The sequence below is a fragment of the Tachypleus tridentatus genome, chromosome 12 (genome assembly GCF_004210375.1).
Source record: "Tachypleus tridentatus isolate NWPU-2018 chromosome 12, ASM421037v1, whole genome shotgun sequence".
Classification (NCBI taxonomy): domain Eukaryota; kingdom Metazoa; phylum Arthropoda; class Merostomata; order Xiphosura; family Limulidae; genus Tachypleus; species Tachypleus tridentatus.
Genome location: NC_134836.1, coordinates 110,376,589 through 110,514,740, shown reverse-complemented (window position 1 = coordinate 110,514,740; position 138,152 = coordinate 110,376,589). Strand labels below are relative to the sequence as shown.

The following is a 138,152-nucleotide window of genomic DNA, read 5'->3' as shown; positions in this document are numbered from 1 at the left end:
AGTTTATAATTGGTTGGTAGTCAAATTGTATGAACATGTTAACTACTAGTGGAAAATTTAACATATATAAATCAATAAAAGCTGATTATCAGCAACAATTTTTTTTGCCTTCTATATTGCTTATTTGTAACTGGATGTCCCATTTCATACAAGCATTTATTAAGTAGAAATTAGTTTTTCACATGCAGTGTTACATTGATATGATTTTATAAAATAATATGAAGTTTTTAACTCAGATAAAGCTCTTTTGTCTGCACAGCAGATCGTAACTTCTTCGACTCAACAAAGTTTAGTTCTCACAACAATTATCTAAAAGTTAATAAATAAACTTAGTATTTTAAATGTTATGTATTTTTAGTCTAAGTCTAATAAAAGTGCAATTCAATTTATATTTTGATCAACATATGTTATTAGGTTATATTTGTTTCAGAGAATACCGTTAGTAGCCCTGCACTCCAAAACTAGTATAACTCAGTAATACATAGATAAAAGTGTAGATTGATCTTTACATCTTTTGAACTTAGGCTTTGATATTAAACAATTTTCTTAAGACCTAGTGTATTTGTTATGTCTTCTGTTGTACAGCCATATAATGTGAAGATCTGAATTGTACCGAATCGCAACTTTTCCTCCACTTCATCTATCCAGTATAAAGGTTTTTTCACAGTGACTACAAAGCACGCTTATAGCAGGGGTCACCAAACTTTTTTCACAGGGGGCCAGATTACTTGGGGAATGAGAAGCGTGGGCCGTATAATCATTATGTTCAATACTCATAAGCTAGAACAAAAGCTCTCTGTAAAAGACTTAACACTAAGTTTAAGATGCCACATTAACCATGTGGTAGTAGCATGCAATACGCACATGTAATAAAAAACAAGCAGAAATACAACCAACATTTTTATTTACCAAAAGGTTATCAAAGAAGGTGACATCAGTAAAAACAATTGTCACATTGCATATAGTGAGTACATATCTGAATTTCACCAAGCTGCAAAAACGTTTGTGAGATTTATGAAATTGGCATTTGGTTTTCAAAATATCTTCAATGTTCGGTTTTGAATTGCTGCATCCAATCATTAGAATTGCTTTGGAATGTTCATCAGTCAACCTTGATCAATGTACCGACTTCACATACTTCATTTTTGAAAATGCTTGTTCACAGACATAAGTTGTTCCCAACACTGATGCCATACCAGATGCGAACTGCTTCAGTTTTGGAAAATCATCTTCAGATATGCAGCTGTAAATTTCAATAAGTTGCCCCTCTCTGTTTTGCTTTCAACAAGTCATTACCTTGCAAATCGACGACCTCCAACTGAAGTTCCACTGGCACGTCATCAATAACACAATCAAAAGGATTCTGAAAAAGGAGAATGCCACTTTTGATTCTGTCGAGATCCAAAAATCTCTTTAAAAATGGTTATTTAAATCACTAATAATCTTTTTCTGAAACTCTAGGTTGACATCTTCTGTGATTGTAGCATGAAACTCAATGAAACACTGATGTGAGAGGTTTCCTCCTTCCAAATGTGCTTCAAACAATGACAGCTTTCTCTGAAATCCTTTAATGATTCTAGAGAGATCAAAGACAAGGTTATTCTTCCCCTGAAGTTTCAAGTTCAATTCATTTATGTGGGATGTGATGTCAACCAAAAATGACAATTTTGACAACCAGGTTGGATCCGACAGAAGTGGATCGGCTATATATTTCTCGATATCATAGCGTCTTGTGTTTGCCAGCTTAAAGCGACCATCGGTGTGATTTATTTTGTTATTACAGTCGGACATTTGATGATATGTCACTTTTTATTTCCAAGCGGCTAGCTGCTGGCGGGCCGGACAAAATGATCTCAAGAGCCATATCCGGCCCGCGGGCCGTAATTTGGTGACCCCTGCTCATAGCAACAGCGGGTTTCCTCCATAAGTGTTTTGTTTTTTGTTTTTTTAGGGACACAAGTTAGTTTTATATATATATATATTATATATTGGCCATTGTACTTGAAAAGTGTGCACCAGTCTATTTTAAATATTTAATAATTATTATAAATATTTCAGTTTGAAACATTCTTTATCTGTTATTTAAAACAATAGTGACTATATCATATTTCTTATCATATAATCATGTTAATACAGTATATCCAGGTACTGATTTTCTAATACTTTATTCACTTGGACCATATAATATGTTAATTGTTGTAATCAAATGATTTTATTTTTTGGGAAATGTTTAGGAACTAAGTAGCTATTGTCGTTATACTATATAGGAGCAAGTGTAGGTGGGTTGATAAAAATAAAATTTTTGTTGTGTAATGTAATAAAGCATTAGAAGAAAATAGCACATTAAAAGCTTTATCACTTTCCAGTTGCTGAGGTATATTTCTCCTAAATAATGTTTGTACTCTTTATTCCACTCAAAGAAAAGACGACAAAGCTGGTTGCCCTCTCACACTTCACTTTGTATAGTTTTACAAGGTGTCAATCCAGAATAAATCTTATACTGAAAGATAAATTTAAAGGAACTCATTATTCCCCCATTCTAGCAAATCTAGCATTTTGGGGGGAGGGCGAGATACCTAGCATGGATTTACCAAAGCCACCAACCAGGAAGATTATCTTTTTATAATTTAAAAAAAAACATAATCTTGTGTTTCGAAACTTGGTATAACTTGGTATGTGAGCAAAATCATTAGGATCAATGGAAATAGTATGTTTTATGTGCACGTCAATTACTGTTAAACTCTTCAGTCTCTTATCTTCCATATTATTTTACTGTAATTTTTAAAATCAGTTTTAGTAGCTGAGCTAACTGGGAGAGTTATTGCTATCTTTTAATCTTGTAAAGTTTAGTAAAAGTCATAAATGTGTATTTCAGAGATACTGCAAATTCTTCGACTCCTTTACATATCTCACTTTCATTGCCTCATTTCCATTTATATAACTTCAAGATTCAGTCTATAATGGGTTGCAAGAGTTTTAATGATCTCAAAATCCAGGTTCTTCTCAGATTTCCAAGAGGAAGATGTAGAAATTTTACCAGTATAATAGCTTGTTTATTTCTCCAAAAAACGATCAATGGTCGGAGACAAGATGGCTTGTTTCATATAAGATGAATTTTGTATTGTTTTCCACTTCATAAACGTGGTTAGAGCTACAAAGTTGGGCGTATTGAAGAAGGTGGAGAAGCTCTGAAACCGACGCCGGTGGCAACAATACTTTAGGTAATTTCTGGTAAAGATGTCACAAGAACGTTGAAAATAATGTACAGCTTTCTCATCATATCTTTAGGTTTTCGACTCTACTAGACGACACTCAATGAGATCTGCTGCTTTCAAGTAATCTGGCAGCATATCTGATGCTCCTTTTGTTTTATGTGAGATGTCATTCAAAAACAGCATACGCTATATGAATGTCTAGTTAATTAACGCCAAAATGGATGAAGCATTTAGTGCATGGTTTCAACAGCTGTTATTTATTTCAACATACTACAAAAATTTAATAAAACAGTCGAACCTTACTATATATGTAACAACAGAACGCTTCTAACAATACCACCGTGTTTCTGACGTTATTTTAAATTTTACATTTTTTTTTCATTTTGATCCACTGTTTGAGTGGCAGATTTTACTCACTTTATAATGATTAAATTAAAACAACAACAAACAAAATGGTGAATGTCATTGGCTTGAGATACGATTTATCTCAATTTCTAATTAATCCCAGAGCATTTGCCGATTGTAACGGCAGGGCCATTATGCACTTGACCAATCAGTTATATCACTTTCGCCTTTCAGTTACAATTGTAAAACACTCACCTTTGAATTGAAATTTTACCAAACACTAATACCAAAAGTGTAACACGAATTTTGTTCCTAGATAGTATGTGTTATTTCTTAATTACGTATGTTGTAAAAGTACAGAAAATGGCCATTATTCCCTTCAAACTTTGCTTTTGTGGCCTGGATAAGGAAATTTAGAAATTAACCTATTTTCTATTTAAAAACGGGCAAATATATACATTTTCATTGATATAAAGTCTGAATAAAACAACCTATGACTCAAGATTTACATTATTTATTCTAAAGTTACAGAAAAATGAACAAAAATGTTTAGAAGTGAGTAGTTATTCGATATTTGTGAGTGTAATGTAAATCACTTTCACGTATCAGACCTCAAATATAGTCTCCCATTATGTTTTCGTTATATGTTCCTTGGTAGCGGCGTTCAAAGTCCAGTATATATTGGTGGAAGCGCTTGCTTTGCTCCTCTGAGTATGCTCCCATGTTCTACATAAATTTATCAAGATGAGCGTAAAGAATATGGACTTTCAGGGACATCCTGCAGCCCATTTTGCCGTAGCTCTTCATCAGAGCTTCAACCAGTTTCACATTATTTTCGGCCTTGTGATTGCCCAAGGAGCCCTGAACCACTGCGAAAAAGCTGACCCAAGCTTTTTAGCTTTCTGCTAAGCTTCTTAGTGAATTCTGTGCACTTCAGGATCTTCTTTATTTGTGGTCCAACGAAGACACCAGCTTTGACCATTGCCTGAGACATCTTAGGGAAAAAGTCTCGAAGGTACTTGAAAACTGCAGACTCTTTATCAAGAGATGTGACAAATTGTTTTATAAGACCCAGTTTTATGTGCAGTGGTGGGAACAACACCTTCTGGAGGTCCACTCGGGGCTCACACTTGACATTGTACCTCTCCACTGAGAACTCGGTCCGTTGTGGCTAGTGCTTTCTGTTTTAGTGCGCTTCAGTGTTCCTGCTGTCTCAAAGGCAAAGATAACAGGGAAACTTGATAAAGCCCCTTGGAGACCCATCAGGAATGCCACCATTTTGAAGTCTCTGATAACCTCCCAGCCATACTCATCATACTTCAAGGCTTCTAGCAAGGTCTTGACGCTGTGATATCCCTCTTTGAGGTACACCAAATTTTAAAAGGTCTACATTTATATAATATAGAATCTTCCTATCCAAGCAAACAAAAATCTGTCCGTCTAACCTTCTAGAGTATTTTGGAGTGCTTGCAGGTAAAATTAGGCGCCTAGGGTATATCTTGATCCCTGACAGGCATGCTGAAATATGTCTTGTAGGCTTCACACATTTTAGCAGATGGTTTACAGAGTACTTTTTGCTTTTGTCTTAATATATTGGCCACATACATAGCAGAATACGTCTGAAGAATGCTTGCAGCTTCTTGATGCCATCTCTGATAAAATTCACTTAGGCAGCTTGAATTAAACTGAAGTGGTGAGCGGTGAGCCCTTGTATTATATTACTATGAAATATTACTATAATATTACTATGGAAAGTTATAGAAAATTCTCTCAAGTTCTACAACATTCCAGAAAGTGTTTGAAAATTCTTGTAAGTTCGAGAAAATTCTTTATCAGCTACTCAGCACTAAATCTACATGGAATGTTCTGGAAAATGGGAAAATTTCATTACCTAGGCCACAAAAGCGAAGCTTGAAAAGAAAAATAGATATTTTCCATTCACTTTAGGCATAAAAACTTGGGAAATAATACTTTCTGCCTAGGAACAAGAAAAACTAAACATTTTGTTACACGGTGTAATCAGTTATAGAATGTATAATTTTTATATACTCGATATAATTTTAAACAGTTTGTTTCCACGATAACTGAAACTACTTAAATAATTCCATTAAAGTGTTTTTAGTTTTATATTTCCAATTACGTGAACATATTACTCATATGAATTAGGAGATAATTATTTTTTATGAGTACGCAAATAGTTCACGAGAAAACTATCAGCAGGTCAGGAAGATTTAACATGTATTTACAATGTTTCAATTATTGACTACGTCATCAAATTTATAGTTCTTGTTTTATTAACAGTGGAAACCTCAAAATTAATATTTCATATAATGTATGTATCAAACCTTTTACAATCATACTGAAAAGTTTGTGTTTTTGGATTTCGCACAAAGCTACTCGAGACCTATCTGTGCTAGCCGTCCCTAATTTAGCAGTGTAAGACGAAGGCAGCTAGTCATCATCATCCACCGCCAACTCTTGGGCTAGTTTTTTACCGACGAAAAGTGGGATTGACCGTTATTTTATAACGTCCCCACGGTTGAAAGGGCAAGCATGTTTGGCACTACCGGGATGCGAACCCGCGACCCTCAGAGTAGGAGTTACACGCCTTAACACGTTTGGCCATGCCGGGTTTCATACTGAAAAGGACGGGGTTACATTATGTGATATATCATCGTTGCTAAGTGTGGTTGGTACTATAAGCGATGAAAAACAGGGTTTTCATAATTTTGCAGGAAGATGAGGTTGGTTATCGAACTGCATAGATCTCTCAATGTGTGTGTAGTTTTATGACATTATAATTTTCACTTCTGTGTTTACGCATCCAAAAAAAATTATCTGATAATATACAAGCAAAAACATTATTTTAAGAGATACCTATTCAACTTAGGAATAGTTTATAGGTTTTTAAAGCTATTTGTGGTGCAAATTAAACATCAATCACAAATTAAAGGCAAAAACTAAAATTGTAATTAAACCAAGCTATATTGTTAAAAGTTGTACAAAAATGAAAACACGTCAATGTGTACAGTAGTGTTCAGACTGTGAAAGTTGCTGTGAAGGAGAAACGGGTCACAAAATAACTAACGACCAGATGTAACGAACATTAAAATGAAAAAAGAGTTTAAAATATTGAATTGATGATGACTAGCTGCCTTCCCTCTAGTCTTACACTGCTAAATTAGGGACGGCTTGCACAGATAGCCCTCGTGTAGCTTTGTGCGAAATTTAAAAAACAAACAACTCCCAAAATATCCATACAATTATACGAAATACGATTGATTTTAATATCTATACTTTTTGTGAATACGTACAATAGGTTTTATTCATCCGTATTAAAATTCAAAACTTCTGTTTGTTTTTTTCAAAAATTTAATACTTGCCATTTATATCTGGTTCATTCTAAGCGGATTTCTAGGTTTGAATTTTTAAAGTTAAAATAACCAGTTGTTCAGAAACAGTCATTTCTTCTCATCGCTTCCATAATTTTGGAGATTTTGGAAAAGAAAAAACAAAACTAATAAAACGGGATACTACCTTAAAAGCCAGTTAACCGATAAAGATATTAAGGCAGTGAATTAAGTAAAAGATCATATTCTTATTTAAAAGGAAGTAGTAAATAATGGTTTAAATGAAAATCCTATATCGTAGAATTTTGGATTTTGTGTCAAGTTACGGGAACATTTTATAATAACTGTTATTTGAAACGATTTCCATTATATAAATAAAAATGGTTTAAGTACTAGCAATTTTTTTACTGTCTTTACTCGTATACATTTCTAGTTTCATGTATATATATAATTTACATGAGCCACCCTTAGCGAGAATATAATCAGTATTTTAGAGACACGTTGTTAAGTGATGGTCTTTTGTGTGTAAAACATAAAAATACTCTTTGATAAATGCTCAGTTAATTCACAGGTAATGATTCTACACAACTGGGGAGAACTATGATTTAAAAAACAACCAACTAAAACATGCATTAACTTTTTGACTGTCAAAGAGCGTAATAATATGGGCAGAATCACAGCCCTAGAAGCTCGATTACAAATGCATTTTCATTTAAAATAAGACTGCTTACAATATGATAAGTGTGAGGAATAACGTTAGGTATTTCTGTCAATGTTTGTCACAACATTGTTTTGACTGAGACCACAATTCAAGGTTCTAGACTGCTATTGAAATGTGATAGGTGGCTTTCTTTTACATCTCCAAATCCCAGTTCATTAGACCACGTAAATTGTGTAGTAAACCCTGTAATTTCAATACCAGCTCTCGGACTTACAACGCTAAAAACTAGGTTTCGATACCCGTGGTGGGCAGAGCACAGATAGCCCATTATTTAGCTTTGCGTTTAATACAAAACAACATTAACTTCAACAGCACAGGAATAATATTTTTTGTTGATCATAACTATCCCAAAAATATTCTGAAGAAACTCTCAACTCTGTAACTCCAGACCACAACTCCTCTTCATCTCTCACTGAAACAAACAAAACTCTCCTGGACCACGCCACCGCTTATCCTCACATCTCACACGTATAACAAATAAGTTAAAAACATTATTCTAAATAATTTTCACATTTTAAACGAATCTGACACCACAAAACATATTTTCACATGCCTCCTCCATAATTTCTTACCGTCACGATACCAATATTGGAAACTACGTAATACGCCGTATCCTGAAAACACACATCTCAACAGAAACAAATTTTATTGTAAATAGAAAGCGCTGTAACACGTGTGCTTACATTGACTCAAGAACATCTGTGCAGGGTCTTAAATCGAGTTTTTACATTAAGAATCAGTATAACTGTACATCAAAGTGCGTTATATATTCTACTGTTTGCTCATGTTGTGCAAAATTATACATAGGAGGAACCATTAGCAGAACGTAAATGAGAACATCTTAGAGATATAATAAATTGTAAAGCAGGTACACCAGTGCCCTGATACTTCAATTTGCACAACCATACTCTTGTCCACTTCAAAATACTTGTTTTTGAAGAAGGCCCCTATAAGCAAATATAACCGTAAATTACAAGAAAACAAAGTAATTTTTGAGCTTTTTAGTTTCTTGTAATATTTCTCGTTCTAGATAGTTTTACCCAACTTAAATAACTTTATGCAGTGAATTATGTTTCTATTCATTTTTTAAAAATTGTAATACATATAGCCATATATGTGTGTGCATGCATACATGAGCGCGCGTGTTTATATATTTGGTTTTGGTTTTGTTTTGAATTTCGCGCAAAGCTACACGAGGGTTATCTGCGATAGCCGTCCCTAATAGTGGGATTGACCGTAACATTATAAAGCCCTCACGGTTGAAAGAGCGAGCATGTTTGGTGTGACGGGTATTCGAATCAACGACCCTTAAATTACCTGTCGAGAGCTTTAACCACCTGGCCATGCTGGGCCATATGTATACATTTAGGGTGTGTGTGTTTTCTTATAGCAAAGCCACATCGGGCTATCTGCTGTGTCCACCGAGGGGAATCGAACTCCTTATTTTAGCATTGCAAATCCGCAGACTATATAAATGCAAGTGAAGTGTGTGTGTGTGTGTGTGTTTATAAATATATGCAACTTCCTATTATTTCAAGTGTTTATAAGAATTGTTATACACGTTATTATGCATTATTATTTATTTCGGACGAGTCTCCGATGTATTACGTCATGTGTGTTACGAATTACTAACGGCATAGGTTTGGTAGGTCTGTACCATAGTTAGATCTAATGTTATGGTATGATATTTTTTATTGTTCGAACTTCTTGTATGATATTGCATTTTTAAGATGACCATATATTTTACTTTCTAACAACGCGGGTTCGAATCCCGGTCATATCAAACATGCTCGCCCTTTCAGCCGTGGGGGGCGTTATAATGTGACGGTCAATCCTACTATTCGTTGGTATAGAAGTAGTCATATTGTATATGACACCAAGAGTTGGCGGTGGGTGGTGATGACTAGCTGCCTTCCTCCTAGTCTTATACTGCTAAATTAGGGACAGCTAGCGCAGATGCCCCTTGAGTAGCTTTGTGCGAAATTCAAAACAGAGGGAAGGCAGCTAGTCATCACCACCCACCGCCAACTCTTGGGCTACTCTTTTTCCAACGAATAGTGGGATTGACCATAACATTATAACGCCCCCACGGCTGGGAGGGCGAGCATATTTGGCGCGACTCGGGCGCGAACCCGCGACTCTCAGAGTACGAAGCGCACGCCTTAACGCGCTAGGCCATGCCAGGCCAAGTAGTTGTTTCAAAACAGCGTAGTTAGGGCTTGTAAGAATGGAATTTGAAGGAGTGTGAGTTGGATATAATGGACTGTAGTTGGTTACATGGAAAAACTGGAAGTTTTTGTAAAACTTAAATTATACTGGCATAAATATAAATATATATATACATATATTTAGGTTTAATAAAAGACAGAGAATTATAAAATAAAACTAAAATATAAAGGTTACATTAGTCTGGTGAAATTTGACAAATGTGATACATGAAGTCGTAAAGTGGAAGGAAATTTTGACATTCAGTGTTGTGATGGTTCATGAAGTTTGTGTTAACTGTAATTAATGAGTAGTAAATATTCTCACAGACTGTAAGCTTTCTGAAAATCATGTACTACTGGAATAGAAAATACTAAAGTAGAAAAGAAAAGTATATGTAGTTCATAATTCTTTTAGCCTAATCTAATTACATTATTAATATTTTAACTTTGTAGGAGAATTGTCAGTGTAGAATTTGTTATATTGATACACTCGCATGTATTCATTCCATCAAATGTATAAATGTTTATAACTTTATGAAATAAAATATGGAAAGTTTAAAATTTTTTGAGTCGTTGTATACAGCACATCTATGTTGTAAGTACTTAAAGTAGTGTGAAACAACATACAATTGTGTTTTGATCTATGGGCAGGATACACAACTAAGAACAGAAATTGGGTCACTGAAACTGTTAAGCATATAAAGTAGTCTTTGCCTATATGGAAACAGTTTATTATTTCAATTAAAACTAGTAAAATGTTTCTTTTTTGCTTGTTGTAATAATGTAAATGTACCACTGTTGTTCATCCCACACTTGGAATGTTGACACTCAAATTGTTAAAGAGAACAACAGTGTTGTAAATGTATGTTTGCCATATTTCACTTTGTTTCTTTTCATATAATTCTGGTTAGTTTTGACCATTTAGTTCCATCTTATGTCATATATTTACAACATATGAGATGCATATAATTTTTACATCCATCAATAACATTCATATTATAGTTTATACATCTTGTTTCTATCTTTTTAAGGTTGTTATTAGAGATGATGTGAGTGGATTTTTGACATTTGTTATAATACCTTTCATTAACATTTCAAGCTTTCCTGATGTATGTTCAACAATAAAGTTTACAAAAAAAGTGTAATTTTTATTTTAAACATTTTAAATTAATTTTTTTATAAGTTCATGATCTGATAGTTGTACTTAATGAATCAATCCATAACAGAAGATCTATCAGGAATTATAGAAGGATTGAAACTATCAGTAATTAAAATCATAAATGTTATAAAGGTGTTTCTGTAGTTGCAATGCTGTCATGTTCTAATGTAGTTTTATGTTGGAATTATAAATCCTCAATATGGTGAAAAACCTATTCTCATAAAAAACCTATCTCTGTAGTCATTACATAAAGTTTAAACTACATGAAACTGATGTGAAGTTTTTCTTGGTCCCTTAATGTTCATGTTGTTTCATAATCTTGGTATCTTGGATTATGTCATCATTTTCATATAAAGATACGAGAAAAATGAAACTTTCTAATTTGATATGAAAGAAGAAGAATGTTATTTTTGAATTTATAATTGTTGAAGATTTTGTAACCTTTGTGAAGGATATAACATTTAATTATTAATTTAATAATTAATTTCTCTGTAGTGTAGCTGCAAGTTTTGATAAGAATATAAATGTAAAACTTCTGTGTAATTATGGAAATATTAGATATGAAAGTTGAACCATTTTCTGATGAGAATCCTGATGGTCAGTTGGATATCAAATTGGAGAAAAGTCAAGATATATATATACAGTCATGTGAAAAAGTTAGGTCACCCTATGAAAGCCTGTGTATATTTGTAACATTTTTGGATATGTAGATATTTAATCTCAATTTTAACAATACTGAGAGATTATAGGTACATAACTAAACAATTAAACCTGAAGAAAAGACTTTTCAAGACCTTCTGTAAATGTCATGCTACAAAAATGCATATTAGAACTGAGGAAAAAGTTAGGACACCCCACATTTATACCCACATAAAATGGCTCAACTCACACACACGTGTATCACACCAGGTGCACATGATAAGAAGATCATCACTCAGCATTGTGAATGAGGCTTGTCCTATTTAAACCTCAGACATTTAGTTTGGTGTGCTCCTGACTGTTGAAGTGAGAGTGAGCACCATGGTGAGAGCAAAAGAGCTGTCTGAGACCTTCAGAAAGAAAATTGTAGCAGCTTATGGGTCTGGTAAGGGATTTAAAAAGATCTCAAAAGAGTTTGAAATCAGCCATTCCATTGTCCAGAAAATAGTCAACAAGTGGAGGGCTTTCAAAACAACTGCCAACATGCCTAGATCTGGTCATCCAAGCAAGTTCACCCCAAGAGCAGACTGCAAGATGCTAAAAGAGGTCTCCAAAAACCCTAAAATATCATCATGGGACCTACAGCAGGCTTTGGCTACTGTTGATATGAAAGTGCATACCTCTACAATCAGAAAGAGACTGCACAAGTGTAACTTGCATGGGAGGTGTGCAAGGAGGAAACCTTTGCTCTCTAAGAGAAAGATCAAGGCCAGACTGAAGTTTGCCAGAGAGAATGTAAACAAAGACCAGAACTTCTGGATTAATGTTCTTTGGACAGATGAGTCCAAAATTGAATTATTTGGACACCAGAACAGAAGACATGTTTGGCGTAAACCAAATACAGCATTCCAGGAAAAGAACCTCATACCAACTGTGAAGCATGGAGGTGGAAGTGTCATGGTTTGGGGCTCCTTTGCTGCAGCAGGACCTGGACAGCTCACAATCATAGAATCCACCATGAATTCTACTGTGTATCAGAGGGTGCTTGAGGATCATGTGAGACCATCTTTAAGAAAATTAAAGCTGAAGCAAAACTGGACCCTGCAGCACGACAATGACCCAAAACATACCAGTAACTCCACCAAGGACTGGCTGAATACTAAGAAATGGAGAGTTCTGGAATGGCCAAGTCAAAGCCCACATCTTATTCCCATTGAGATTCTGTGGGATGACTTGAAACGAGCTGTACATGCAAGAAACCCTTCAAACATTTCACAGCTGACAGAATTCTGCATTGAGGAGTGGGGCAAACTTCCTTCAGACCAATGTCAGAGACTGGTAGATGGCTACAAGAAGCATCTCACTGCAGTTATTTCAGCCAAAGAGGGTAACACTAGCTGTTAGGGGTAGGGTGTCTTAACTTTTTCACATGACTGTGTATGTATATATATATATAAAACCTTGATAGTTTTATGACTCGGTTGTTCAGCATAACTCTTTGAACATGGGCTTGGTCAGCTTGGATGACAACATGACCTCTTTGTACTCGTTTAAAGTTTTTATAGATTTCATACTTATGACTTTCAACATTGGGTGTATGTATATCTTCACAAAATTTGGTACTATTTCAGATAACATTATGTCTTTACATCCAAAATATCATGTTTTGTTTATCAATAGCATTTATTTCTATGTTTTTATACTAACGATAGTAGTGTGCTAAATAATTTTATTTAATTAAATAATGCACAAAAGATCATAGACTAATAGCATGCAAGTAGGAGAGCTGACAAATCTGGACTCTTTATTTAGAAAAATACCCAAGTAACTCAAAGCAGGCCCTTCTGGTACTCAGGTGAATGAACATTCTGAGCCCATGTCTTCTATAGAGATAAAGGTGACAGAAGACAGTGACATTGATAACATTACAGCTGCATCTACATTTTCATCTTCTGCCCAATCTTCTCACAACACCTTCAATCTAGTACAACTCATACATTCCTCAAGAAAAGAATATAAAAATTAAAGGTTATGCAAAGAGGTTTTGAAAAAGTATTTAATATTCTGTGACTTTTTTATACTAAAATGTTTTCTGTTAAAAAAGGAAAATATTTTTAAATGTTCATAAAAAAAATGGTTTTCAATTAAGCATTTGTTAAATATAAAGGCTGTTTAAATATCCTTGAATTTAGAATTATTTATAATTGTGTTATATAGTATAGTGCCAGAACTTTATGTGTACAGTTTGTAATTGAATTCTTAATTATTTATAAATTGTGTTACATAGTGTAATGCCAGAACTTTACATGTACAGTTTGTAATTTTGGTTGATTGGTGTAAAACAACATTTTTTTAAGTTATTGCCCCCTGTTAAATACCACATTTCATTGTTTCTTGTAGGAGATATTTCTCTGTTTTGCATTACATAGGCAATGTTCATGCTTCCATCCCACCCCATTTCCTATTACTATTATTATTATGTGTTGCAAATTTCTGGTTCCTAACTCTGATGTTTAATGAGGACCCCCTAATATTTAAAATTTTGATGATGTTTCAAAATAAATATAGTATGATTTTTACCTGTTTTAATTTAGCTCTTTTCTTAAATGTTGTATTATTCAATGTTACATTTTCGTTTTTATTTTGTTCATGATTTTATTTTCTGTTCTAGGGATGTGTGTCAGTGAAATTATGTTGCATTCTCGTGGTTTTTTCAGTAGTTTGTTAAATAAACCTGAATCTAGTGGCACTTTCTAACCTTCTTTTGTATGATCACCCATGAGTGGAGTTAAGCTTGAGACCTTTCACTTGTGAAACAAGTGTTCTGCTAATTGAAGGATTAACCTGCTATATATGTTACTAAAGAACTTGTATGTGATTTAATTGGTGTTACAACATTTGTTCTTTTTTATGTATTGATAATTTGAAAACATAATGGCCTTTTTGTGGTATTTCACTATCACCTGATCTATAATTCTGAATTTTCTTTATGCATTACAGCAGTTGTAACATATTTATTCATAGTCCAACACTTAACCACTTTCCATGTGAGGTATTAGTTATTTTAGAAGCCTTTTTATTTCATATCTAACCATGGAAACCTATAAATTCTTTGTTGGCACTCATTGGATCAGACAATAAATTTAGAAGAGATCTGTTACACAATTCACTGTTAAGTCAAGTAACAGTCATTTTGATTTAAACACAGGTACAATAACTTAGGTAATTTATGTAAATCAACTAATCATTATGTGGCATGTTGTGATAGTTTCTTAAGTAAACCTCAGGAGGTATACTTGGATAGTTGTTTCCTTTTCATACATGTATATCATCCACTGTAGACCTTCTGATATCAAGGACCCAGTTCATTATTAACCATCTTGTTGTGGCAGGTCAAATAGTACAAGTTAGAAATATATATAAAACATTTACTTAAATTATGTAAATTGCTTTATCGTTCTCTGATAGATTGTTTAGGCATTATGAGCTAAGTGAAAGGGACAGTAACAGCTTTTTGTAAAAACTTAAGTATAAAGGATGACTTTATACTTCTGTTTTTCTGTCTTTTATCTGCAGCTTTTTCAAAAATCAGAACTAGAGATAAACAAACCAATCACAATATGTTTTCCACAATCCACCAGGATAGTATAAAGACCTGTAAAATTTTACACACACAGCTAGCCAATATTTCTTCTAAAATTTCTCAGTATGTCAGTTATAACGAACAGAAAGCAAAGTTTTATTCTATCAGTTGATGTATTTCTTTTGTTTTCTGAACACAGTTATCTCATTGTCTCCAACTCAAAATTGATTCTCAACACCTTGACAAACTAAGCTTAATTTTTAAAAGCTCTTACCACAAAGCTAGAAAGCCAAAAGAATTATGATAGTTATTAAACATTATTTGCTTTGTGGGTTGTTACTCTGTGTTCTTAGGTTCATTATTTAGTTAAATAAGAATTTATTTTAGTACTACTATTATTGTATTAAAAAATTATGCTTGAGTTTTATTTACAGTTGAAGCAAAAAAACCAAGAGGACTCAGATACCTCTGCCTTTCACTCTTCACTTACTTACATTTTATCTTTTGTTCTGGCATTAAATACATGTTTGTTTGTTTTTGTTGTTGGGACATTATAGGTCATGATGTTGTATTGGCTCAGGTTCATTTACCCTCAAGTTTTCAAACTCTTTTTGTCAACCTGAAGATGACTTGATATGGTCAAAATGTTGTTCTGTTCTTTATTTAAATAATGTTTTAATATCTATAGTAGCTGTCTTTAGAATACAACAAAATGCTTAATTTTCACATTTTACTTTCTAAGTCAGTGTCCTTATTCCCATGGCCTTGCATTCTGATGTCTGTTTTGCTCTTTTTGCATTTTAATGTGTGCCTGCTGACTCAGCTACTTACATTAATTTTCTAGAGTTATCAGTATTGTTAATTTTCTTCTGTGTTGAAAACTTTCTGATACTAGGTATAGGAAAATATTCTGCTCTTTGGTAGATAGCTACTTGTTTAGTGACCACTTGGGACTGCAACTTCCATTGTGCATGATAGTCCAAATATATTTTCAAAACCTGTTCTTTACTGAAAGTTGATACTTTTCTATGCACCAAGTTTATATTCTAAGACATTATAAAAGAGGACTGTTCAATGAAATATATCATATAGATTTTAATTATGATTACTTGGTAAATAAGTTGTGAAATTTCCATTTTTTTGTATTTCTAGATACAAGACCAGCTGATTACGTAAAAAAAATATCTTTACAAACTGTTTTCAAGTTTGATATGATAAAACAGAAGAAAGAATATAGCTGTGATGGAGGAACAGTGAAAACTGAAGTAATTTATAGATTGAACATTTTACAGTTGCTTTGTTAAAGAAGAAAATATATAGCTGTATATGTGTTTTTTCTGTATGTATTGTTGAGACTAATTGGTAATAATATATTTATAGATTTTCACAATTATTTTAACGTACTGCAGTTTAATGCAAGTTTTATGGTTGAAATAGTTCATATAGCTTGAGTGTTACATTTAGTTATTGTCAGAAACAACAGTTTATTGCAAGGTTGTTTATGTGACTTTTCACAAATTAAATATATTTTTATTTCAACAGTTATCTGTCTATTATATTATTGCATCATAGTATCTTGTAGTATGTGAAATGTTCTTTGTTTAAATTGACAGTTTTCATATTTTTTATCAGACACACTATGAATTTTATTGAATGTAATATTTATAAGCATGTTTTATTTTGGCTGCCCTCTAGTGGCAGAGTGACATGTCTGTGAATTTACACTAGAAACCAGGTTTTGATACTTCTACAAATAGCCCATCATGTAGCTTTGTGCTTAACAACAAACATTATTTTGGTTATATTCACTAAATTAAGTTATCAAATAAGATGAGTTAATTCGACTGTTCAGTGACTTATGTTAGTTAACTGCAAAATATTGAAACTACTTGATTTATTATTTTGTATTATTTTTATGTTGTATCAATTCAAAAACTTACATCACTAAGCTGGTTATTTAATTGTTTCTAACTGTAATCATGATACTTTTTAAAGAAAAACATTATTAACATTATCAGTGATAGCAAAATGTTTTGTTTTTTTTAATTACTGGTTTATTTGATTTACAGAAGGTCATTGTGAGATTATTGTATATCTGAAAAATAACAGCAATAGTGATTGTGTGATAGTATTTAGTGATAAGGAAACAAGGGGATGTAAAAAATTATATAAATAAAATGGAATAGACAGGGAAAAATTAATACATTGTTTTTTTTTCCAGTGTAAATTGTAGATGGTGTGTGCTGATCAGTTAATGGAATTAATTCATTAACCAGTGCTGCAATTAATGTGGATCTTTACTCTATTTAAAATGAAATCTTTATTGATTACCCTTAGACTACTGAAATTGGACAGTTTAAAATGCTTTACTCGTTAATTTGTATTTCATATTGGAAAATTAGGTTTATGTTTATTTTGTAATTTCATTTTATTTCTTACAAATATTATGCTCAAGAACTATTTATCATGTAGAAATAATTTTATAAATGTTACTTCTCTGCACCATTTTAATTTATCACATGTCATGGAATTGTATACATCAATAGCAAGCCTAAAACAAACTCATACCAGTACCTGTGCCTGTTGCACTGGCCTATTATGTAATTAGCATAATGTTATATCTCTCCACCAATAGGAGAGTGATATAACTTACATGGCCATCACTTCTTGTTTAGCACTGCTTTAGTTTAGACATCTTTTTTTTCAGTCTGTACTTCTTGCAGTAGGTTAACTTAAATTTGTTTCCCTTATTTGAAGAATTTTCCACTTTCATTTTAAAGCTTTTTGTTTTACCTGTGATTTGGCACAAAAATATTTCACTTATATTTTGATGACGAGAAACCCACTTAAAATAAAAATGTATCTCAGAAAGGCTGGTATAGGTATTAACACTTTTACTTATAAGGAGAGAACAACGTTTCAACCTTCCAAGGTCATCTTCAGGTTAAGATTGTTTGTTTGGTATCAAGTATGACTTCTGAAGTTAACATTACCCCTTTGGGTATATGCTGCAATATCAGCCACAAGTGCAGGCTACTTGTTGGGGGATTTATTGGCATTTATTCTCAAGAAGATTGAGCATTATCTGAGACATTCTTTGTTTTCTGCTGTTGACCCTTTTCCTCCAGAGATTTTTTATTCTGCTTTGCCTTTTCAAACCTGAGGATTCTTTTGGACCCTTGTCAACTTCTCTGATTTTCTTTTTCAGGTGTGTAATGTTTTTTCTATTGCTTCTATTTCTTATGGTTCAAGTCTTTCCCAAACTTGTTTAGTCTTCCCCTATCCTCTGATGTTAGGACTCATGCTGAGTATTTTGTCTCCCAGCTGGGTAACAGCAGTAGTATGCCTTATCCATTTTGGGGTTTGGATCAGTGTGTGCTTTCTCTTATCATAGGGTGAGCTGTCCATATCTCAACCAACAATTATTGGATTTGGTTTTGTTTATTTGGGGAGCAGATCCTAAATCTTCTTTTCATCTTACAAATACCCAGTATACCTGTTTTCATATTACCTGACTGCTCTTTTATGGTACTCTCTTCTATCCACCTCCTCTTTGAGGCTCTTCACAGGAACCATGGGAGACTTCTGGGGATGTCCTTTCTCTCTCTTTACTGGTGAGAAACCTTACAGCTGTGAAATTTGTATAAAACAGTTTTGGAGAAGGTTTCACTTTAAACAACATCAAAGAACACACACTAGGGAGGATGAATTAAAACAACATGAAAGAAAACACAGTATTACAGTTGTGCAGTTTGTGAAAAACAATTTGTATCAAAGAATGGATTAAAACAGCATCAAAGAACACACACACTAGAGAGAAATCTTACAGTTGTGGAGATTGTAAAAAAACAGTTTTCATCAAGCAGTTACTTAAAAATACATCAGAGAATACACACTAGGAAGAAATCTTGAAGTTGTGCAGTTTGTGGAAAACACTTTAGATCAAAGAATGAATTAAAACAACGTGTAAAAAACACATACTGGGGAGAAACCTAAATCATATTGTGTTGAACTTTGTCTTTAAGTATTAACAAATGTACAAAAGTATTTTTGTTGTAGCTACACAAGTGGAAAGTTTGTGATGCATGCTATAATCAATGATCCTTTTCTATTTGAAAATAAAAATATACTGTAATAGAAATGCAAAGTAATGAGACAAATGAATATTAAGTATTTTACTACTGCATTAACAGAATATTGTTTTAAGACTATTGAAGTTATTTTATACTGATTGTGTTGTTAAGATAGATTTGTGATAATGTTGTCCTGCTTGCATAGATGAAATTCTTTTGGACGGGTTTAGCAAAACACTTGCAACTTTCATTGTAATTATTTCATCTAAACAATAGCAGGATATATTTGATTAATTTTATAGATGTTATAATTTTGTGTGAACTGAACTGAATGCAGTAGTAAATAAACCTGACTTAGAAGCCAAAAATTCTGCAGATCATGACCTGTTAAAAAAAAATCATTCTCAACATTTTGAACCATAGTCAGTCTGACAAGAGTTAGTGGTGGTGTGAATATGATTGGCTTTCTACCCAACAGTTTGTCACCTCAAAATTTAGGATAGGTAATGCAGACAATAAGGACAGAACCATGATTTTCTCAAAGAAGGTAATCATCTTTTTTTTTAGTTTTATCACAAAATTAGTGATCTTTCTGTCATTATTAAAACAAAAATCAATTAATTTTATATGTATTTCAAACATAAATTGTGCATTGTAACATACTTGAGCACAAAATTACATGAACTAAGACATGGCCAGGTGGTTAGAGTGCTTGACTCATAATCCATTGCACCAAACATGCTTGCCTTTAGAGCCATTGGAGCATTATTATGTGATGGTCAATCCAACTGTTTGTTGGTAAAAGACAAAGCAAAGAGTTGTTGGTGGGTGGTGATGACTAGCTGCCTTCTCTTTAGTTATACGTTGCTAAATTAGGAATAGCTAGTGCAGATAGCCCTTGTGTAGCTTTGCATAAAATTGAATTAAATTAGGAAACTTTATGTTCTGCAAAAGTATTAGTGTTTGCTTCTGCTTCATATTTTTGCTTTTCATCATCTTGACAATAACATCAATTTTCAACAGAATAAAGTGCCCAGTCATTAACAAGACTAAAACCCATCATTTTTTTAGCTAATGAAAGTGCTTTTGATAGGCATTTTAAGTCAGTTGCTGCTTGTGAAACATCAACGAAGGCATTGTACACGTCCTCTAAACTGTTGTAACACTATGAAATTGCCCCCAGTGACACTGTGATATGTCTTTGGACTTAGAAAGCTAGAAACTGGTTTTCAATACCTGTGGTGGGCAGAGCACAAATGGTCCATTGTTTAGCTTTTTGCTTAATTACAACAAACTATAAATTCTATATTACCAGCAAGTTGCTGGCAAAGGTTTTACTGTCAAACTTTAAGAAAAAAAATCCATTTATGTTGAAAAAAGGACTTACATTTTCTGTGAAATTAATTACTTTGCTGTATCACTGAATGTTAAATTTAAACTATTGCAATAATTAACATAGAATAAATACAGTTTGACGATTAGTGTGCAAAACTTAAGTGTGTACACCATTCATTGAAACAACCACTTTAGTACAACTATCGTAACCTTGGCTAAAGAAATTATTGATGGATAATGCCAAATCATTACATTTTTTCATTAAAGCTTCTGCTAATTCACTCCCTGTGTAATCACTAACATTCAAAAAACAAACAACTGTTAAAGAACATCAACTGCCCACTATTGGTATCAAAACCTAATCTCTAGAGTTGTAAGTCCCCAGACATAACACTGCTATTAGGGGACTTGATTCATATAGTAAACATAATTTTCTTTACATACCTTGTTTGATGCATAACTAATGTTGCTCCTGTCATTCAGTTTCAAATTGAAAATGGGCAATGTTGTGTTATTGAAATGTTAGCTAACCTTACTGCCAGAAATATAATCAGTCTTACAACAAATAATTTTTGTCAACTTGTGACAGTTGTTTGCAATTTATATCTCTGAATGGCTGGTATGGGTATTAACACTTTTACTGATAAGGAGAGAACAGCATTTTGACCTTCCTAGGTCATCTTCAGGTTAAGAAAGAGAGAGTGTTTGAATGCAACCATTGATGGACACATGTCTTAGGGACTTTGGTATCACTTCAAGTCCCAAAACCATAATTTCTCCTCATTGCCTCTGTTAGTTGAGGAATTTTGGTGGATTTTAATCAAAAGAAGACCAAGAAAAAGTGTAATAATAATAATTAACAGGGTTGGATCAATCACATATGCCCTTTAACTGAGAAAAATATTAATGTAGAAAATATAGTAAAATATTTTATCCTTAGTTATAAGGACGTTTTAGATCATGGTAGTAAGTGAACAGCTTATAACATAGAATTTCAGATTTCATATCAACCAACGTGAACATTTTGTAATATTTGAAGCTTTAAAAGAATGTGCATCATATAAATAAAAATAGTTTAAGTAGCAACAATTCTTAAAATGACTTTATTCATATACATCTATAGTTTTGTACATATATATATATATAGTCACCTTGGAATTCATAATTTGTATCAGTCCTCAGTAAGATACAATTTTTTTTATAATTTTTGCATAACGCTACACAAGAACTATCTGCGCTAGCCCTCCCTAATTTAGCAGAGTAAGACTAGAGGGAAGGCAGCTAGTATTTTAGAAACATGTCAGCATGCGATGCTTATTTTTGTAAGAAAATTAAATACTACTTAATAAATGACGTAGTTAATTCACATGTAAGGATTCTTGACAAATTGGAATTTAAAATAATAACTATCTAATACATGCCAGAGGTCATGATGATAATAGGTTTGTTTGTTTTGTTTTTTTGGGATTTCGTGCTACACATGAGCTATCTGTGCTAGCCGTCCCTAATTTTGCAATGTAAGACTATAGGGAAGGCAGCTAGTCATCATCACCCACTGCCAACTATTGGGCTATTCTTTTACCAACAAATAGTGCGATTGACCATCACAGTATAACACCCCCATGGCTGAAAGGGCGAGCATATTTGGTGCAATGGGGATTCGAACCTGCAATCCTCAGATTATGAGTAGAATGCCTTAACCCACCTGACCATGCCGGGCCTTGGTGATAGCAAGTACAATGATCAAGTCACATTATGTAGATAAGCATGCAGATAGTTCATGCTTTCTGCACCAGAGGGTAGGATAAATCACAAGACGTCACTGTGTTTCAACAAATGATTAGGTTATCAACTTTTGTGGTTATAGATATAGTCACAATCAAAGCTTTAAAATTATATTTAATGTAGTTTATTTTGCAGTTACATTAATTTATCTTGAATAATCCTAAAAAGGACAAGAAAACATTCTAGTGTCCGTCACCAGAGGTCCAGTTGAAGGTGCTACAAGCCGATGAATGAAGTGTTTCTGCAGCTTTGTGGATGTGGGCAACCGGACTGTTTTGGGTTATAAACTTATTTTTTATTTCTGTGATGTTGTACTTTTGACTTCAGTGTTTATTTATATAACCTAAAAATTATTTAATACTTTTCAAGTAAATATTATCATTTGAATGAAACATGTAATACATTTTATTGTCGTTGCATTCAATAATTTATTTATGTTTTAGAAGTTTCATATACTCTTACAAGTAAAAGTAAAAATTATTTTGAAAAGTACTTGTGTAATGTACAAACAATTTATATGTTTGAGAGAGATACCTGTGGTAACAAAAACCAAAATTAAATGTAAGTTAACATTGCAACTAAAGCAGAATTTGAAATTAAACTTTTCTACCTATTTTCTACCTAAAACTATTAAAGATTTATAATAATGAAAAATATGGCAATAACATTAACTATAAAAAAAGAATGTTTATCAGTAAACTTAATGAAATTTTGAGAATACTCTAAACTAAAGAAAAACTGTCAGTACTGAGAATTGAAGATAAAAAACTTAACAGTAATAAAACATCAAGAGTCTGTTTTATTTGTATTAAATTAATTTCCTCTAAAACGACAAAGAGTAAAGTGTCATAATTTGGATTATGTAATTGAATACATTTGTAATTTAATCATACTATTTGTGGAACATTTTGTGCTGTATTATACATGATCATGTCTTATTTTTAGAGATGAAAAGTTGTGTAGGAATAAATAATTTTTAATTTGCAAGCAGTTATTTCAAAACAACCAAGTTAAAGCTTGTAAAGATAGAATTTGAAGGAGTGTGAGTTGGATAGGATGTACTGTAGTGGTTTCATGGGAAAATGGAAATTTTTCTATAACTCTTAAACTATATTGGTATAAATATATATGTATATATTTAAGTTTAATGAAAGTTAAGAGAATGGTTAAACCCATTATGTTTTACAAAATAAAATTAAAATATAAAAGTTACATTAGTCTGGTGAAATGTGACAAATGTGTTATAAAAGTCTTAAAGTGTAATTTGTCTTCATGTAAAAAATTTAAGGTCATATTGACAAATGAATGGTGGTAGAACTTTGATTCCTTATCTTTTGCCAGATGTTATATTCATACTACTGATTGCATCAGAAACTATGGAGTCTTAATATTGATTGCAATTTACTAGGACTTACTGATAGAAGGAAATTTTGACATTCAGTGTTGTGATGGTTCATGAAGTTTGTGTTAACTGTAATTAATGAGTAGTAAATATTCTCACAGACTGCAAACATTATGACAATCATGTACTACTGGAATAGAAAATAATAAAGTAGAAAAGAAAAGTATATGTAGTTTTTAATTATTTTAGCCTAATCTAATTACATTATTAATATTTTAACTTTGTAGGAGACTTGTCAATGAAGAATTTGTTATAAGAATTTGTTTATACACTCACATATATTCATTCCATGAAATGTATAAATGTTTATAACTTTATAGAATAAAACATGGAAAATTTTAAAACTTTTGAGTTGTTGTATACAGCACATCTATGTTGTAAGTACTTAAAGTAGTGTGAAACAACATACAATTGTGTTTTGATCTATGGGCAGGATACACAACTAAGAACAGAAATTGGGTCACTGAAACTGTTAAGCATATAAAGTAGTCTTTGCCTATATGGAAACAGTTTATTATTTCAATTAAAACTAGTAAAATGTTTCTTTTTTGCTAGTTGTAGTAATGTAAATGTACCACTATTGTTCATCCCACACTTGGAATGTTGACACTCAAATTGTTAAAGAGAACAACAGTGTTGTAAATGTATGTTTGCCATATTTCACTTTGTTTCTTTTCATATAATTCTGGTTAGTTTTGACCATTTAGTTGCATCTTATGTTTTATATTTCATCTGATAATATAGCCTCTCTTATTTCTTCTCAAAATGTCCAATAGCATATTGAGGTGCGAGTACTTCACCACTGAGTATTTTGATACTATATTAAAGAATTACAAGGTTTTTTCTTTAACATATAATTACAACAACACTATTCTTTAAATAGACAATGTATCATAGTTATAATGACCCTATCTGTTCAGCATAAATATATTTAGCAACTTATCAACTCTATATGTAAAAATTAATTCATTGTTTAATTTCTTTTCAAAATCACTTGAACATTGAAATAATTTTTACATAAAAAGTTGGTAAATTAGTCTTGGGTTTATACTTTTTTAAAGTTTACAAAATGTAGCTTTGAAATTTTTTAACTATTTTATGTATTAGTTTTACAAATCCAGAAATTTAGACCAATTATTAAGGTATAGTTTAAAAGGGCAGTCTTTTGAAGGATTGTGTTTATGAACATGTGATGATCAACTCACATCCATATCAAACCAAGATATTAAATATAAAACAGTTTTGGTGCATATAATGTTTAAATTCATCATTAAAAGATTTAACTACATTCATATTTTAGTTTACTTACATTGTCTCTCTGTTCAATGTTTTTGTAAGAGACAGTGAGTGGATTTTTGACAGTTTTTATAATGGTTTTTATTTAAATATATCAAGCTTTCCTTGTGTATGTTCACTAATCAAGTTTACAAAAAAATGTATAATTTTGTTTTTAAATGTTTCAAATTTTTTATGAATATTATGATGTGATGGTTGTGAATCTTTCCATAATAGAAAACCTGTCTGGAATTATGGAAATAATGAAACTATTAATAATTCAAATCTTAAATAGTTTAAAGTAGTTCCAGTATTGTAATGTTTTAGTGTAGTTCTATGTGTGAGGTATATCTTCTCAAAGTAAGAAACCTACTCTCTAGTCATTATCGTTATGTTCTTCATTCTTCTCACTTGTCAAGAAGGAGTGGAAAGTAATGGAGCAGGGAGCCAACTGTGGACTGGCTCTTTACAAGCTTAAAATACATGAAACTATTTATAAATGTTGTCTTGGTCTCTAAGTACACATATTGTTTCCAAACTGTGTTAGGTAAAGTGTAAATAAGACAAAGCATATAATTTAATATGAAAGCAATATAATGTGACTTTTGGATTTATAATTGCTGGTTAATTTGTAAAGTGTTATGAAGGATGCAGCATCTAATTATTAATTTGTTTCTCTGTAGTCTGGCTGCAAGTTTGGTTAAGAATATAAAGGTGAATCTTCTGCACAACTGTGGAAGTATTAAAGATGAAGGTTGAACCATTTTATGATGAGAATTGAAGATGAAACTTCCACAACAACTGGTAGTATGTATATATGTATGATACATATATTTAGCATTTAAATATATTATGTTCTTTCCAAACAAAAATAGTATGAATTTTACCTGTTTTAACTTTGTGATGAACCTATATATTTATTCTCATTGATAATTTTCCTTCATTTATTTATTTGTGATTTTATTTTCTGTTCCCGACATGATAAGCAGTGAAATTAGGTTTCGTTGTTCTATATCCATCACATGTGAGTGTGATTGAACATGAGAACTGATGCATAAAGTAAGTGTTCTGTTCAATTTGATGAAGGGTTAATGCAATATATGCTGTTAATAAAGAGGTTATATGTGGTTTTATCAGTGTTACAAGATTTATTCTTTTTTAATGTTTTGGTAATATAAAGACAGAATTGTCTTTGGTTGCTTTTTCATTATGAATTGATGAAAAATTCTGAATGTTTTTGATACAGTACAGTAGTTACAACATATTTAGTCACAGTTCTATACATAACCACTTTTTATAAAAGAAGTTTCTTTTTCTTTATTTGATGCCTTATTCCATATCTGGCTATGGATATCTACATATGCTTTGTTTTCACTCATTAATTAACATATTTGGATCAGACAATGGAGTTAGAAGAAATGTATTATGTACTTCACTGTCGTGTGAAGTAATAATCAACAACAAATAAGAACTATTTGAATCTGATTAAAACACAAGTGCAATAACTTAGATAATTTATATAAATTAACTAAACATTATCTGGCATGTTGTGACAGTTCTTTGAGTGAAAATATGGTTAGCTAGGTTTTGTCTTTATGTTGTTTCCTTTTCTGGCACTTGGAATGACTTCCACCTTCTACACAATTATGGTCCCCCATAGGAAATAGGCTGTCAAGGAGTTAGTTCAATATTTAGTCATGGGCATGTCAAGAAGTACATGTTATAAAATTTTACAAAGCTGTATGCAAAATGTAATTAAATTATTATATTATTTTTTGATAGGTTGCTTAGTCAGAGTATTCTTGATGAGTAAACTGGAATAGACAGAAACTGTTGTAAAAACACAAGTTTAGAGGACGATGTTTTGAAAATCTCCTGTCTTTCATCTGCAGTCTTACCACCAATAAGAACCAGATATAAACTAACCAATGAGAACATGTTCTTCATCAGTATAAAGATCTGTAACATCTTACACACACACACACACACTTACATGAAATGCATTTACTTTATAAAAACAGTTAGCAAATCAAATTTTAATATAATGTTAGTTTTTAATGTTACAAGGTAGTATTTAAATGAATCTTTAATCCCCTAGTTTGAGAATATGACTTGCTCTTCAGGTTTTTCCTCATCTCTAATGTGTTTAACATTGCTCTAAGAAATACAGAATTTAACTATTTCTATTTCTAGTAGTTGCTAGTATGTCTTCTAAAATTTCATAATATATTAGTTATAACCACTAGAAAGCCAATGTTTTAATATATTAATTTATGTATTAAATTGTTTCCTGAACAGAGTTGACTCTTTGTTTCCAACTCAAAATTCTTTCTCAACACTTTGTAATACCTTGAAAAACTAAGCTTAATTTTTAATGTTAGAAAACCAGAAGAATTATGATAGTTATTAAACATTGCTTTATGAGTTGTTGCTTTGTGTTCTTATTACTTAGTTAAATAGGAATTTAGAAGTGCCATTAGTTTAAATAAAAAATTAGGTTTAAGTTTCATTTACAGTCAGGAGCATAAAAACAAGAGGATTCAAAAGAGTACTATACTGAATTGTTTATATGTGTTTTCTTAATTTATTAATATATAAAATAACTAAATTATGAAAATTAGAAAATTGTAACGTTAGGTATGAAAATTCTCCAGGAGATATGCTTGTGAATAGTTTGTCATTTGACATGGTAACCTGAACAACATTTAATTATTTACAATTTGTGTGACAGAATATTCAGTTAGACACTGTTCAAAGGATAATAAATGAATTAAAGGTGTAAGTATGTGTATACTGTTGTGTTTCAAGCTATTTAGGATAAACAACTGTTATATCTAGTTTCAACTTTCCATCATTGTAGAAAGAAAAAAGGACATTTTAGATTAATTTGATACTATATTTTGGTAGTTGGGAGGTCAGATGAAACTTGAACAAATGGATATAGTGGTAGCATACAGATTTTTTAAAGGATAAAATATTGAGATTTACTGAGAAAAATTTTATTTACTTAGAACATTTTATATATTGCAGAAATGAAACTTCACTATAAATAAAATTACTAAAATATGAAAATTAGAAATTTGTCAGGTAAGGTATGAAAATTCTTCAGGAGATGTGCTTAAAAATACTTTCTTTTTATCTAAACTTAAAAATCACTATACTTAGAACAGTCAACACTGATAAAACATGTAAACAGTTATGGAAACTGAAGGCAAATTAGAGTCACAAAATTGGTCACGTTGATAAAGGCCCGAGGCAATAATTCAAAAATAGTTCGAGTAGAAGAAGCCTTTATAGTGTTGCATATCAGACTAATTGAAGGGAAATATGAATTGAAATTTAACACTTAGATTATGAGAACTACTTCCCCCTAGAAAGAATAATTACTTGAACTGAACAAGCTTCATAATAAAAAATTCTTGTAGATCTGGATAGAGCACAGAGCACAAATGACCCATTATACAGCTTTGTGGTTAACAAAAATCAGACATTTTTTGTGGATGTCTATCTCTTCTAAACATGAAGTTCAGTAAAAGAAAAGATAACTTCCAAAATATACTTATCTCACACTTATAGCTATTACTCAACTGCAAGGGTTTCATCCTTTGCTCATCTGACCATTGTTTTGATTTTTTTCTCACATGTTTCAGTCTTTCATACTCCAGTCAGTTGTCTTTGGCAACATATATCTTGTGACACTTTGTACCTATGTCAGTGTGCTCTCTATTTTGTTAGTGTATTAAGCACCTCATTCAGATAATGTTATCACCTTTTTTCAACCAACTATTGATAAAAGGTTTTGGTTGTGAATGAATGCTACACAGAAAATTCAAACCATTCTGTTGAGAGTAGGGCAGTGGTGTTCTTCTTGTGTAACTTTGATGTGACTTCCCGATACTTATGACACACTCACTGGAGTTGAGCCGTTGTTTTCCTGATTGATGTGGCTTTCTGATCCTATTTATACAACCGTGGGAGTTGAGTAGTCATCTTATGAGATGATGATGTTTCCTGATAGACTTTACATACACACTGAAGTTGGGTTGTCACAATTGCAGTTCAACCCTGTGATTGAGGGACCTCATCCTACCTTTGTATGGAAATGGGTTCCCAGCATAGAGATTTTGAATTAGTGAACCAATCAACATAAGTCCTCCAACAAATACAGGTTGTTTCTCTTTTTTCCCTTGGTTCTTGCTATGTCTGTGTCGATAGTCACAGCAGTTGTACATTAGATTGTTCCAAGTTATTGCCTTTGGATGGTTTGCTCATGCCATGGTTGCAGGAGTTGATTTCATGTGATAGGCAACCTTTTAATACCTGATGTCTGTTCCTAGATTGAGAAAACAGTGAGAATCTCTGTGGCATACGTAGAAATTGGTGTAGGTCTTAATCCTGAATTTTGGATTTGAGGTGAAGATGATATGATCCTCATCCTACCTCCCACACACATATTCTGATACTCCATAAGAAGGTTTTGGAGGTAGTTGACTTAGTGAGTACCGTCTGCCATGCCCAAGTCACTCTACGCTGAACAGTTTCCACTCTTGTGTATTACACATGGGCAAAGAGTATACTTGGCTTGAAAGTGGTGAGGTTCCCCTCTTCTGATTTTTCAAATCTATATCTCTCTTGATAATGGGTATCCTTCAGACACCTTTAGGAATACTCACACCAGCCCCTCCATCTTCTTAATGTTGCTGTCAGTGGCAGAGGAAGTTAAGTGTATTTTAAAAGTTAACACTTTTCAAAATTAAAAAAGGAATTTCCATAATACCTACCTCCTCTCATACTCTCGTGTCTTTCCTCTTCACTAAGATTTGGTGTTAGAAACTGGGATTGTGTGAGTCATAAAAAATGATTATCTGAATTAGATACACACATATATAGTACCAGGATAGAAGGATGGGCAAAGGAAGAGACCCTAGCAGTTGAGTAATAGCTATGTGTGAAAGGATGTAAGTATTATTGGAAATAGATTTTCAGTTTTAAGAAAATGTTAACATAAAGGCATAATCTGTTCTTTTTAATTACATCTGATCTGGAAGTCTTAATTTTATTAAATTCATGGCTCATCAATGTCTCTTATTGAACCTAAGGTGAATACAATAACAGGCTTATCTCCTGCAGTTGTTGAAATCCAAAGTGGCTGATTTATGTTTTCTCTTGCTTCATTAAATTGATAATAGCACGACATAGCAAATGTTTTTGCAGTTAAAAGTAGAATCTACAGAGTTTATATCAAAATTGTGATCAGTTCAGTTTGGCATCAGAAATAGCATATGTAGATTTTAAGACTTGGTTCATGCTAGTTTGATAACATTTCTTGTATGCAGAAGAAAGTGATTTACATTACTGCAGTTAAGAACTTAAAAAGTACAAAAGAAATGGTTATTTGAAGTGCTTCAATACATAATAATCAGAGAATTACTGTTATAACACTAATAACTGTTCACTGTCCAATATATCTCACCAACTCTGTCAAAATCACTCGCATTACTGCAAAATTTATTTCTTACAACAATTTTAGAAATTTGGTTTTATTACAAATACTTTAATAAGAAACTCAGTTTTTCCTGGAATTCAGCATAGGTTTTAAAAGTGATAAACCTTTTCAGTAGGTACTTTTATAGTTATCAGTATTGAAGTCATATCCTGTTGATAAAGAATCTCAATAGTTGCCATATCCCAAATTTTTGTTATTTTACATTATTTCTTTAAGATATGTATATGAGGATCGCCTTACCCTTTTTGTTTCTTTGTGTGTGCCTGTTCAATTGGCTTCTTATGTAAACTTTGTAGAGTTATCAGTTTGTATGGATGTTTTTCTCTTCAAAAGTACACATACTCTTTATGTAATTACTGTTTTTTTTCCTTGTTAAGATAATTGTTCCATTCTGCCATTGTTCCTTTTAGCCTTTGTATCCAGGCACAATCAGAAAAATTAGATTTATCTTTGAAAAGCATTGCAATATCCACAGATTGCCCTCTTCCTCCATGGCTAATAACTATCCCCAACTATGACCTATCTTTGAGTCATCTGAGGAAGACAGATACACCTGATTTGAAATATCTCTCGTTATTTTGCTGAACATCTTTCAAATGATCCATCCATTCCTGTATATACAGATGGTTCAAAATCAGGTGACTGTAGGCTCTGTCATGGTTTGTTACAGTTCAGTTGTAGCACACAGAATCCCCTCTACAGTTTCTGTGTTCACTGCTGAATTGCATGCCATTTCTCTTGCCATGAATCATATTGAAACTATGCAATATACGAATTGTATGATCTATACTGATTCTTTCAGGTGTTTATTGGCCCCGACATTATTCCATGTTAGTTACCACCCTATTCTTATCAATATCCAAAACAAACTGGCCCATCTTCCTCTGTCCAGTTTTTTTGGATACCAGGTCACATTGGTATTCGTGGAATGAGCTAGCTGACAGAACAGCAAAGTCCATCTGCTCTGACTCTATCACTATACCTGTTCCATAAATGGACTACACCAGTTGGCAGTCGACCTGGATTGAGCAATGAAATAATAAGCTTTTTCAAATCAACCCTTCTTTGGCTCTTTGGCCATCTTGTTTCTTTAAAGATCGAAGGGAGGAGGTTGTTTTGGCTAGGCTATGCATTGGTCACAGTTTTTTAACTCACCACTTCCTTTTACCTGGTACTGCTGCACCAATGTGTTGTGGTCTGTGTGGCACTCATCTCATACTTGTACATATTTTATTATCATGCTGTTGTTACAACCAAGAATGACAATGCCATTTTAAACATATTTTTAAGGTTGGTTTGCCCTTGACATTAGCCAGTGTCACAGGTGATACTGCTCACCTCACTCATGTTTTTACATTTTAAGAGCCATTGGTCTTTTTAACTTAATTTAAGGTTTTTATTGGACTATATACTGTTTTAGCATGATTTTTTTTGCACATTTTAATTTTTATTTTGGCCTGAACTCAGGACTGGAAAGGCCACCTTCATGTGACTGACAGCATGTTTGAACTTAATGCTTCAGTCTTCCTGGCGGGTCTTAATTTTACATATTTTACCTTAATTTCCATATACCATTATAGTATACCACATCTTCTTGGACACAGATAGCCAAGTAGCTTTGTGCCAATAAACATGAAATACATACTACCTTTTCTGTGATTCCTCCTGTGTGTTACTTATTCCAGTGAATACATAAAAATGTATCAATGCTGAGACATACCTTTTCTGGTACTCCCTGTTTTTAATCATTTACTTCCTTTTGTTTCTGATCATCATTATCATTTGGACATTATGCCATTATAACTTTGCATCCTCTATATTGTAAGGTCTCTCAAGCAAGGTAATCAGTTGTTATTCTCTCTTCCCTCATTACATTAAAAAAAAAAGCTGACAGAATCAAATCTGGCTATTCGTGGTCACCCGTTCTTCTGTCTTTTTGTGATGACACAGTTCCAAATGTTTGTGCCAGATGGTAGTGATTCATGCACACTTAGGTGTTTTAATGTGGTATATGGTTTAGCTCTGATTCCTATTGTGAAGTACAAAAACACCCTCACTTCTTCTGTTCCAGACTCGTAACGTATGTTGCTCCACTAGGTGAATCCCTGTCTCATGGAAACCAAATTTCATAAGCTTTGTTCCCATTTCAGAAGTATGCTCAACTTTGTAGTTGATTAACAGTGATTCTTTCCATCATTATCAGTGTTGGATCCAGCTGTTAGTGGTGTAAAAGGATATGTATCTGGAGAAAAAATGTTACTTAGTTTGAAATTCAAGTTTAATGATGAATATCACAATGATGGAAACAATAACAAATATTTGGCATACATGAGATGGAAACAAAAATTAAATTACTCAATATTTTGGAACATCTTCCATCTTCAGCAAGGTATGTTAAAGTAAAATATTAGATGCAAATATTTGTAAGTATCTAAAGTCCTAACATTTTAGGAGAGGTATTTAAATAGTTTTACTGTTTGCAGCATTAGGTTTATTAATTATATTATTACAGAAGTGTATAAAAGTGTTATGACAAGATATATAATATTTCATTATTCTTTCTATTTTGTATGACTAATTCTTCTATGCCATTAGAGAATGTAAATTTCAACATTATGCTTCACTGATCCATTTTGACTACTGAATGAGCCAGGGTGAGAATACTTATCATTCTTTAGAATTCCCATATACTTGTAGCAAGGGCATGTCATAAGGGTTCTGGCTGAATGAACATACAGATCAAACTTAGGGTTTGAAATAAATGCCATGTCACTCAATGCATTGTCTTAGATTTGTAGAAGGATCTAGCATATGGTTGTAGTATATGGTCGAAGAAATCAATTTAATTACACTCCACAAATATACGTTGATAAAAACAGTGTTTAACACTAAATATTTAGCTTTGTTGTCATGCAATGGTCTGAAAAGCATAGAAATTGTCAGTAGAGTTTATAATTTGCATTAAAAAATGTTCGTTATTCTGATTGGACTATTCAAAAAATAGCTGCAGGACTTGAGGTGTTTCTCAAACAATGTGAAGTACATCCTAGATCATGAGATCAAGACAGTGAAATTTGAAAATAGGAAAGGAAGAGGCAGAACACCTAAACTTAATGATGTGAAATATATTTGTTTATTCTTGCTTTTGAGAGAGAAGGAAGAGTGCCACTGATCTCAATCATGAGATAAATGAATGACAGAAAAGTGTTCCTATTTACAATAACTATAGTACTCAACAAGAATGGAATATTTGGTCATTTAGCAATTAAAAAATCTTTACTTTGATCTCCAAATATTGTAATGTGACTGAAATTTTCCAAAAAGCACAAAACTAGACTGTTGATGATTGTGAAAGGGTATTATGGATAATGGAGTCCAATTTTGAAATATTTGGTTCAAAACGTAGGTTTAGTTGCACATCTTACTTCAATATGTATTACCTATGACATAGCATGCAGGAGGTAGTTTTGCATTTTGGGGGTATTTTCTGTTGTAACAACAGGAGATATTTACATAGTAGATGCAAAAATAGACCAGCACAAGTACAATGTGATATACCCATTGGTTTATATGTTATTGATAAAGGATTTTACTACCAAGAAGATAATGACCCAAAACATTCAACCAATCTGTGAAGAAATTAGTTAACTAAGAAAGAAGATACAGGGGTTATTCAAATGATGCAATGCTCACACAGAGCAGATCTGGGATTAGATAGATCAAATACTTAACAAATCAAAAGAAACTTTGTGAGAATGTATTAGAGACATTTGGAGTAAAGACTAGGTGTAATGAAAATGCTAGCTGTAATTTTTATTAACCTTTTGAATATGTTGTTTGATTTTAGAACATATTTGTTCAAGAGAAAGCAGAACATTCAGGTGATTTGTTAGAAGATGAAGTTATTTCAAAGTTCAGTGACAGTAAAGATAATGATCTGAATAATTCAAATGATATGGATGAGAAACCAAAAACTGAATTTCAAGAAAAAATTGAACCCATGCTAGAAAATACATCTGATAAGTACAAACATCTAAAACCATTAAATACATTGAAAATGGCTTTTAAGAATTAACTTTTTAGTATTTTATCAAAGTTTTTGATCACTGTCTTTATCTGTCTTTTATTTTTTCTCTACTTGGGAATTTGTGTTTGAAGGGCTTTGAAATGATAAAAACAACAATTTAAAAAATAATAAATTTTATTTACCCTCAAAACAAATAGGGAAAGCATTACTATGAGAAAGTTACTAACTGACCAATGTTTATTCTTCTGGTTTCTTTGTGAAACAATGAATTGAATGAAAAAAATTCATATACATACAGAGAAATATGTTTCTTATAATGTTTAACAAAGTTACTGAAATGTACAATGCACTTTCTATCTTGTAGATCACTTAGCTAGATCGCAAATGCTATTTATTATTATGACTTGCATTGTGACATGGACCAAATGAATCATGACTTGACATGAAATTAGCAGAAAACAACTTGTGACTAGGACATTCAAAAAATCATTTGTTACCAACTCTGTATGCTAATAATTAGAAACTTTGATAACAAACCAGGTCAAGTTAGAAACTATTTCTTAATGGACAAGCATTGGTGGTTGTAACATTGTCTACCATATTTCTACAGGTGATTTGATTTTATATACTAAAAATCTATGTTAAGTGTGGAATATTACCTACAGTTTTTCAGTGCTATTCTGATTCATACAGACAAGGTTCTATTAAGTGTAAAAGCGACATAATAATTAGTTTTTAGACTTAAAGTTTTTTATTTTAGATAAGAAGACCAGTGAAAACATCTGTAGTTTGAGTCACTGTCCTGATTATCATGGTGCAAAACAAGATCATGTTACAGAAATGATAAAATCTCCAAAACCAAACAGTGAAATATGTGGAGAAACAACTTTAAATGGAAATGAACTAAATACATTTAATATACCTCAGTGCAATGGTAAAACATATAGTGTAATTAGTGGAGAAGAATTTTCAACATTGGGTAACCTAACACAACAAAGGCAGTTACAATCTGGAGAAAACCATATAATTGTGAAGTTTATGGAAGAAGCTTTGAGAGAAATAGTCCCTTAGAGCAACATGAAAAAAATAAAACTGGAGAAACTTTACAACTGTGAAGTTTTTGGAAAACGATTTCCATTAAAGGGTAACTTAAAAAGTCATGAAAAAGCAAGCAGTGAGGAAAAACCATACAGTTGTATACTTTGTGAAAAATTATTTGGAGTAAGTGGAAACTTCAATACACATTTAAGAACACATATTGGCAAGAAATCCTATAGTTGTTCAGTATGTAGAAACCACTTTAGTACAAAAAATAGCTTAAAATCACATCACATAATACAGATTGAACAGAAACTGCATTGTTGTATAGTTTGTAAAAAGGAATTTAGAACACAAGGTCAATTAAAAAGACATCAAAGAACACACACTGGGGAGAAACCTTACAGTTGTGGAGTTTGTAGGAAACAGTTTTCATCGAGCAGTTCCTTAAAAATACATCACAGAATACATACTGGGGAGAAACCATACAGCTGTGAATTTTGTGAAAAGCGTTTTGTAGAATGTAATGCCTTAAAAATACATCAAATAATACACACTGGGGAGAAACTGTACAGTTGTGAAATTTGTGAAAAACAGTTTGGGAGAAGGTTTTACTTAAAAGAATACACAATGGAGAGAAACCTTACAGTTGTGCAGTTTGTAGGAAACAGTTTTCATCAAACAGTTACTTAAAAAATACATCAAAGAATACACACTGGGGAGAAACCATATATCTGTGCTGATTGTGGAAATTACTTTGTATCAAAGCATGGATTAAAACAGCATGAAAGAAAACACACTGGAAAAAAATCTTATAGTTGTGCTAATTGTGGAAAACTCTTTGTTTCAAAGCATGGATTAAAACAACATGAAAGAAAAACCATGGGGAGAAACCTTATAGTTTTGCTGATTGTGTAAAACTCTTTGGATCATATAGTGAATTAAAAGGACATCAAAGAACACACACTGGTGAGAAACCATTCAGTTGTACAGAGTGTGGAAAAAAATGTGTATGGAACTTTAAGTTAAAACTACATGAGAGAATACACAGTGGAGAGCATATAGCCTCCATACCTCAGTAGTTAAATTATTGTGCTTATAATAGTAAAAACTGGGTTTTTATTCCAGTGATTGACACAGCTCAAATTGCTTATTGTGTATTTTTGTAACATAACTTTAAAGGACATCAAGATACTTTTCGGTCCATTTTGGCTGTTTACTTTTACTGAATTAAACCCTAAAAAAACACACACCCACACACTACAAGCAAAATCTTCTCATTATAATATTGATCAAGCTTTTCCTTGAAGTTCCATGATTTAACTGGTTTTACCAAAAGAAAGATAATCTGTTCTAAAGCACATTTCAATAAGTAATTTTTGTCATCCTCAGGAACAAGTTGATAGTCAGCCCAACGTAACCATTTTCGGATGTACAAGCATTTGACTCATGTCTTAAGTGAAATTGTATAACAGGTGACTAAAAACAAATGACCTCAAGAATTAAAGTATGCTTGAATTTCTAAAGTTGCATACATAAAGAATTGGTAGTTTATCTTATAAGACAAATCATATCATTAGATCAAGGTAACTTCAAATATATTTTAAAAAAGTAGAAGAAAATCTCGAAGATTTTCTTATAAACGTTATATTGCAATCAGAAAGTTTTACTTACTTAAAATTATCCATTTCACATATAATGTGAAATAAACTCGAGGTTTTAAAGAGTTAAGGTAAAGAAAGCCATGCAGAAGGTATAAACAAACCTTAAAACTCCAAATTATCAGCAGCAGATTAATTCACATATCATATTTAGTGCGGGGCCTGGCATGGCCAAGCGCGTAAGGCGTGCGACTCGTAATCTGAGGGTCGCGGGTTCGAGCCCGCGTCGCGCTAAACATGCTCGCCCTCCCAGCCGTGGGGGTGTATAATGTGACGGTCAATCCCACTATTCGTTGGTAAAAGAGTAGCCCAAGAGTTGGCGGTGGGTGGTGATGACTAGCTGCCTTCCCTCTAGTCTTACACTGCTAAATTAGGGACGGCTAGCACAGATAGCCCTCGAGTAGCTTTGTGCGAAATTCCAAAAACAAACAAACATATTTAGTGCTCTAAAACCCTTAGGTATCAGCTACATTAATGGTTGAAATCCATTATCAAAATACCTTTCCACCTTGGGGGCGTTATAAAGTTTGGTCAATCCCACTATTCGTTGGTAAAAAGAGTAGCCAAAGCAAACTAAGAGATGGCTGGCGCAGATAGCTCTCGTGTTGCTTTGTGCGAATTTAAAACAAACCAAACCAAATATTCTCCAACAGCCCAACTGGGACAGAACGCCCTCGACGTTTCTTCCTCTAAAATAAACACCTGCCACGAGTTTTATTTTGTGCTTTCTTCATTTTTTTAGAACCAAATGCAGCATAGTTGGTATACTTTATGTAGCAGTATTGTGTTGTATTGATATATTAATGTATAATTTTTTATTGTTTCAAATGTATATATAAAACCTAAAAAATTGTTCAGTTTCACATTCTCCACGTGCGAGTTTAGCAGCCTATGGAAAGCAGTAAACGAATACAATGTTCGTAAGAAGAGATAATTATTTTCCATACTTCATTTACTCTTCAATGTTTTGAGAAAAATAAGTTGAAGAGTATATTTGTAAATAGTAATGATTTATATACATATGTATTATAACTGAAATATGACTGTGTTTTACAAAATACTAGTTCACTAAAACACTCGACTCGTAGTTCGAGGGCCACGAGTTCGAATCCCCATCACACCAAACATACTCGTCCTTTCAGCCGTTGGTGCGTTAAAAATCAACGGTCAATCCCACTGTTCGTTGGTAAAAGAGTAGCCCAACAGTTGGCTGTGAGTGGTGATGACAAGTTGCCTTCTCTCTCGTATTACACTGCTTAATTAGGGTCGGCTAGCGCAGATAGCCCTCGTCAAATCAGTTATTGTTACAAAGGTCAGTTTTTACTCTTAGATACGGTAACATGAGTGTAGGGCGCCGCGTTATTGCAACTTTTGTAATGTTTAACTAGGTACGGCTGAAAATTCAATATAATAAAGATAATATGTATTTATAAATGTATTTTTTTATTAAGTTTGAGCTACTTTGTCTAAGCATTCATGTTATAATCTGCAGTCATTCTATAATAAAATAGGTATCATTTATTTTCCTGATTTTGTATAGTGGGTGTGAGATCGGTCAAATGGACCAAATCCATACAAAGATTCGATTGTTAAAAATAACTGATAAATGTAAACATTTATCCTAACACATTTCACAGTTATCTTGAGGTTATAAGGATTTTGCAAGTACTTTTAATCTTAAAATCAAAATTTTGAATGTCGATAGTCAATCAGAAAATATGAATCAAAATACAAATTAATATCAATGCACAGTAAACAAACGGCAAAAACTAACTAGTTTCAACCTGTCGTTTTATTTTATTTCTAACCAAACTCAAACACGTAAATTATTTGTTTTATCTTATGAAAAATATAAGACTGCTGTACAGTTTTATTCATGTAAGCATGTTTAATATTCTGTTGATTTCCTACATTAAGAATAAGTTACCAAGTATCGTAGATCTAATTACATTGAATAATTAGCTATAAATTTAAACACTTAATAAAAGTTCATAATGACGTGTCTAATACAATTGTTTTTGCTCTTGCTAATGATTTGTTTGTTTGTTTTTGAATTTCGCACAAAACTACTCGAGAGCTATCTATGCTAGCCGTCCCTAATTTAGTAGTGTAAGACTAGAGGGAAGGCAGCTAGTCATCACCACCCACCGCCAACTCTTGGGCTACTCTTTTACCAACGAAAAGTAGGATTAACCATCACATTATAACGCCCCCAGGGCTGAGAGGGCGAGCATACTTGGCGCGACTCGGGTGCGAACCCGCGACCCTCAGATTACGAAGCGCACGCCTTAACGCGCTAGGCCATGCCAGGCCTCTATATTGGTGAAACAAGTAGAAAAATGGAAACCGTATTCAAAGAACACAAAACTCACCTTCACACGTTTTCGACTAATATATTAATGTTCCATAAGGAAGGAAAGCCAGCAAATAAACCTAATAGCTACCGACAAATCAGCCTGATCAGCTGTGTAGGCAAAATTCTCGAAAGAATAATCAGTAATAGAGTCTCCACATTCTTGGAGATAACATCAAAATTACCAAAAAACAAAATGGAATCAGGAAATTTAGACAAACGATAGATCACTTAATCAGTTTAACCTAAACTATAATAAATAGCTTCAATAAAAAAGAATGCACTGTTGCTTGCTTCCTTGATATCGAGAAAGCATTTGACACTGTATGAAACGAAAGTCTAAAGTTCCGAATGAATTAAATGGGACTACCGCGTGAAATTATTCGCTGGCTATCTAACGTTTTGGAAAATAGAAAGTGTAGAGTGAATGTTGAGGGTACCTTTTCTGAGTATTTTACTCCAAAAGTTGAATTTCGCACAAAGCAACTCCATGGCTATCTGTGCTAGCCTTCCCTAATTTTGCAGACTAAGACTAGAGGGAAGGCAACTAGTCATCACCACCCACCGCCAACTCTTTTATCAAAGAATAGTGGAATTGACCGTAACATTATAACGACCCCACGGCTGAAAGGGCGGGCATGTTTGGCGCGACAGGGATGCGAACCCGCGACCCTCAGATTACGAGTCGCACGCTTGGCCATGCCGAGCCTCTTACTAATGAACGGGTACACTTGTCATTAATACGTATTGATTTACTCTAATAATTCAGTGTGTTTTTTACCATGAACTATAGTATTAAATAAGTATAAAAATTACAGATTTGTACTTATAAATGTTGCCCTTTTGAACTTAATAAAACAACGAGAACCCGTTAGACATATCCGACTGTTGTATTTAAATTGAATGTGAGAGTATTATTTGGTCAATATTGTGCAAGCATTAGTTATAGGAAATATTTTAGAAGAGATAATTTATCGCAGGTTCGCATACGTCACTGTTTACAAATTAATGACATCACGTTATTCAAATTTTTGTTTTCAGATTTTTATCGTAGCATTTAGAAAGTTCTAGGCCTCAGTCAGACTTTATAAACAAGCATCCAACAATGAAATAAGTATGTGAGAGATATAGTTAGACAACTCAAAAACCAAGTGATTATGAGTTTGTAAGCGGTTTCATACCTTGTATTGTAATAACAGATATAGGAAGAATTGGGTTCTAAAGCAATGAACCAGCCTGTATTGACTTTTGAAGAAAAAGAAAGCTCTGAATACAACTATGGTAACTAACAAAAAGGTGCTAAAAAGTTAGTTATTTAAAGTTAAAGCAAAGTTGAAGTTATTCTGTAAGAGTTTAGCTTTCAGGAGTGATTTCTTAAGTGAATTCCACAATTTTCATTGTAATCACAGAAATAGAGAAGAATAATTTGTACTGTTAAAGAATGTTTTAAAGCAGTTGGATCCGAATGTGTGGACTTTTACAAAAAAGGAGACGATTATTTAAATCTTTGAATTCAGTGAGTATCATAATCAGTGATGGCGAGAAAACCCACTTGTAGAGAAAAATAAATATGTAAAAACGGCTGGTTTGAGTTGAGAAAATTTTTTTATGTATAGGTCTTTGGTCGTCAAGTTCATAAAGAAAGAAAGGTAACTGACCGACAGGTGACCACATGTTTGAAGGGAGTTGTGTAGCTGAGTGTAGGAATGTAGAGGGCGTACTTAGATGTTTGATCATACTTACTGATATAGGTATAAAGGTGTTCCTTTGTATTGGTTTATTTTGGGCTTCAGTTGTTGTATAAGTAAGGCATCTTTAATTTTGCGTTTGTTTATGTTTATTTCTTTATTTAGTATTTGGGTGTTTTCTGTGGTTATGTTGTGTTTATTTGATTTGCAGTGTTTGGAAACGTGTACGATCTGTCTCTCTCGGTGTTTGGGTAAGATATCTGAACCTGACGATGACCGAAGAAGGTCAAAACGTTGTTCGCTCTTCTATGTAAAATATTTTCTCAACCCAAACGAGCCGTTTTTGCATATATATTGGGTAAGATATGTTCATACCCTGGAAGGTCAGGTTCTCTTTGACCTCTTCCTCCTCCCCGTACTTATGGTCTTGCAGTATTGGAATTTGTAATTATTGAACTGAATATTGTTCTGATCTTTTACAGAACAATGTCCATGTATTGTGGTACATACATAGTTATTATTTTGCTCTATCAGCAGAATATCAAATTTGTTGGTGGCACTTTTTATTCCCCCTTTTTTAATTATTTCTTATTATTTTTGTTTATTTATTTGTATTTCTTTCTTTCTTTTATGTTTAAAATATAAATTACTGAGGAGAGATGTTTAGGACTAACCTCATCATGTATGAGGTACCTATCTAGTTCACATAGCAGTTCGTTTTTCATCCAATTTTTAACGAAGTACGTTATTGTACTATGTAGAATTCTATCTGGTATGGTTGGTATGTTTGAATATTTGTGTATGAATTGAAATGATATAGTTCTTGGAACTCTGTATGCTGTTGTGAGGAGTGTATTTTGAATTGTTTGTAGTTTAGTTTTAATTATTTCATTGCTTACAGTTATCCATGCTGGAGCTGCATAATCTATTACTGGTCTAATATATGTTTTATAAATTTTTAGTATCTTGTCTGTAGATGCTCCACTGTTTTTGCCAGTTAGACTCCTAGCATAATTGGTTCTTTGTCAGACTTTATTTTTAATTTCATTGACATGATTAATCCAAGTTAATTTTGGGTCATAGGTTAGACCTAGAAATTTTGCCGATGAGGCAGTCTAAAGAAGTGTGCCATTCATATATAACTCTGGTTGCTTTTTTGTGTTTTGTCAATTTCGTAAAGACTACGAGCTGTGTTTTTGCTGTGTTTATTTTTATTCTATATTTTTGACAGTATTCACTTATTCTATTTAGTTGCGGTTGTATGTTGATGGCTGCTATCTTTGGTGTTACGGCATTTTTCCAGACTGCCACATCATCTGCGAATTGTGAAGAGAATCCATGATTTGGATCCTTCAATGGCATATTGTTTACATACATGATGAAGAGTATAGGGCTAACCACCCTTCCCTGTGGAACTTCAACTTTTGGAGTAAAATACTCAGAAAAGGTACCCTCAACATTCACTCTACACTTTCTATTTTCCAAAAAGTTAGATAGCCAGCGAATAATTTCACGCGGTAGTCCCATTTAATTCATTCGGAACTTTAGACTTTCGTTTCATACAGTGTCAAATGCTTTCTCGATATCAAGGAAGCAAGCAACAGTGCATTCTATTTTATTGAAGCTATTTATTATAGTTTAGGTTAAACTGATTAAGTGATCTGTCGTTTGTCTAAATTTCCTGATTCCATTTTGTTTTTGGTAATTTTGATGTTATCTCCAAGAATGTGGAGACTCTATTACTGATTATTCTTTCGAGAATTTTGCCTACACAGCTGATCAGGCTGATTTGTCGGTAGCTATTAGGTTTATTTGCTGGCTTTCCTTCCTTATGGAACATTAATATATTAGTCGAAAACGTGTGAAGGTGAGTTTTTGTGTTCTTTGAATACGGTTTCCATTTTTCTACTTGTTTCACCAATATAGAGGCCTGGCATGGCCTAGCGCGTTAAGGCGTGCGCTTCGTAATCTGAGGGTCGCGGGTTCGCGCCCGAGTCGCGCCAAACATGCTCGCCCTCTCAGCCCTGGGGGCGTTATAATGTGACGGTCAATCCTACTTTTCGTTGGTAAAAGAGTAGCCCAAGAGTTGGCGGTGGGTGGTGATGACTAGCTGCCTTCCCTCTAGTCTTACACTGCTAAATTAGGGACGGCTAGCATAGATAGCCCTCGAGTAGTTTTGTGCGAAATTCCAAAACAAACAAACAAACAAACAAACAATTCACCAATATAGAAGTCGTGACAGTTATCACATTGTATTTTATAAATAATGTTGGTGTTTTGTTTGTCAGTATAGTTTTTACACAGTATAGACCTTAGTTTTGTGCCTGGTTTTTGAATAAATTTGTTATTAACTGGAATGTCATATTTTGTTACTAGTTTTTGCCAAATATTGGTTATTTTTCTTCTGATGTCGTGAATATATGGAATGCAGCAGTATATAGTTTCATGATTTTTTAATTCGTGGGATATATTTACTTTTGTTAGTTGATTTTGCTTTTTGTCCAGGTGTGTGCGTATAATGTTTTCTACGGTTTGTGGAGGAAACTTATTGATGTTGATGAAGTATTGTTTTATTTTGTCTAATTCGTCGTTAATTTTATCTGGTGAGCATAGTTTTATGGCTGTGTTTATTTGGTTTCTTAGTATGTTTCTTAATCATAACTTTATGTTGTAATAACGAAGTAGAGGAGTATTATTTTTCTTGCCAAATGATATTATAAAGTGACTGAACCCGCCGTTGTGGACTTTGAACAAAAAGAGGCAATTATTTAAAGCTTTTGATAGAACTGTTATAACCAATAGTGTTTTGAATTTTTGTACATACATTTGATTTGTTTTTGAACATATCATTTTCAAACAATTAAATTGTGTGTTGCCCTAATATTGTTGACAGTTATCACCAAAAAGTCACAAACACGTGTTGTAAAGAATCTACATCTCAAATCAAAACCTGATATTCCGAAAAACATATTCATGAAATCTCATGTAGTAAAAAGTGAATTATGTCCTTTGATTAACTTGTCAGATTTATAGCTACTTATTCATAGGAAACTGCCCACACAGTGGCACGTCTGTGTACTCACACCGTTAAACCCGGGTTTCGATACCTGTAGTGGGCAGAGCACAGATAGCCCATTGTGTAGCTTTGTGGTTAATTCTAAACAAAGAAACAATCGTAGGAAACTTCTAAAAAATCATAAACTGAAAAATAATAATCAGTGATGTCGAGAAACCCACTTGTTGAGAAATATATATGCAAAAACGGCTCGTTTGGGTTGAGAAAATATTTTACATAGAAGAGCGAACAACGTTTCGACCTTCTTCAGTCATCGTCAGGTTCACAAAGAAAGAGGTAACTGACCGGAAGCTGACCACATGTTTAAAAGGGGTTGTGTAACTGAGTGTCGGAATGTAGAGGGCGGTATTAGATGTTTGAATATACAATTTTATTTTATTTTATTATATTAATATAGGTATAAAGGCGTTCCTTTATATTGGTTTATTTTGGGTTTAAGTTGTTGTATAAGTAAGGCTTCTTTAATTTTGCGTTTGTTTATGTTTGTCTCTTTATTTAGTATTTGAGTGTTTTCTATGGTTATGTTGTGTTTATTTGACTTGCAGTGTTCGAAAACGTGTGAAGGTGACTTTTTATGTTCTTTGAATCTGAAAAAAACACCTGAAAAACAAGTTTCAGCTTTATATTATTTATAACTAGTTATTTTAAGTGATATTAATGCTGTCTTTCTGTTTGAAAATAAGCACATAACAACATAATGGGCTACCTGTGCTCTGCCCACCATGGGTATCAAAACTCGGATTCTAGCATTATAAGTCCGCAGAGACACACTGTTGTGCAACTAGGTTGTCTGTGCTTTACCCATCACGCGTATATAGCGTTGTTAGTTTACAAATATATCGTTGTGCTACTGGAAGTGGACTTAATTCGTTTAAGAAATGTTATTTTCTTCTGATTTTTAAATGATATTGCTTTAATTATTCAACGGATGTGGTTGATTTTTCATAAATTAATTATACTAAAAGTGCAATCAATCCTATAGTGAATATTTTTTTGGCAATTTGTGATAATTAGTTTGTTTGTGTCATAAAATTTCGAATACTTGACAAGTAAAATCATTTTGAAAATACCCACGTAACGTGCAAAGAATTAGTAGGCTTGAAACAGCTATTTATGGTGCAAAATAAACAAAACAAAAAAAAACAAATTAAACGTCAAATTACAATTACAGTTAACCCACAATATTCTATTAAAATTCATACCCGAAAGATATATAAAATTGTAAAATATGGCAATAAAAATTATCTATAAAATGAATTTTTAAACTGCCAATGTTTGTTTCTTACAGTAGAGAAAACCGAAAATTAAACAAAAAGTCTGAAAATATTGAGAACTGAAGAAATAAAACTTAGCAATAACAAGACGGTAAGTGCTCGACTCTTATCTGAGGCTCACGGGTACGAATCCCGGTCTCATTAAACATGCTCGTCCTTTCAACCGTGGAGGCGTTATAAAGTTACGGTCAATCCCACTATTCGTTGATAAAAAAGTAGCCCAAGAGTTGGCGGTAGGTGGTGATGACTCGCTGGCTTCCCTTTAGTCTTACAATGCTAAATTAGGGACGGCTAGCACAGATAGCCCTCGTGTAACTTTGCGCGAAATTAAAAAACAAACAAGACGATATTCTACGTTGGAACAGTGGTACGTTTAAGGATTTACGACGATAAAATTAAAGATTTTGTACCCGGAATCTCGATATAACTTTGTTAAGAGAAAAAATACAGAATAGAACAGAAACAGTGCTATTAGATATGTATTAAGTCAATTTTCTCTAAATGAGAGAGATCAAGTATCCTAATTCAATTTATTTAATAATAATAGTATGTACTTGTGTTTTGATATAACTTGATCTTTTGGAAGTGAGTCATACGTAATTGTATTTTACAGCTATAGTGCTCGAATAAATATATTAATTTTCATTCCGTAAGCAACTGTTTCAAACTACCTAGCTAGAACCTGTAAGGGAAAAAAAAGCACGCGTATTAAGCATTTAACGCGAAAACGAGAGTTGCGAATTGTGTAGTGCAGAATACTTCAAGTCTGAGGGAAAAACTGAAGATTTTTATATAACTATTAAACAATTTATACCGGAAAAAAATTATAGTTTATATGAAATAATTAAGTTTATTAAAAGACAGAGAATTATTAAGTCTATGAGGATTGACAAAATAAATTAAAATTTAACAGTTATATTAGCCTTTGATGAAGTGCAAGAAACATATCAGAAGTTGTAAAGTTAGCTGAACATGTAAATATTTTAAGGTTATTTTAAAAAAGTGAATAAAGATAGTATTTTAATTCATTATTTTTTGCCAAACGTTACATTTATAGTACGTTTAAAACTACTGACTTTTCTTGATGTAGATCGCTAGATCTTTTAGAAGAATTAAAATTGAAGTTTGACGTACAGTATTATGATAATTGATGAAATTTGTGTTAACTGTAATTAATAAGTAGTAAAAAATATTCTTATAGGGTGCACACTTGCAGAGAAACAGGTACTATTCTGATATGATATACTGAAGTAGAAAAGAAAAGTACATTTTATTCTTAAATTAGGTTAAAAGTAATTTAAGAAGATTATCAACATTTTACCATTGTAGAAGGCCTTTGAAAAATTGAACTTATCACACTGACAAGATAAAACTATTACTTTTGAAAATGTGGAAAGTTTGAAACTTGTGTGCTGCATGCAGTGCATGTGTTAACTTTACACTTGATTTGTTGTGAGGAGTAATTAAATATTGAATTAATTTTAAGTTATACAATTTATAAATTATTTTGGATATATATCTGTTTTTTAATTTTACTAGGTGTATTTTTTAACTGTACTAGATGTAGTTTTGTATTTTTAATTCTTTCTCTATTTTTGTATTACATTTTGAACTACTGAAATCTAGTCAGATTAGTAAGGTATAGTTTAAAGGACAGTGTTCTAGAGGATTGTGTTTATGAACATGTGTTATCAACTCATATTCATTTTAAACCAAAAGGTCAAATACATGTGAAATATAAAACATTTGTGATACATATAATATTTGAAATCATTATTAAGATATTTAACTATAGTCATATTAGTGTTTGCTAACCTTCTCTTTCTCTCTCTGTGGTTGTTGTTAGGAAAAAAGTGAGTTGATGATGTTTATAATAATGCTGTTTGTTAAAATATATCAAACTTTGATTTGTTCAACAGTAGAGTTTTCAAGCAACATATAAGTTTGTAAAACAGTAGTTTTAGTGTTACCATGTTACAGTTTAGTTTTATATATGAGATATATCTCCTAAATAAAGTAAAAACCTTACTTAAATGTGTCTTAATTTGTGTCTTCCAGTCTCCTCAGATTTTGAGGAGGGATGGAGGGCAATAAAACAGGGAGCCAGCTGTTTACTTGTTCATTCAAGTTCACAAAGCATAAAACTGTTAAATGTTGCCTTGTTTCAAAACCATGTCAGGTGAGATGTGAAAAAAAACAACTTATAATTTGATATGAAAGCAACTTAAAGTAACTTTTGGGTTTATAATTGTTGGAGATTTTGTAACCTTATTGAAGAATGCAACATGTAATTATTAATTTGTTTCTGTGTAGTTTAGCTGGAAGTTTTGACAAGAATATAAATGTGAAGCTTCTGTGTAACTGTGGAAGTATTAAAGATGAAGGTTGAACCATTTTCTGATGAGAAGCCTGATGGTCTGTTGGATATAAAATTGGAGAAAAGTGAAGATGGAACTTTCACAACAACTGATAGTAAGTGCATATATATAGAATATAAATATTTTCTATTATTCCCAAACATAAATAGTATGAATGTTACCTGTTTTAATTTAATAATTTACCTAAGGTATTTACTCATCATATGTAACTTTTGTTTTATTCATTATTTAATTTTTGTCCCAGAGAAGTATATGATTGAAATTAGGTTTCATTCTCTTAGTTATTTTAGTGTTTGATTGAATAAACCTGAATATAATGTCACTTTTCTTATCTTATTCTGTACGATCACATCTGGGTGGGACTAAACATGAGAACTGATGTGTAAAGTAAGGGTTTTACTGATATGAAGAATTGATCTTCTATATACTGTTAATAGAGAGCTTATATTTGGTTTTATCAGTGTTACAAGATTTATTCTTTTTAATGTACTGGCAATAAAACGACACAATTGCCTTTGTTGCTTTTGGGTCATTCCATGTCAAATCATCCAGGGGGCTACAGGTGACCCCCACAGAATACCTTGAAAAAATTCACATGTGCTCATCTACCCATATCATGAAAAATTGCCAAAGATTGGATCAATATCTCTAATAGCTTCTGATTTATAGCCCTGTAAAATTTAGTTAATTTTTGTTATATTTGTGGCAAATTCATTTTCGGACAACTTTGACTGCTTATAGCTGCAATGGTGGTAGAAGGCTGAAATATTCTACACTGGCTGAATTAATCTCAGAATTGAAAAATGGTCTCAAACCAAGTTTATCTCTCATAGGATTTTCATAGTGAGGCAGTAAAATCACCTGAAATCCCAAAATCATAAAAAATATTGGTTTATGTAACAAGCCATAGCTCTAAGACTTAATATGATACAAAGCTGAATTTTGTTTTCTAATTTCCTTTTACATATCAGTTGATAAATCAGCAATTGTTGTAATTAAAAGTCTGTTAGATCTCCTGTAAAAAAAATTAACTGCATGCAACTTTTTATGATGTAACTAAAAATAGCCCTACTTCAGGCCACAGTTTGACCGTGTCACCAGTTATTCAGCTTTTTTGGATTTTTACCACATATTCTTACATCTCTGAATATGATCTACAAAAAAAAAATCAGGATGGTGTTCAACCTACTTTTTGAGTTATAATTTTTTAAAGTATCCTCTGACCATACATTTTGTATTTAAAAAAGAATTTTAGTTCAGGTGTGTTACTGTGTGCAAATATATCCATACAATTTTGAAAAATACATCTCAGAATTTTATGAATCCCACTGAAATATTCTAACTAGCCTTTCACAATGTTAAATAATGAAGTTGTAAGAAAGAATTAATTCATTTCTGATGCAGATATTGGCAAGTTTAAGATTCATAATATAATAAATACAAAGGTAAATCAGACACAAAGACCACAGTGCTACAACTGGGGATAACTGAGAAAGATTATAGTCACACCAAACTGCAATAATTGTGACAATGAAATGTTTTAAAAACTGCTTGGGCAATAAATTATCCTTAACAACATCAAAGAAACATTGCTTTGTTCAGACAGCTTGAATAAATTTCTGAAATTCGAGTTTGATTATGTTGAGATCACTTTGACTAAGAACATAGTGGCAAGCACAACTGCCTTGCATGGTAGGTGCACTTATCAGACAAAGAATATGTTGGAAAGGAATCCAGCTTTCATCTTTATGTCACCTTGCAGGCCATGAGAACAGTTTGTTTCTTGATTTCTTCATAAATGACACCAACACATCGGAATGTTCATCTGATCTATCTTTTATGTTTTCCACATACCATTCATGATCGTATATGCATGCCACATATTTCCCTGGCTGATAATTGTCATTGCTATCATTAGACCCTATTTGAGCTGCTGTAGCATCACTTTCACTGCTACTACCAACAGTTACAACTGTGTACACATCATCACCTTCTCATGTACAATTTGTTGGTAGAATAAAGCTATGATGTGACCTAATACCTGCCACAGTTTTGCATTTTTCATATTATTCAAGTAGATCAAACTTTACACAATTTTGCAGGACTGATTCTTGATTGACAAGAAAGAACTGAATGTGATCCTTTGCCCAAAGGTACATACCAGAGACACTTAACTTAGATAATTTATATAAATGAACTTAACATTATGTGGCATGTTTCGACAGTTCTTTAAGTAAATGTGTGTAGATATGGTTAGGTAGTTTTTTGTGCTTATGTTGTTTCCTTTTATGGCACTAGAATGACTTTCAAGCTCTACACAATTATGGTCCCCTATAGACAACAGGCTGTCAAGGAATAAGTTCAGTATTAAGTCATGGGCATGTCAAGTAGCAAGTGTCATGAAGTTTTACAGAACTAAATACTAAATTTAATTATTCTATTATTTTTTAATAGATTGTTTAGGCAGACTATTCCTGATTTGTAAACAAGAATGGATGGCAACTGCTTGTTGTAAAAACACAAATGTAGATGACTATATTTCAAAAATCTTCTGTTTTTCATCTGCAGTCTTACCACCAATGAGAACCAAATATAAACTAACCAAACATAACATGTTCTTCATCAGTATAAAGATCTGTAACGTCTTACACACACACACACACTTACCTGAAATCCATTTACTTTCCATTTAATCTTACTTTATTATTATTTATTAATATATCTGGCATCAAAACATGGTCAAAAGAGCAAATTTTAATATTATAATAGTTTTTAATGTTACAAGGCAGTATTTAAAAATCATCTTTTCCCTAGTATGAGATTTATGACATTTACTTTTCAGGTGCTTCCTCTTCTTTAATTTATTTACTATCCCTACAAGAAGTACAGAATGTAAGGTAAATTACTTATTTTAATGTAAATATTACTCAAGTACAATATAATTGTTAAAGCCTTATTTGTTTATGGAGCTGTAAGCTAGAAAACGAGACCCTTTTGCCTCACCTACCTTTCATGTCCTGTTTTTTCCATATTTCTTCTAACATTTCATAATGTATGAAATAACTAATAGAAAGTCAAAGTTTTAATCTATCAACTGCTGTATTACATTGGTTTCTGAACAGAGTTGTCTGTATTTTTCCAGTTGAAAATTGTTTCTCAACACCTTGACAAACTAAGCTTAATTTTTAAAAGCTCTTACCACACAGTTAGGAAGCCAGAAAAACTGTGATTGTTATTAAACAATGTTTGTTTTTTGTGTTTTTATTCTGTGTTCTTAGGTACATTATTTAGTTAAATAAGAATTTATTTTAGTACTACCATTAGTGTGTTAACAAATTAGGTTTAAGTGTTATTAACAGTTGAGAGTGAAAAACAAGAGAACCCAGATGAGTGTTATATTTTGTTTTTTATGTGTATTCTTTGTTGTCAAAAGTACAATTAAAATCTAAAAATAAAAAACTTAGTAGGTAAGATAATGATCGTCACCCTACTCTTGTGTGAATGTCAGGTCCAAGTTGCCTTAGTCTTGGATATAGTTGACTTTCTGTGTATAGTCCATCATGTCCTAGTCATTCTAGTCCTGGAGGCATATTCCATTTGATTTCTTCCATGTATTATTGGATTGAGACTCTTGTATAGTGTGATTTTGATCCCCATCCAGCAACAATTTTTTTTCTCTACTGGATGTGCTACTCCCTATTTCTACCGAAATCTACAATACTTTTTTCCACACTGGGTGAAGAGTACACCTGGTAAAGTCTCCCATGTGTGATCTTCAACTCCGAAGATCTCCTCTATGGCAGTGTCTTTAGGGTACATTCAAAGTATACTTCTTTCTTTTCCTAGCACTGGTCCCTCCACCTCTTCTGTATGGGATTCTAATTATTCATGCGAGTGGAAATAATGTACCATATTGACATTTGTTGATGTCTGATATGGTATGTTACTTCTTCTCACGTAAATAGCTGTTCTTGTTCAGTGCTACTCTATATATGCAAAAAAAAGGGGGGGAATAATGCACGACACAAGCCTTCTGTCTATCCTTCATTGGAACTGGCTGATACTTATGCATTTCTCAAGCAAATCATCATGTGTCAACCCAACACCAGTATCTGAGGTTTATGTTCCTACTTTGGGTGTTGTACTTACAGCACTTTTTCACAAACTGCAGGTTGGGAAGACCTGTTGATGGATCTTTCTTCCATTACCTATCATGAGATTGATTGTTATATAGGTTTATCTTCATTTACCTTGACTTTGCATTTTGAGGATGATATGGCTCTGTTTGCTCCTTCATGTGTGCCTGCTGACTCATCTGGTCACATTAATTTTGTAGAGTTAGTTTGTATGGTGTATATTTCAACTCCAGAAGTAAATGTACTCTACATAATTACTGTTATTCTCTGTTAAGAACTTTCTTATAGTGTGTATAACAAAATATTTTACTCTCTGACACTGACTACCTAGCTAGTGACCATTTTGGACTACAACTACCAATATGCATGGAAGTCTGGTTGTATTTTCAGAATCAGCTCTTTACTGAAAGTTGAAACTTTTCTATGCACCAGTATATTTTATGAGACATTAAGAAAGAGGCCTGTTTAGCTAAATACATTATACAGATTTTGATTATGATTAAGTGATACGTAAGTTATGAGTCTTGTTACACAGAAATATAATTTTTGTGTTTCTAGGTACAGGATCAGCTGATTACATTGTAGGAAAATCTCTACAAACAGTTTTGAAGTTTGATATGATAAAAGAGGAGAAAGAAGATAACTTTGATGGATCAATAGTGAAAACTGAGGTGATATGTAGATTGAAATTTTTACAGTTGTGTTATTTAATAGAATATGTAGGTATAATTGTGTCTTTCAGGACATTTTCTTGAACTTGATTTGCAATAACATGTTTGCAGTTGTTACATAACAAAGCTGTTTTGACTTGAGTTTAATGTGAGTGTTATAATTTAGATAGTTTATATAGAACAAGTGTTACATTTAGTTAGTTTTAGAAAAGCTAATTCGTCACAAGTTTGTTTACATAACTGTTCATGAATCCTATGTTTTTCAGTTCACTATTTACAAAGTGGTGATTGTTATGTAACTAGAATTTTCTGAGTTTTAATGTTGTTTTAAGTGAGTGTTATTGCATCATGATATCTCATAGTATGTGGAATGTTCTTAATGTAAAGATACAGTTTTTGTGTTCTTTAATAGATATGCTATTAAACATTAGAAACTATGTTTAGATACTCATGGTGAGCATAACACAAATAGCTCATCATATAACTTTATGCCTAACTACAAACATTATTCAACCCATAAGCCAGAACTACTATTTCTGTTTATATTTAGTCTATTTAAAATGAAATCTTTATTAAGTATCTTTGACATTGAAAGTTAGAGGTGCATAATGAGTAGCCTAAATTGTTTTATTTGTTGATTTGTACTTTCCATTGAAAAATTTGGTTTATATTATTTTTTAAAATCACATTTTACTGTATAAAACGTTATGCTGAAGAATCATATATCAAGAAGATATAATTTCAGAAATGTTACTTACCTCTCTACATCACACCACTATGAGTTAAAACCTCTAATACTACTGTCATAGAATTTTGTGTCTCCACCACAAACCTTGAACAAACTCCTACATTCATGCTTGCAACCTCCATGGATAATATTCACTTCAAGCATAATCACATGATCAAAGGTTTATTCTTTCGTTAATACTGCCTATGTTTAGACTTTTTTCCCAGTGCTTTTTTAGTTTCTTGAATTGACGTTTTTTATTTAGCACTAAATTTCTTTGTCCTCTCTATACTTTTGTTCCATCTATTTATAACATCATTTTCTGTAGCCATCGTATTCTTACTTTATGCTGTTTATCACAAAGAATACATAAAAATTCTCGATGATCAGATGTACTTTTCAAGTATTCCCATACCTTTAGCTGTGTACTTCTGTTTTTTTCTGATTATTATCATTGTTATTCAGGTGTTTGTTTTTGTATCTGTGGGTCCTTCATATTATAAGGCCTGCCTGGCAAAGTAATCAGTTGTTTTTCTCTCATTTTTGTCCTTGTTATATGATTCTCTTTTACATACAGTTGCATTCCTGCTCAGATTGCTTTCTCACATACATTCCATGATTGCCAATTCTTTTTGTGCCTTACCTCCTTGTCCAAGGACATATCCTCTTCCACTTTTGCAAGTTGGGTTCATCAGCTCAACCATGTAGCATATTTGATTAAGTCTAATGCTTTTTAATGTAGATTCTCATCAGATCAGGCATATCATAGCCTCTCTTACTTCTTTTCATTACTGACTAGAGATGTTATGGAATGGTACGTGAACTACATTTAATACAATGATATCTAGTTACTTACATCATTGGATGGTTTTCTGTGCATTTAATGTTAACCCCTTTTTGGTCTACCCAGAAGCTCTGGTACAGCATTGTCCAATATTATTTCCATAATCACAAGTACTGTGGAGAATGTTTACATTTTTCCACATGACAAAATAAACAAATTAATATAGATGTGCATATAAATATATCTAACAAGGTGAGGAGATAAAATGATGTATTAAACTCAAGTATTGGTCAAATGTAAGTTTGATACATAAGAATACAAAATGTTGTATCTTTACATGCAAAAGTTGTGTAAAATTGTCTGTATCTTTAGAAAGCTTTGTTTACAACTACAGAACACTGTTTTGTCTGTGTTAAATCATTTGAGATGTATATATATTCCTAAATCTTTGCAGCAAGGTTATTCCATTATTTTATTATTAAAATGTTGTTAAAAATGTATTTTAAAAATGGGTTGCAGAAGTAAAACAGCATATTCATCACAGGTCAGTAGCTGTTTTGCTACATATCATGAGTGGTGACCTTGTTGGACAATATGGCTCGAGTGTTTTAACTTTGGTGTGTGAATTTTAATTTCCAACTTCATCACTGTCTTTTACATTCTGCATATACCTGACTGATTTCTGGACAACATTGTGTGTCAAGCTTTTCACTAATATCCTGAAAAACTGACAAAAAATACCAAGAGGAAGGGAAAAGATAATAAAAACCCCAAACTACTTAGTTATTTAACATGTAGAAACAAGCATTAAATTATTTGTGTTAAGTGTTACCATATCTCACTGAATTGTCACCAGTCTGCTCTTCCTTGGTTTCCACTATTAAAATGGAGTTTTCTGAAAAATTACTTTACACTTTATCTATATAACTGATTTTTTTCATTTCAGCATTTTGTATTTAAAAAAAAAGAACCAAATATAATTCTTCACTCACACCTGGCTTACATTTTGATGTCTTTAGTCATGGTGACCCATTCCATTACACTGTCTTCTTGTGATGACTCATTTCCACATTGTTGTGTCTGATGACAGTGGTTAATGAACACTTAGATGTTTTAAGATAATATATGTTTTACCCCTCATTTCTATTGTGAAGCACAAAAGAACCCTGACTTTTTCAGTCCTACACTGCTGTAGAAGTCAATATGAGAAGATTATTTTTGCAATAGTACCTTTCCTCCAGTAAGACACCAGTTGGACACACTGTTGATTTGAAGTATAGGGCTGGAAGTGTAGTGTATTACATTCCTTTTGTAGTTTCTGTTAAGTATGTGGATATGTTCAGGTGACTGAGATTTGGATATGTCATGAAATATAGGTGAGGGCTCCTTTTCATTTAAGATTCAGTTACAGTTTCTATCTTATGCGACCAAAATATAATGGGTTAAAAACTTGAACTTACACCACATTCCTATGTTCTGCACATCCTCACAATATGCTGTTACCACCAATTGCTTTTCCTGGTGATCTTTGCTTTACTATTACAGTAATTTAACATTAAAAACTCCCTGTCTCTTCAAATTCCATAAGCTTTCTGTTGCCATTACAGAAATGTCCTCAACTTTATAGTTGATTTACAGTGATTCTTCCACCATCATCGGTGTTGGATCCAACTGTTAGTGGTGTAGAAGGATATGTATCTGAAGTTAAAATGTTACTTAGATGGGAATCAAAGTTTGAGTAAAGTGTGATAGAAATAACAATAAATATTTGGCATGCATGAAATGCTAACAAATATACAATTCTTGAACAAGCTTACTTAAAATGTTAGATACAAATATTTTTAAATATCTAAAGTCCCAACATTTTAGAAACAGTAAGTATTTTAATATTTCTTGTGCTGTTACATACATAACTAAGTTTGGAGCATTAGGTTGATTAATTATATTGTTATGTTTTAAACCATAGAGACTATGTGTAAACCATAGAGACTATGTGTAATAATAACACCAGCTGTTTAATATTATACTGTATTTGTCCAAAAGAAAACAGAGCAGCCTGGTGATCTGTTAGAAGATGATATTATTTCAAAGTTCAGTGACAGTAATGATGATGATCTGGACAGTTCAAACTATAATGATATGAATGTGAAAATGAAAACTGAATTTCAAGAAGAATCTGTGTTAGAAAATACTTCTGGTAAGTACAAAGATCTAAAACTATTGAGTGCATTGACACTGGCTTGAAAATATTGGTGAAATTCTTGGTATGTTTTATAGGTTATTGAACTACGTGAGACTGGTTTAATTTGAAGTATATAGTTCTCTTTTCTGTATATTTTTCACTTGTTATTAAAAATTATGTATGAGTGATTTTAAAGTGTCAAAATGACAACAAAACATGTAAAATATGTAAGATGATTAAGTTTGTCTGAAAGTGAATAGGGAGAACAGTAATTGTTTTCATAAAATTAAACAGAAAATCTTTCTAACTGGCCAGTATACTATTTGAAGACCTTATAGTATAGATGGTTTGAGATAAAAGATAGTTCATACTTCTTTTACCAAACTTTGTAACTCAATTGGATTTCCACCACCGAGAATTATTGCATTTGAGACACTAATAGTGTACCATCAGTTTGTCTTTGCACAACATCAAACTCAGTGGTATCTAGTTTATTTCATTTATGTATATTAGAAAGGATACCTTCCAAACAAACTGTTACTAAGATTTTGTAAAAACAAAACATTATTTTAACATCCACAACAAACAGAAACATACAGTAGACTTTCCTCCTTGCAGATTGTTTGACTAGTCTATGATAATATTTTATCATTATGACCTTACTTGTAACTTGCAGAAAATGACTTATTATCAAGTCTGTATGTTAACCATCAGAAGATTTCATTATAATCAGCCATTTAAAATTAGAAAAAAATCTCCAAAACTTAATCCAGAAAGAAATTAGCTGAAAGTACATTGATAGTTGCAACATTGTGTTGCTTTGTGTTTAATTCTGAACAAACAAACAGTCAAATAGAAAAGTCTCTGTAAAATGTGAAACTCTTACCTAATTATTATGTTTTAGAATTAATATTTCATATTGATATTTGTATTGATTATATTAAAATATGTTTAGAAGTTCATCCAATGATGAGAAATCGTTTATATCAATTTCAGATACAAATACTAGAGTGAACATTGATTATGTGAGTCAGTGTCCTGGTTATTATGGCAAAAACCAAGAAGACTGTTTTACAGAAGTTATAAAATTGCCCAAACGAAACAATGAAATATGTGGAGAAACAACTTTAAAGAGAAATAACATAAAAGAATTTAATATGCCTCAGTGTAATGGTAAAATATACAGTGGAAAAAAAACTGGAGCAATGGATAAACTAACCCAACAAAAGAGGATACAATATGGAGAGAAACCATATAATTGTGCAGTTTTTAGAAAAAACTATAAGAGAAATAGTCTTTTAGTACAACATGAAAGAAATCAAACAAAGGAGAAACTTTACAGTTGTACAGTTTGTGGAAAAAACTTTAGATCAAGCAGTTATTTAAAAATACATAAAAGAATACACACTGGGGAGAAACCTTACAGTTGTGAAATTTGTGAAAAGCAATTTAAAACAGATGGTGAATTAAAACAACATCTAATAACACACACTAGGGAGAAACCATACAGTTGTGAAATTTGTGAAAAACAGTTTAGGAGAAGGTCTCACTTAAAACAACATGAAAGAACACATACTGAGGAGAAAATTTACAGCTGTGCATTGTGTGGAAAACACTTTATGACAAAGGATTACTTAAATAAACATAAAAGAAGATACACTTTGGAGAAACTGTACAGTTGTGAAGTTTGTAGTAAGTGCTTTGCATCGAAGGATGGATTAAAACAACATCAAAGAACACATACTGGAAAAAAACCTTACAGTTGTGCTGTTTGTGGAAAACACCTTACATCAAAGGATGGATTAAAACAACATCAAACAACACACACTGGGGAGAAACCTTACAGTTGTGAAATTTGTGGAAAACATTTTGCATCAAAGGATGGATTAAAACAACATGAAAGAACACATGCTAGGGAGAAATATTACAGTTGTGGAGTTTGTAGGAAGCAATTTGTTACAAGCAGTTACTTAAAAATACATCAGAGGATACACACTGGGGCTAAACCTTACGGTTGTGAAGTTTGTGAAAAACACTTTGTATCAAAGTTAGGATTAAAACGACATCAAACAACACATTCTGGTGAGAAACCTTACAGTTGTGCAGTTTGTGGAAAGCATTTTGCATCAAAGGATGGTTTAAAACAACATCTAAGAACACACACTGGAGAGAAACCTCACAGTTGTGCAGTTTGTGGAAAACATTTTGGATCAAATGGTGAATTAAAACGACATCAAACGACACATACTGGGGAGAAACGTTATAGGTGTACAGAGTGTGGAAAACATTTTGTAAGATTTTATACCTTAAAAAAACACCATAAGATACATTCTGGGGAGAAACCTTAGTTATGAAATTTCTAGAAAATAATAAATTTGTAAGGAACTGTAGCATACAAATACATCATAGAATACACCCTGCACAGAGAGAAATAATGTGTGTGTAGACTCCACACCTCATCAGTTAAATTGTTCTATTTACAATAGTAAAAACTGTGTATAGACTCATTAGTTAAATTGTTGTGTTTAAAATTGTAAAAACTGTGTTTTGATTTCAGTAGTTGACACAGTGCAGACTGCCATTTCTGTAGCTATGTAGCACATCAAATAACAACATACTTTTTGGTTTATCTGGGCTGTCCTGTTTACTAAATTAAACTAACCCCTAAAACAGAAACTATTAATCAACCAGCTCTTTAAAATATTGATCAAGCTTTTCCTTAGAGTCTCTCAAATTAACTGGTTTCACTACAAAGGAAAAAAATTTATTCTAAAGTACAACCATGCATGTTGAGAAGTAATGCTTTCTTAGTATTTTCATCATTAAATATTAAAAAAGATGATTCAACAGTACCAGTTTGCATAACAATCATAACCACCTCATTCAGGTCTCTTCTAATTCTTCTGTTTACAAGAGGAAATAACTTAGACTTAAACCTATGCTCAAATGATAAATTCTATATCCAAGATACCATCCTAATAAACTTTCTCTTACCTTATTCCCAACAATTCAATATCCTTTCTTTAAAATTAAAAATATACCAGTGAAAACTAACTGGGACAATCCTTACAATTATATAGTTTGTGCAATACAACTTGATAAAATAATTAATTGAAAACTATTTCTTGTTTAAAAGTCTATATTCTTTATCTGTTTCAAATATTATCCTTGTCAGGAAATAATGTCAAGGTTTTATATAGTTAAGATAAAGTCATGTAGTAAATGTAACTTGTTAATAATTTCTCCCATCCTCATCTACATCATGTACCAATCTTAAACATCCTAATTATCAACAACACATTAATTCACAGAACAAGTATGTGCTTTAAAATCCTTAAATATCAAGAGAAGATGCCAGTTGAATCAAGAAACAGCTTAGTTTTCAGCATCCTATGATGTAAATAATAATAGTTTTTTTTAATTCCAGGTAAAGCTCTTTCAAGCTTTTATCTCATTAACTCCCAAAATAATAAGCATAAGTTACAAACCTTGCTACTAAATTGTTTTTTTTTATCGTTTAAATGTGTAACAAGTTTGGCTAGAAATACTTCATTTGGTTTCTCCTTCGTTTAGAAACATTTTAACTTTACATATAAATTGCATAGATATGGAAGAATATTTTCATTTTTACTGTCTGATTCATAATTACAGCAAACCAAACATTTCATAATAATTATTTTTATGATGAATTCCACTTCTTTGCTGCAGTTAGGGTTAATTTAACTAATTATGGATGAAAATTACTATTTTCAAGATTTATTTAAGAACTTTAATCATTAATTTTAATTAATGTTGTATGTTGAACTTTTTATTTCAATGTTAAGAAATGTACAATAGTATATTGTAACCTACACATAATTAATTTTATAAGTACATAGTTTGTAATACAGGTTATGAGCAAAGCTGTGCAAGTACAGGTAACATTATAATCTTTATCTCCCTGACAATAAAAATACAATACTGTTCTAGAAACATAAAGTTATGAGGGAAATATGTATTAAGTGTTTTACTACTGCAGTAACTGTCTGTTGTTTTAAGTTTATTCTGATTATGTTATCCTGATTCTGATCATTGTACATACAATTAAAAACAGTGCTAATTTTTAATAAGGAATAATGATCAAGTTTATAAACATTTTTACCTCCAAGAACGTTTGTACTTGTATAATTATGTGATTGGAACTTAAAAATATTTGCATTTAGAAAATGTGGGTGAATGTATAGTGTTAATAATAATAATTTATAAAGATCTTTCATAGGTTTTGTGAACATTATGTACACAATGCATTATATGTACAAAAATACTCAGGGAATAGTCTGTGTTTATGCTTATTAATAAACATTTGAAATAATATTTCTAAATCAGTGTTAATCAGTATTCATGCTTAATAGGATGTGTCTAGAAAGTCATTCCTTACCCATTCAGCTTTGCAGAAATGTCTTTCAGAATTTGGAATACATATTGGAAAGACTTACACATTTTCTTAAGATTGTCTTGACTCTACATCGGCATGAAAAAAACGTTCCACATCGCAGCTGTCAAGGGTACATCCTGACTGGAGTAATTGTTCCAAGTATTTGTATCACTTTTAGCAAATCTCCACCAGATGTGCTGAGCTATGGAGTACTGTACATGAAGCCAAAGTTTTCATTGAAAATCATTGTTGAATTGGTTCATGTAATGATTTTTATTATATGATCCAACAAGATATAAAATATATGCAAACTATTTTTCAGGATCTCTTATTTAATTGCCTTCAGCTTCTTATATTTTTTATTTTGCAGATTACTCCACTTAAATAACACTTTCTTCTGCATCCATTTCAAGTTCATTTGCTGGTGTTTTCAAACTTTCTAAGCCATTTTCTTTGAATTATAGTAGGACACTTTATGTATTCTGCAAAAAGTGTTAGTGCTTGATTTAACCACATATTTTTGGTTCTCATCATCTTGCTAATAACATCAATTTGTTTCAGAATATCATGCCAAGCCACTAACTGCACCAAAACCTTTAATTTCATTAAAACTTTAGTGCTTTTGAACCACATTTAAGGTCACTTGCTCTTTCTGAAACTTCAGTTGATACATCGCACGCCTTCAAGTTGATTCCGAGCTGGTTCTATACTATGAGGCCTGGCATGGCCAGGTAATTAAGGCACTCAACTCATAATCTGGGTGTCCTGGGTTTGAATCCCCGTCACACCAAATATGTTTGCCCTTTCAACCATGGGAGCGTTATAACTGGTTCTATGCTATGAGGCCTGGCATGGCCAGGTAATTAAGGCACTCAACTCGTAATCTGGGTGTCCCAAGTTTGAATCCCCGTCACACCAAATATGTTCGCCCTTTCAACCATGGGAGCATTATAACGTGACAAACAATCCCACTATTCATTGGTAAAAGAGTAGTCCAAGAGTTGGTAGTGGGTGGTGATTACCAGTTGCCTTTCCTCTGGTCTTACATTGCTAAATTATGGACGGCTAGCACAGATAACCCTCGTGTAGCTTTGCACAAAATTCAAACCAAACCAATCTATACTATGAATTTGCACAGATATGTCTTGGAACATGCAACGCTAGAAAATAGATTTCAATATCTGTGGTTGGCAGAGCACAGATAGCCTATTATATATTAAGCTTTGTACTTAATTACAAACTATTAATTTTGCATTTCTAGCCCATTTCTGATAAAGGTTTAAATGTAAAATATGTCGCTTAAAAATTGTTTAAATCCAGATAAAAGCATTTAAATTATGTGTGAAGTTTAAAACAAATTTGCATTAAAAATGACTTTGCCATGTCACCGAATGCTAAATTTAAACTGTGACATTCAAATATGATGAAGAAAGTTCAACAAATAGTATGTAAAACTTAAGCATGTACACCCTTCATTTAAACAACCACTTTAGTACAACTATTGTAACCTTGGCTAAAGAAATTATCGATGGAAACCCCAAATCATTACATTTTTCTATTAATGCTTCTGCTAATTCACTTCCAGTGCAATCATAAACATTCAAAAAGCAAACAACTGTTCAAGAACATTGAGTTGTCTAAGATTTCAGCATGGATAATTACTCTTTATGACATATATCTCACGGACAATCCAGAAAAATGGAATAATAATTTGATTAGACAAAATTTTGTTCCCCGACGTGTGACTACTGATCACAAAGAGATGTATACATTCATTCTGCATCTGTTTCCCTAAATAGTGGGTGTGGCTATCATCACTTAATTGTTTTGTGTTGAATGTTCTCATTTTAAACTAAGTCTAACTTCACTTATAGTTCTACCAGTTACCATTATTATAATCATTTAATTATTTTACAGTACCACGAGTTCCTGATTGTCCTGAGCCAAAAACCGGGTAATGGAAAAAAGACAGTCTAGAATATTGTGTTAGTGAATATTTTGTTAAAGAATCAGTCATTTCTGTTCCTTATAAATTTTATAAAGATAAATCTATTTACAGGTCTCGACCTTTCTCGCTGAATGTCAATGTTCTAGGTAAACTTATCTTGCATAACTATGTTTCAAGATTTTTCTAGTTGTTTAAACTATCATGGGAAAATTTACTTAGAGCTCTTCCCAAAAGCTTGTTACACAGGGAGAAAACGTAGTATTGCTCGCAATTTTCACCTGTTGTTAAACTTTTTTAAATTGTTTAAAATTTTATGTTATTTATAATTTCACTCTTGGACCTTTCTTCTTTCACGTTTTACACCAGAATCAGTTCGAATATAGGAGAGATTATTCTTATCTCTACTATTTTCACTCTCTCTTTTTTTCTAGAGTTAAATAAAATCCAGTTATCATAACGAATCAACTTAAACCTCTGTTTACTTTATTTTTCTAACCAAACGAATCGAACATGTAAGATTTCTTTTGTTTTATGCTGTGCAATGTGCAAGATTGCATATATTCTTGATTTCACATCAAGTGAAAATTACCAAGCATCGTAGATCCAATTGCATTTGGTAATTAGCTCTAAATCTAAGCATTTCAAATAAGTTCATAAAACCTTCCTTCTTGAAGTTTTGCATTTGCTAATAAATATGCACAATTTACATTAATAAGTATTGATTTTGCCTAATCATTCAGTTTCTTTTCACCATGAGCTATAGTATTTAAATAAGTATAAAAATTACAGATATGTACGTGAAATTTACTCTACTGAATTTGATAAAAGAACTATAAACTGTCAGACATATATGACTGTTGTATTTAAATGTGGTCACAGTTGTATGTTTCTGGTCTTATTTTGCTAAAATCTGAGTTTCGATACCCGTGGCTTGCAGAGCACAGATTGTTCATTGTGTAGCTTTGTGCTTAATTACAAAAACAAAGCATTTAAATTTAACATGAGTGTTAGTTAGTCTGTATTGTTTGAGCATAAAATTTGGCCAGGGGGCTAAAGGGTTCGACTTGTAATCTGATAGATATAACTTCAGTAACCAGCAGTGAACATTTTTGTACGTAAATTTGATTTGTTTTGAATTTATCATTTTAAAACACGTGGATTGTATGCTTGCCATTTATTGTTGACATTCATCACCAATAAGCCACAGACACCTACTGTAAAGAATTTGCGACATACATTCAAAATTTGATAAACCAAAACAATTATTCACAAAACCTCGTATCAGGAAACTTCCAAGAAAGATCATACAGTGGATTGAAACGTACGTTGCAGATATAGACTATTTATAACGATTATTTTTTGGTCATATTAGTTACTTTTCTTTATAGTATAAATTTATTGTTTGTTTGTTCGTCTGCAGTTAAGCATAAAGCAACACAATGGGCTATCTGTGCTCTCCCCACTACCATAAAAACCCGTCATCTAGCGTTGTAAGTCTGCAGACCTGCCGCTGTGCCACTAAAAGGCTTGTTTCATTTAGTAAATGTGATTGGATTTATGAACTTGTTTTTATTCATAAACAATGTTGCTCCCTTTATTCAGTTTTAAATCGAAAACGGGAACGGTTGAGTTATTAAGATGTTAGCTAACCCTACTACTGAAATTATAATCAGTCCTATAGTGAAAACCGTTTGTTAACATGCGATTATTATCAGCAATTTTTCACCACGTCAACTCCCTAACCAGTCATTTATCCTCATTGCCTTCGTTAATTTAAGGAAGTTGGTAAATTTTAATCAAAAGAAGAAGAACAAGAATAGTGTAGTAATAATGAATAAGATTGGATACTACCTCACATGGCATTTAACTGAGAAAGATATTAAGGTAGCAAATTTAGTAAAAGCTCATATCCTTATATGGAAGTGGTAGGTAATGAAAGTAACACCATGTAACACAAAATTTGTTCCTGGATAGTGTGAGTTATTTCTTAATTGCTTATGTTGTAAAAGTACAGAAAATGGCTATTATTCACTTCAGACTTTGCTTTTGTGACCTAGATAGTGAAATTTAGAAATTAACCTATTTTCTGTGTAAAAACGGGCAAATTTTCATTTGCATAAGGTCTGAATAAAACAACATATGAATCAAGATTTACATGTATTTAAACCCAAGTTCTACAAAAATGTTTAAAAGTGGGTAGTTTTTCGAGATTTGCGACTGTAATGTAAATCACTTTTACGTGTCAGCCTCCAAATGTATTCTTCCATCATGTTTTCGTTACAGATTCCTTGGTAGCAGCGTTCAAAGTCCACTATATCTTGGTGGAAGTGCTTACCTTGCTTCTCTGAGTATGCTCCCATGCTCTCCTTGAATTTATCAAGAGAACAGGGAAACTACGTAAAACCTCCTAGAAGACCCATCAGGAATGCCACCATTTTGAAGTCTTCAATAACCTCCTAGCCATATTCATCATACTTCAAGGGTTCTAGCAAGGTTTGACGATGTTGTATTCCTCTTTGAGGTGCACCGAATGAGCCAGGGAAGAGAGATACTTATTCCCGTTATGGAGCAGCAAGGCTTTGAGGCTTCTGGATGAGCTACCAATGAAGAGGCGCTACTCGTTCGGGTTACAAGCAATTCCAATTGCTTCGCACAGACCAGACACATTGTGGCAGAAGCAGAGCCCATTTTCATGAGTGAAGAAGGTTGATAAATGTCAGTGACGCTTCCTCTGACATGCAACTTGCACACTTTCATTTACCAAATTCCACACATTGAGTCTAGATGTCAAAAGCTCGTCATTCGACTTTGTTAGACTAAGATCTTTGATCAAGTTATTGAGGTCTCTTTGGTTGGTGTAGTATGGGTTTCTCTCACGAGCTGCACTTCTGAAACGGTAATCTGGATCTTCAACGTCTACCTCCTCTTCTGATTTGCTGCTCTCTTCTGAGGATGGCTGCTTTCTCTCTGACAGAGTGGGTACAAGGAGCTCAAGGTAGTGTGGCACTGGGGTGATGGAAGGTCTGGATACATGATAGTTGATGCATTCTTGCCAGCCCAGCCCAACATTTGGTTGGTTGGTTGGTTGGTTGATTTAGTGTTTTATGGCACAAAGCAGCTAGGCTATCTGAACCAAACATCCAGTAAAAGGCAAAAGTAAAGTAAATGTAGTAAAATTCATAAAAGGAAATGATGGTAAAACAAAATAGCGTAAAACCAACGTTGACATCTAGTCTACAACGTTAAGAGAAAAACTACAGTAAGAGAAGTCGTAAAGGACTTTCTGTAGCATAATGGTAATTATCATAACTCGCCAGGAAGACTAACGGGTAAGTACAAGAACCACCGTCAGTCACCTGAAGTTGGCCTTTCCAGTACTGGTTCCGAGTTATGTGTCATTATGGCCATTGTCAAAAGGTAAAGTAATAAAAGTTTCAAAAAACGTGTAGCAAAACTTTAATAATAACTCGCCAGGATGACTAACGGGAAGTTCAAATGAATAGTTCAAACAGCAGAATTAGTCGCATGAAGTTGGCCTTTCCAGTTCTGGTGTCGAGTTATTTAATGTTACGGCCTATTACTAATTTCAAATCAAACTAGAGAGTCTGTGATCCTTAAAAGGAAACCACATTAAAAAAGGTTTAATGTATAAATTAAAAAGTTAAATGACACTAAAAACATTAATGGCCTTTAAAAAACTAAAAACTTTATCAAAGTGGACAGTGTCACCATCATCAATAACACTGCTGAACCTTACGGACAAACCTTGGGACCGAACATTTTTAAAATGGTGCCGTCGTTGAGAGTCGTAATGAGGGCAAAATAGTAAAATGTAGGTTGTCGTGATCTGAGTGTTACACAGACAACACACTGGTGCATCAATTTCTGATAAAAGAAAACAGTTAAAAACTGTGGCCAATGCGTAATCTAGTTAGAACAACTTCTTCCTTCCGATCCTTACAGAAGCAAGACGGCCAATGTCCAATATAGTTTTATTTGGAAAAGCATGTTTTCGCGTTGCTCACTCCAAGTCGACTGCCAGCTGGCACAGAGCCGAGCTTTGAATGCAGGACCATAGTCCATGTATGGAACAAGCATAGCAGTGATAGTGCCAGAGCAGATAGATTTAACTGCTGTGTTTGCGAGCTCGTTCCTGCGAATACCAACGTGGCTCGGTATCCAGAAAAACTGGATACAAAATGGATGTTAAAGAAAAATGGGCCAATCGGTTTTGGATATCGGTGAGAACAGGGTGTGAACCAACTTAAAGCGATTCCAGGGCCAGTAGAGAACTAAACGAGTCAGTATAAATCATGCAGTTTGAGTACTGCTTAACTTCTATGTGATCCAGGGCAAGAGAAATGGCTTACAGTTCAGCAGTGAACACAGAAGCTGTAGAAGAGATTCTGCGTGCAACCACCGAACCGTAACAAACCATGGCAGAGCCCACAGAATCATCTGATTTGGAACCATCCATATAAATAGGAATGGAAAGTTTGTTCGAAAGATGTTCAGTAAATAAAAGACAGTACTTCCAATCGGCAGTGTCTTACAACTAGCATGCCTAAAATGTCCTTAGTACAAAATAACCCCTTTGATTCTCAACAGAAATAAGAACCATAACTTAAAGTTTCGAATTACAGGAATACATCTCCAGTTTAAATTTCATAAACAGCGAAATATTTTTTTATTTCAGTGATACTGGGAAACAATAAAGTGTGTGTTATACAGCATTACATTTTTCAAGTGATGTATGTGCACACAGTACTAGTGTGGGAATTACAAGGACATGTGGGTGTTCCAACTGTTGCACGATAAGAACATGTTTTTGCAACACCGTTGGGTTTGGTAAATCCACTTGTCGCACCAAATAGCTTTAAATGTCAAGTCAGATAAATCCAACGATATCATCCAAAGAGTTTGAAAAATCCCATTTGCTAGATTATAGAGTGGTTAGATGAAAGAAAGCAAAATATTGTTATTAATTGACTTGCAAACAATCCGTACACTAGTTAAGGTCACTTCAGTTTTTGTTATAATCCTGTTCTTACTGGCTAAAAAAGGATAGTATTTATTCAAAATTATTCTAAAACCTACAAGGATTAGGATTACCTTATAAATGGAAGGATTAACTCATGGGAATGGGTTAATCATGCAGTCTATGCAGAGTTAAAGTGCACATGTCATGACCTTAAAAGTTGCATTAAAAATTGAACTGAACTTTATTATCCGTGCATGTTAATAAACTAGACATTGAAGAATATTCATAATTAAAAGTGTAATATTATCTGATGTTTGTGATTTGATTTTTCAGGTATGCAGCTTTGTGCTCAGCAGTAAACAAAGTAACATTTTGATTATTTGGATAATTCAAATTATCCAATATAGAGAAATTTGTTATCTCCATTTGCAATTAGTTTATTATTATAGTGACAATTAATTTAGTCATAGTTTTGATTAGACTGCATAAAACTAATCAATGTAAATACTGCCTGAAGTTAACCAATTAAATTTTCCAGTTCTGAATAGTTCTTTCAGTTGTTCAGCATGCAAATGGCACTACAATACATGCTACAATAACGTAAAGAGTGAATCTTCAAGTCAGTTCCATGTAGATTACAAATTATTTGTAGACACTAGAAGGTTATATTTAATAAACAATACTGTCATCATAAACTGAGACAAATACCCTTATAATGCAATTTTTTATAAGTATGATGTAACTTAGGTTTTTCCATACCTACTGAATGTTTAAGAAATCCTCTTAATTCTACAACAAAATTCAACTTACAGAATTGTATTTAGTCATATCACAGAAGGGAAATTATGTATGCCATTGTTCTTTTAAAAAATTTCAATAATAATTAATATGGTTGAAGTGCTAAATAGATTTAACATACTAATGTTTTATCAGATGAAAAATTAAATAATATTTTCTGCACCAACATTTTAATAACTGGTAAAACCTTCCCTTATCTCATTACTACATACAAGTTGCTTTCAAAATTTTGAGATTTATAATTGTGTTTTAAGCTGTAAAATTTCATGATAAGGACAGAAGTAGTTCTTCACATATCTTCAATATGTTGAAAATTTGTTTGCTGACTATAAAATTTAGTACCAACAGAAACCAATTATCAAAGGTGCCACAAATCAACCTAAATATTTGCAGAACAAGTGTCTAATCCTCCATAAAACTCCTCTCCTGTTGATCTTATTAGTGAAAAACATTTTCTAAATTCATGTTCACTCATTAAACCTCTAAAATTAAAGACTCAAAAGCATCATCTTATCATCAGAATAATCGCTCTAGTAGGTCTCAAGTCTTTCAAAATATTTGAATTTGTTTGATTTTCATTTTTTTGGATTTTATAAAATTTTACACTAACAACTTTAGTTATGCAACATGAATGTACAACCTGTTTCCGTCAGTATTTTTATCACAATCATTAATATGTATTAGTGAAACTAAATCAAGTTATTAACGCTAATTACAAAATTCAACGACTACATCGTTCTCTCTCTCGTTCTTAGGGTATATATGTGTGTATACGTAGGAGGGTCAGATGCACTTGACCTCTTCCTTTTCCTTGTTAGTGCGAACTGCTTAGTGTATTAAAAATTATTACATGAGGACCAGAGTTACGCACGTCTATCCGTGCCCCTTTCAGGTCAACTAACGACCAAACGTACAAATTATATTCTAACTTAAGCATGTCGGTTTATCTTCACAACTCTCTACTTTGAATCGATTTGGTCAGGTAGCGTTTGTGACAACTCCACAGAGATTACAATTTAATGAAGCATAAAAAAATAAAAATAAATGAGTTTCTTTTGAATAAACCTATTTGTAAAAATGATTTGAAAACATTTAATAATTATAGATTTTTTTTTTATTTTCAAAGCTCATCAAATAAGTTTCTACGCCCATAATTTTGAAATGAGTTGTTATTTTTTGTATTTTGTTTGTTTTGAAATTCGCGCAAAACAACACGAGGGCTATCTGCGCTAGTCATCCCTAATTTAGCAGTGTAAGACAAGAGGGAAGAAAGTCATCATCACCCACCGCCAACTCTTGGACTACTTTTTTACCAACGAATAGTAGGATTGACCGTCACTTTGGAACGCCCCCACAGCTGAAAGGACGAGCATGTTTGGTGTGATGGGGCTTCGAACCTGCGACCCTCGAATTACAAGTCGAACGCCTTAAACCACCTGGCCATGCCGGGCGTTTGAAATGATAGGCTACAGTTTGTTTATTTGATTTCTGAATTTCTTGCAAAGCTACATGAGGACTACGAAGGTTCCAACTCACCCCTTCATGACTTTCCTCAAGTTATCGTACGTCATTGTGTCACGTTTTCCATTTTTGATCAAGAAATGGAGAAACGTGGCCATCCACCAAAAACCAAAGGCCGACAAACAATTTAAAAATCTTGGATGGAAGGTGTCCACGTGTTTTAAAAAAGTATTATAAGTTTGTAAAGGCATTACATAATTGCATCCTGTTTCAATCTGTGTCAAAACTAGGATACACCGTCACGTGTGCTTCTGGGTGGCACAACAAATCAACTGAAATCTCACTTCCCAATGGTTACTTCATAGACAACGCATTATACGGGAAGAACAACCAAGGCCAAACACGAATAAAATTAAAAATGCAGTTCATCGTATTATAAAGAGATTGAAATTTTGAAAACAAAAAAAGTCGATTTTTAATTTGAATTAAACTTAATAGTTACTACTTTTAAATTTACGTGTACTAATATTAATCGAATTTATAGTTTTTGCTGATGTTATTTGAGACCAATATAATCTTCATGACTGTTTCCTTGAAGTCCATGGCTCTGTGTGAAAAATTGATATAGATGTTTAAATCACTAATTGAATAAATGGTTACAGAAGAAATAAAATTATGTAAAATATATGGCCTAGCGCGTTAAGGCGTGCGCTTCGTAATCTGAGGGTCGCGGGTTCGCGCCAAACATGCTCGCCCTCCCAGCCGTGGGGCGTTATAATGACACGGTCAATCCCACTATTCGTTGGTAAAAGAGTAGCCCAAGAGTTGGCGGTGGGTGGTGATGACTAACAGCCTTCCGTCTAGTCTTACACTGCTAAATTAGGGACGGCTAGCACAGATAGCCCTCGAGTAGCTTTGTGCGAAATTCCAAAAACCTAACCAATTAATAAAAACAAATCCTCACTACTGTTCCCAGAGGCCATGTCGTATAGCTGAGCTCAAACTTAAAATTTCCATTTCATTCTTATAAATAACCACATACAGGCAACATGTTTTTAATCCTATTCTTGGTTTAATATTAGCAATATCCTGATTTGCATGCTACATTCCTGTATTAATTGCTTTTCTTTAATTTTAGTTAAACAATAATGATAATACGGTTGACATAGCAAAAACATATGCAATCTAAACAAATAAAAACGCTTCAGTGAAGGAAAAAACAAATTATTTTTATTTCAAACAGTAAGTTATTTCTCACAAACACAGCAAAATGAAGCGATTTTGCATCACTCACATTGTATCATTTCTAACTAACTACATAGTGTTTACTTCAGTGATAATTCTTTAGTATTTTGGAAACTAAATCGAACGAAGATGTAACGAAAAGCTGTTTTATTTTGTTCTGCTTATGAAATTTTGGCTTCTTTTATTTCAGTTCAAATGCTTTTGGATGAATTTGTATATATTTCAATAGAGTTAACCTGTAAATTAAAAGTATTTTTAAAATAAACTGCTTTTTGTTGAGTTTATTCGTTTGAAAATAATCAGTAATTTATATCATGGCAAAAGAAACTGTTGTTAAAATACATGCTAATAAATCTTGTAATTTTAAGGGAAGTATGGAAACACACCTAGAAACATGTTGTGGTAGTCCTGCATATGCTGCACCAGAATTGATTAGTGGACAAGAATATTTGGGAAATGAAATGTGTAAAAAAGGTTTTATAATATTACAAGCAAAATATGATTTACATAAGATTTCCTAGTCTAATGATATAGATTTTAAAAAGACAATCTGTAGATAACGAGAATTATGTCATTATTTGATCTAATGAAAATGTGAAAAAAATAATGAAAAACTGATTTCCTTCTCATCTTTTAATTTGTTATACATTTGAAATAATGCAGTTTTTGTTTAGCTTTATTAAAATATTTTGTCTTTAAACTGTACTTGTCATCAGTGTTTAGAAAAGTTTTTAAATAAATCATGTTGACTTGTAGATCATAGAAGTTGTAAAAATAAGTAATCCTGATTAATGAGTTTATATCATTATAGAAAAAGATTTACTGAATCAGTTCTGATAAAGGAATTATTGCTTAAATAGTAATTTGTTAATTAGAAATTTCAATTAACAAATACCTTCAAATTTTACAGGCTGTCTGGGAGTTCTACTGTTTGTTTTGCTATGTGGATATTTACCATTTGATGATGACAATGTTAGCACTTTATATAAAAAGATTCAGGTAAATGATTTATAGAAACAGTGGTTTGTTTTGTTACTACTTTTACTTTTCTTTTTAAAACTTTTCCTAGAATGCTAATGTGGTGTTATTAATTTTCTAAATATAAATGTTATTTAATTATACAAAATGACTTACTGAATTACAACCTGATATATCAAAGCAGAAAAGGCTTGCCTCGGTGAAAGATACAAGGCTTCACATAACCATATGAATTAATACATTGTGATTTTCTCTCCTACTTTATAATTTTTCTTGTTAGTTTTTGATGTTTAAATGTTTTTCTTTAAAATATTAAGCTGTTTTCATCTAATTTTAGAATAAGATTTTGAAAGCTTATTTTCTAAACAATATTTATTGATATAAAAATGTTTTCTGTACATGGTTTTTGCAAAAAAATTAACTTCAAGCATTTGAAAAAAGTTAAACCCATCTAGAGTATTTTTTGAAACAATTTTTTTTTGTGAAAGGCAAATTATCATGTCTTTTATAATGTGGAGAAATAATATTGGAAGGAAACACTGTGCATAATTTGTAAGTTAGTAACAACAAATTATTTATATAGTATTAACCACATCATGGATTTCTCAGTTTTTGACAAAAATGAATGTGTTTCAGTTTACTGAGCTTTCATTTATTTGTTCATATTAGGTAATTGAAAAGAATAAGTTAGAATCACATATATATTTGCTTGATGTGCATTCTCTGTCTACAGAGTTTGTGTGATAATTTTATTCTGGAGTGGTCTGAGTTGTTTTAGACATAATTGTATATCTTTGTTATGTTAAAATTTGAAGAATTACAATTGCTTTAACTAGTTAAAATCACAATTTTTAAAAAATCAAATAAGAAAACTTGATAAATCTTTAGGTTTTCTGGTTGTAGTAATTAATTTTTAAAGTACTGCTGGAATATGAGCTATAAACCTAAAATTAGAGGGGTTTGATGAATTTGAAAGAATCAAAATGACAGAATTTCACACACACCATTGGATTCCACAGACACATATTAGTAGAGTTACATTACAAGTTTAATTATTTAGTTCATAATTAATGAAAACAATTAAAAATGATTCTTGAATATTGATCTTTCATCCCCTTCTACCTTTTCACTGGTCCTATGTTAACAGAATTTATGTGATTTATAATTTTACCTGGTAAAATGGTGCTGCATGACACCTATGTCAAGGCAAGATAAAATGCAGTCCCAAGAAAATTGATTGGTGTCCATCTCGTACTTATAAGTACATATTATATGAATACATGAAGATAACATTATCAACAACCAAGTGTTAGAAATGAAGTAGGAACTTGCCTGTATACTTATGAAAGTAAAGGGGTATTTTAATGACATCAGTTGAAAACTTGAAATTGTGATTGACAGATACTTACAAGCAGGGACGTAGATCCTGGGGGAGATGGAGGGTATACATCCCCCCTTCATTTTAGGTGGGGGGTATGGTGCATACAATCACCCCCTACAGTTTGGTCTGTTGAATTGTTTTATTGCATCACAGGCCTACAAATTGTGTGTTTCTTCTTGTGATTCTTGTGTTCTTACCAATCAAATTACATAATTAGGCCTAGATGTAGGCTTTTTCAGTAGCCAAAATGTACATTTTTAATATAGCTGTGCTTCTAAGTTTTTCGATCTAAGTTACAGTTCGTAACTTTGTAAGTATCAATCAGTAGGCCTAAGTATACATGCAAGTATCATGGCAACAAGATTACTCTGTGATTGCATATTTACAGCTTTCAGGTTTACATAATCAGAGATTACCAATTTGCAAATTGAACAGTCCACATAAGTGGTTGCAAAAGTCATCCCCCCATCGGGTGTAAAAAATCTACGCCCCTGCTTACAAGTAGTAAACTCTACCCATTCTATATCATGTCATGACATGATTGATAAATCACATCTTTAAGTACAGAATATTAGTTATCCCAAGATACAACCATAATACAAAAGCTTAGGAAAGAAGTGTTTGTTTTTGAATTATTAAGGAAATTAGTAATAACTAAGGATATACTTAGATATTATTTAAAAAAACATTAGTAATAAAGATGGCCTAGTCACAGAATAATTATTGGTATAAGTCAGGTTAACAACTTCTAATATATAAATGCCAGTGCCAGACCACTTATTGATCAAGTCAATTCAAACCAACATATGGGTTTTGGTTTTAACATTAACATGCTGGTTGTTTATGAATAACAAGTGATAGCTTCAGTAATAATTTTGTTAGTTGTGAAAGCTGATTTAAAACTAATTTCAGTATGGTTGCCTTTAAATGAATTCTGCAAACTTGTTGTGTGTTATATCTGTAGACATTTGTCATTTATTTGGTATGAAATTATTATTTCATTCATGTAACATTTACCTATTCACATGCTTTCATTTCTGGGAACTATAATTATCTGGGACTCTGTTAAAAGTAGTTTCTCCATTTTGTGTGTATACACTAAGCTCTTTGAAGTTAATGTATTTTACTGTATTGTAGTTGCATTTTATTTTACTATCATGATGTTTTCAGTATTGAATTTAACTTTTACCTGCTACACTTGTGTGTTTATTTTTAGTCATTAAAATGGACTAAAAGTCCAAAAGAACCACTTCAAAGTTTTTGATATAACAGTTCTAATATTTCATTAAAAAGAAAAGTTTAGTTAATTTTGAAGATGTTACATAAAAAATATCTTAGGAGCAACTTCTGTAATAGATGAACAGTACTCTGCACTTTGTGTATCCCTGTCTCTAATGTAACCTTGAGTTACTAAAGATTTATTGTAAGTTATGTTTTATAAATAAGACCAGAGTAGAAAAAGAATTATTCATTATTACTAGGTTCCCTCATTAGTAACAACTCATTGGTCTGGATATTTGTACTTTTAACATACAACTGATAACTAACAGCCCTTTCTCTTAATTTGTACCATGGTTACAAGAAGTGTGTAACACCTAAGAAGTAAATAGAGTAATTTATATTGTCATACATAAGGTTAAAATAGTAACTTGGGGCAGAAAAATACTCATTCAAAATTACCCTAAGCATTTTTCTTTGAAGTGAGGAGTCTTCAGCAGCTTGCATAATTAGCTACTTTTTTTTTACAGTAAATTAATTCAGCACTAAGCATTAAGTCACCAGGTAGTGAATTATATCATATTCTACTTTATTTACCTTTTATGATATTATTACTAGGGCTAAAACTAACATGTAACTAACTGCATGCAAGTATAAAATTATCTTACTTTTATTCATTATCCAGTTTATTTTCACATTCATTGTCCATCATCTTTAGTTACAAGAAAATCCTAAGAAATGTTGAGAGAACAATGTTATTTTTACATCATATCAAAATGTAGTGGATCTGCCAGTTCTCAAATTTGTTGCTGTTACTAGCTTCTAAAATTTGCCCTTCATCGTGCTTGTGTTTGTAGCATTTATGTTAAATGTTAAGCCCTTTTGTAAAACTTCTGAAGAGTGCTCTTAGATAACAAATCAATCTTTTTCAATTAAAAATACTTTAAAACACACAAATATCAAAGGTTAAGAGTTATTATTATTAATGAATTAATTTTGATCTAGTTTTGTAACATCAGCTGAGCAAAAAAATATGTAACTTGAATGTTATTATGACAGTAGAGGAAAATGTAACATCAGCTGAGCAAAAAATACTTAGGTAACAAACAGTATGAATGTTACATATGACAAAATAGAAAGTACCTGCAAAAAATAAAAGCTCTGCAAAGGTAAACAGACAGGTTAATAGTCCTAGAAAGTTTATCTTTAAATATGTATTGTTGGTAGTGATATTACCTACAGTAGGCATTGTTATCTCAACTGTCTTTCATTTATTTCCCATCCATTTGCTTTCTAATAGGTACAAAATTTAGAATAAAACTCCATACTGTATGTGATACTTTAAATATCACTGTCTACATCTATATTTTCATTTACTCATGAGCATTAAATTGTGGTGCTGATAATTGTTCTTTGCTAAAAATGCAAAAGATGACAGTAGAATTATGATGGATGAATATGTACTTTTTAACTGTGTGTGAGACAGCACATTAAAATATTAACAGTGAAGTTCTCCTGCACTGTTTTTTGGCTCACTCATTGCTTGAAACAAAATCTTTGTTGATTGTTTTTTTCTGAGTAAAATATATCATAATTGCCATGTTCTGATATATGAATTGAAATTTAAAAAATTCAGTTACCTTAAATAGGGAGAAATCTCTAACTATATAACAGCTATGTCACAAGAAGTGTTCATTACAAATGATTGTTATAAGCAGTTTTGCTTCATATGTTGTTTCAAGCTTTTTAATAATGTGCAACCTACCTGCTTATCAAGAAAGAACAAAATTGTATTGACAAATGACAAAATATTTGTACTTATATTATTATTATAATACAGAATGGCAAATATGAGTTTCCATTTTGGTTGTCTGAGAAAAGCAAACAGCTTCTTCAGTGTTTATTGCAAGTGAACCCTAAACATCATATGACTGTAACAGAACCATGGTTGATGGAAGGGTTTACAGAACTAGTCCTTTGCGAGAATCCCTTCAAGGTTGAATCAGATTTTTTTACCTACTTTTGTTGATATACAAGTTTTATTTGTTGGTGTAAAATTATTATAAGTTGAATGTTTAACATCTATCACCTGTGAAAACATGTTTCTAACATGCAGTGCAGTGCTGCCTCTTGATTCTTTAAACCCTAATACTAACCCAAAATAAATAAATATATAATTATAATTATTGCCAAATGCAGCAGCACATGATTTTTTCCAACCAGGGAGCAGTGAGAAATGTTCACAGGAGATGCCTCACACCCTCTTGGCTCTAGCTTTGTGGTTGCAAAAACATGTGACATTGGATAACACACCTTGAATTCCATGAAGACCCAGGTAACACATCAGTATTTGAGTAAAAATAGAAGTAAACTATTGGTATTGGCTTCATTCTGCTTACATATTTCTTCTTTTGTCTGTCAGTAAATACTTGATATTTAAGTGATAAAAACAGTAAATATGCATTTATTTCTTTTGTAGTAAGTATATGAATTATATTGTTAAAATTATGTTTTTGGTTGGAATGGGAATATTTTTGATTAGTTACCATCAGAGAGCAATATCGAGAGGGGGACAGAATTATATTGCCCACTGACCTTTTGAATCTTGTCCCATTTGACTTTGGAACTGGTGGTAGAAGATATCGCAGTTGTAAACTTAATCCAAGATTCCTTCTGGCTTTGATGTCTTACCCACCAAGCATGTGCACGAGCCCGCTGGAAAGCGATTCGGTTCAAGAGTGTGGGATATCTATGGAACGTATTCAAGGCCCATTTTTGAGCCATCTGTGCCATGTGGCAGGCAGGATTCCACCATGGATGAGGATATAGTGGAAAGCGTGTCGAGGTTTTAGGAATACATTGAACAGCTGCTTGCATAATACACTCAGTTACTGCTGCCACACAGTCATTGGCAGGATCAAGTTCTGCAAGAGCAGTGAAAGAGGGCCAGTTTGCCTGATCCAGCATCCATCTGGGCACATGGGTCGGGTGGCATCAACCACGGCCAGTCTCTCTCAAGATTATAGGAAAGTGATCACTGTCTTGTGGATTATTGTCAACCCTCTATGAAAAATGGGAGAATAATGAAGGGGAGTAAATTGAGAGACCAGTAGCAGAAAAGGACAGGCTAAGTGCATAGAAATAAGTAGAAGAACCAGTATTGAAAAGAGAAAGGTTGTGATCAGAGAGCATAGGCTCTACAGAACGACCCCTCCTATCAATATCAGCACTTCCCCAGAGAAGATGATGTCGTTAAAATCCCCAAGGATGAAAAATGGAGATGGCAACTGTTCAATGAGAGCATCGAGGTCTGATTGATCATATGTCTCTCCAGACAACAGGTAGAGAGAACAAACAATGATTGTGTGACCCAAGGAAACACGGATGGCTACGGCCCCCAAGGATGTGTCGAGTGGCAAAGACAGGGTGGGCAGGCACATGCTAATCAACCAAAAGTGCCACCCCTCCATGCACTCATCCATCACACAGCCTGTCATTTCTGTACAAAGAAAACTGCCAAAAGGTGACTGTATCAGTAGATTTCAGAAATGTTTCTTCTATGGAAAGATATACAGGATGGTAAAAAGCAATCAGTGTTTTGATGTCATCCAGATTAGAACGTAAACCACGATAGTTCCATTCTATCAGGGTGGCCATTTTTATTTACATGTAGGCAAAATGGGTGGAGAACCCTTCTCTTTACAACCACGTCTTTTTTTCTCACTGTCTTTATTTCAAGGAGGTTTATCAACCTCCATGGATACTGCCCTTGGTCGATTGAGCAGGTCTTTGCTGTTGGAAGGGGATTCCAGTGACTGAGGATGTGAACGAATGATTGTTTTGCATCTTGGGATGGGAAAAGAAGATGTATCCAAGGAAATGCCCATACCTGGAACCAAAGGATGTGGATCTTGGGATTTGTTAGAATGTATGTAAAAAACAGAGATAGGTGTTGAAGTTGATTCATCAACTTTTTTAACCATGGAGGTCAAAAAACTTTTCATTTGTTTGGAGAACAATTCTTTTGGTGGCACAGAGAGATCTGTCTGTACTCCCACTGTAGTTGTGGAACAAAGTGCAGCAGTATATCTCCAAGTTGAGGTGGTGAACAGCAATTTTCAAGCCTCAGCATAAGTAATGTTATGAATCGTTTTCAAATGCTGCACCTCTTTTTCTTCCAACCATTTAGGGCAAGAAGGAAAGTAGGATGGGTGAGAGCCATTGCAATTGATACAATGAGGGTTCATTTCCCATTTGTAGGCATCATGCTCCTTGCCACAACAACGAGCACACAACAAGGAACCAAGACATGATGTCTTTGAGTTACTGAACCACTGACACTGGAAACATCAAAGAGGGTTTGGAATGTATTGACATACTCTGCAATTAAGATACCTTCCTTGATGGGACATGGTGATGTAAATGTGAGAATGAGGACATTGGTCTGCACCATAATTCCATCTTTGTGAGTGGATATACACTTCAATGCACAAACTCCTTGGGTGGAGAAACCAGTGAGAATCTCTGGCTCGGAGATGTTCTTCAAATCCCTCTCAACAAAAACTCCTTGTGATGGATTCAAAGTAGCATGAGGTGTAACCTCAATAGGTATATCCCCAATTGCCTTTGATTTCAAGAGGAGTTCACTGTGTTGAGATATGGATGTTTCCACTTATATATCACCAGATCGAAGCTTCTTTACTGACTTTGGAGAGTGGGCAAGTTCCTCCAGTCCCTTCTGAATAAAAAAGGTTGACATTTGCCCTGAAGGATTCTCTGAAAGAGAATGTAGGACAAGAAAATGAGGTACAACATCAAGACGTGGTCGTTTACCTATTGACTGTTTTTTACTATTTTATTTAAATTTTTGTTTGGAGGATCCGTTAGAAAAAAAAATTTCAGTGCCCACTGACCCCACCCACTACGGAGCCCTACGAAGAGATGCACTACAATGTCAAGCAAGGACACTGCAGCAAAGCCAGGTTTTCGTGAGCACTATACCCAAACACCAGCATCAGACTCAATGTCCACAACAATTGCTGAAAACTTCCATCACTGGTACTTGGTTGACCCTAGCCCAAGTGGACCAACCGACTAACTCAAGGAGGGGTCACCCCAAGGGTGCCCATCTACAGGAATTCAAGACCAAAGTGGTGTGTTATGGTTGGACCCCTCAACCACCAGGATCCTCTCCTCCTCTTCATAGGTCACCATGGTAAATACGTCGGTGGATGTTTAGATCCCAGAGGAGGTAAACTGAAAGAACAGAATCTTCCCTGGGAGGTCCCCTCACCACGTACAGGAATCCACACTGAGGGGATTTGTGAGAGAAAATGTTGAGTTTAGAAATAATCAATTGAATTGTATTTGCTGCAACACTAAAATTTTCATGCAAAAAATAAACCATCATAATGAAAAAGGCTGGCATGCAAATAAGAAACAGGAAAGAATTCATTTGCTACTAACAAGCAATTTGCTTATGATATGTCAAGCACTGGGAAAGGTAGAACTGCCAGAGAATTACTTTGTGGTGTCATGAACACAAACATATCAGATGCAAAGGAGTCTTGGGACATATCTGTTTGTAATGCAACTGAAACGGTTGCTAGTAAATGCATGAAAAAGATGCTGAGTATTTGCAAAAAAGCTGGCAAAATCACTTAAACATCTGTGACATATGATGGTTCCTGGCAGAAATACAGATACTCTTCCTTACATGGGGATGTCACTGTTCTTTCAAGTGAATCTGGGAAAGTAACAGACTATGAACGACTGAGTGTGTATTGTCATTACTCCTCTTCAAACAAAAACAGGACAACAAAGGAGAAAAAGGAACATTATAAAGTATGGTTAGCAAACTATAATGGTTGCATGCCTTCAATGGAACCAGTACATTTGGTGAACCCTCAGATACACAATGTACATTGGTTATGATGATAGTAAATCATTCCTTGCAGTGAAGGAGTCAAGGTCATATGGTAACAGAATTGTTGGTAGTCTGAATATTTTAACCACAAGCTTCTGAGATTATTTCATAAAGTACTTTCATATGTACATACTATAGCATTGGAACATAGCAACAAACAAAATTACACACAATAGCTGTTTCGCTTACATTACAATGTGATAATAAATTGCATTTATAACTCATTAACATGATTTAATAATGGAAATATGCATTTCATTGCCAGCTTATTTTTTTTATTTTCTCCATAGACAAATTTGTAAAGTTATTTTTTTTATATAAAATGTTCATATAAGCAACAAACATTACTTTAAAATCCAAAGAACCTCATGAATCAAAACCTGAGACAATATTAAAGTGTGTAGATTGCTTGAGTGAGTAATGAAACTTAATAACAAAGCTTATTGCTAAAGTTTGTTGAAAAGCTGTACATTTGTAATAACAGACTGTCTCACTACCCATTCATACCGTCTCCAAACTTTATTTCCTGAAAGTTGAGTTCCTCACCAAATTAGGCAGAAATTTATTACAATTGTTAGTATTAGCGTGTAATATTTAAAAACAAGGAACCGTTTTTATGATCTTATAAAGGTGGCTAAAATCACATATATATTTATACATTAAACACCCGACATATACCGGAACTCTATCAATAACACCGAATAACAACAGCTCTAATTAATAAGATGTACAATAAATTTGACGGAGTTGCAATGCAAATAAAATTACGACTGATAGTGGGTCAAACCATGAACCTACGACTCTGACTAGACACGTTAAAGTTTAGTAAACTGTAAAACCTGAGCAGCAGGCGGAAGCAATGAAAGTTAAAACTTGAAGACTTGCACTTGAAACGGAAAATGTACTCTGGGACCGAAACTTACGGATATAATAAATCAAATATACCTTGCTTCTTCTAATTACTATTTAGAGTAAATAAATATTCTTCTACCCACTTTTCGTTCACTTTGTGAGAAAAGAAACTTTCAAGACGACGCCCTCTCGCGCTCATTATTATAGTTATAGTATTTTATTGTGAATCATAACTCTCTTGACAACCTTTGAAAACACTATAAAGTGGCATTTATGTAATTAGTAACTTTATGAAACACATGACTATATAACTTTAAAAGAAATTTACCTGTCACAAATTATCTTTGACTATACATAGTGTTAAGTAAACCTTACCCCTTTGGAGAGAGAAAGAAACATCAGTACACTGGTAATGATATGATCATACTAAAAGTTTTTATGTTAGCTTTCAACAAACGCATTTGTTGGAAGCTTCTAGAATAAAAATATTTTACTGAATTTTAAATTTGTTAATCAACACTCGTAACTCAGAAGACTTAAAATGTATCATTTTAACAGCGAACTCTTTACTTTTAAAATTTTTGCTACTCTATTTGTCGGTAGCCAATTTTACCGAATTACGACTCTAAACTGTGTACTTAAATTCTTCGAGGTGGATCGGAGCGCATATAGCTTTTTTTACGGTTCTACACTAAAATAAAAAAGTACATAATCGCCAAACATGAGTGAGTAATGAAAGAAACTTAATAACAAAGTGATTGTTTGGAAGTGAGCACAAAGTTGTACAACTGCTTACCTGTGCTTCGCGCATCTGAGGAGTCGAAATCCGGTTTCTAGCAGTGTCGATCCGCAAGCATACCAGGCCTGGCATGGCCTAGCGCGTTAAGGCGTGCGCTTCGTAATCTGAGGGTCGCGGGTTCGCGCCCGAGTCGCGCCAAACATGCTCGCCCTCGCAGCCGTGGGGGCGTTATAATGTGACGGTCAATCCCACTTTTCGTTGGTAAAAGAGTAGCCCAAGAGTTGGCGGTGGGTGGTGATGACTAGCTGCCTTCCCTCTAGTCTCACACTGCTAAATTAGGGACGGCTAGCACAGATAGCCCTCGAGTAGCTTTGTGCGAAATTCCAAAAAAAAAAAAACAAACAAACCGCAAGCATACCACTGCGTCACAGAGGCAAAATTAAATCTAATTGGTTATGAAACTAAAATCATGTTCTAGTTTTGACATCTGTTGTGTGTTACTTAATAAACGGTAAGTTAATCTTTCATTGAATATCAAAATCAATACTAATGAATAAATTAACCTTCATTTAATCAAAACTATTTCTTAAATAATTTTGAGATGATAAAAGCTACGAAATAATTCAGCTGATACTTAGGTTTAACGTTAAAAATATGCCTGTTTTTAGGGTAAAGTGTGTTACATCATGAACAACCATGAAGTTTTAAAACGTCTCGAAGTAAAAAAGGGTTTCATACGCTCAATAAGTGCAATGGTCAACACATTTAACAAATATTGATCTTCTTTGTCATAGGTTTCTTTGACCGACGTACAATAACGTTCTCCATTTTTAAACCGTTTTGACCACTATTGTATTTACATGTTTTAACGCTCTAGAGTAGTATTTGTCTGTTATTTACAAATGAAAAAGTTGTTCTAAATGTCTGTTCATAGAGTCTACACTTATTGAGTTTCTAATGCTAAGATTTGGATTTCAATATCCGCAGTATACAGATCCAAAATAATCCACTGTGTATGTATGCTTGTGCTCAACAACAAACAAGTCAATTAACAACTCACAGGATCAACGGTTAAATATTCTGCTGGAAGAAAGTATTCTTTTATGAGCTAAAAAACATAAAACAGGACCCAGCATCGATGCAAATAGGTATAACAGATAAAAGTTAAAGCCCCCCAGTGACACAGAGCTGTGTCTGAGACTTCATCGCTAGAAACCTGTTTTTGATACTTGCGATGAATATAAATATATATTCATATATATATGGATAAATATAAAACAATCAATCGGTCAAAAGATAAAAGTGAAACGCAATTGAATTCTTTCTTGAACATTTTATTTCAGCCCAAATTAAACCACCAACGTACCAACAAAGTTTCACTGAGAGAAAATCATGCCTAACAAATCTTTTGATATTCTTTGGAAAGGTTATTGCTCATTTAAAAAAAAAAATTGAGAAGGTACTTCATAAAAGTCTTATAAAATGTATCTCTATACGTGTGGGGGACAAGTTAATTAATTGAATTGAATAATAAATGACTATGTAGAAGGTTGCTACAAATGGAGTTCAGCCAATGGTTAACAATTTTGTTGGAAGAAAGTTTTCTTTTATAAGCTAAAAACATCAAATAGGACCCAGCACCAATGCAAATAGGTATAACAGATCAACGATAAAGTCCCCCTCATTGACACAGAGTTGTGCTGCATATTTACACCGCTAGTAACCTAATTTTGATACCTGCGGTGAGCAGAGCACACAGATAGACCTTTCTGTAGCTTTTTGCTTAAATATAAAACAATCAATCAGTCAAAAGATAAAAGTGAAACGCAATTGAATCTATTCTTGGAAATTTTGTTTCAGTTCATATTAAACCGTCAACGTACCAGCAAAATTTTGAATTCCTCAAAATCTATTATAAATAGGTAACCAGGAACAGGGCTCATAAACCGTGGAAGATAACGATATTTACTTACAGATCTTATATTTCTCAGACAGTTCAACTATTTTACATCAACATGGAATGATGAATAGCAGGATAACATTTACGTAACTTTCAAAATAATAATGTAATTACATTTTTAAAAGTAAATGTTACTGTGAATGTAAACCAAAAATTTGTGTCAGAAAGAATTGACCTAAAAATATTTATTGTTTATTTAAATACGAGAGTTTTATTTCTATAGCATACTTCGACTTTGGAAGCAGTATTTTTAACATAAGGAAATAGAGTACCTGCTAACATTTCATGGCTTTAATGTTTCACTTAACTAAAACTAGAATCTCCAATTATCCCTTAAATAACACTTTGATTTTATATTTGTATTTGATGTGGCTGTTTAGTAAGCATTTAAATGTACTATGCTGATAAAAAGCAAATAATGTGTACATTCGATACGATAGAAAAGTAATTTCTAACGCCAAGAATAACTAAGAAATACTTTAAATAAACGTACCCACTAAACTGTGTTGCTTCCATGTAAGATCGTTCCTACTACTCTTTGTAAGGCGATACTGTGGACTAAATGAAAAGAAAGAATCTGTGTAAGTTTCAATGTGTATTATTGTACTTACTATAAATCTTACTTTCACAATCTAAAACTCAATCATCAGTAAGACAAACCTTTTCGGTACGAACGAAGTCACCATATTACTGATAAAGACAGGGGTTCGATTCCCCTGGGTGGGCTCAGCAGATAGCCTGATGTGACTTTGCTATAAGAAAAACACACACACGCGCGTCTGTGAGCCTCTTGCAACCTTTTAATATTCTTAAATAGTTGGCAGATACCAAAGGGTTAAAAAATAACTAATGTCACTCCTCTTTTCAAGGAAGGTGCCCATAATTACTGGCCCATTAGTCTTACATCATTTCTTAGAAAAGTATGAAAAAGTTTAGCATGTTATGGAATACTCAGTATGGTTTCACTAAGAGCAAATGCCTCACAAATCTTTTGGCATTCTTTGGAAAGGTTACTGGTTATTTAAGTGAGGGTAACGGTGGAGATTTTATGTATTTGAATTTTAAAAAAAGCATTTGAGAAGTGCTACATACAAGGCTTATAAAAATTATCTCTATAGGTGTGGGGGACAAGTTAACTAATTGGATAATAAATGACTGTATAAAGAAAGTAGAGGACTGCAACAAATGGAGTTCAGTCTTATTGGACTAATGTCACAAATGAAGTACATCTCGGCTAAAGTCTTCATACCTTTTACTTTTTTTTTTATTTACATCAATAGCATGATGGAGGAATAGTCAATAAAGTGAAGTAATGTGCAGATAATACACAGGTCATAGTTTTTTTTTTTTTTAATGTAGTTAACTTACAAAAAGGATTAGATCGTTTAGTGAGTTGGGGGAGGTAAATGGGAAATGAATTTTAATTATAATAAATGCAAAGTATTGTATTAAGATATCACAATTTAAATTATGAGTATAATTTAGATGCAAATAACAGTTTCGTGAAAGAAAAGGATCTTAGTGAAATGGTTGATCAGTCTCTTAAATCATCTAAACATTGTGTTTTTGCTAGTGATAGAACAAACAGGATTTTAGGTTGTATTTACAGAAATATTGCATATTGTGTTCAGTGGCAGGCTCTCTACCTTAAGAAAGACGTCAAAATTGTTGGAAAGGGTTCGGAGATGGGTTACTAGAATGGTGCCTGGGATGGAAGGATTGTCAGAGTAGGAGAGCTTGAAATATTTACTGGCCCATTACTGGCTCAAATTGTTTCTCTTGAAAAAGGAAGAGTTTAAGGTGTTTAAAATTTTAAATGGATTTGATAATGTTGATGCACCATTTCTTTTCGTATTTAACGGTGAGAACAGTAGGACTAGGGTACGCAAACATAAATTTTGTTAGGATAGAAGTCAACTTCAACTAAGATAATTTTATTTTTCTGACAGAGAGGTTGACCTTTGGAATGAATTGTTGTTGAGGCAGTAACTTTACGCGAGTTGAGGAGAACGCTTAATACGTATATGAATCTTAAACACTGGCTTGAAGATATTTTTCATTTATTAATTTAGCAGTTTTAGCTTAGTTTAGAGTATGGGACAGACAAAATGGCCGGTTGTTGTCTCAAAACATTATGTTAGTTTTTGTATTTCTTAGATTACGAGATTAATTACTGTTGTTGATGTAGCTGTTGTAACTATATAATTAATATTTTTTGTTTATCCGATAGCAAATAAGTTTCTTCAGTTGTGTTAAGAAAGTTAGTTATGTAAACTGAAGATACGATCCGAGAAGCCTACTTTAGATTTTACCAACTTTTCATAATAATCTTTATTTGAGCTACAGATGCAAAAAATACTCTAGTGTTTTTTATTTAAATTACATAAATTTTACATAATTTTATTTCTTGTGTAAACATTTATTCAATTAATGATTTGAACATCTATATCAATTTTTCACACAGAGCCGTGGACTTCAAGGAAGCAGTCATGAAGATTATATTGGTCTCAAATAACATCAGCAAAAACTATAAATTCGATTAATATTACTACACGTAAATTTAAAAGTAGTAACTATTAAGTTTAATTCAAATTAAAAATCGACTTCTTTTGTGTTCCAGAATTTCAATCTCTTTATAATACGATGAACTGCATTTTTAATTTTATTCGTGTTTGGCCTTGGGAAATAAGATTTTCAGTTGATTTGTTGCGCCACTCAGAAGCACACGTAACGGTGTATCCTAGTTTTGAGACAGATTGAAACAGGATGCAATTATATAATGCCTTTACAAACTTATAATACTTTTTAAAACACATGGACACCTTCCATCCAAGATTTTTAAATTGTTTGTCGTCCTTTGCTTGCACTTTTGGTAAAATTTCCATCAAACTTTTCTTTGATCCGTGAATCGTCATTAAATATCCACGATCAGTAAATTCTGTCTGAAACACTATCGTTTCATCAATGCAGCCGATAAAATCACTCTCACGCTCTTTTTTATCTTGAAGAAGAGTGAGCTTTTGCGAACAAAGAATTTGTGCTAGTTCAGTTGCACAGCATTTAATTCCTTGCAGTAATGTATTAATACTCGGATCGTCTACAGGAATAATGAAATGTTTTGTCTTCAGATAATGAATGAAGAAAGGGAATATGGCCCCAAAGTGATATTTCTTATCTTTAGGAAGATACCAACGTCGTTTACGCGCTGGAGAGGTAAGGGAACTGCCAACTTCGCATTTGGAGAACGTTTCAACTGGAATCCTGTGCCTGGTTCCATCGACACTCAAACATATAGTTTTTATTCCTTCAGGAAACATGGAAAAAATCAAGCTATAGCAACTTATCTTACCTGAGATACTTATTTCCCCAAATCCTATTATTTTATTTCCTATCCTTCATTAACTTGTTATGCAGTAACTATGTTTCTTAAATGTGTATATATTATTGTATCTAAGCATTACTTTTTAATTATTGTTACGAGGGATTTGACGTCATACACTGTTTAAACCATTGTTTTCTCAAAAAACGACAACAGCCAAGAATGTTTAAACAGGTTCCCCGCTAGTACAGCGGTATGTCTCCGGAATTACAACGCTAAAATCAGGGGTTCGATTTCCCTCGGTGGGCTGAGCAGATAGTCCGATGTGGCTTTACTATAAGAGAAACACACACACACATACTTAAACATTTACAAATATCATTCTCTCTCTCTCGGTGTTTGGGTATGATATGTTCGTACCCTGGAAGGTCAGGTTCTCTTTGACCTCTTCCTCCTCCCCGTACTTATGGTCTTGCAGTATTGGAATTTGTAATTATTGAACTGAATATTGTTCTGATCTTTTACAGAGCAATGTCCATGTATTGTGGTACATACATAGTTATTATTTTACTCTATCAGCAGAATATCAAATTTGTTGGTGGCACTTTTTATTCCCCCTTTTTTAATTATTTCTTATTATTTTTGTTTATTTATTTGTATTTATTTATTTCTTTTATGTTTAAAATATAAATTGACTGAGGAGAGATGTTTAGGACTAACTTCATCATGTATGAGGTACCTATCTAGTTCACAAAGCAGTTCGTTTTTCATCCAATTTTTATCGAAGTACGTTATTGTACTATGTAGAATTCTATCTGGTATGGTTGGTATATTCGAATATTTGTGTGTGAATTTAGATAATGTTGTTCTTGGAATTCTGTATGCTGTTGTAAGGAGTGTATTTTGGATTGTTTGCAGTTTAATTTTAATTTTGTCGTATACAGCCCGCGCCCACGTCACGCTAAACATGCTCGCCCTCCCAGCCGTGGGGGCGTATAATGTGACGGTCAATCCCACTATTCGTTGGTAAAAGAGTAGCCCAAGAGTTGGCGGTGGGTGGTGATGACTAGCTGCCTTCCCTCTAGTCTTACACTGCTAAATTAGGGACGGCTAGCACAGATAGCCCTCGAGTAGCTTTGTGCGAAATTCCAAAACAAACAAACAAACGTATACAGCTATTGATGCTGGAGCTGCGTAGTCTATTACTGGTCTAATATATGTTTTGTAAATTTTTAGTATGTTGTCTGTAGATGCTCCACTGTTCTTGCCAGTTAGATTCCTAACATAATTGGTTCCTTGCCAGACTTTGTTTTTAATTTCGTCTACATGGTTAATCCAAGATAATTTTGAATCAAGGGTTAGGCCTAAAAATTTTGCCGATGTGGCAGTCTGAAGTAGCGCACCATTCATATATATTTCTGACTAGTTTTGTTTTTTCAATTTCGTAAATACTACAAGTTGTGTTTTGATGCGTTTATTTTTATTCTATATTTTTGACAGTATTCACTTATTCCATTTAGTTGAGGTTGGATGTTTGTGGCTGCTATTGTTGGTGTTGCAGCACTTTTCCAGATTGCCACATCATCAGCGAACTGTGAAGATTAGGATTAGGATCCTTCAATGGCGTATTGTTTACATACATGATGAAGGGTATAGGGCTAACCACCCCTCCCTGAGCTTCTGGAGTAAAGTACTCGGAAAAAAAAAAAAAAAAGGTACTCTCTACACTTTCTATTTTCCAAAAAGTTAGATAGCCAGCGAATAATTCCACTCGTTGGTTGTTCCATTTCATTCATTTGGAACCTTAGACCATCGTGCCATATAGTGTCGAATGCATTCTCGTTATCAAGGAAGCAAGCGACAGTGCATTCTTTTTTATCAAAGCTATTTATATAGTTTCAGTTAATCTAATTAAATGATCTGTTGTTTGTCTGAATTTTCTGAGTCCATTTTGTTCTTCTGGTAATTTTGATGTTATCTTCAAAAATCTGTAGGGTCTATTACTTATTATTCTTTTAAGAATTTTACCTACCCAGCTGGTCAGGCTGATTGGTCGGTAGCTATTAGGTTTATTTGCTGTCTTTCCTTCCTTATGGAACATTAATATATTAGTGAGCTTCCAAGAAGCTGCCAGGCCTTGTCGAGTGAAACAATAATTGTCATTGAAAGCTTTTTCTTCCACGTCTCCCCATTTTTTGATAAAAGAGCACCAAACTTGACATAGCGATAGAGTAAGACATGAGGACGGTCATGAGAATGAGCTATCTAATTTCACACACCAACTTGTTATGTATATGTATGCCTCTTAGGCTTAGATTTAATTATAAGTTGTAAATGTATATATTGTAAGTTATTAGTAATATACCGCTTAGGAAGTTGTAACAATGTGATAAAAACGTAGTAATAATGAAGTAAGAGCTTCTTTTGAATTCCATGCATAGCTATCAAGGAATATCTGTGTTAGCCGTAAGACGAGAGGGAAGGCAGCTAAGAGTAAGACTTAAGAGAATTTGAGATAGATTGGTTTAGAATCTCAGTGGTAGTAATACTATATTAACAATAATTTGAGTAAATGAATAACGTTAATACGAAATTTAATAGTAATACAGCTGTTTGCTGAGCTGTGAAGTGTGGTAGATACAAATACAATTAACTGGATAATAGTAGTTTCATACCCTTGACTCAGAAGTTCCAAACTTATAAAAGGCAATTATGCAAAGTCCAGTAACAAAATCTTTCATTATAACACCCATTTATTATTGTGGAATGGTTTGGTAACCTAATAACTTTAAATTTCAAGCAAAATAGTTCAACTGTATAGTACTGATAATAGTGTCTCACAAATCATCAGTTAATCTTAGATTCACTAAAAACAATTTGTGGGATAAATATGCCCTCCAAGCCCAACATTTATTGCCTATAATATTTATGGGGCCATTTTTCTATAGTTTTATGATTTGAATTTTGTTAATTTAGTACCAGTAATTAAACCATAAATTGTGAAGTTCTTGCTTCATGCCTAAGGTCTAACAAATATTAAATATTTGTACTGATAGTACAATAATGTTTGATACTTAGAAGTTTTTACAATGTTAATAAAGTGTTTATTTTCTTACTAACTTATAATATTGTTTGTGAGATTTATGCAATTTTTAAAGGCATTCTCTGTTGATGTTAATCATTTTAATATTTTTGTATCATTCTGCATGAAACTTAATTGTTGTATTATTTTTTGTAGTATTAGTTAGAATGGTTTCAGAAGTTAAAGAAGTGAATAAAAATTAAATAAGTAGAAAAATAGTATGGTATAAATTGTACATTATTTGATTGGAATAACCATTATACTTTAAGTTTATCAGTGTCTTATTTTGAGACCTTTGGTATTTATATGTATCAAAAGCTTGTTTATATACTTCCAGGGGAACTGTATAGGCTTAAATGGGGAAACCTAAACACCTATGCAAATTGCACTTTTTTCTTTCATTAACAATGCATGTTAGTTTGTTATAACTCAAAAACAAATAAAAAATGCTGCACTGACTGAAAATTTCCCAGGGTACAAGCTACAGTGTGGGATTATAATATTTTCCCTAGGTTTTGGAGGTGACTGAAGAAATAGGACCCACATTGCAGTGGGGATACACTGTGTATCAGTCTTAATCTTCATTTGCCAGTTTCACATAAGAAATAAAGAATAGCAAGAGATATAGAATTAGAAATTAGGAGAGAGAGATGTGGGTGTTCAAGTCCACAACTTCTCACATGTTTTTGAGTTAAGTATAATTAGTCAGAGGTTTAGGTTTGCTGTTTTTAATGCAGTCCTTCCTTCTGATTTTACACATTACACTATTTAACATCATTAAAATGTATTTATTTTCACTAATACATATTAATGATTGTGATAAAAATACTGATGGAAACAGGTTGTACAAATGTTGTATAACTAAAGTTGTTAGTGTAAAATTTTATAAAATAAAAAAAATGAAAATCAAACAAATTCAAATATTTAGAAAGACTTGAGACCTACTAGAGCAATTACTCTGATGATAAAATGATGCTTTTGAGAAAGTCTTTAATTTAAAAGGTTTAATAAGAGAACATGAATTTGGAAAATGTTTTTCACTGATAAGATCAACAGGAGAGGAGTTTTATGGAGGATTAGACACTTGTTCTGCAAATATTACGGCTGATTTGTAACACCTTTGCTATTTTTCTTATGAGAGCAAAGAAAATAAATTAGCTTATTAAGATACACTGTGATTTCAAAAAATTTAAGAATAGGTTTCTCATGGTGAAACATACTATCTCAGGACATTCATCATAAGTAGGGTCTTTTACTGTCTTTTCATCCTTACTTTCATACATGGGATGACAGCAGAATTTTAGGAGCGAGTCAACTTGTCAACTAAAATTAATTAGAATTGGTTTCTGTTGGTACTAAGTTTTGTAGTCAGTAAACAAATTTTCAACATATTGAACATGTGTGAAGGACTATTTCTGTCCTTACCATGAAGTTAGAAACAATTAAGGAATGTTATGGAGAGAAAAGTATTTAAATGTGATTATTTGGAAATTTTTGAAACATTCTGTTGTGTATTTGATTTGGGGGGGGGGGGAGAAGCGAGTTTCTTCTGTTAAAAAAACCAAGTTTTACAGTTTAAAACACTATTATAAATCTTCTAAAATTTTCAAAGCCACTTGTATATATTAATGAGATAAGGGAAGATTTTACCAGTTATTAAAAATTATTTAATTTTTCATCTGTTAAAGCATCAGTAGGTTAAATCTATTTAGCACTTCAACCATATTAAGTATTATTGAAAATTTTGTTAAATGAACATTGGCATACATAATTTTTCTTCTGTTGTATGACTAAGTAAAATCTCTTGAAGTTGAATTTTATGTTTTAGAATCAAGAGGATTTCTTAAACATTCAGTAGGTATGGAAAAACCTAAGTTACATCATACTTATAAAAAATTGCATTATAAGGGTATTTGTCTCAGTTTATGATGACAGTATTGTTTATTAAATATAACCTTCTAGTGTCTACAAATAATTTGTGGTCTCCATGGAACTGACATGAAGTTTCCCTTTTTACGTTATTGTAGTGCCATTTGCATGCTGAACAACTGAAAGAACTATTCAGAACTGGAAAATTTAATTGGTTAACTTCAGGCAGTATTTACATTGATTAGTTTTATGCAGTCTAATCAAAACTATGACTAAATTAATTGTCACTATAATAATAAACTAATTGCAAATAGATATAACAAATTTCTCTATTTTGGATAATTAGAATTATCCAAATAATCAAAATGTTACTTTGTTTACTGCTGAGCACAAAGCTGCATACCTGAAAAATCAAATCACAAACATCAGATAATATTAAACTTTTAATTATGAATATGCTTCAATGTCTAGTTTACTAACATGCACGGATAATAAAGTTCAGTTCAATTTTGAATGCAACTTTTAAGGTCATGACATGTGCACTTTAACTGTATGATTAACCCATCCCTGTGAGTTAATTCTTCCATTTATAAGGTAATCCTTGTAGGTTTTTGAATAATTTTGAATAAATACTATCCATTTTAGCCAGTAAGAACAGGATTATAAGAAAAACTGAAGTGACCTTAACTAGTGTACGGATTGTTTGCAAGTCCATTAATAACAATATTTTGCTTTCTTTCATCTAACCACTATAATCTAGCAAATGGGATCTTTTAAAACTCTTTGGATAATATCGTTGGATTTATTTGACTTGACATTTAAAGCTATCTGGTGCGACAAGTGGATTTACCAAACCCAACGGTGTTGCAAAAACATGTTCTTATCGTGCAACAGTTGGAACACCCACATGTCCTTGTAATTCCCACACCAGTACTGTGTGCACATACATCACTTGAAAAATGTAATGCTGTATAACACACACTTTATTGTTTCCCAGTATCACTGAAATAACAAAAAAAAAAATGCTATTTGTGGAATTTAAACTGGAGATACGTTCCTGCAATTTGAAACTTTAAGTTATGGTTCTTATTTCTATTGAGAATGAAAGGAGTCCATTTGTATTAATTTGTAAGGTTACTACTCTAGGGAACATTTTGGCATGGTAATAGTATTTTATTAATAAAATAGATTAAGCTTGTGATATGCTTGGACAAATTTCTGATTTCATATAAATGTGCTCTTTGGGTTCCACAGTTTCTAAACCAGTGGTTCTTAACCTTGTAGGAGGTTAGAACCCGGAAGTTTCGTACTAGTATTCACTGAACCCTTCGTAATTTGAAAAATAAAATGATTTTTTCAAATTAAAAACATAAGTAGATATTTTATTAGTTCATAAAATGAACCATGCATCAGTTGCCCACAATATCAGTGTTCAAAGAACAAAACATGAATTTCACACAAAAACAAAACGCAATGAATATTTACTGCAAATCAATGTGACCTTTGCTGTTGCCTTCGCAACAAACTTTGTTCCTTTCTTCGTTTTTATATCTAGCATCCTCGAAAAGGATTGCTCGCAAAGATACGTTGTAATAAACGGTATGAGGATATCGAGGGCTTTCTTAGTATTAAGAGGGTACGCTAGGATTTGGTGACACCAAAACGTTGAGAGCGTTGTTGTTCTGAAAAGTTGCTGTTGAACCTGGCTCTGCTTAAGTTCACTTATTTCGTCGAGGTATTCATCATTGACATCTGCTGTCGCAGCACTAAACGTGAACGGTTGTCTCACCCATGCTGGATATGACTATGGTGGGGAAGTATCCGTCGAGAGACTTTGCGAGCTCATCTAAGTGCATGGCAATTGCTTACTTCAGTTCCCCGGGTACAGAAATGTCTCCGATTTCATACACATCTTCGATCTTACTTACACAGTCGTCCAGCAGGGGAAAGTTTACAAAGTTATCTTCTCTGTTCGTCGTTTCCATAATGGTAGCTTTTTTTGAAAAGCCTTCAGGTTTTCTTCCGCTTCGATGATGTTGACTCCACCGCCCTGCGTCTGTTGATTGCGAGCATTGAAGATATCGGCCATGTACGCCAAAATGAGAATGAACTCAGATTTTTCGAAGCAATCTGCATGACAATGTTGGTGCTCTCGCTAAAACAGGTCTAATTCCACACGCAAGGCAAAAACACGATTCAGCACCTTTCCCAGGGATAACCACCGAATGTTAGAATGGTACAGAAGTACCTCGAATTCAGAGCCCATTTCATTACACAGCTCTTTGAAGATGCGGTGCTTCAGGGCACTATTTCACACAAAGTTCACACATTACACTACAATTTTTAATACTTCTGCCAGTTTTGAAGGCAAAGTTTTTGTTGCCAACGCATGCCTGTGCAAAACACAGTGCGTTACAATGATGTGTGGTGCATCAGCTTTCACAAGTGCACCAAAACCAGAGTTTCGTCCCAGCATGACTGAACCTCCGTCAAAACAAACTGCAGAAACCATATCCCACGAAATATCGTTGTCTCTGAAGAAGTCATCCACAAGTTTCTTCACGTCGGCTGCCTTAGTTGTTGTAAGAGGCTTACAAAATAAAAATCTTTTATCTCGTCGTTCTTCACATAGCGCACGAATACAACAAGTTGGCTTAGATTGCAAACGTTGGTGGTCTTGTCGAGTTGAAGGCTGAATTTTGCTGGGATTGAAATCAGATCTGCAACTACTTGAGCCAAGATGTCATCTATTCTGCTGCTGATGGTGTCATTTGAAAGAGGAATTTGGGAGAACTTATTTTCAGCAGCTTTTCCCAGCATGATATTCGCCATCTTCAACGCAGCTGGTGTTACGAGTGCTTCACCAATGGTGCGTGGTTTGCCCTGCTTTGCGATCAAGTACGCAACTTCGTACGATGCTGTGAGGATCGGTTTGTCGATAGGTACAAAGCCGAGAACAGGTAAAGTAGCTTTTTGATGGAACCTGGCTCTCTTTACCTTGAATTCAGCAAGCGTTGTGTTCTTGCATTTACTATCTCCATGCAGCTTTAGGGAATGTCTCTTAGTTTTCCTGGTGCAAGACTAGAATTGCTCAACTTGGCATTGCAAATCATGCATTGAGGATGCTGACTCCCATCATGTTCTGTTATACACGTGCATCCATATTGTACGTATTCGTCCGATCACTTTAAGTTTTTGCTCGACATAGTATGAAGGGATTGAAAGATTAGGAAAAAAAAATCACAAATGACGCACGATTAATGCAGTCACAAGTGGACTGCTAAGCGCACGAAGTTCCCTGCAGCACAGATATTAAGGCCAAGTGATGTGACGTGATCAGCTGCAGCCAGTGATGGCCAAGTGGAACATAACATCACGAATCATACAAGTGGGGTGATCGGAACGGACACACACAAAGGAACAATGGAGCTTCATGTTATACAGGGGCGTCAAACAGCAGCTGAATACATTGACATGTTGGAGAGAGCATTCTTATTGACTGAAGGCCCTCGCTTGTGTGGAAATGACTGGATCTTTCAGCAGGACAACACTGCAATCCACAATGCCCGCAGGACAAAGGACTTTTTCATGGCAAATCACGTGATTCTTTTGGACCATCCAGCGTGTTCGCCCGAACTTAACCCCATTGAAAATGGACCCAAACAAGTGCACGATCTTGTGAAGTTATCTTCACCACTTGGAATGACATTTCAGCCAGCCTTCTGCAAACATTTATATCGATCATGCCAAAACGAATGTTTGAAATTATTCGCAATGACGGCCGTGTAACTCACTACTGAGACCTCTTGTTGGACATTTTCTACCCTATTTTGGACTTCTTTTTGGTCTTAAACTTTTGACCAGCTAGTGTTTAGGCTAATTTCATAGTGTTCACATTGTCCCTATTAAATGCTAAAAAAAAATATTTTTGTTTTCCCTTTTCCTATTTTAATCTTTCAAAGCTCTACTCAAATATGTGGGTGAGTCTAACAACGCAAAATGCATATTTTGTCTTTATGTTCATTGGCCTTAAGATTTTGGCCAGCAGTGTAATTGTGATAAAAACAAAAACATTTACTTTTCCGTTGCCAAACCACATCCTATTCTATCTAAACATTGCCCACCAGCCCCTGCGAGTAATGTGCATACGTATAATGCGTTAGTTATAAGTTTCATTCTCTGTCCTCTATCAATGGTTTAATCTGAGTGCGTTCTTGCCATATAGTTTTGAAATATGTTTGTAAAATAAAAATTAACGAGTTTATTTCTGCACAATGTTGTGTTTCCAACTATGAGACAAAATCACACAATAGTTAAGGTACAAGAATATTCAAACTGCAAATATATTCAATCAGATAATTTATTATATTTGTGTGTTTGTGTGTTTTTTCTTATAGCAAAGCCACATAGGGCTATTTGCTCAGCCCACCGAGGGGAATCGAACCCCTGATTTTAGCGTTGTAAATCCGGAGACATACCGCTGTACTAGCGGGGGGTATTATATTTGTCTTATCTGGTTTTCGATGTTATATTAAATGTAGAGGCGTTCTTGGTGTTTTACTAATATTTTAATTCTTTGAGTCTCAGTACTTCTGCATGTTTGTTTTCTCAATTTGAGATCGTCTGTATAATAACAATTTTATGTCGTGTACCTTTTCAATGATATGCTTATTCACATTTGAGACTGATTTCGTTTTCTTTTTTTTTACATCTGGTCGTTATTTTTTATCTCTTTCTTCTATATGGTAAATTTTGCAGGAGAAAGGTTCTGTTATAAATAGTGTCATTGCAGTGTTTTTCCCTGTTATAAAAATTTGGTGGAAAATATTAAAGTAAAATACAACAAAATCCCGAAAATAATGGAAGACATGGGAGAATTGTCTGTTTATTAACATCCCTAGTTACTTAAATCCTGTAACGAACAAAACAAGTGTAAACGGTAGACATTAAATTCGAAAAAAAATCATAATTCATGTGAGGAAAACCCATCTTAAATGTTCACGTAAGTCCAAATACTGAAAGCAAATATATTTTGTCGAAATTATATAAGAAACTTTGAAGTTATTCATGGAAACAAACAACTAAAAATTTTGGCAAATTACAAAAATTGTAACATAACAATGTTTAGGAACAACAACGGGCCTGTTGGTACGTTTTGAGTGTTCCATCCTCTAAGAAAGCCGTTGTCTTTCATTTGTGTATCAAGCTTTCTTATAAACTCATTCAAATATATTGCCTCCACAATATCCGAAAGCAACCCATTCCACAGGCCAACTACCCTATTTGAAAAATAAAATTGTCTTAGCTGAAGATGAGTTCCACTTTGCTTAAATCTAGATTTGTATCCCCCAATTCTACAATTCGAGCTGTTAAGTATGAAAAATGTTGATGTATCAACACTCTCAGTTCCTTTCACAATCTTAAACAATCAGATCCCCTCTAACTCTTCTTTTTTCAGAAGAAAAAATTAAAATATCTCCTGATATGACAACCCTTTCATTCCAGGTACCAGTTTAGTGACCCTTATCTGAACTTTTTCAAGTAATTCAATGTATTTCCTAAAGTAAGGAGCCCAAGATTGAACACAATACTTCAAATGTAACCTAACCAGTGATCTACGCAATTAAATTAACCTCTTTAGACTTGTATTCAATATTTCTGTAAATACTACTTAAAATCCCATTAGCTCTACCATTTGCAACAGTACACTGCTTGGAAGACTTCAAAGACTGATCGGCCATTGTTCACTGATACTATTGTGATAAAAGTAGAAAAACATAGTTTGGCTTGTCAACTGGATTATACAGTAATTGATTGAGCGTAAGTGGACTTTTGACAAGGAGAATAAAACATCATAGTGTTTAAGATACAACTGTATTCTCCGTAGTGTAAAGACATTTTACATATATTATTGTAAAACCAATACATGCATTCTGTCCAATTATTGCTCATATTTATCTCCAAAAAGTTATTAAACCTTACTGTAGTAATTCTTAGCTCGATATCATATATATATATATATATATGTACTACTACCACACAAAAGGCCTGGGATGGCCAGATGGTTAAGGTACTTGACGGGGTTCGGATCCCCGTCACAACAAACATGCTCGCCCTTTTAGCCCTGGGGGCGTTATAATGTGACGCTCAATTCCACAATTCATTAGTTAAAGAGTAGCCCAAGTGTTGGTGGTGATGACTAGCTGCTTTCCCTTTAGTCTGACACTATTAAATTAGGGGCAGCTAGTGCAGAAAGCCCTCGTGTAGCTTTTCGCGAAATTCCAAAATAAAAACAAAACAAATGTTGAAGTTTATAGTATGTATGAAAATTTGAAACTCTTTCCACCAGTCCAGGGAATATGCAAAATCATATCCTTCTCCACTGTTGTGGCCCGGCATGGCCAAGCGTGTTAAGGCGTGCGACTCGTAATCTGTGGGTCGCGGGTTCGCATCCCCGTCGCCAAACATGCTCGCCCTTTCAGCCATGGGGGCGTTATAATGTGACGGTCAATCCCACTAATCGTTGGTAAAAGAGTAGCCCAAGAGTTGGCGGTCGGTGGTGATGAGTAGCTGCCTTTCCTCTAGTTTTACACTGCTAAATTAGAAACAGCTAGCGCAGATAGCCCTCGAGTAGCTTTGTACGTAATTCAAAAAACAAACTCTTCTCCATTGTCTGGAAGAATCGTCATTTGACAAATGGGAAACCGATTTCTCTGTATTCCTACAGCCTGTGGTATATCCATGAGCAATGTCATGTGACAAGTCAAATAAAGGAAATGACCATTAACGAAAGAAAGAAACATTACCCAAAGCAACTCAAATCAATGTAATGATAGAACGTTGAAGTTTTTGACGATTCCCATGGAGAAAGATTTAACACCATCACAGAGGCATAGCCAAGGATGCAAGGCCCCTGAAAACTTTAGGCATGTTAATCACATAATTCGTGTTGTACCTGTGAATAGTTTCTGTATAATGTAAGATAAATATGCATTCAAAGAAGAGCAGAAGAATGAATAGACCTTGTATCAATTGTGATGAAGAGAAACCCACTTGAAGTAAAAATGTATCCTAAAAATGATTGAAATGAGTACTAAAATGTTAATGAAAATAAAGTTCAGAACAACATTACGACCTTCTTGTCTCATCTTCAGGTTAATACTGTTCTGTACTTTTTTTAATAAAGTTTTAATGCCCATACTTGTCGTATTTAGAATACATCTTGTATCATGTTCTTTGGTTTTTGAATTTCGTACAAAGCTACAGAAGGGCTATCTGTCCCCTAATTGAGCAGTGCGAGACAAGAGAAAGCAGCTAGTCATCATCAACCACAAACTATTTTACGAACGAATAGTAAGATTGACCGTATTATATTATAACGTACCCACAGCTGAAAGAGTGAGCATATTTGTTGTGATGAGAATTCGAACCCTAGGTTCAATGATTACGAGTGGAATGCCTTAACTACCTGGCCATGCCAGGACTGTTGTTTGGTAATCATAATTGGGTAATTAAGACTCGGACGTTAGATTTTTAATAATACCTTACCAGCTAACAAAATAAAATTATTAAAAAATTAAACTTATTTCAATAACATTATGCGATAAAAATTTCTGAAAACCGTAAAACCTGCTTCATCAAAAACATGCAGTTAAATTCCTCATTTCACTAGTTTTGCTAATGTTGAAATAATTTTTAATACACTTTCTTCTTAATTTTTTTAGAAACTACAACCGATAATTCGTACATTACACAATAAAATCACGATTTTAATACTTTCGTAATAATGTCGTTATTAATTCATCTTAAAATTATTCCAGGAAAAAGGTAAATCTTATGATTTTTCGACATTTTACCACATATTTTTTAAAGAAGCATTTTAAGGAAAGTACATAAAATATTCTTCGCTTTAAAGGTTTTTTTTTACGGAACTTAGTTGCTCAGAAAAAGGAAAGGATTATATACGATACTTCAGAAATCAGTACGTACTTAAGCAGAAATTATATTTTTTAACAAATAACGAATGTTTAGATTACTTATTTAAATTACCAATGGTTTAATCATTATTTGATAATATTTGTGCCTAATTATAGTAACAATTATATAAGAAAAACCAATGGTTATATTTGTTAACAAGTTTGCGTGGGCCCGGCATGGCCTAGCGCGTTAAGGCGTGCGCTTCGTAATCTGAGGGTCGCCGGTTCGCGCCAAACATGCTCGCCCTCCAAGCCGTGGGAGCGTTATAATGTGACGGTCAATCCCACTATTCGTTAGCAAAAGAGTAGCCCAAGAGTTGGCGGTGGGTGGTGATGACTAGCTGCCTTCCCTCTAGTCTTACACTGCTAAATTAGGGACGGCTAGCACAGATAGCCCTCGAGTAGTTTTGTGCGAAATTCCAAAAAAAAAAAAAAAAATTTTGCTTGTTCAATTCACTGGTAATATATCTTCGCCGGAAATTTACTGTGTGTTTTGAGCTAAGGATTCTTTTAAAGTGCATGTTGGCGATAAATAAATGAACACTCGGCACTCCACTTGTGTTAAAAATAATATATACTTTTCAAACAAGTACAAAAATTCTTTACACTATGGTGTTTATAGTTGTATCTTAAACACTATACAATTATTGTCAATTGCTTTAGAAATCAGTTGACAAGCCGTTTTTTCTGCCTTTATCGCAATAGTATCTGCGTGTAATTCACATACGCTGTGACGAGTTACCGCATTTGTATCTCGAACTTCCAATAATCGTGTTTTTTTCAAAGTCCACACAGCGGGTTCAATTTGTTTAAAACACCTTCTGACCATTCTTATTTCTTTCAAACTGTCAATTTCACACTCAACGTATCAACGTTTGGTCACTCACTCCCACAATGGCCAACTTTACGTTTTCTAACGTTTCCGTGACAGAGCTTCGCTTTTACGTGACTTTAATTTTTCACTCTGTTTCTGCTCGCCTATAATTTTAATATTATTTCAGCAAGTTTCTAAAACAGAAAAACCAATTTTACTCTCACACACACACACATATATATTAACACGATTGTCTGAAATATATTCAAAGCTAGGCTCAACACAAATAACCAATCATTGAACACCATGGCTGATCTGTCAATATGTGAATGATAATGGTTGTCACCTAAAAATATCCAAGTCTGTGTGAAGAAACATCAGGTAGAACTGAAGACTGCACAGTTTTATATTATGTTATTTGGTAAATATAGCTGGTAATTTACAGTACGTTAGATTAAAAAAGTATTTTAAAAATAAAAATGTAATTTTAATATTATTATTTAAGCAAGTTTCTAAAACACTAAAACCTATTTTACTCAAATATATATATGACAATATACAAACTTCACATTGAAATAATTATTTAATGCTCTTTCTGTTCAATCTTACACAAACCCACACAATTTTCTCCACCATAGACAATGAAATACTTACTAAATTACACATACAGTGTAGAAAGAATCACAAATGTTTTAAAACTTCCTTTCTTCAGAATGCCATCATTAGCTTATCTCAAAGTAGCAATGATCCAGGAAAACTTGTTCTTTTTGAAACTTCACTGGAACTATTTGTCAAGTAGCACTTTGATGTAACTACTGAAAAATGTTCTTCACTTCCAAATGAGTGTATGAAATAAAATAACTACTTAAAAAGTTATAATTCTTTAATGAGTTTGCCATCTCAATTTCTCAGTTATACCTTTATAAAAATTTATTATGTATTGGTTCAAATCTCCATATTACACTTTTATATTTGAAAATTATGCTCACATAAATCTAATTATAAATTTCACAATCACACCAGATGTTTGAAAATTAAACAGTGACAAATTTCATTCTATGTAAAATACAGCTAATATCTGTTATCAGAAACAAAATATTTTTAATTCTATGGAAGACTAGGATGTACAATTAAATATTAAAAATATTGCCATCTCACTATAAAATAGTTTATAAAATTAATATTACTTTACTGCAACAATTAAAACATTATACATTCTAAGTAAATAAAAACATAAGATTATGAGTAGCTGCATATAGTACATTAACAAGTTTATATTGTCAGAAATATAACTAATGATTTCAGATGATAGGTAAAGAATGTTTTGAAACATAACAAACACATATAAAATACATATGGTTGCTAGTAACAGGCTTCTTATGTGTAATATTCCATGTATAAGAAAGATGAAGGTCTTGAGAGATAACATGATTCCTATAAAATAAAAAGAACCTACAAATGATTGTTGTGAAAAATAAATTTTGATTAATTGGTTTAGTCAGTGATTCATTGTGATGAAAAACAATTTCACTTAAACATCATATTATTACATGTAGTTTATAAACTGTATATCAAAGTAGTATTATGATAAACTAGTAATAGTGAAACTAATTCCTATTTGTTAACAAACGTTTGTCTGAAAAGGACTACTCAGTTTAATATAAGAAAAAACAACAGAACTTACTGATTACCAGTTATTATTTATTTTATTTAGACTTCCCAATATTTAGAAAACAGACCAATTTATGTATGAGCTTATGAATTTATTACCATTTTTGAATTTTATATAAAGCTAAATAGGGGCTGTCTGCATTAGTTATCCCTTATTTTAACGTGATAGACTAGAGGGAAGGTAGTTAGTCATTATCATACAAATTCAAAAATTTGTCACACCAAATTGTGTGATTTGATCAACACTTTTTTATCATCCTCATGGTCCTAACTGCTGAGTGATTTTTGTTTGGTTATTTTGCAATAACAGATCCATTGTGTAGCATAAAAATTAGACCCATTAATATAAATCCACATATTAGATCTTTAAGTCATTGTTTCTCAATAATTTAATGTTTCTTACATATTGTCACATAAAAGGAAAACCTAACCTACTTCTAACATTTTTTTCATTTGTCCCACAACAGGACAGCAGTGAGTCTACACATATACTAAAATTAAGGGCTTCACTCACCGTGATGGGCACCACAGACAGTTGATACTAATAAAAAAATTAATAAGGCGAATTATGAAAAAAAGACAAAAATCAGTATTCATTCTCAATACACCTACCCATATTTTTTTTATAATTACAGAGACTTTGGATTTCCCATAACTCAGTTACACCAATACAAAAATTCTTTGAACGTTAAAATCTACAAAATTTGATTACTATTTCTAATTGTATGCAGAATGAAAATAATCAGAATAATATAACATGAATAGTCTTCAAACAACATACTGTTAATACATAACATTATAATTATTAGGTTAAAGTTTCACCTTATACTTAGCTGGGTTAAGTTATTATGATTGACTAAATGAGAAACAAAAGAATGTCCTTATAAGAATTAGTATGTTTGTGATTATACACATATTCTTACTCATCTATGTAATTATTAAATTTTAATCTTTTTAAGTGAAAAACAAAATATATCAAGTGTTCATATCACACACTTGTTATAAACTTAAGAATTTACATCTTCTGATGTAATTTTAAATTACAACTTGTTTCAAACTGTTTTCCACAAACTATACAGCTATAGATTTTCTCACCAATTTGCATTCTTTATGATTTAATGCACTGCTTCTCACAAATTGTTTTTCACAAACTGAACAAATGTAAGGTTTCTCCCCAGTGTGTATTCTTTGATGTAATTTTAAATAACTTCTAGATACAAATTGTTTTTCACAAACTGAACAACTGTATGGTTTCTCCCCAGTATGTATTCTTTGATGTTTATTTAATTCACAAATTATTTTAAATTCTTTCTTATAATCTGTACAACTGTATGATTTATCCTCAGTGTGTATTCTCTGATGTAATTTTAAATTACCATTTGTTCTAAGTTGTTTTTCATAAACTGTACAACTATATGGTCTCTCTCCAGTATGTATTCTTCTGATGTAATTTTAAATTACCCTTTGTTCTAAGTTGTTTTCCACAAACTGTACAACTGTATGATTTTTCACTACTGGGTATTTTTTCATATAACTTTAAGCTACTCTTCATTCCAAAGTGTTTTCCATGAATCATACCAATAGAAGGTTTCTCCTCAGTATGATTTCTTTCATGTTGGTTCAAAGGACCATTGTTCTCAAAGTGTTTTCCATACACTGCAAAATGACATGGTATATTTGTAGATTGTAGACTCTCTTGTGTTATCATCTGTTCCAACTTCTTCTCCAACATATGTTCTACCATTACACAAAGGTATATTAAATTTCTTTATGGATATTTCCATTGAAAGTTCTTTCTCCATTGTTTGGTTTTGGCAATTTCATAACTTCTGTAAAGTGATCTTGTTTTATACTATGATAACAATAACTCACACAGCAGGTCTTCATATCTGAAACAGATATAAATGATGCCACATCATTGTCAATAATATACCTAATGAACTTTTAAATATATTTAATGTTCTAATATGATGGTAAAAATATACAGATGTGAAAATATTAAAGCTAAAAGTAAATTAAATTTGCATTTTTCATAGTTTCACACTTTTCAGAAACTTTTCCACTTGAATCAGAATAGCATTAAAAGAAACTGTAGGTAACATTCCACTTTCAAAATATTTTAGCAGATAAAGTACAATTACCTGTAGAAATATGATAATATAATGTCACAACAATCAATGCACTTTCAGCTGGTATCTTTATGGATTAATACTGAGAGATATTTTCTAGCTTGAAATGTTTGATTTCCATCAAATCGAATTATTTGTCTAATTTAATCTGTTAAGTAACATTAATAGTTTATACATTTTGTTCAAAAGTTTTATACAAAAGTTAAATAAATATTCATAAATGTCAAGATTTCTACTATACTGTTTATAAATATACAATTTATTCTTTTATGAATTTCAGATTTATTTCCCTCTGATTAGAAGTGGTTTGACTGCTATCTTCAGCATGTAAAAATAAGGGACTAGAGTTTGTTTTTTGAATTTCGCACAAAGCTACTCAAGGGCTATATGTGCTCGCTGTCCCTAACTTAGCGGTGTAAGAGTAGAGGGAAACCAGTTAGTCATCACCACCCACCGGCAACTCTTGGGCTATTCTTTTACCAATAAATAGTGGGATTCACCGTAACATTATAACGCCCCAAGGCTGAAAGGGCAAGCATGTTTGGTGCAACAGGGATGCGAACCCATGACCCTCAGATTACGAGTCGCATGCCTTAACACGCGTGGCCATGCCGGACTTAAGGGACTGGAGACCTGGGATCATTAAAATATCAGTTCCTATAGTGACAATAATGTTCAGTAAATTACACTTATGAAAATAAATGAAAACTACACATTCTCTGAACATGTTGAAACATCAGTCTACTGAAACAGGTTCCAAACATTAATCAGAAAGTTTATACATGAAGAACCAGGAAGATAAACACTCATCAGTTGCTGTTCTCCTTATTCACTTTCAGGCAAGTTTAAAATTACAGTTTTGTTAAATGTTTTGTTGCCATTTTATCAGTTCAAAACCTGTCATACAAAAAAATTTCCGAGTTAAAAAAAAAGTCATACACAGATGTATGCATTTCAAGTTAATCCAGTCTAATCTGGCACAATAATGTTTAAAAATTACCAAATTGAAAAAACGTTTTGAGTCAGTATATATGTGCTTAATAGTTTTAACTTTTTGTACTTACCAGATGTATTTTCTAACACAGATTCTACTTGAAATTCAGTTTTAGCTTTCATATTCATGCCATTATAGTTTGAATTATCTAAATCATCATCACTGCTGTCACTGAACTTTGAAATAACATCACCTTCTAACATGTCGTCAGGTTGTTCTATTTTCTCTTGGACAGATATGTTCTGAAACAAACAATATATTTAAACAGTCAATACAAGTAATAGCTAGTGTTATCAATACACAAAGTCTACACAACTAATTTGTTTAAAATGTGAAAATATAATAAATTAACCTAATGCTTCAAACTTAGTTATCATGACAGGCATTATTGTGTGATATAACCAAAAACCACCTTCAAGAAACAGTGCATTACTGACAAGAATGACTATTTACCAATTTTACACATTCCAAAAATTGGACATTTTTACTCCAAACTGTCACTTAGTTTCAGTGTATGTCCCCTATAGGACCTCTTCTTCATTTACCAAATGTCAGGACAATCCATTCAGAAATTCATGAAATACAAAATCTCTAATATTGAGTTAATTTCTTCCTTTTTTCTTCTTCTGCACACAAAAGAATGTAAAGTTTACTATTGGAAAACAAAATTAACTTTCATGGATTTTTCATATTTTGTATACTAATGATACTTACAACTTACAATTAGGTGTCAAATTTAAGCCACATTTGCAATGTTATTCAACAAAAATCATTCAATTTTGACCAATGTTCTTTTGTTCACCTACACAAAAATGCCAAGTTATCAGTCTAACATTTTATTAAAGTAAATTAAAGAATAAGAGAATGTTATAACAGAATAAACTGTCAAATACAGAATAAGAGAATGTTAGAACAGAATAAACTGTCAAATACAGAATAAGAGAAGTTTAGAACAGAATAAACTGTCAAATACAGAATAAGAGAAGTTTAGAACAGAATAAACGGTCAAATACAGAATTAGAGAATGTTAGAACAGAATATACTGTCAAATACAGAATAAGAGAAGTTTTATATAAGAAAAATACAAAGTTTAGGTTCTTTCTTATGCAGCCTACAAAATTTGCAGTATTTTCCTGAATAACTGCTAAGCATTAAAATGTGTGTAATTTCTTCAGCTTGTGACTACAATATTGTAATTACCAATTAGTGTCAACAGAAAGACCAAAGAAGCACAACTGCAGCTAAATATTTGATTTAATAATACAACTTTAAAAGTTTAGTCTACATATTACCTCAGTTTTCACTGTTCCTCTATCATAGTTATCTTCTTTCTCCTCTTTTATCATATCAAACTTCAAAACTGTTTGTAGAGATTTTTCTTCATGTTATCAGCTGGTCCTGTAGCTAGGAATATAAACAATGAAGATTACTCTATAACAAGACTGAATGCAACACATATATCAAAATCTATACAGTGTACGATGAACAAAAGCCTCTTCTATAATTTTCTTACATAATGTCTCAGCCCAAAGAAAAGTATGAACTTTCAGTAAATTGTCTGAAGAATGGTAATTAAATAAAGTGTATATATACTTCTGTAGTTGAAATACACACTGTACAAAACTAATAACTAGCATATTAATACATGCAAAAACACAAGAAGCAGAAAAAAAAGAAACAACTGGTCCTCAGAATGCAAGGACATTGCAATGGAAACATTTAGTAATAAAGTAAAAGAATGTAGAAATTAAGCAACATGTTGTATTTCTTCTTATGAAATTGAGCGGATTTCAGGTCTGTGATGTGTCGATGCTATGCTGACATGGAAAACAATCTGTTATTTTCTATCCATCTCAGGAGGATATCACTCTCTAACAAAGTACCAGCAGAGGGTATGGTATAAATCTACAACAGTTGTAGAAATTAATGTTCATCAAGAGGATTGAAGCTGCTTAAACACAGATGATAGTGTAGATTTGGTTTTTCAACAATTGTAAGTGATCTTAAAAGTCAATTATTTGATCTGGCTTGAAAAAATAATTTAAAAAATTGGGAATTCTTGAACATAAAATTTAAGATAAAGTTCTTATTACATAATACTGAAATATTTAGCAACAGCATCATCATAACATTTCAAACTACCCTAATAATGATAACTAACAAAGTACATTCTGAAAAAGATCCTCACTTTTCAGAAAATTATGCCAGATCACAAAACTGTTGTGGAAGTATTTGCTATGCCCCAAAACATTCCACATTTTTTGCAAAGAGTAACCTTTGCTGTAAGATACACTTGGCAATGTGGAATGTCTTTGTGTTACAGTGGTAACTTCTTGATTCTAATTCAAGTATAGAGTATAAAAATATTTAATTTTATAAAGCTTGGTTTATTTTGAAATTCACACAAAGTCACATGAGGACATTCTGCACAAATCATCCCCAATTCAGCAGTGAAAGACTAAAGCAGGAGTCACCAAACTTTTTTTCACAGGGGGCCAGATTACTTGGGGAATGAGAGTGTGGGCCGCATGATCATTATGTTCAATACTCATAAGCTAGAACAAAAGCTCTCTGTAAAAGACTTAACACTAAGTTTAGGATGCCACATTAACCATGTGGTAGTAGCATGCAATATGCACATATAATAAAAAACAAGCAGAAATACAATCAACATTTCTTTTACCAAAAGGTTATCAAAGAAGGTGACATCAGTAAAAACAATTGTCACATTGCATATAGTGAGTACATATCTGAATTTCACCAAGCTGCAAAAACGTTTGTGAGATTTATGAAATTGGCATTTGGTTTTCAAAATATCTTCAATGTTCGGTTTTGAATTGCTGCATCCAATCATTAGAATTGCTTTCGAATGTTCATCAGTCAACCTTGATCAATGTACCGACTTCACATACTTCATTTTTGAAAATGCTTCTTCACAGACATAAGTTGTTCCCAACACTGATGCTATACCAGATGCAAACTGCTTCAGTTTTGGAAAATCATCTTCAGGTATGCAGCTGTAAATTTCAAGAAGTTGCCCCTCTCTGTGTTTTGCTTTCAACAAGTCATTACCTTGCAAATTGATGACTTCCAACTGAAGTTCCACTGGCACGTCATCAATAACACAATCAAAAGGATTCTGAAAAAGGAGAATGCCACTTTTGATTCTGTTGAGATCCAAAAATCTCTATAAAAATGGTTATTTAAATCACTAATAATCTTTTTCTGAAACTCCAGGTTGACAACTTCTGTGATTCCTGCATGAAACTCAATGAAACACTGATGTGAGAGGTTTCCTCCTTCCAAATGTGCTTCAAACAATGGCAGCTTTCTCTGAAATCCTTTAATGATTCTATAGAGATCACAGACAAGGTTATTCTTCCCCTGAAGTTTCAAGTTCAATTCATTCATGTGGGATGTGATGTCAACCAAAAATGACAATTTTGACAACCAGGTTGGATCCAACAGAAGTGGATCGGCTCTATATTTCTCGATAAGAAATATATCTATTTCTCTTCTCAGCTTATAAAAACGAGACAAGACTTTACCGAGGCTGAGCCACCTCACCGCCATGTGATAAGGCAAGTAACAGAAATCTGAATCAATTTCTTCAAAAAATGCCTTGAACTGGCGATGATTAAGTGCATGACCCCAAATGAAGTTCACTGCAGAAATGACTGGTTTCAGTACACAAGAATTATCTAAATCTTTTCCACAGAGTGCTTGCTGATGTATGATACAGTGTATGAACAGAGTGCTTGATAGTTGGAGATCTTTCAACTGTTTCCTGATCAGCCCCACCAGACCCTTCTTTACTCCACCCATATTTTTTCCTCCATTAACTGTTACACCTCTAAGCTGATTCCACTGAAGGTTATAGTCTTGCAAAGTTTTATGCACTTCTATGAAAATGTCTTCTGCAGTTGTTCTTCCATGCATGCTGCAAACTGATGCCAATTCTTCCGTGATATGAAAGTCCAAATTAACTCCACGAATGAACACGAGAAGTTGTGATGTACTCGAGAGATCAGTAGACTCATCCAGTACCAGAGAATATCGTAGGAAGTTTCTAGCTTTTTGGCATATCTGTAATGCGATGTTCTCTCCAAGTTCTTTTGCTCTCTGTACAACTGAAGTTGCTGAAAAGCTGATACTTTCAAAGAAATTGGCTTTTTCAGGACACAGCTCATTTGCTGCTTCCATTATACACTCTTTGATAAAGTTGCCATCAGTAAAAGTTTTTCCTCACTCTGCCATCCTATGCACTATTTTGTAACTTGTACGAGTGAAAGATTCATTTTCAGCAAACTTTCTCGTGAAGGGATTCTTTTGAGATTTAAAAACATGTTTCACGGATTCAAATTTCTCAGAATGGAACTTTCCTGAAAATTTCAAATATGTTGATAGATGTTTTGTTTCATAGTGATGCCAAAGATTGTACTCTTTCAAAAACGGCAACACTTTCAGTGTATATCACACAAGTAGCTTTCTGGTTTTTTGTTTCCACAAAGAAGTACTTTTCTCCCCATTCTTCATTGAAAGCACAACACTCAGAGTCCACTCTTCTTCTTTTAAAAGCAGCCATAACGATGGGTGAAAAAAAACAGGATCTGAAAATGAAAAACACAGAATGATGTAAGAAAAGTATTGTACTGGTCCAAGAATGCACAAACAAAATATATTGAAATGTACGTTTGCCACAACACTTACCTAAGAACGAGTTACGAAAAGCGCATAACCCGACTACTAAGAGAAATGAGCTTGCTGAAGCGGTAACCCCAGGCCGCTGAATTTACAAGACAAGAGTTAAGTCTGTACTATTTTCAAAATCCTAATGCTTTCATATATATATACCTCAATATAAATTAATCGGCAGCAAGGATGAAAGAAGAATTTACCTACTGGTTAAAAATGCACGTGACAGCCTTGTTTCTTTTTATCATAATGTGTGTTTGCCAGCTTAAAGCGACCATCGGTGTGATTTACTTTGTTATGACAGTTGGTCATTTGATGAAATGTTACTTTTTATTTGTAGGATGGATACTGGGTTCTAAGCCTTTCCACCTTGACTATGATGTCTTCTATATAGTCTGAAAAAGTTGAATGCAACATCGTGAATGCTAAATATGATCAGTAATGACAGCATCTAAAACATAGACTCAATGAAGAACTACTCAAGTCATTGAAACAGTTAAATATTTACCATAAGACACTTCTTTTACAGGAGACACAACAGGATCTCCAACTCTTCCTTTTGGAAAAAATACACCTTGAAGCAAGCCTGTCCTTCCTTGTGTCTGACTACAGTTGCTGTTGTTGTGCAAGGCTGCTGAGATGACTCTGAAATTACAGACAATTTATCCATGAAGTTCATTTAATTTAAAAGATTGTGCCCTATTGTAGTCAGAATTTGTGTTCATTGTTTCTTAAATGATGGTAAAAAAATGTTGTTTATAAATACTAGTATTTTTTAAAGTTTGAAGTATGGATATTGAATGCATCATGATACATGTAGTTTAAATTTTGAACTATAATTGATAAATGATATACAATGTATTTACTTATACATTGTGTAGGTCTTTTTTATAGGACTTGTTGCTTTGCATCAATTTGACATCTCAGTTGAGCCAAGTATTGAAAAATAGATGAAATGATAAATACTCATTTGAACTACATTGTAGGTGCAACCACCTTACTGCATACCTTGCCTCATACCTGGATAGAAGTGAGTTGACTTTGATACAAAGAAGCAAACTACTTTGTGGTATGCTTCTATACAGGAGGTCTGTTCATATGGTGACATGTAGCCAATATCCTTCAGAAGCATCTTGTTCTCCGTAACAAGCTTCAGCTGTTTGTGTACCCTGGAACCTGTAAATGAAAACATCTAGCACAATTTAAAAACTTCTAACAAGTATCTTAAAAAGGAAAAATATAGTGTTCTTGATACATGTAGTAGTTTTTAGGGAAAAAATAAATTCAACAGGCAATACTTGAATCAATAATGAAAAATGAGGTTTTCAATTGGTATTTAGAAATTATTTACCTAAAGATATTATGATACTCCAAAAAATAATCATAGTTTCTACTGGTAATTCTTCAACAATTGCACCAACCTTTGACAATCCAGTCTTTATTATCAAGTTCTTCATGTTCACAGCTCTGATATGGACCATCAAAACCATCATGGATGTCAACAACATAGTTGGACAATGACAACCACTTGGAACAGACAAGCACACTGTTGCCACTGGAAGTTGAAGCACACCAATACAAGTGGTTAGACACTGAATGTCCCCAGACTGCAAGCTGCTTGAATCCCTTCCCTTGTCCTTTAGAAAGAACCTTCTTTTTGATACATAGGAAAAAAAAATTATAGGAACTTGGTCAATCTCAACTTCTTACTTTAGTTTAGAAATTGACAGTATGGTTATGTCTTTGGTTATATATTATAAAGACACAGAGATTTACTAGCATAATAGCAACTGCCATTTTTCATGCTTTCAGATATTTCTTCAGAACACTACCAGTGATGTTGGTCCTACCCAAAGATTATCTATTAATGGTAAATTATAGTTTCAATAATAAAAAACAACAACATAGCAGTATAAATGCTTGATTTGTGTTACTTGAACAACATATGTTTCTAAATACTCTTGTGCATGCACCAAGTATAAAATGTTTAATAGTTGCAAAGATATCATTTGGAAGAATATAACTATCACTCGTATATTTAACCTAATTACCTTTTGCAATGTGTCAAACATCAAACCAGTGTTTGATTTCAGGGTGTTCAACCCTCAGAAAATTTTTCACAGAGGGGTGGCAGTCAGTTATCATGTTGTTGTAGTACACACCATGCGATTCCAAGTTAGACAGACAGTTCTTCAGTCCCTCTTGTTCCATGGTATTAGAACTTGTCACCTCATTTGACTGCAAATATTATAGTAATTTGTTAAGGTTATACAACTATATTTAGACTGTATATTGACACAAAAACAGTATTTGTTTTCAAAGTATTGAGCAGATACATACTTTACAAATTTCACGTTTTGGAAGTGTACTGTGTAATTAGTCTGAACAGATCACATATGTACATGAACATCTATAATGAAAAGGTATAAAAATGTACCTGCACAAGCTGGACATCAACAACCTTGCAAGTAGATGTATCCATCAGAGAATAGCTGCCACATTTTGCACAATGTCCAGGTGAACAGCAATGTGCATCACCAGCTAAGGATATGTCACCAGATGATCTCAGTTCCTGAAGCAACTTTTTTTGGACAGTGGATCAAACAGAACTGACTGCTGAAAAAAGATAGCATTTCTGCATTCTGTAAAAGTAGAAGCTGAAAATACTGTCACACCAACAGACTTGAAGCAGTTCAAGAACTTAAGTGTGGTACAACCACTAAAATATACTGCAGAAGCTAGCTTCAGGTTTCTTTGGGCATAGTATCATGTTTTGGCTGACTTTCACAAATTCTATTATGTCCAATGGAGCAATACTGTTCAAATGTCACCATAGTTCCAGTGATCTGCTTGACTGTAGCAACACAACCTTGTCCACACACAACACACAGGGACAACAAAGCTCTCAAGCAGCTCTCAAAGACTATAAACTTTCTCTCTCTCTTGTTGTTGTGGGCTTCCCATTCCAGCTCTGCATCTTCTCTGAAATAAGTATTAAGTAAGGAATGACAGAAAATTTAAGGCAAGTGGTTATCAATATTATAAGTGTTGCAGCTTTATAGACTCAAGATGTTGACTGCTATTCTACAAACTATGTGTAACTTGAATATACTAACAAAAAATAGGCTCAAGAGAAGAATAAACTCAAATCCACTCATAACAAAAATGAAAAGGTCCCAAATAAAGATGTTTTCCTGGATAAATCAAATAAAGAAGGGTTGGGTTTGGGAGGGTGCAATAGAAAAACAAAATAAAAACATACAAACTCCTGACATACTGGTGGTTCATATACCAGAATAATTTTTTTTCTCATTTGTTGTATTCACTTTATACATTTACTTTTAATTATCAGTCCTCCTGGTACCTCCTGGTTAATATGGTAATGTATTTTTTTTTTGTCAAGTATATTAATCTAAAAATACATAATAAAATGATTTGAAGTGCATTCTGAATAAACATTTAGATAACATAATTAAGAAATTTCATACTCCTCAGTCTCACTGTCTTCATCCATTGTCCAGTCAGGATCAGCACCTTCATCATCACTCATATGAACATCATCAGTATCATCAGCATCTGTAACTTGTGATACAGAGGACTTCTTAGCAGCAGGTGATGATTCTGAAAAATTAGTGAAAGAATTACATGTATATGAACAATGTACTGTTTACCAGCAATAGTTTATAATAAATAATCAAAATAATACTAACAAGACTAATATGACTATTGAATATTGTTAAATCATGAATGAAAATTTCATATTCATATTCAAACTAACCTACCAGTACCACAAGCAAAATCTACTGTTGGAAGATTTCCTGTCTGGGTAGCTACAGTCTTCAAGCCAGATGGGAATACCTGTACACCTCTGGAAACAGAATACCAGCCAGTCTGTGTCCCTCTTGGGATACTTGGAATAGGCTAAAACAAAAGGTTTTTATTTAGGTATTGAAATAATAACATTCTTTCACAGTTAGATTCAAATTATACATCAATTATTGAAACATATGAATGTCTAATCTAACAATCATGATGTACTTACAAGAGTCTGAACAGACACACTCTGAAATGAGTCAGCTCTAGAGTCTTGGCAGTCATCATCAGGAGTGGGCTGAATCACAACTTCCTCTACAGAAGTAAGCACTGTGTCATCAGCAGCACTTTCCTCTAAAAGCTGAAGAAATAAGATTATATATTAAAAGAACACGCTTTATGAGGTTTATGAGATTTACATTTAATATGACAATGTCAAAGTACTCTGTTAAGATTAATTTTATTATGATGAGTTATGGAAATATGTTATGGAGTTTATATTTGATTTTTTACAAGTCTACAATTGTTTTTTTTAAATACATATCATATACCTGATCACTTCAACACGTTCAAGACAGAGTCTTATTTCAATTTATCTTGAAATGTTAAATTTGAGAAATGGAATTTTTCAAACTTTTCCATATTTATAAATGATACAAAAACATCTACAGAATGATCTATCAGCTTTTAAACTTGGAATATACTCTATTTGGGATAGATTTGTCCATGTCTAGCCTAGGAAATCTAGGTTTCACTGACTTTCAGGTACCACAAATGCAAAACACGCTAATGTATGTGAAATGTGTATGTCTAGTTACATTCTTCAAAAACTTGTACTTTTTAAATTATTATATTATACTAGTTATTTTTTATCACTTTATACTGCACACATACCTTTAAGTTTGTTTTTTTCATGATGGCAAGGGATGGCTTCAGAGGGGTAGAACCTGTATGCTGCAGGCTGAAATCAGTCCTCAGCTCTACAGGAGGAAAGATGGTGGGGAGGATCCTGTCTATTGCCGATGGTTTTTTCAGTTTCAACCTGCCTGGCTTGATACCCACGGAATCCAAAACAGTAGGATCCAACACAAAACATGAGTGTTCAAGTGATTTTGACAAAGCTTTGCATGGTGTGAAGGAGTCCAGTTCTTCCTATTGACCATCCGCACCCACTGTCATCAACTTGATGGCTCCTTTTCCTTGCACGGAAACGAAAAGAAGCTTTTCCCCAAAGCTGAACTGTTTTCACAACCATAAGCAATGCAGTAAACCATGTTATCATAAAACAAAAATAAAGTAGCAATATTAAGACAAAAAATAGTTTCACAAAGTATGTAATCTGAAAAAAGCACTGATAGATTTACATAAAACACCAGCACTGAAAGGAACAAAATGGTCTGCGCACAATGAAGCGTGTTTGGCAACTATTACATCATAGTTGTAAAACATCACGGAAACAGCGAAGTGACAGAGAGGAACTTAAGTTCGAGGACCCGCATATTTAGTTTCATTTTTTACTCAAAAACTAAAGTGTTTAAAAATATGGCAACCACACAGGAATTATACCTAACCAAAGTACAGTTTTTTAAGGCAATTATTAAATTTGTTGAAAATTCACCTTTAATAAAAACTACCTCTATTTTCTTTATCTATCGATTTGATTATCATTGTACTGATATGACATTCGATGAGGTTCTCATTGTTTTGTCATATTCGTAATGGTAGAATTTGTATCAATATGTGTGGATTTGATATTTATTTAAATGCTACAATTCATAGTGAAAACTGAATGATAAAATTAAATCAACCTTCATTAATGTATACATTGAACAAGTATACCATATTTATCAATTAAACTTTTAATTTCTAGAGAAGGTATCATGATTTTAAACAAATTGTTTAAATTTAGAGCTAATAACTCAATGTGACTGGATGATGAAAATCACCATAATATATGACATGTACATTCCAATACTAAAATTTAATATCACTCTTACACATTTCATAGCATGAGACACAATAAATCTTCGGTACTCGACATAAATATTGATTAGCCCAAGCAAACTGGATTTGTAGTTTCTAGCTTAAGTTTTTTAAATAATTATACAGGTTAATGGTTATAATTCATTCCTAACTTTTAAACATGAATTTCATAAATGCAATGAAAGTCTTCTACTTAAAAAGTATTTAGATTAATGTGATATTAGCTTGGGAAGTAAGAATTAAAAATAACAATTGATATGACAGCATCAAATGCATGCAGGTGACAACAAGAAATTGTTAATCTATATCTGTAAAAACGGCTCATTTGGGTTGAAAAAAATTTTTTTACATAAAGGAGTGAACAACATTTCAACCTTTTTCGGTCATTGTCAGATTCACAAAGAAAGAAAGAGGTAACTGACTGGTAGCTGACCACACATTTGAAAAAGGAGAGTATGAATGTAGAGGATGTGATTACATTTTGAATGTATAATTTTATATTATTTATTTTATTTTTAATCTATATTCCACGGTATTACGATAATGTTATTAACATTGTTTTATAGAGTAAAATTATTATCACATATTTAAAAGAAATTTCACTAGTCCTGTAAGTATACATGTGTTGTGAATAATTGAATTACACCCAAAAGATAATGTCGGCTAACATTAAATGTCAATTCCTTATTTGCTGTGGTATGTTGGTGTGGAAAAAGAGTGTGGCCAAAAAACAAATGACAGACAGTATCACTAAAAATAATGAAGTCAAAAGTGTTTTCCAAACTGAGAGCCACACTTAGAGTATCCATAACAATTACACAGCAAATATACATTTATTAGCTAAACAGGCCATGTAATTTGTTTTACCAATATTGTACCACAAATTTAACAAAAAATGCACCTGTCTAATAAATAAAAACTTGCAAATTTATCACATACTTTGAATTTTGCATAAAGCTAAATCGGGACTCTCTGATTACTTAAACCAAATTTTAATGTGATAGACTAAAAGGATAGTTGTTAGTCATTAACAGCTGTTACCAAACCAAATTCAGGGATTTGATCAGAACTCGTTTATAAGATCCATTGGTCTTAAGTGCTGAGTGGTTTGTTTTGTTTTTTTACCATAACAGGTCCATAGTCTGGTACACCACTTTATACATTCAACACAGCCTATTCATGTTGTTACTAAAATACAGATTAATCATGCCTATCTACATATAAAGTAACTGTAGTGAAAATAAGTTGTACCAAATGTTAACAAAACACAGTCAAAAGAAATCTTATCTAGACAAGCTGTACATCATTCTCACAAATCTTTGATAATGACACATCTGAGTTTTAAAGTTTATAACAATTAGGCCCATTATAATAAATCTGCTCATTAGACCTTTAACTTATTGTCTCTAACTAATTTACTATTTATCACTTAAAAGGAAAACCTAAGTTACTTTTAATATTTTCCATTTGTCCCACAGTGGGACAGCAGTACGTCTATACATTTGGACTACTAAAATCAAAGCCTTCATTAACCATGGTGGGTACAACAGATAGACTGATGTAGATTTGAGATTACTAAAAAAATCTTTTTACTCAATGATATTAATAATGAGAAGAAAAAAATCAACAAAAAGACAAGAAATCAGGTCTGAGACGGCTGTATCAAGTGCACGTGACTGATGACAAGAAACTATTAATTTAATTTCCATGTCATTACCATAATCAGGTCTGAGATGGCTGTATCAAGTGCACGTGACTGATGAAAAGAAACTATTAATTTAATTTCCATGTCATTACCATAATCAGGTCTGAGACGGCTGTATCAAGTGCACGTGACTGATGACAAGAAACTATTAATTTAATTTCCATGTCATTACCATAATCAGGTCTGAGATGGCTGTAACAAGTGCATGTGACTGATGACAAGAAACTATTAATTTAATTTCCATGTCATTACCATAATCAGGTCTGAGATGGCTGTAACAAGTGCATGTGACTGATGACAAGAAACTATTAATTTAATTTCCATGTCATTACCATAATCAGGTCTGAGATGGCTGTATCAAGTGCACGTGACTGATGACAAGAAACTATTAATTTAATTTCCATGTCATTACCGTAATCAGGTCTGAGACGGCTGTATCAAGTGCATGTGACTGATGACAAGAAACTATTAATTTCCATGTTATTACCATATGGGAAATTATTACTACTGTTTTAGAGTGAATAAACTAGCATAACATATATTAAATATCCTGCTTGGCTCTGTAAAGTACTGGTCTACTTTGCATAATAAGCCTGCAATCCTAGAGCTAATGTTGGTTATGATCAAGTGTCACTTTCTTACTTGTCATGATTTGTTGGTGTGTATTGATAAAACCTCATGTTATCTAATCAAAAACATGTTAGATGTGGAAAAAGGTATCTTGTATAGCCTACCTTCATGTTCCAAACTGAATGAGTTTTGCTGCACTTTTGTTTTTACATGGAAGGTATTTTTCATTAGATGTATATAAAAATGCTAAGACTATTTAAATGCTAACATTTTTATGTCTTATTCTATTTGCAAACAAAACAGATAGGAAAAGTGTAAGAATAGTAGTTTATTTATATTACACATAGTTCAATATATTGGACTAACACACAATAAAACCTATTTAGTTTGACACAATAACTACTTATTTCAACATATTTAAAGTGAAACGTTACATATGGATATCCTACTAAAATGAAGTTTTTTGGTTAGTCACTTGGACCTGTACTGCACTGAGAATATTTATAGGAAATAATGGGTACTGAAGAGTGAGAAAAACAAAATAAATAAAATAAAATAAAATAATTGTCATTTTATGAAACTAGACTAAAAAATATAACTGATACATGTCCTAAAAAAGCAATCAATCTAAATAATGTTACCATCTCCAATGCTACTATTGAATGTAACAGCATACCTTGAAATAAAATATTTCTGAAATTGTGCTATCTCTTCTATTCACATTATTGGAAGGAATGCAAAATGTGAGCAATTGTGATCTGAGTATCATTAAGGCTACATATCATAAGATCAGTTACTTGTACAAAAACTCAATAAACAAGGAAGTTGGCCAAGTTAGAGCCACATTATAACAACTTCTCTTTCTGAAACCTATGGAAACTCAACAGACAAACAACAGAACGAATAACCTAGAAAATGTTGTTGTGATGATACTTCCAATCTAACTACCAGTTGGTGGGAAGTTTTGCATCAGTGATTGTTTGGTTGGTGTTTGACGGTGTAAAACAACAAGGCTATGTGCACCAAACAGTTGATGAAAAAGTGAATCAACCTTTATAAAATACAGAAATTGTTTCATTTATTTTTGGAAGCAAAACAATTCCCTGAAAAACATTAAAAAAGATAAAAATTGTGCATGCTAAAATATGGTTTCCAGTTGTTTTTTGTTGAAATCTCAAGAAAAGATAAAACTTAAATGGAATTATAAAGACTAATAGCCTATAAAAAGGCTATAAAAAGATAAAACTTAAATGGAATTAGAAAGGCTAATAGCCTATAAAAAGCTAAAAACAAAGTCAAGGTCAACAGTGTTACCAATGACACCACCCAAAATCAATAGTAAATTGTGAGCTTAAGCATTTCTAAAATGGTGCTACCACTACAAGTCGTGATCATGGTACAACAGTAAAATGCAGAGTTTTGTGACATGAGTGCTATAAATGTCACACAACGGTGGGTTAAAAGGCTGTGACAAATGCAGGGCTTTGTGAGGATAATTTCCTCCTTATAATCCCTGTGGAAAATAAACAGCCAAAGAGGAACAGTAAGTTTGATCTGGAAAACCTTGTTGTAATGTTCTTTACCTCACGTTAACTATTAACTGGTGGGAAGTTTGGCAACAGAAGATGGCTGCTGCAGTGTCAGCAAGCTCATAATTGTGATAAAAGTTGATAATTGTGTCAATAATGAAAGCTAGGTCAGCTTTATTAAATATCCAAGAAAACTGGTATATGAACTTACATTAACAACTAAACATGGGCAAATGAAATTAACATCTATTCAACAAGGGAAGAAAATATATGCAACAAAAATATCAAAACTTTGTGTGTTCCTCATAAAACCTTGTAACACTTTATTATGGTTTATAAGAGTTTTGTAGACAAAGAATAACATTACTCTAATTATGTCTTTCTATGAAAAATGTTATTTATTTATTGTGATTATTTACACTCAAACTGTTAAAATAACTTGAGTGCAAAGTAATTGTCATTTTAAGTACAAAAATACTTTTCTTCAACTTATATTTCTATATCTCATTTGCATAACATCTTCACATGAATATCAAAAGTTTTTAAGGTAAATTTTTATATTTTAATATTAATTTTCTTTACCATATAACTAACTCTTGCTATTATTATAATTGCAATGAAATTATTAATATTAGCAAGTAATAACAAGGTACTTTGTATCTTTTAGTAGAATATCTCTAAACAAGTTATTTTGCTTATATTCATAGTCTTGGGTATTTTCCTTTTAACAAATATTTTAATTTTTAATGTTCTATTTTCTTTCCTTGTCCCACTTATTATTTATCTGAAAGAAAGGTAGAGGTCCCATCATTTTCATGTAATGAAAATAAATTTTGAATGTAATACAATACATACCCAGGAAACAATTTAAAAATAGAGCAGACAGCAATGGTTAAAATTATATATTGAAACAAAACAAACATATATACAAATGGTTCTACACTATAGGTTATTATAGGTGTATATACAGCACTAAATAACTGTTTGTTTCTTGTCACACAGACTGGTACAGTTACTTAAGAAAACAATTGATAAAATTTTCTTATCTGCTCTATTATTGCAATACAGATTGTGATCATTCCATTTTTAAAACTGCCACAATAAGCTCTTTATCACAAAAATAAAAATAATGTAGTCTTGAACTAAATAATCTTTCAATGTAAATTTACACTGAGAGAAATCTAGAACACTTCAAGCAATGCTATATATCCTGATGCAAAATCTTAACTTAAAACAATGAGAAGAACTCAGAAAGTTCTATTAACATGAGGGAACAATGTAACATAAGTGTAACAGAATGTATCATTCATAAAATACTACACAACTGAACTTGCCATAAACTCTCATCACTAAAAATAACTAAATATGACACTTGCAGCTATAAACTATATAAATCATAACTTCCACTTGAACCTTAAACAGTCTTGTATATTTAACAGCTACTTGTGATTATGACATGGCTTCACCTTGTTCAGAAAAAGAACAATAAAGTGGTTGTGGATTTGAGATTTAAGCATCTCTATAGACATTTACTTTTGTACAAGGAAGGAACTATACTAATTTTAAAGACTAAATATGAATTACAGGTGAGCATCACTTGGCTTGATTGAAAGTTCCAACAACCTTTCCATCAGCCACAATATGTCCTCTACAATCCACTATGATAATATAAGAAACTTGTAACAGCTCACACACACTGACATGAAGGCAAGACTTTTAAAACATTCATTTGCTAAACCTGTGTTTTCTGCAGAAGTATTATAGCCTTTTTCAGTGATATTAAAACAGATTTTCATAACTCAATTATCAGTTTATGTGCTTCACAGAAGATCAATGTGGAATTGCTGGCAACTTAAAAAACAAATATGGTGAATGAATGATAATTCTTTTACTAGACACAGCAATTATTTAACCAGTTACAAAATATGCTCATTATAAGTGAAACTGGTTGAAGACTTTTATACAAAAAAACAAGTTTCTAACAATTTGTAAATGTGGCAATTGTCAGAAGAGACCTATCACATGAAATGAATGAAAATTTAATCCCCTAACTATGGGTGGGTCAAAGTGGTGATTTCATAGCTTTCCAGAAATTCAAATTAAATAATTTTATTCATATTATGTATGAAGAAACATAGCATCAAAATGTGGTTATATAAATCAAAACTTAAAATTATACAAACATTTTATAAGAAAATGAAAGATCCTCAATCTTCCCTAGTATGTGAACAGAAACATTTGATTTTTCAGTGTTTTTTCTCCTCTAATTTATTTATTTTCCATCTATGAAGTAAGAAATTAATATAAATTACTCACTCTAATATAGGTATTAATCACACAAAGCATAATTTTTTATGACTGTCAATTTTATTTGTTTACAGAGTCATAAACTAGAAACTGAGACCTACTTTCTACACCTAGGTTTAGAGTAGTATGTTGTTAGTACAAAATAGACTTAAAAAGTAACAGAAAAAAAAACAAAAAACAAGGCACAGGTAAGTAATATATTTCTTTTTCTCTCATTTTGTTTATTGCTATAAATGTCACTAAAATTAGGTCATTTAATTGTGGTAACTTTTGTGATGATATTTTGTGTTTGACATGGTTCAAATGTCAATAAAAAATAAAGTTAGATATAAACAGATGTATATTATTAAAGCTTTAAATTGTTTTGGATAAACAACTGTTGTTTCCTGATACAATAAGCATTAAATCTAGTATGACAAAAATGTAATTAATTTATTCTGTTATTTTCTATGATGTTGGAACAGTAAGTCAAATTGATCAAGCCTGTATAAGAGTTAAGGTAGAAAACAGTACAGATAAAATACAACATTTTATTTAAACCACTTTTGCTTTTTTTTAAGGATTACACAATCTTAACGTTTAAATTATCAAGTGAAAAAATCAGTTCACACAAAGAAGTGTCCAATATTTTATGCCATATATACACACAAACTCATTGAAACATTTCTATACAAAATATTTGATTAAAAGTTTATATTTCTTTGCCTACAAAGGTTTTAAATATTTACAAAAAGACTGTCTCATCTTATGATGATACAGAAAAAATATTAAATGCTATATTATGGAAAGTATGGTGGTCATAAATTAGCTACTCAAGCCCACCAACAAAGGGCTAAAAGTAAAAGACAAGGTGAATGGAAACAGTGAGCATAATAAGCTCACTGATTAATTAATTAGTAAACATCATTAATCAAACAACTATAACTTAAACCATCCAGACAGAACTGAAACAAAATGAACCATAAAGTGGTAAGTAAACCTTGCCATCTGGTAACAAAAGATAATCCATGAACACAAAGGTAAGTGGCAAGAGTTATACTTGTAGCCCAGGTAACATTACAAAATATTATTAAGGAAAAACTCTGGTAAAACAATTACACAGTTCACTTGTATACCAGTGACTCCCCCAACATATTTCTTCAACTGTTACATACTTCATGCAGTAGAAAAATGAAATGGGTAATCATGATGTTCATCCCAAGTCAAGATGACAAATATAGTCCCTGTAGAGTTATGTACAACTAAACAGTGAAACAGTACTGGTAAACCATCACTCTGGTACATTAAATGGATTGTGGAATTCAGAATGAAACATTAAGGCTTTACAATGAAGCCTTTTATTGTAGACATTTTGCTGGAGATCTGTAGTTGTGGACTAAAATAATGTAGTGGTGCTCCAGATTAGGTTTAATAAAGTGTAAAAAACCACTATAAATATTATTTCGGATTAAACACAGAATAAGATTTTATAATTAGGTTTTATAACGAGAAGAAAAGTACAAAGTTTAGGTTCAATTTTATATTATAAGCCTGGTTTGTATAAGTAACCAGTATAAAGTATACAGTAAGTTTTATGGAAACATTAACAATGAAACAACCCTGGACTAGCACTTGTAGAAAAAAATACTTGTAAAAATGGCTTGTTTGGGTTGAGATTTTTTTTTAATGTAAAAAAAATATATATATCAACCCAAACGAGCCGTTTTTACATATAATGCAACAAACGTTCAGTGAATTTCTTCAGCTTGTGTGCATAACCATGTAATAACCAGCCCACCTTAACAAAAGTTTGGAGAGACACAATTACAGTCACATAATCTCTTTAATAACACAATAATGTAAAAGTTTAATCTCCAATTTACCTCAGTTTTTTCTTTTCCTCCATCACAGTTATCTTCTTTCTCTGTAAGCAGAAATACAAACAACATAGATTTCTGTTTAACAAGACTCAACATAACTTAGCCATTGAAAAAACACAAATAAGATTTTAACAGTGTACTTAGGTGAAGAAGCTGCTTCTATAATTCCTTATGTAACATCTTGGTTCATATAAAAGTATCAACTTTCAGTAAAGTAGCTGAAAAATCTCAGAGGAGAACAATAGTAATTAAGTAAAGAGTACATATACTTCTAGTGTTGAAATACAGATTTTAGAAAACTGATACCTTCTAGTAAATTAATGCATGCAAGAACACAAGAAGAAAAGAGACAGAAGGACACCAGATGGCAAGCACATTGCAAAAGAAACAGTAAGAAAGTAAAACAGTGTGGAAATTAAGCAATATGGTGTGCTCCTTCTTATGGAACTATTAGAAAAATCACTTCAGGATAGATGTAATGTCAGTAATGTCTCAAAATGAGATGCTGATGTGGTAAACCAGCCACAACTTCTATCCACCAACAGAAGGCATTACTCTCCAATGGAGTACCAGTATAGACGATGGAATACATCCATAAGAACTGCAGAAATTAATATCTACTTCATTGATAAATAAAGCTGCCTAAACACAGAGTTTTGTGCAACAACAGATAACGTAGATTTTCATTTTCAACAATTGTAAATGATCTTAAAAGTCAATGATTTTTTTAGCTTGAAAAAAATACAAAAAATTGGGAATTCTTGAACTTAAAATTTAAGTTAAAATTCTCATTACATAATACTGAATTATTTAGCTTTAGCATCATCATAACATATCAAACTACCCTAATAATGATAACTAACAAAGTACATTCTGAAAAAGTTCTTCACTTTTCAAAAACTTATACCAGCTCACAAAAATGCTATGAAAGTATTTGTTTTACTCCAAAATGTTCCACATTTCATGTAAGAAGTAACCTTTGCTGTAATGCAAATCATTTATACACTGTTGGCAACTTATCATGTGGGAATGTGGAAAGTTTTCAGTACTACAATGGTAACTCCCTGATTCTAATAGAAGTACAACAAAAACTTCATTTTATGAAGACAAGTAGAGACTGATATATATCTGACCTAGATAACTACAGTAATATAAAAAGTTTTAATGTTGCAAAAAGTATCAAAACAAGAAATTCAAAAGTAACAAACTTTTCTATGCCCTGCACCCATAAAAAATTTTAATATGTTTTTGCACCCCTCACAGTAATTATTTATTTAAGAATAAAGGTGAAGGTGGCCAAAACAAATGTTATCTTGCACCCCCTGGAATGCTATCTCGCACCCCTGGTTGAGAACCACTGACCAAGATACTTAGAATTTAATAAATACTATCCCTTCTTCAGCAAATCACTCTATGTTATGTCAAGCCAAAGTAGACAAAATGTTTTTAAATATTAAATATCTCAGTTTTGTGATTATCACTTTCTTCTTTCAATATGTTTTGTACACATTAAAACTTTCTATATTATTACACCTATTTAGATTATATATCTGTGATTCCTACTTGTCTTTATAAAATTTAAAACTTTTAACTACAATTGTTTTTTACATTTTTTAATCTATATTTTTGTGGACCAGCAATACAAAGTGTGGACAATACTGAATTCTTCAAATCAATTTTAAGGACTACCACATTATCTAAACTACTGTATTTCTGTTTACATCTACATTAGGCATTTTTTATTTGTTACTTATTGTTACTTTATGTAACAGTTATGTATATAACAGATCCTCTCTAAATCCATTGATACACTGTCTGATCAAAATAAGTGGATCAATGAGTTCCAACAAAGCATCTACGAGTTTCCACAGTCAGATAATGAATAAGACCTCAGTTAAAGAAGGAGAAGCTTAAAAAACAGATAACTCATGTGGAAAGTGGTTAAATGTAGAACTGCAAATATGTATGGTGCAAGAACTTTACTAACACTATTTAATGGATTAATTCTTCATTTCAGTTTGTAGAACACTCACTTCATGTGTCTCATGTTTAACCCTAATCACAGAATCAGATCAAAGTTCATGCAACCAAGACTAAAGTAATCAAGAAAATACAACCTAATTTTACTGATACACAATCTTGGATCAGAAAACATAATAATCCAGAAACAAAAACTGCTAAATTAAAAGTGAAAATTTAATCTATTTATGTGGGAAAATTGTATATACTTACTAGTTATCGTGAAATGAAAGTTTGGGAAGAATAGAAAATATTTATATTCTATATATATGTACTTACTACCAATTGTTGTGAAAGTTCCATCTTCACTTTTCTCCAATTTTATATCCAACAGACCATCAGGCTTCTCATCAGAAAAAGGTTCAACCTTCATCTTCAATACTTCCACAGTTACACAGAAGCTTGACGTTTATATTCTTACCAAAACTTGCAGCTAGACTACAGAGAAACAAATTAATAATTAGATGATGCATTCTTAAAAGAGGTTACAAAGTCTTCAACAACTGTGTGCCCCAATATTCATATCTCACTGTCATATCATGTTATGAGTTTCAACCTTTTTAAAATTTTACTAGCCACAAAGAGCAAAACATGTGCAGTAGTTTTCATGCCCATTTGCAAGATGCCAGATATGCTTCATCTGAGATTTAGCTGTTTTACCAGAAAACAGTTTAAACATCAAACGGCCCCCATTTAAGTGATCTTTGTGTTATTAATAAAATAAAAATATCAAAACATTTCAACCAATGATTTAATAAACAAAATATAAATTGTTCATTTTAAGATATTTAAGTACAAAGTCACTTGAACTAAAACACATTTCATTCCATTAGAGATGAGAGAAAATAAAATATCTATAATGAACTTTCACAAAATTTAAACTTACTTAAATAATTCACTACATATTTTTAAAAAATCCAGAGAATAGACAGTGTTTATTCTCATAAATAAACATTTGGCATTCTACTTCTAATTACATGTTTGTTACAATGTTCATTACATCACTCATGTTTAATAGGGTGAGTACAGCATATTGTTCTTCACCCATGCTGCACATTAGCAATGTCACAACTTCACTTAGGCATGAAATAGAACATTCAGCCTCACAGCAGCCAACAGGAAGAGTACATCCAAACCAGGTTAATGTTTGGATATTTGAGAAAACCGAAGACAGTCTATCATATGTGTAATCTACTACCCTTTCCTCTATCTCTTCCATTACTTTACTTCTCCTTGTTGTGTTGATGGTTGAGACAAGTCTTGATTCCAGATTCTAGAACAAAGAGAGCAACTCTACTGGCCAAGTAGTGGCTGTTAAACATCCCATAAAGTCCCCACACATGTCCAAGTCCACATGGAATGTTCCAAGATAAATGGATAACCCAGTGTACACAGCCCCACAGACAGAATACACACATTGTCTTTTCTTAGTTGTACTAAGTTCATAGGGTCTAGAACCCTGGATTTTTTATAAATCACCTACTGTCTCACTTGGCTTTTACAAAGTAATAAACATACGATTTTTAACAAACTGTGCTTGCATATTTTAGACTTAATTAAGTTGCAAAGCCCATAGCAATTGTATTTAGTGCAATGTATTTTTTTCCTTTTTCAAAAATTACACATGGATTGAGTGTTTTTTCCATGACATCGTTGCAAATAAAAAATAAAAATTGAAATAGAACCTTATAAAAGTTGTTCATCATGAAATGATAACAAAATTGTGGCATTATATTAAAACATTTGACTTAACAAAAACAAGTAAACTGATTCTGAATAGAAAAGCAAATATGCAACTTAGACACTTCAGGCAGAGAACTTACAAAAGCTACAAGATTTTTGTGGCATTTGATATAAAAAATTTGTGAGAAAAGCTCTACAACAGGCAGTTGCCATCCATTCTACAAAGTTTCATCACTAGTATTCCCTCTTTGTACATTTAGTGTGTCAAAATTCCAAGTGAATAACCCAGGTACATTTCCATTACTTTAATCAGAAAATTTTTTTCTTTTTTCCTTCTAAGTTATAAAACAAATTAATTGAACATTTTTTTTCACAAAGGCAAGATCTATATTTCATGTCCGTTCAACAGTTTTTGTGGTCAAATTTCTGTATCCTTCCCACCAATGAAAACAAATTGCATATTGTTTCATATTACTTATTGTACCAGTACTATAGTGCACAACTTTTAAACTTTACTGTGAAATATTTTCAAAAGAAATGCACTTATATATGTTATGAAATGAATGAATGTTAATGTTTCAATATGACTATCTATATGTTGAAAAGTCTTACACAAAATTAAAATGTTGATCATTTAGTAATATAAAAGTATTTTCAGAAATATATTACTTCAGTGTTACCTGCTATTACACACGACTTTCAAACTGTTTGCATCTTTTATGTTATTACTGAGCAGTTATTAAATCCAACACAACTTCCTATTCCATCAATTATCACAAAATTATGACAACTAGAATGTCTAGATTTTACTTACACCCTTGTGCAAATTAATTGAAACAAATGGTCATTTTACAATTTTTCTGCATGGCGGCCCGTGTGAGCTCGCTGATTTCCTTTAATAGTCATTTTTCTACACAGAAGGCGTCGTTAGCTGTGTTTTGCTGTACGATCGATCTACTTTTGGGATATATGACGAAATTTTGAGGAGTATTACGTCATTCGAAATTGTGTTAAAAGGGCAAGGAGACCAGTCAAAAAAACAACTTCTTACCAACTCAATGAAGAAAAAACGGTATCAATGGAGTCTGAAATACAAGAACTGGACACAAGAACAATAAAGGAAGGTGTTACTCAGCTGAAAAAGCTACTATGGCGTCGGAGGCTTACATATCGTGGAAATTATGATGCGAGGACCACAGTACATTGAAGTTTCACAGAGAAAAGTCGTTCCAGAATTGAAAAAGATATTTCCTGGTGGATCTGACATTTTTCAGCAAGATCGAAACTTGTGAAGAATTTTATTATTACAACGCGAATAAAGGTGCTTGACTGGCCTGGAAACTCTCCGGACTTAAATCCCATTGAAAATCTTTGGGTGATTTGTAAAGAAAGACTTGGGGAAAAGACTACGAAAGATTATTTTATTTATTTTTGAATGTCGCACAAAGCTACTCGAGGGCTATCTGTGCACTACGAAAGATAAGCTAATTGAGGCCACAATTGAGATGTGATACCGCGATCCAAAAATTAGTAAAGATTGCAGTCAACTCGTGGACTCGATGCCCAAGTAAATTAATGATCTTCTGATAGTCATATCATGTATTAATTTGTGAGTAATTTTTGGATTCTCAGAAATAAAATGCAAAAAACTCAAAAAAAATCTTAATTATCCATCTTGTTTCAATTAATTTACCCAAGAGTGTAGGAATGAAAATGGACAGTTTTCAGTTTTCTCTCATTCAAATTGAAGATGGCTGATTTAGAGTAGCAAAACCACAGAGTGAAAGGACTTGCAGATACATGAGTGTTGTCGGCCAAGCAAACTTGATTACTAGCTTCTTGCTCAAGTTTTCAAAAGAATCATATGGTCATTATACGTAGTCAGCTTTAAGCATAAATTCGCTAAATCTTATGAAAATGTCCTTATTTAAGAGCAACATTAGCTTCAGCAACTAGTAGAAATAGTGATCCCTTATATGGCTTTACCAATTGCATGCGGGTGATAACATGAATAAGTTACTTTAGATTCCGTGGCCATTACTGTCAAGAAAGCCATTAACACATCTGTAGAAAGGAAAAACTCTACCATCACATTTTCTAAAATCTCTGGTTGGTTCTGTCAAGTACAAGCATCTTCCAAGACGTTAGGGTTTCGAACACAAAGCTGAGTTTGGTTACTTTCACCCATCGCTGCGCCCCAGCTTTTACAAACAACGCGGCGCGGCTAACTAATCAATGAATATTTGCTGAAAAATTCTTAACAATGCTATAACTATGAGTTTTACCACCAATTTTTATTCCATTTCTTCAAGTAGCATGTTTTTGGCACCGGAATTTTTTACACCTCTGATGTTTATATCCGAAATGAGTTTCTTGTGATTTTACTTGCTTTCGACATGATGTTTCAGACTCTATGATGAAGTATTCATCGGTTCCGTACAAGAAGGGAATAAATTGTTTTCGATGTTGTTGTAAAATTTCACCCTATAGTCGTTCTACCCTAAACGAACCCACTCACACAGGTTGGTTTTAAAACTCGAGTTACTCGGAAATTGCAATATTATGCATATTGTGTCACATACATACTCCAGACCATGCGAAATGGCATCACCTAACACACAACCAGACGCCAATCTTCTTCAATCGGTAACTTACCACGAAATGCATACAATTTACCGAGACCTCAACTCAAACCATTGCGAATTTAACTGCCGGAAACACTCCACGATCGCAATGTTCTACAAAATTATAACATGCGCCACAAAAAAATTACAAAACATTCTTGTTCTCACAATATTTCATTCCATATACAATTTCAAGATGTAACGAGAAATCGGGAGCGATCACAACCAAATTTCGTTTAATGTCAACGTCAGCCCCAGTAACACAAACCCAACCTCACGACCAAAACTATTTCCACTTCACTAATATAAACTGAAACAATATAAGGCAAACTAAAGACTCGTGTTTACGAAAGATTCGGTTATCACGATAAATATAAGCATCTGAGAAAACGTAAGGAATCGAAACTCTACCGCTATTCAGTTTATCGACATATTCTTATTTACACATAAAACTAACTTTCAACTGAACACGTTTTTCATACTCCACCAAACAATAATAACTAATATAACTTTTAAGAGTACGTCATCTAAACGTTCTAGTGTGGGAGAATAAACTCAGTACAACACTGAACATTTCTACTTTGGGCTTCAATTTCAGGAGCTCAGTATAAAATTGGTATATTAAATTCTCATTGTGCCATAATTCGAATTTTTATTTTATAATTAATTATGGGCTTAGTCATTCGCCACAAGTTAATAAATATTTGATATAAACTAAGTTTCCAATAATTAAATCATATTTATTTACCTTTTCCCTCTATTACTACACAACGTCCGATGTCAACCGCATCTATTCTGTAAGTAATGCGCATGCCTTTCAATACAAAAGACACGGTCGTTGAAGTTTCGCACACGTAAATTTAGCGATCTAATTTTCAAGCTTGTGTGTAACATAATTATGTACACATTATTTCTATACAGTGTTGTGACTCCAACTGTGATACACACTAACGCACAATATTTAAGACTAAAAATATTCACAATTAAATACATCCACTCACATCCTTCATATTTGCCTCCTCTGATTTTCGAAGTAATATTAAATAAAGTAGTATTCTTGATGTTTTATTAACATGTAATGCATATCTCAGGGAAGCAAAATTTCCATATTTATGATGTTGATTTCCACAGAACATTAACTGCAAAATTTCAACATTAATATAGGGTATTTAGTGCTAAAATATAACAGCGAAACATATTTTCATGGGTGCTTTTAGTTTGTTTTTTTTTTAGGCATAAATATTCAAAATGTGGTGTGATCGTTTTAACATTGCAATTTCGACTAAAAAGCTTTTTATTTTTATTTTTCCTTATTTTCATCTTCCGAAGCTCAACTCAAATAAGTGGTTGAATGTAAAAACGCAAAATGTATATTTTGTCTTTATGTTCATTGGCCTTGGGATTTTGGCCAGCAGTGTATTTCTATACTTTAATTAGTAAAATAAGTTTGTTTGTTTTTGAATTTGCACAAAGCTACTCGAGGGCTTTCTGTACTAGCCGTCCCTAATTTAGCAATATAAGACCAGAGGGAAGGCAGCTAGTCATCACCACCCACCGTTAACTTTTGGGCTACTCTTTTACAAACGAATAGTGGGATTGACCGCACATTATAACGCCCCCACGGCTGAAAGGGCGAGCATGTTTGACGCGACGGGGATGCGAACCCGCGACCCTCACATCACTCCTAAACACGCTTGGCCATGCCAGGCCAAGTTAAATACGTTTTGAGAGTAATGAAAAATACGAAAACATTGAATCTAAAAAATAAAGAAATGTATGTTTAAAGCAATTTGATTAATTTGAAGATCTCATTTTTTTACAATTAAATTGATGTTTTTCGAATATTTTTCTCAAAATATAAATATATAATTTTATTTTTTTATAAAGTACTGGTGTTTTCGGTAAGACTGCTCTACGAAAACAAAGTTGTTTCCAATGGGTATAATTTTATTTAATTCCTCACTCCTGAAGACGTAACTTTTCTATGTTTTCTATAGAAATCAATTTCAATAGTTATCTTCTTATATCTAATTCATAACTTTTCTCTGTTTTGCTTAGGAGCATCAATCAGTCGATTTCACCTGAAGATGTTTACTCAGTAGTATGAACTAATCCATTCCCGCAGTACATTGTACCAACTATAGAACCAATAGCCAGTCAACCCACCACGTCAAGATAGCAAACAGTTTCTGAATTTACAGCAGATCATACACGAACTCATGTCTTGTTTTATACGTTTTTCCATTTTAGAGCAGAAAACCGAGACAGTGCCCTAAAACCTATACAGTCTTACCAACCAAACCCACAGATCATCCAACATAAATTAGTAAATTACCAAAAGCAACCCTGGAAATAACTACTGCCAGATTTCAAGTCACACCTGCTAAGAAGCATTCATAACAGAAGGTAAGCTTCAAAGATTCAAAGACATGACAATGCAAACTACACAATCTGAGAAGGAACCTGAACCAACAGAGAAGCTCATTGGTAAGGAAATATTGAAGAATCAATCCACACAGATTCAAGTACATGTATCACTAAATCATGCTTCAACAATAATTAACTCCTTCCAAACGTCAACCGTTAAACCAAGAATGCGTCTCCAAAAGAGACAGGAGAACACAGACAAAAAAAACAGCCAGACGACAACTTTTACAGATTCGTTTGCTCTTTATCCAGACAGTTCAAGTCACCTTAAGAAAACATGACTGATATTAAATTTTTCCACAGTTTCCTGTTGCTGTGCTCCTATCAGTACAATGTCATAGAAAACACTGTCTCTGAATTAGACTACTATCAAATTTTCCAAGCTTTACCATCGACCTGCCACCAGCTTAGCCAATTTTAAAATGTTCACTTATATTTAATGTGTACTAATTTCATGTTTTTTTTTCTCCCAGGCAATGTCGGGGAATTTGTTTTGGCTCCCCAGCCGTAATAGTGGGTTTTATTGGTGTATTTCCACAGCAGTTGAATCCTCTAATACCAACTCTGAAAGGAACTATTTTGAGATCTTAAACTAATCCAGGAAATGAATCAGAATGACAAATTAATGTCAGACTCAAAGCAAAGACAATAAGGTGATACACTCTTATTACAAAAGCAGATTCATCACTGTGTACTTCTAAAGAAATATGAAGTTGTTTAAACACTTTTTAGCATATTGCAAAATTTTATCACTTTCGTTTACAGAACACGATTAACATTGAATTTAATGCTTTTGTCACAGCCTTGGTCTGCATCAAGTTAAATTATTTGCCATCTACCATTAAGCCTTCTTCCTCACAATGATTTCCTGTTTTCAGCTCAAGACAAACAGCCTTCCTGGATTCATGAAGCATTTATTTCTTTTCATTAGTTGCATTTACTACAAACACTATCCAATCTACTCATTCAATAATACTGTGTTAAACCTTCTCACCCAACCATTAAATTCTAATCTAGCTCCTCAACATATCAGCAACTGGGTCAAAATTTATTATCATTCACTTAATAAACTTTAATCTATAAAAGAATCAAAGAGAAACAAAATTCTATGACTGTCTTTCAGACCTTTTAGTGGTCTGAAAAATTTAAATTAAATTCTTATCAAAATTAGATTAGACACCTACTTGCTAAGTAAAGAACACCGAGCCTGCAACCAAGTCAAACATCAAAGCATGTACATGACACAGAAACAACATACAAACCATCGCCTACAATAATTATAGAAGGAATTCCTGGTACCTACAAACAGAGAGATATCATACAAGCCATGAAGAGGCTTTCTCGAGAATTATTTTCACACATCTCGGACGACTGGTCATTGGAATAGTATGCATCGGATGTTCTAACCGGCAGGGAAACGCCACACTTTTGAACAACAAGCCGAATGATGATGTCAGTAGTTCCAAGATCACTCAGTACATTGCTGAGGAAGCATCCACCAGGAAAGCCATAGTCATTAAGGGTGTACCACTAAACACTGAATTCCAGGAGGAACTTGCTCTTTCGGACATCAAAATAATCAAGATTTAATACATCACACCCCTATGTACTTGTTGAACACATCATTCTAAAACTATGGTCATTAATATGGAGTTTGTCCTCCCATTGCTGCTATAACAGCCTTCTCGGAAGGCCTTTCACTAAATTCTGGAACACAGCTGGGGAGATTCACTCCTATTGAGCCATAAGAGCATTAGTGAGGTCGGGCACTGATGACAGATAAGAAGACGGCATTCTAATTCATCCCAAAGGTGTTAAATGGAGTTGAGGTCAGGGATCTGTGCAGGGCAGTCAAGTTCTTTTACACCAACCTCGGCAAACCATGTGTTTATGGACCTTGGTTTGTGCATGAGGGCATTGTCATGCTGAAACAAAAAAGGCCTTCCCCAAACTGCTGCCTCAAAGTTGGAAACACACATTAAGATTCCCCTTCACTGTAACTATGGAGCCTAGCCCTAATCATGAAAAACAGCCCCAGAACATTATTCCTTCTCTACAAAACATTACAGTTGGCACTATGCATTCAGGCAGGTAGTGTTCTTCTGCCATCCACCAAACCCAGATTTGTCCGTCAGACTGCCAGACAGTGAAGCGTGATTCATCACTCCAGAAAACGTGTTTCTACTGCTCCAAAGTCCAATGGCAGTGTGCTTTACACCACTCCAGCCGTCCCTTGGCATTGCGCATGGTAATCTTAGGCTGGTGTGCAGCTTCTTGGCCATGGAAACTCATTTCATGAAGTTCCCGATGAACAGTTCTTTTGCTGATGTTGCTTCCAGAGGCAGTGTAGAACTCGATAGTGAATGTTGCAACTGTGGACAGATGATATTTATGAGCTACACGCTTCAGTTTTCGTAGGTACTGTTCTGTGAGCTCGTGTGGCGTACTTCTTCGTGACTGAGCTGTTGTTGCTCCTAGATGTTTCCACTTCATAATAACAGCACTTACAAATGACTGGGGCAGCTCTATCAGGGCAGAAATTTGACAAACTGACTTGTTGGAAAGGTAGCATTCCATGACAGTGCCACGTTGAAAGCCACTGAGCTCTTCAATGTGACTCATTTTACTGCCAGTGTTTGCCTATGGAGATTATATGGCTGTATGCTTGACTTTATGCGCCTGTTAGCTATGGGTGTGGCTACATTGGCCATGTAGTGTAGCATACTTTACAATAAAACCATAGCAGCCACCAACCAAGAAAAGCTAACCTCTATGCAGTATACTTAAAAATGCTTTTATAACCCCTACAACAGACTCCTTTGACAATAATCACTATACCAATATCAACAATCAAATAGCAACTATTGAAATATTTAAACCCTCCCTTCCTACTTCATTAGATCACCACCTTTCTCCACACTACTTGAACATGCAACCCATCATTACCACAGACATTAATCTCAGTAAAGCTAAAAACACAGACCCAGGTAAAAATAAAATCAACAATAGTTTTAAAAATATATCTGACATTACATCAGCATATCTTGCAGCCATACACCCTTGTGCAAATTAATTGAAACAAATGATCATTTTACAATATCTTCAGCATGGCGGCCAGTGTCGGCTAGCTTGACCCGCTGATTTTCTTTAACAGTCACTTTTTACACAGACGGCGTCATTAGCTGTGTTTTGCTGTACGGTCGATCTATTTTTGGGATATATGACGAAATTTTGAGGAATATTACGTCATTCGAAATTGTGTTAAAAGGGCAAGGAGACCAGTCAAAAAACAACTTTTACCAACTCAGTGAAGAAAAAACGGTATCAATGGGGTCTGAAATACAAGAACTGGACGAAAGAACAATGGAGGAAGGTGTTATTTAGTGACGAGACTCATTTTTTCGTACAGGGTCAAAGAAGTCTGCATGTTCGCAGATCTCCAGTTGAGAAACTTCGAGAATCTCACATCAATCAGTTCGTAAAACATCCCTTGAAGAAGACGTTTTGTGGCTTTTTCAGCTACTGTGGCGTCGGAGGCTTACATATCGTAGTAGGTATGATCGAGAACCACAGTTCATCGAAGTTTTGCAGAGAAGAGTCGTTCCAAAATTGAAAAAGATATTTCCAGATAGGTCTGGGATTTTTTAGCAAGATCTGGCTCCATGCCACACATCGAAACTAGTGAAGAATTTTATGACTAAAACGCGAATAAAGGTGCTTGGCTGGCCTGGAAACTCTCCGGAATTAAATCCTATTGAAAATCTTTGGGCGATTTGTAAAGAAGACTTCGAGGAAAAGACTGCACTACGAAAGATAAGCTAAATGAGGCCATAATTGAGGTGTGGTACCGCGATCCAAAAATTAGTAAAGATTGCAGTCAACTCGTGAACTCGATGCCCAAGAGGATTAATGATCTTCTGAAAAATAAAGGCGGTCATATCATGTATTAATTTGTGAGTAATTTTTGGATTCTCAGAAATAAAACGCAAAAAATTGAAAAAATCGTAATTTTCCGTCTTGTTTCAATAATTAATTTGTACAAGGGTGAATATAACCTTTCCCTGCAACTAGGATACTGTCCATCAATCTGGAAATTGACAACAATTAAAGTCATATCCCCAAAAACATAGCAACTGCGACAACTTTAATAGTTAGCAACCATTTAGCTTCCTATATACACTAGATCAATTAATGGGGAAAATAATCATTAAATGTCTCTCCAACTTTCTTGAAACAAACAACATCATCAGTGATCTCCAAAATGCTTTCAGAAAGAAAAGACAAACCACTCACCATTTTAAAAGTCTATCTGAATCTATATACCAAGGTTTTAGTGAAAAATTCACTCTCACAACTACCTTTCTCGAATTCAGGAAAGCTTTCACTACTGTACGACATAACAGTTTCAGATATAAGCTACATACAAACCACTTCCTGACCAAACTAATAGCTGGATTTCTAATTTTTTACCTTAATAAAACTGCTAAAATCAAGATGAATAATTTCTCCTCCAATTACAATTCCCAAAACTCAGTTCTAAGCCACTATAATATAAGATATACATTCACAACATTCCATTTCCCACAACTTATT

The 138,152-nt window shown here is 32.9% G+C and overlaps 4 protein-coding genes and 2 long non-coding RNA genes across 26 annotated transcripts; 3 read left to right on the top strand and 3 right to left on the bottom strand.

The window, feature by feature from the left end:
• The first annotated feature begins 9,628 nt into the window (after positions 1–9,628).
• LOC143235319 (uncharacterized) lies at positions 9,629–36,542 on the top strand. Of its 7 annotated transcripts, none has more exons than XM_076473345.1 (6): positions 9,629–9,875; positions 13,449–13,688; positions 16,372–16,484; positions 22,581–22,691; positions 25,773–25,896; positions 35,383–36,542. In XM_076473345.1, exon 6 carries the CDS (start codon positions 35,700–35,702, stop codon positions 36,351–36,353), a length of 654 nt encoding a protein of 217 aa, XP_076329460.1. In that variant the 5' UTR covers positions 9,629–9,875; positions 13,449–13,688; positions 16,372–16,484; positions 22,581–22,691; positions 25,773–25,896; positions 35,383–35,699; the 3' UTR covers positions 36,354–36,542. The 7 variants fall into 7 exon arrangements, with proteins under 7 accessions (XP_076329460.1, XP_076329465.1, XP_076329461.1 ...); XM_076473350.1 differs by having other exon boundaries at positions 35,383–35,700; XM_076473346.1 differs by lacking the exon at positions 13,449–13,688.
• A 9,846-nt stretch (positions 36,543–46,388) lies between these two features.
• LOC143235294 (uncharacterized) lies at positions 46,389–60,951 on the top strand. Of its 4 annotated transcripts, none has more exons than XM_076473311.1 (5): positions 46,389–46,686; positions 48,031–48,184; positions 52,785–52,897; positions 56,452–56,605; positions 57,587–60,951. In XM_076473311.1, exons 2-5 carry the CDS (start codon positions 48,091–48,093, stop codon positions 58,936–58,938), a joined length of 1,713 nt encoding a protein of 570 aa, XP_076329426.1. In that variant the 5' UTR covers positions 46,389–46,686; positions 48,031–48,090; the 3' UTR covers positions 58,939–60,951. The 4 variants fall into 4 exon arrangements, with proteins under 4 accessions (XP_076329426.1, XP_076329423.1, XP_076329424.1 ...); XM_076473308.1 differs by having other exon boundaries at positions 48,026–48,184; XM_076473309.1 differs by lacking the exon at positions 46,389–46,686 and adding an exon at positions 46,749–46,936 and having other exon boundaries at positions 48,026–48,184.
• Positions 55,743–85,275, bottom strand: LOC143235306 (uncharacterized). The gene is made up of 3 exons (XR_013019015.1): positions 85,152–85,275; positions 84,985–85,049; positions 55,743–56,106 (listed from the first exon to the last, which is right to left on the bottom strand). It is a non-coding gene; the product is annotated as an uncharacterized LOC143235306 (long non-coding RNA).
• On the top strand, positions 72,354–114,671 carry LOC143235307 (uncharacterized). 3 transcript variants are annotated; one of them, XR_013019016.1, is made up of 3 exons: positions 72,354–72,436; positions 77,238–77,349; positions 114,536–114,671. It is a non-coding gene; the product is annotated as an uncharacterized LOC143235307 (long non-coding RNA). The 3 variants fall into 3 exon arrangements; XR_013019017.1 differs by lacking the exon at positions 114,536–114,671 and adding an exon at positions 112,506–112,643; XR_013019018.1 differs by lacking the exon at positions 114,536–114,671 and adding an exon at positions 111,570–111,784.
• On the bottom strand, positions 101,294–113,269 carry LOC143235297 (uncharacterized). 9 transcript variants are annotated; one of them, XR_013019009.1, is made up of 10 exons: positions 113,092–113,269; positions 112,462–112,693; positions 112,049–112,216; positions 111,549–111,685; positions 111,244–111,435; positions 107,638–107,749; positions 106,416–106,587; positions 104,684–105,111; positions 103,737–103,763; positions 101,294–102,985 (listed from the first exon to the last, which is right to left on the bottom strand). XR_013019009.1 is itself a non-coding variant. In XM_076473313.1 (6 exons), exons 4-6 carry the CDS (start codon positions 104,964–104,966, stop codon positions 102,735–102,737), a joined length of 561 nt encoding a protein of 186 aa, XP_076329428.1. In that variant the 5' UTR covers positions 104,967–105,111; positions 106,416–106,587; positions 107,638–107,749; positions 111,549–111,571; the 3' UTR covers positions 101,294–102,734. The 9 variants fall into 9 exon arrangements, 4 of the variants coding, with proteins under 4 accessions (XP_076329428.1, XP_076329429.1, XP_076329430.1 ...); XR_013019011.1 differs by having other exon boundaries at positions 112,061–112,216; XR_013019010.1 differs by lacking the exon at positions 111,244–111,435.
• On the bottom strand, positions 113,521–124,850 carry LOC143235301 (uncharacterized). Of its 2 annotated transcripts, none has more exons than XM_076473331.1 (6): positions 124,810–124,850; positions 115,748–116,092; positions 115,083–115,214; positions 114,823–114,961; positions 114,529–114,661; positions 113,521–114,022 (listed from the first exon to the last, which is right to left on the bottom strand). In XM_076473331.1, exons 2-6 carry the CDS (start codon positions 115,766–115,768, stop codon positions 113,785–113,787), a joined length of 663 nt encoding a protein of 220 aa, XP_076329446.1. In that variant the 5' UTR covers positions 115,769–116,092; positions 124,810–124,850; the 3' UTR covers positions 113,521–113,784. The 2 variants fall into 2 exon arrangements, with proteins under 2 accessions (XP_076329446.1, XP_076329447.1); XM_076473332.1 differs by having other exon boundaries at positions 115,748–116,052; positions 124,810–124,827.
• Positions 124,851–138,152: the final 13,302 nt, after the last annotated feature.

What these genes read in the sequence shown, in the direction of transcription:
- LOC143235319 (XM_076473348.1), top strand. Translation starts at nt 35,700, where the DNA reads ATGAAAAAAATAAAACTGGAGAAACTTTACAACTGTGAAGTTTTTGGA.
- LOC143235294 (XM_076473311.1), top strand. Translation starts at nt 48,091, where the DNA reads ATGAAGGTTGAACCATTTTCTGATGAGAAGCCTGATGGTCTGTTGGAT. An exon ending in GATCAATAGTGAAAACTGAG is followed by an intron (nt 52,898 to 56,451) that starts GTGATATGTAGA and finishes TTTGTCCAAAAG; the next exon opens with AAAACAGAGCAGCCTGGTGA. An exon ending in TGTGTTAGAAAATACTTCTG is followed by an intron (nt 56,606 to 57,586) that starts GTAAGTACAAAG and finishes TATCAATTTCAG; the next exon opens with ATACAAATACTAGAGTGAAC.
- LOC143235301 (XM_076473331.1), bottom strand. Translation starts at nt 115,768, where the DNA reads ATGAAAAAAACAAACTTAAAG. An exon ending in TGAAAAAAACAAACTTAAAG is followed by an intron (nt 115,215 to 115,747) that starts GTATGTGTGCAG and finishes TTATTTCTTCAG; the next exon opens with CTTTTAGAGGAAAGTGCTGC. An exon ending in GAAGACAGTGAGACTGAGGA is followed by an intron (nt 114,023 to 114,528) that starts GTATGAAATTTC and finishes TACTTATTTCAG; the next exon opens with AGAAGATGCAGAGCTGGAAT.
- LOC143235297 (XM_076473313.1), bottom strand. Translation starts at nt 104,966, where the DNA reads ATGGTAGAACATATGTTGGAGAAGAAGTTGGAACAGATGATAACACAA. An exon ending in AAAACAACTTAGAACAAAGG is followed by an intron (nt 103,764 to 104,683) that starts GTAATTTAAAAT and finishes TTTTTTTATTAG; the next exon opens with TATCAACTGTCTGTGGTGCC. An exon ending in TGTCTGTGGTGCCCATCACG is followed by an intron (nt 102,986 to 103,736) that starts GTGAGTGAAGCC and finishes TTTATTTTATAG; the next exon opens with GAATCATGTTATCTCTCAAG.